Source organism: Mytilus galloprovincialis, chromosome 7 (assembly GCF_965363235.1).
Source record: "Mytilus galloprovincialis chromosome 7, xbMytGall1.hap1.1, whole genome shotgun sequence".
Lineage (NCBI taxonomy): Eukaryota > Metazoa > Mollusca > Bivalvia > Mytilida > Mytilidae > Mytilus > Mytilus galloprovincialis.
This window is the reverse complement of record NC_134844.1, coordinates 17502887-17647065: the sequence shown is the minus strand read 5'-3', so window position 1 is coordinate 17647065 and position 144179 is coordinate 17502887. Positions and strand designations below refer to the sequence as shown.

Genomic DNA, 144179 nt, shown 5'->3' with positions numbered 1-144179 from the left:
GAAAATAAAAGTTCTATGGGAAAATGAAGAAATAAACGAATACTTGATTAGAATTACGAACTTCATAGCTCAATGTTCCTGTGCTAAATTTATTAAAAGTGAATATATAGATGTTGCTGTATTAATCGACACTTAATACTAAACTAAATTTCATATATGAAAGATTAAATATTGAAATAGTGGATTTGTTATTTAAATTTTTATAGTTTGCGGTTTTAGCAGTTGTCTCACAGAGGGTATAAATAAACTGGGGAAACATCATCTAGAGATCTAGAAAATACCTTTGCTTATCGTTCTGCTGTGCATGCTTTACGTCAAATTCCAATAACAGTTATATTTGCTAGAATTCATTGAATTCCAATTGTATTTTTAGAATTAACAATATAATCTTCAGGAGGTTATAAAATATATTGAAATAATCCGGTTAAACCTTATGAGTGTTAGAGCAAGCGAGACGACATTGGCATAAGAATCGGCAGTGGGTACCAGAAGATAAATCAATAGGAGATATACTTGAATGGTTATAATCAGTGGTAAAAGAGTTTAAACTTGAATTGGAATTCTATCTTTTCCCACTGGTAATTAGTTTCAATCCTTGTATATTTTTTTTTATCACGAACATATTTTTAATTCATACCATTGTTATAAGGTAGATGATTATCTAAATATTAACAAAGATATACACTGTTTGTTCAAAACTATAACCTGATCACTAAAAATTAAGCAAACGTATGTTAAAACATCAACAATGACATCTTTTTGTCCAATCATATAAAAGAACGGTGACAACGCTAAAGGTGTTACTATAGTTTATAAGTATCATTAAGGTAAATGTTAACAAATCGAACCTAAATTAACTGTGTCGAAAACAAAACATTATGTCATTTCCGGGTGCACAGCACATGTTTCTGCAAACAAATGTTTCTGTTACCTTAGACCCCAACAGTTTGGTAAGCTTCTTCTTCTTCTTATCTACGTATAAGCTTCCTTTATAAAGAACACCAAGGATTATCTCCAAGTGAAAGTACTATTTACATATTAAAAAATATGGTGGATATATTTTAAAAGTTATTGTCCAACGGTTAAAATACACAGTAAAACTCTTTTACACATACAATCCGAGTGTCATTTATACACATTAAAACACAACTTATACGGATGTGTTGTATACTGTTGTATGGTGAGTAAAATAGGCCTTGATTGGTTCAAAGTATGTAATTCTAGTATTTGATAATAGTGGACACTCCAGGAGAAAATGAGAGATATTTTCCTCAGAAAGATCACATAGTTGGCAGACTGGTGAAGGTGATTGATTAAATTTCGCTCGATCAGAATTCAGTATAAATGTTCCTGAAACTATTCTAGCTTTAATAATAGCTTTCCGAACTTCGGCTTTTGTCTTGTCAAATATAGTCCACACTGAGTGATTTTTGCCAGTAAGAAGATGTTTAGTTTCCATTTATTTTAGAGTTGATTTAGATTCGGCATCGCCCCTTAATGTATTTTGCCAGTATGTGTTCAGATGCTTCGTTACAAGAGATTTCCATTTCAATTTTAAAGGGAAAGATTCTTGAAGAAGATGAATCGGAGGCAGTCCATACTTTAATAAGATTTCTCGAATTGTTGAAAAAAGCTGTTCGGGTTATCATAGTTAACCGACATTTGTCTGATGATGATATCATTAACTCTTTGAGCAGTTGAAGAAAGTAAATTATGGAGAAAAGACAATAGGTTTTTATGAAGTTCAGCTTCTATTGGCAGTCCACCAATCAGAAGATATATTGCAGCTATAGCCGTGCGTTGAGGAAGAGATTGAAAATGTCTTAAATTCTTTCTACGAAAAGATTCCAGCTGCGTTATATTGGTCTTATTTAGAGGAATGGCTTCCAAACCATATAGTAGTCTTGGTAGAACATATGTGTTGTAGATTTTATAAGATGTTACTGGATCTAAGCCATTTGTTCCATGCATTCCAGAGCCCATTAATGCTTACAAAGTTCGTCTTGCAAGCTTTATTCTATTTGCCACATTTATTTCTCCGTCCCTTTTCCAGCTTCTAGTTATACCTAAATGAGTTGCTTCTTTTGATACTGTAACCGGAGTATCGTATAAAGTCCAATAAGCGTTTGTAAGCTTTCCACATGTGACACTTTTTGTTTTTGTAGGATGCATTTTGTAGTGATGTTGATTAGAATATCTTTCCGAAACGTTGAGCATAATTTGGAGATTGTCTCTATTTGTTTCAATAAAAGCCATGTCATCAACGCAAGTAGGAGTACCGACAAAAATATTTCCAGTATTTAAACCTAAAGAGTTTCTTTCTAGTTCTAAGAGTAGATCTTGTACAAATATTTTGTATAGATGAGTAGACAAAATTTCACCTTGTCGTACACCTTGGTGGACCGAAAATTTTTCACTAAGATCGCCTTGCCATTGCACTTTTGTTGTCAGATTAGAATATAGATCTTTAATTACCAGCCATAGGAAAGAAGGAATATTTGAGTCTAGTAATTTATCTAATATAATGTCATGCTGTACCAAGTCAAAGGCTGATTTGACATGCAAGATACCCATATAAAATTCACTGTTTTTCTTAGTTTGATCACATTTGATTCAGATATAATGAAGCTAGAGATAAGATGATTTAGGCCTTTAGTGAAGCCAAATTGTAAGTTCGTAATGTTTGACGAAAACGTCTATTACAATGATTATCAACAGGCGTCTTATTATTTAGAGCTGGAATCATAAAAATTATGGTCATTGAAATTTCAGACGATACTGGAAATATAGCATCTTGTATAATAGAAGGATCATAATGAACAGATCCGTTAAAGGATGGAAAATCAACAATAAGTTCTAAATAAATTCTATCGTCAATTTACAAAGTTACTTTTTATGATTCCTTTTATCATAGGAACTAATGATATTTCAATTAAGATGAATAACTATCTCTTCATTAAATCTGGATTATTTAGATGGGGCATGAGGCCTAACTTTGCAGGTATTGTTCAAAATGATAAAGTTGTATGGCTTTGAATCTATTTGAAGTTTGCCTTCTAGAACAATTCACATCATAAAAGGAACATTTTTTTTATATGGAAGATTGAGCAAATTTCCTTAGGAAGTTGCATCAAAAGTTATTATCGAGGGAAACTATTTGATGTTTGAAATTAACTCACTTTCTATATACGATATGCGTTATGATAACATATTGTAATTTCAACAATTTTAAATAATTGAAAAATATGATGATCAAAGAATTTAACAAGAAACTGTTAACACAAATGTAAATAATAAAAACTATAGAAAAAGTAAAACAAACCAGTTATAATATTACACACGTTTTGAAGCACCAATGTTTAACTAAAAACATCACAAAGTTAGAGTAAGCAGCAAGCAGGGGTAATTGATGTGTGGTTGACGTGAATGTTAAAATTACACGGAATTTTTGAACTAGTGTATGGTCACAAAATGGTGTGTGACACAAAACCTATTTTATCAATGTAATGCGGATAACGACTGTAACAAAAACAAAATTATGGAATTTGTTGATCGATCCAATGCGTCGATGTCTCAGTTCCATAGAGATCTGTTCTAATGGCAATAGATCTGAACAAACCAGAAAAGCCGACTGATGGAACAATTTACATAGTGTGTCATATTCCAGCTTTGATATATAAGACATAATTTCTTCGCATGGCGAGGTATGCATGCAATGCACGAGACGCTTTCCACTTATACGCACCGGATGTAGTTCTTACATATTCATTAATTTCTTTTGAATCAGTTTTTGTATTCTTATGAATTTACGAGAGAAGAACATTGATAGAAAAGTCAGAAGATACCAAAAGAGACCATGTATATTTACACCAAACATTTTTCATTTTAAGCTGAAAAAGTAGATTTTGCAAAGTACTCTACAAATGTTAAAGTTAATTGGTTTGATAAATGTAACACAAATCTGTTGAAGTCACTTCTGAAAAATCATTTTCGTTATGAGATTTTAGATTTGTAATTTTAATGAGATTACATTAATTGATTTCACGGGGAACATATAAAAAGTAATGGTAAGTTTGTCTTTAAAAGATTTCATCTTATCAACAGTTTGAATAAATTAAAACATTTGAATTTGAATGTTTTAGAAAGAAAAAAAAATCAATCTCCTTCTAAAGAACAAAATATTGAAATTGCTAACCTTAAGCATTTTTCTATTTGCCTAGAATATTGAAAAATGAAAAATGTAAAGGGACAATAAACAATAATATTTTGAAGTATAACCGACAATTATATCACCCCTTTGTTATAACGAAAAGACAAGTCCAAAATAACGCTACTGAAAACTAACGACTAAGCAACACGATCTCGATCAACACTAATTTGCGTCTGTTTTAAAACTATGTACTATTTATTTTTATAATATGATAATTTTATACTTACTTTTTTCAAGCTATATTCAAACATAAGAGTTATTTGTTCAACTCAGGAAAATGCCAGTAGGATTATTTTATCTTTCGATACACATGATAGAAAAATAGTCTGAATAAAAATAGATATTGCTATTAATTTAAATCGGCTGATAATCCACGTTGACTGTAGAAAGTCATATTCAAATTACTTGGATATCGCAAAATCTAAATTACTTTCCGTTAAATTTTTAATTCAATATTACAGTTATTTATGTCACTTAATGAAACTGATATCACTGATTAAAAAGTTTGCCAATGACAATATGTATCTACAAGAGATCATACTAAAATCCGTGTATGTATCGATAATGAAATTAAATTTTAAATCATACATTATTGCACATAGATATCATCGGAATACGGTATTCCCTTATAAGACAATACTATTTTACATAAATGTTTGCATATGCCAATATATCTGAATGACATACCGGTATTAGGTATGCACGAAGACCAATCATTTTTAGGATATATTCGATTGTCGTTTGGCACTTTTGATGAAGGTGACCTTGCAACAATGCAGAAAACGTTTCTACCATCTTCGGAAGTCAATAAAAACTACGGATATAATTGTCAGTTGGTTTAAGGTAACTGGTGGAAACACAGCATGAATATAATTATCGAAATTGGGGATAATCGAAATATCATGTTCATTTGTCAATTCAGGAGAGACTGGTGAAAAATTATTATTACCCGAAACCCTATGTAGTGAAAGGGTTGTACAAAAATTGTAAAAAAAAATCCATGTAGAGGTCGTTTATGGGACATTGCAATATATTGCAGTAACCATTTTCTTTTTTGCTCTCAGTTAAGGTTATTTTCTTATTCACTTACAATATGAATAGTTTTTGAATCCTACAAAGGTCTCAATCAACAAGCGGGTGTTAAATACAACTCGTTTCTGACTACTTATAATTTGAATCATGTCTGTCAAACTGCACAATAATTTCTCATGGGATTGTGTGAAAAATGAGCTTTCAGTCAATATGTGACAATAATAGTTATAGAAAGCAGCATAATTATTTATGTATACTGATATAATATCATAAAGAAATGAAAACGAAATTTGACACGTAATACAAATGTTAAAACTCATATTGGCAGCCTTATACACCAATGACCTTTTCTTCTTCCTACCATTTTGGATTTATTTGCTCAATGAATCAGTTTTTTAAAGGCAACCTTGATTAACAAAAAATAAGATAGATACAGAACACAGATATTGATGATCAATTATCAAATATCATTTAGAATTACGTCAGTAGCGTGCAATTACTAGATTGTAGCACGTTAATACAAATACTAGATTTTAAATATTTGTCTACATGGATCTTTAGTATTCTATACATTCACTTTTCTTTTAAAACAGGTCTTTACAGACAAGTGACAGGGAATGTAAGAAAAGAAATGAAAAGAGAATAGGACTGTTAACCTCTATTAACAGATTTAAAGGCGTTGAACAAAGTAGAGGCTTCTTTTGATAGATACTGGCAAAAGCGTTTAACACTTTTTTATGTATCGTACCGTAAAGTAGGATCTAGAGGTCTCATCAGTTCAGGGACATTTTTTTCACACGAATATAAACACTATATATTCATAAAAAAATGAGGAGAATGGAGAGAGAAAAAAAATCTGCTAAAAGAAAGATATCTGTCGTTCGGAAAATATGTACAAATAAAGCATGGATAGAAAATAACAACACTTTGAATTATTCTCTTCTTAAATATTGATAAAAGTTTATAATGTACTAGCTTGGCATTAAATATTCCACTGATAAACAATCCATCCTAGAATTGTGTTGACGTTAAATATTGTTACGTGCTTGGTGTTATCCCTTATTGTAAAAATTGAAAATAGAGTCCTCAATATATGATTACATCGGTTTCTTTTCGTTTAATACATGTTTTTGTTTAACTACAATAAGGCACCAGCAAGACAAACAAAGTTGTAATGCAAAAAGTATATAACTGTTCCTAGCTTTCAGGATGTATTCTTCTGACATTCCAGTCTCGTTCAGTCTCATTGAAATCTTGTTCTGGAATTATTTCCAAAACATGTGATATAAGTGGAAAATAGCAATGAATTTAATAATAATCATAATCAAACTTAACTCTGTGAAAGAATTGTGTATTTCCAATAAGTAGTTTTTTAGTAATGAAATTTTCAAGTTTTATTACTAATCAAGTCAGTCTTTTTTTAGTGAAATTATTAGAAAAATGGGTGAGGGGTACAAAAAATGATTTTACCAGAAACATAAACATCCCATATATTTTTTTTCTTTTTAAATTTCATAGATATGTATTTTTTTCAATCATTTATAACAAGGAAAAATATGAATTTTGTTCTTTAAACAGAGAAACATTACAAATCCACAAAATTAACAACATGGTAAATTTGACACGAGAAAGCATCAAAATATGATAAAACTTTCTTATATTAACACCTACCTATAGTTTTTTTCTGTTAAATTTATTTGAATTGGTCCCCTTCATCTTTATTCAGAGTATGAACAAAAGTTTAATTGTGGAACTGTGATTTTTTTCACGTTAATAGTCCAAAAATAGGTAAAAATTGATGAAAAATGGAAAAATCATCAAAATTGGGTACTTTCAGAAGGCCATAGCAAATAAAGAAGCGCACCACCATATAATTTTTTCTTCACCAATAATTGTTTTACAGTCATATAAACCCAAAAATCAGGTTTAGAAAATAGTTTAATTCTAGAAATGTTTGGCTCCTCAGAGGTGTACATCCTTAAGGCGAAGTGTACGTAATTGCACGCCTCTAGCGGAATACGGGATTAAAAACGTTCGTCGTTAGTTACGCAAGTTATCTCCCTTACTCCAAGAAAGGACACACGAAAGAGAAACTACTTTCTGCGGTCTATAATGAATCCAACAAGCACGCCTGTGCTGTCTTAAACCTCATAGAAATTATCTAAATAACTCCAATTAGAAATCACAGCATTCTGTACGTTGTTCTGTCTGCAGCCTGACTTAAAAACACTGGGGTTTTTGTTTTTTGTTTTAGACGCGTAAGAGAAGGCATTTCGTGTTTATAATATCAACAGAAAGAAAAAACGCCTCACAACAAAATTATAAACAAATAAACAAATAAACATGTAACAATTTTTCTTCTATTGATATCAAATTAATTAAAATGAAACCTGACCCAACAATATTGTTTTAAAAAGCCGTAGTCTTGAACGAAAAACACAGTACTCAACGTAAAGTTTTATAATAGGTTACAAATAATTAATGAAAGACGTGATTTATATTCATATAAGAAATCAGACGATACCAAGAGAATAATTTGACCACTAGTGCAAAACTTACCAGTCGGAAGAACAAAGACGGAAAACAAACAAAAAATAAACAAATTATGCCCCAAAAATTACTCAGTAACTTAAAATTTGTCTCACTCTAACATTTATCTTAAAATAAGTAAAAATTATGTCATTCAACTCCCAGTTTTCAACTTTTTCCACATGTGCAGAAAATAAACAGGTGTCTTCTATTGCATCCGCAATTTATGGGAAAACTAAATCTAAATTTAGAACCATATGTGAAATTGAAAGTACTCATGCATTCATGTAAGATAAAATATAACATGTCATTTCTTCTTTCACAAATTCCAATTTCGAAGAGATATATAGCGAAATCTGTTTTATTTTATTGTGCCTGTGTGCATCATTCAAAATAAGAGAATGTAATTTTGAAGTATCAAGTCTCAATTCAAGATTATGAATTTATGAATGAATAGAATATATAATAACGGGGGGGGGGGGGGGGGTAGGACCTTTATCGGAACTCCGAGATGGGGTGTTTTTTTTAAGCTCGGGATTTCGGGATTCACCCTTTCGGGATCCGGGAATTCTATTTCCGAATTTCGGGTAGTCGGAATTTAATTTTTTTTTAATTGGGGACCTCGCCGGATTTCGTGTTTTTAAGCCAGGGATTTCGGGATCTGGATCCCTCCTCCCCTCCTCCCTCTATTATGGTTAAAGAAAAGAGGTCAGGAAAGTTTTGTGATACTTGTAACTGCAATTTAATATTTAGTGGAATGAGAGGTGAAATGTGTTCAGACTATTACATTTCGATTCTTTTTTTAAATTTAACCAAAGTTTACTGCAAGGGGTGTTTAACGACCTCGATGATTATCCATGAGGGTCTCGCACTCGGTCAGCTCTAGGTTTTCACCTAGTTCATGATCGAGAAGCCTGTGTTTTACTAGTCTTATAATATGAGACTTTGGAGTTCATATAATTTACATTAAACGTTTTTTATCGAATATTTCAAGGCTTTTTGACTGTCAATGTTGAACCCTTCCTCCCCCCTTTCCAATCGATTGGATAAAATGAATGGATTGCCGCTCCTATTTCAAACTTAAGTTCTATAAACTGACTGGTATTCGAATTTGTTAAAAGAAATGATTGGTATCTCTATTGATTCAATACCGTAATGCCGAAAAACAATCATTTGTTTCCGTGAATTCTGAACAGCTAGAAATATATTCCCAAGTTTCAATTTGAGTGACTCGAATAATTATTTCCACACACGACTGAGAAATGTAGCATTCGTACATCAGCTGAATAATACGGCTGAATTATTCGGGTTACAATTTGTGTAAATCCCGAATACACATAAAAGTAAAGGTCCAGCCCGACTTTCGGAAATGTACTGTTGTAGATTTCAGATTGATTTCCACAAATAAAAATCATACAAAAATGTTTCACGCAAATATTCGTCTTCAGACGTGTAAAGTTATACAACGGTTACTAGCCGGTCTGGATTGTGTTAAAAAGAAGCGCATGAAATGCATAAAATATATAATGTCGTGCCTCAGGGTTGTGTTGAATTATAGAGATGCTTTATGCGGCACAAAGATAAGATTAATTTACCCAAATGTACTAAGAATTACCACGCAACTTAAATTTACTTAACTATTGGTTTGTTATCCTGTGCCAGACAAATGGCTGATATTCTGAGAAGAGACTTTGATGAAATGAAGTTTTATGGGAACAAAGATTTTGAAAACACGTCGCAGTGTTTAGATTTTAACAAAAAATAAGGCACCAAGGTCGAAAATAGTTCTAGTTCGTAATGAAGAAAATGTCAACCGTTTTCTAGCTTGGAGATCTCCGCACGCACCCGAATATAATAGACAAATACAATACAATAGGACACAAAACGTAACATAAAGAACTAAAGACCGAGCAACACGAACTCCAACAAAACGGTATACATTTCATACAAGTATAGGACTATATGAAGCGTCGTAACTGTTGCGGCGACGTCAATAACGTTGTCGTTGTTTTTTGTTTTTTTTACACTCAAGATTCAACTTTAACAGGGTATAGCTTGAAAAGTAGCACGGTTGCTAAGGACTTTCTTTGCACCAATCGATTCCTCAGACATTTTAGAATCATCTCATAAATTTAAAAAAAAATCGATTGTCTAATATAATAGAAAATCTTGGAAATGTAACAATTCCTGCCGAAATTTCACGATTTTCCCTATATATCCTTTGTAATTTTGGTGTATGATGCTGTTAACTTCAACAGCTCGTATCTCAAAAACGAAAACGGTTACCCCTTTTTTTATTTTATTTTCCGATTTATTTTTACAAGCAGAATCTACATGTAAAATTTTGAAACAATCCATTGTGTAGTTTAATTACGTACACTTCGCCTTAAGTCAAAACAAACATCAACAAAACAGACAAAACATTCCCTGAACTACTTTGCCTAAGGAATGATGCACTGAAAAGGCACCATTCCAATCAAATCAGTACCCCCCCCCCCCCCAAAAAAAAAGAAGGAAAATGATGTGGGTGTCGATCTTATAAATGACATGCGTTTTGTTTTAAAACATAATAGAATATTAATATCTTCCCTGTTTCATGTAGAGAAAATAACAAAGATGCGCACATAATTAAACATGTATGTCGATGTGAGATAACGCAAATAGCAATTGAATTTACTTGCAGTTTGATATTATCTTTTTGTGTTTGAGGGTTGCCTAGTTTGTTTTTTTTATAAAACTAACAATATCTCTATTGTAGCGCACTTAAAATGATGTTTAATTATTTACTATAAGATGTTTTATCGTTTCTTGTTATATGATAGTGTAATCAATGTCAAGTGAAGCTTACATGTTTAATTGATGACCCCACTTAAACTATTTTTTTCATTCTTCACAAGAATCGCTTAAATAACAGTTATATCTAAAAGACGTTTAACATATTGAATAGGCCAGATTTTTATAATTCATATATATTTCAAAAGGTAATGTTCTTTTCATGAATATATAATTCCGTACATGCATGTACATAATCAAAAATAATCATAAGAGAATAATCACTCAATAATAACCCTTAGCACTACGAAAACCGGTGGCTGTCTAGATTAGCATATACCAGGGTATTATTGAAATTACTCTATTCATTACATTGTTTGGCCGATAGTTTTTGTATTCTTCATATTTTATCATCAGCTTTTTCTCCTTACATTTGTAAATGTTTTAGTCCATTTTTTCTAAACGTTTTTTAGGCCCAAATGTTCTCTTTGTTGTGGCCCATTATTCTCCTATCGGTAGGACCAAATCACACCCTAATAAACTTAAAAAACACCATTTTGTTGCGATCCGCCCTTTCTATAAAACATTGCAGCGATATATTAATTAATCGTTCGCATACAATATCCAATGGGTTCCAAATATGAATGTCGTTTTTTTTCTATATTTTCTCTTTATAATAATTATTCTTTATTGTCATATATGTAAAATTATACTTGTGACATAATATCAAAAGTAACAACAACAAAAGATAACTGAGTTGAACACACACATACACACACATCTACACTTGGTTTATATTTGAAGGATTTAGCAGGACTTTTAGCTCTTCAGTATCAGACGTATTTGGTCTTATTACCTTAACTGCATCTTGAAAGCCGATAGCCGGAGAAAGGGTGTGATATATTTTTGACTTTTTTACCTAGTTTTTATCTAATTGTTTTGTACAGACATTGTTGTCAATATAATGGAATGTTTTGCGAATGGCATATAAGTAATTGGTTAAGCTAGCTATAAAAACAATCCACCTTTTTCTACATAAGGAAATAATTATACTGAGGAAGGCAAATGACAGTTGTGAACTATTCGTTTGAAGTGTTTCAGCTTTTGATTTTGCCATTTGATTAGGAATTTTCCGTTTTTAATTTTCCTTTGAATTCGTTATTTTTTCTTATTATTTTACTCTTTATCATACATGTAATGAAACATCAGCCTTTTAAAATCGACCTTGTTTGTTAATAGAACGTTAGTTGAGGGTCGAAATGGAAGAACCTTCATGAAGAATAACGGTAAAACATCTCGCCAAATGCCGTTAACGGTAGTTTTTGGTGCATGACGACAAACACTTCCTTATAGACAATAAAAAAAATTCGACTGATCTTGACGGTTTAAGTAATTTTTTTGGCAAAACTAACCGTAGCAATAATTATTTGAGACCTCCGACGAATCACGATATAGGTTTTTTTCTGACGAATCACGTTTTAACAAATTTGATGCTAACGGTAGTCGAAAATTGCAGTTTGACACATGACGGTAAAGGGCTTCTCTACCATCTTGGTTAGATATACATAAAAGAATAAAAAAAAAACCACTATATTTGCCCTTGAATTTTTACTAGATAACATTTTTGTTCGCTTTGGAGATTCCGTATATCGTCAGGTTATTGGAATTCCAATGGGGACTTACTGTGCACCACTTATTGCGGACCTGTGTTTGTATTGCTATGAGTTACATTTTATGACAAAAATCAACAAAGACTCATCAAAACAACATCTGATAAACAAATTTAATAATACTTTAAGATATGTGGATGATATTTTGGCTCTCAATAATGACTACTTCAGTATGTATACTAAAGAAATTTATCCTGTTGAACTTACTTTAAATAAAGCTAATACTACAAATGACCACTGCCCTTTCCTCGATCTTGATATCTATATCACTAACGGAAAGCTTAAATTTATGATAAAAGAGATGATTTTTCATTTCCTATCGTTAATTATCCATTTTTAGATGGTGACGTTCCCTTGTCACCATCTTACGGTGTTTATATATCTCAACTTGTACGATTCGCTCGTGTATGTTACAATGTTTTAGATTTTAACGAGAGAAATTTATGTATTACTGAAAATTATAACACCAGGGTTTTCGATATCACAAACTAGTCAAAACATTTACTAAATTTTATCATCGGTATAAGGATATCATTCTTGAATATAGCTCAACATGCAGACTTCTTATACGTTCAGGTATTTCACATCCAATTCTTTATGGAAATCGTCTTTGTAAAGCACAAAAATGTCAGTATTCACCTCAGAAACTAACAAAACCTTTAGATAGACTTATTTAGAAGGGATAAAGTTGCGATACTGTTGTCAGGCCATTAAAGATTGCATATTTGGCGTTAATATTGATTCACTTATAGGGTATTTGCATCGGAACTAAACACATTTATTCAAAAACCAGTTGTTGGCATGACACGGGTTATGTGTTTCTCATATATGTTATGATGGTATGATACTCAACCCCTAACGGGAAGGATTGTGCCTGATATTCATATGATGAAATCATAATCTTTCAATCAGTTTAATTGGAGTCTGGAGCTGGCATGTCAGTTAACTGCTAGTAGTCTGTTGTTATTTATGTATTATTGTCATTTTGTTTATTTTCTTTGGTTACATCTTCTGACATCAGACTCGGACTTCTCTTGAACTGAATTTAATGTTCGTATTGTTATGCGTTTACTTTTCTTCATTGGCTAGAGGTATAGGGGGAGGGTTGAGATCTCATAAACATGTTTAACCCCGCCGCATTTTTGCGCCTGTCCCAAGTTCTATGGCCTTTGTTAGTCTTGCATTATTTTAATTTTAGTTTATTGTGTACAATGTGGAAATTAGTATGGCGTTCATTATCACTGAACTAGTATATTTGTTTAGGGGCCAGCTGAAGGACGCCTCCGGGTGTGGGAATTTCTCGCTACATTAAAGACCTTCTGCTGATGTTGTTTCTATGGTCGGGTTGTTGTCTCTTTGACACATCCCCTATTTCCATTCTCAATTTTACGTATAGACTTCATTTTGTCACGACAGACTGCATTACAGATCAATTCAAATTAGAAAAAGTCTAAGCCTTGTTGATCTAAACTTTATTCAATCTGAGGAGTTAACTGTTTTAATTTATGATAAAGTTCTGATGTTTACTAGAAAGTATTAAAATATTTTGAGATTATATTTTCCAAGTGATATCCTAAACATGAAAAACCGATTTATGTGTATGCAAACTTCACGATACGATCTAACAAAGAAACCTAGCAGCAAATGTTGATATCAAGAACATGTTTAACAATTTTTGTGTGTTTGATTGAAATATTCTTTCGTATCACACAATGGCGGACCTGATTCAAACAAAATTCCCTAGTGCGAATGCATAAAATGTACAGTAAATATTCAATATTCTTTTATGAGTGCACGTGTCATCTAATATTGATTTTAAAGAGCAAACGAATAGATATTATCAATGCAATATGAAGAAAAGCTTCAAAATTTACAGCAACTAAAGATTAACATCTGCAAACATTCTTAAAAGTAAATTAAGATGCTTTGAATTATTAATCACTCGGTAGTTACGGATATATATACATATATATATATAGTTATATCTAATGCATCTTACAATTGTAAGCATTTATATAATTGAATTGCTGATTACTTGAATAATTCAAATAGAGACTCATTTACCGCTAAAAGTCACACAATATTGTTTCAGTCTGGTAGACATACATCACGAACTCTTGTATACCAGATAAAACTGTAATTACGCAGACGTTATCAAAGTAACATACAACAAAATGGCGCCATAAGTTTCGATTTCAAGTTAAGCTGTCTATTTTCGCATTTATTTTAATATAGAAAGAAGAAATTGATACTTGTCGTTTGTTGTACGGTGGTATCTATTTATACAGATGTTATTAATTTTTTTTAAACAATACACAGAAAACTTATGTTTCATGGGCAACTAAAACAACACAGAAAATCAAAGTTGTCGTAGTTTAATGTTAAAATTTGACAAGCCTCGGTCAATGGTATGGCCTTATTACAATCTGGACAAACACAAAAAAAGATAACTGCTGTTTGTCTTTTCATATTGTTTGTGCCATAGTGTTGACAATCCTTTTAGAATCCTATTTACTTTTTTGTATTGCTATCTAAGTGTATCTTTTATATTCTAACCTTTTTCCGGGTAACTTACGACAAGTAATTGGAAAGACCAAGGTGATAGTAAAGAGAAATGCAAATATAAAAAAGATGTGGTATGATTGGCTATGAGATATGACACAGAAGTCAAACATAGAGGTCACCGTAAGCTTACTTACCCTGATTTCCATAGCCTTATTATATTCCTAACGTATTCAAACAATAGACATTTTAGTAAACATAACCTAAGCCATTTTAAATATTGACCACAGTGAAGAAGGTTATTAGACCTCCACATTAGCGTGTTCCCTTAGTTTTTGAGTTGTCCTCAATAGCTAATGGCAGGTTAGGCGAAATCACACACACTAAACACAACAATGAACACCTTAATATGCAATTTGTGTTTTGTTCATTGTTGAAGGCCATGTGATGACCAATGCTTGTTACTTTACCATGATGAATATGCATTATGAGCTTTGCGAACAAAAGCTGTTAATTTATGTGTCACGTTGATCTCGTGTGGTGCATTGTCTCATTGGCAATACCACATCTCAATTTTTTCCCCCTATACGTTATAAGTTATAAGGAAGGACGGACGAAATGATTTAATATGTACGTAATAAAATAAATACATAATATCTTCTCCCAAAAATTATAATTTTATCAGATATATAGTCGAAATATCGACATTTTTAGTTCAAATAATGAGCTGCTTTAAATTTGTCGTTGCTACAACATTTCATGTTAAGAATTGACGCAATATATACTTATGAGATATTTATGTTTGCATGGACGTAATAACTGGCTTCCATACAAGTTGAAAATGCTAAATGAAACTTTTTCAATTAAAATAAATAAAGGCAACAGTAGTATACCGCTGTTCAAAATTCATCAATCGTTAAGAAAAAAACAAATCCGGGTTACAAACTAAAACTGAGGGAAACGTATCAAATATAAGACTACTACGACACAACAGAGATACAACACCGAAATGTAACACACACAGAAACGAACTATAATGTAACAATGGCCATTTTCCTGACTTGGTAGAGGGCTTTTTATGAAAAAATGGTGGGTTGAACCTGGTTTTGTAGCATGCAAAACCTCCCGCTTTAATGGCAGTGTTAATTAAAACATTAAAATGACAACATTACCCGACACGGTTAGAATAAATAAACAGATAAATGAGAGAAAATATAGGACAGAGAAACAATCGAATAATAGCCATCCAAAGGTAACAGGTTAAAGAATATTTTTATACACCAGACGCGCGCTACGTCCACACAAAACCATGTTCAGATGTAAAAAGTTGGAAAGCCATAACAACTACCAAGTTGAAGATCGCCGAGGACCAAAAGTTCCAAAAAGTTGTGAGGCCAGGGTTATCCGCCTGGGACAAAAACATCAGTTCCTGCTCCACAATGGCATTGTGTATTTTACTCATGTTAATAGACGTTGATAATAAATGATCAAAACAAAGAATGTGAAAAAAAACTCAAATAAAAAATAAAAACACCAAACAATTAAAACAACCAAACAACCAAACAACCAAACAACCAAACAACCAAAACACCAATTTCCTTAATATTTCATTATTTTCCTGTTATTGTGAAATATGCACTATAAAATTACTAAAATACATAGAACCGTCCCACACTATGATCATGTGTGATCACTAACCAATATTGAATGTCACAAATAACCATAATTGTAAAAACTATATAGTACTTTAAATCAAACCTTAAACGCCATAAAAGTAATTAAAACTCCAATTTACACGATGATATCGTTAACATGACACGCACTTATTAAATAAATCTCCAGTTAATGTTACAGTAAATAAAAAGATAGCTAGTCTTAATGGATTCCCTCGGCTTAAATAAATTTTTTGCGTTATTAACTTATTCATAAATGAAAAATCAAAATGATCTACTCTGTTGGAATTTTCGTTTTATTAAAACATTTTGAAATTAATAAAATTGTGGGATTTCTTGTCGTTTAAGTGTTTTATCCGTTACAGTCGATTAAGAGAATACACCAATTTAAAAGGCAAATCGGTCGACAGAAAAAGAAACAAGTAAATAAAAAGATGGCTAGTCTTTATAGATTCCCTGGGTTTAAATAAATTTTATGCGTTATTAACTAATTCATTATTTAAAAAAAATCTACTCTGTTGGAATCCTCTTTTTATATAAATATTTTGAAATTAATAAATCGTTTGGTTTTCTGTTCTTCAAGAGTTTTATCCGTTACAGCCGATTAAGAGAATACATCAATATAAAAAGCTAAATCGGTCGACAGAAAAAGAAACGACATTTTAGAGAGGTCCAGGTGTGGTCTTGCAGTCGTAAAATGACAAGTAAGATTTTCGTACTCCTAATTCAACCAATTAAACTATTAGAATTTGTTTTTCGAACACAAATGTTGTTCTCGGATACTGAGTATAGTTTTATGACCGAGAAACCATATTTAACATCTCTAAATGTAAATATTTCTGGATAGCAGGTGAACTTTGTTTCCATTTCACATATAAATAAAGGCAACAGTAGTATACTGCTGTTCAAAAGTCTGAGAGAAAACAAATCCGGATTACAAACTAAAGCCGGGGTAACACATGAACTGCAAGAGATTACAAAGAAACAATAGAAATACTGAAATGCAACAAAACAAAAGCAAACGACAATGCAACATACATAGAAACGAACTATTAAAATACATCTGACATAATTATTCCTGACTAGGTACAGGACATGTAAAAAAAAACCTGGTGGGTTGAATATAGACATACAGAAGTGGTTGTGATAAGACCCGTTTTTGATCGATGAAGTTCGAACATCACTGGTTTCGCCCACTAAATGGAATAAACATATCTGAGATGATGGTTTAATGTTAAAGTTGGTGTTACAAGTAATCCTTGCATACTGGGAAAAAGAACACTCCATCTATAACATCATGAAAACAGTAAAGCCACATCAAAGAAGATACTGCATATCATTGATTTGTTGACAAGTGTCTTCTGCTACTGGAAGATGACATGTAACTATCTTTTGTGCACTTACTATTAAAGAGCCCATTCAAGGGAGATATATCTAAGGCACAATTTCATAGACAAATTGAGAAAGTTCATTCAGAGAACCACTGTCACCGTGGCCTCTGTCCAAAGGCTTCTCAATATTTCTTTTGATTTATATTGTTTAGGTGTGGTACTTTTTGGATATATTCTATTTGATCAATTATGCTGTTGCAGATTTAAGAAAAATAGCATTCAAATTTGGGAAAATTGAGATAATTATAAACGTTATTATAGCGTTTGAAACTGATTGTCAATAAAATAAATATGGGGAAAATTAACGAAATTGTGGTAAACAGTTGTATATCTTTTGATTTTTCATACTTTTCATTATGCAACATCTTAAATTTGAGAAATTTCACATTTCACCAAATTTCAAACCCCTCTTTTTACCCTATTGGTTACCATGGGAATGGAGCGCAATATTGTAAAATAAATTGATCTGGTATATTAGCATTGTTTTACTTGACCCACAACTGGAGTAAACACTGTTTTTTTTTCAAAAAATGTAGTTTCAATTATTTTAGGGATGAAGCTTGATGGTTCGTAGCGTTCCCTCTGAAGTAATAGTTTTTGACTTTTGAAATTCCGTAATACTTCCGAGTTAAACGTTTCTGTTGTAACTTTGGGCTAGATGTGTCGGTATTATCATTTTACTTTATGTATGAGATGTTAAAGAGGGGCGAATTATACCAGACGGACAGTTAAACTCATAGATCAAAAATAAACTAACAACGCCATGGCTAAAAATGAAAAGAACAAACAGACAAACAACAGTACACATGACACAACATAGAATAGTTATCAAAGGTAACAGGATTATAATTTAGTACGCCATAGAAAACTTTAACACAGTAAGCTGCTCATTTCTAAGGAGCGTGAGCTTCGAAGATATGAAGCAATAAAATCTGATTAACTTAAACATGTTAAAAGAAATAAGTAAATATCTTTTTTTGATTGTTCTAAAAAGAGCCATTAGTTTTAAATAAAAGGGGAAAAGTATAATTATCTTTAAGTTTCCAGATGCAGTAACACTTCCAGAATATGTTTTGATGTTACGGATTTGGAATAAAATCTCAATTGCCTCTATTTTCAAAATGTTAACCTTATCAATGCTTTTGTTTGGCAATATAAATCCATGTTCTACAATGTATCTTCTCTATTTCTGGTTTTATAGTCAAAATGTGAACTATTTACTGATGAATGATAACACTTCTATGTAAATTATCATACAGCATTGTATGGATTGCATTGCAAAATCTTTCATGCAAATATTGTAGGTCTTTGGATGACATTTGAATATTTTTCAATCCTCAGTTTGCCATACATGTATACATTAATTAGTAACAGGAACGGCGTATATTGATTTCGAACATCCGATTTTTCACGATATAAACTAGTGAAGCAAAAACTGTGCCTATAACTTTTTTTTTTAATTTAATATTTTCTGAAATTAACAACATACTATTCGTTGTGCAGTCATAAATGGCATCCATAGAAATTCTCTAAGATGGGCACACAATAAGAACTTGATCTTCTACACACATGTTTCCAATGTGAGTTTAAACATTCACTTTCATTCAATTTCAATATTGATAAATGTTTTACTGGATAACACAATAACCACTCCTTTTTGGTGAAATCATAACATTCTATTTCAATATTGATTTTTTAATAACTGCGTCTTTTTTGTCAAACCATAATATTCTATTTTTATCGAAACATAAAGTTTACCGATTATACAATGATTGCTCTTATTTATCAAACCATATTGTCTTTCTTAAAATGTCCCGAAGCAAGTCAGGAATATGGCAGTTGTAATCAAATAGTTCGTTTCTTTGTGTGTTGGTGTTTTTTCTTTGTTGCACTTCGATGTACCTATTGTTCCTTTGTTTTCACCTTACAGGTGATGTGTCCCTCGTTTTTGGTTTGTATTTGTTTTTTTCTCAATAATATAAGACTTTTGACCACCGGTATACTAATGTTGCCTTTGTTCAATATTGATAAAAATATAACCGAGTACACGATAACTGCTCCTTTTAAGACAAACCATAACATGGATGGCCTAATTTCTATTAGAATATTGAATAAAAGTTTGAATCCGCTCCTTCTTTGTTATACCATGATAATAAGCAGCATTGTTTTTTAATCACACTATTTCTGTATCAAAATGTTGAAATCGACAATTATTTAAAAAAAAGTAATTTGAAAATCAAATTTTATAAAATTGAGTACAAAAATTTGGAATGAATAAAAAAGACAACAACCCGACCAAAAAGCAGAAAAGAACCGAAGACCCCTAATAGTTATTCAACACACCGAGAAAATCCCGCTGAAAATGGAAGTCATACTAAAATTTTATATCAATATAAATGCCAATATCTTAACTTTTACCAACAAATAAATAAAAAGAAGAAAATGCTCAACAGGATATGGTTTTCATTGTTTTAGGAATTTTACTATGATTATCAACTTACCCTGATTTGAAACAATTCCACAAAAAACGGATTCGCTTTTAATTACTAAATCATATCTAAAGTCCTCATATAGTAGGTAACAAAAATGTTCGACAAGTACTTCACACAATTAGTCTATGAACTATGTTACATCTCTCTACAGAAACACTATTAGTTTTACTGGAAACGAGCTGTTAATAAAATCTTTAAATCATTGACTGATGTTCGTGATCTTTTGTTTGATAATTCAAATATTTTGATTACTTGTGTTGGATTAAACACAGTCCATTGGAAAGAGTATACAAAAAGCTACAATACACAGGTGTATATCAACCAAACTATCGATTTTAATTAATAAACCATTATGCTCACACAGGTTTTATTAAGTTACTTTTAAAAATCAAACGACTTCCGCTGAGTATACTGTTGGATGACGAACAAACGTCACCCATCTTTGCTGGAAAATGTTAATTGCTTCATTGTTTACTACTGCTTGATATCCGCACAAGTTATACAGTTCAGTTTTATTTTTGATTGAGTGTTTTAATATCAATACATTAACAGTGTCAGTAATGTTAAATAATATTTTTAATTTTCGATGCCATACTTGTAACTGAACTTTGTATATTTCTCTCTCCTTATAACTATGCACCAAATGAAACTATGTACAAACTAATTTACTAGTGATGTGTCATGTGCTAAATAGTGGTAAGGGTAAAAATTGAATTCTCAGGAAGACCCAAAGTAAATGGAGGAGTAGTCGTAATTATGATATAGGTTTGAACCTATGCAAGTTCACGGTACATACACATGTTAAAAATATGCTGCACATCCCTTGGAAAACAAAAAGTAGTCATATGCCAATTGATATTTTATCGTGTGTTATTCTATGTTGTGCTATTGTTTCAGAACATGGAAGAAGGTTTGGTATCATTAAAACGTTTAATTCAGCTGTAAATGTTTGCAACTGTCATAAGTCAGGAATCTGATGTACAGTAGTTGTCGTTCGTTTATGTAATTTATACGTGTTTCACGTCGTTTCTCGTTTTTTATATAGATTAGACCGTTGGTTTTCCCGTTTGAACGGTTTTACACTAGTAATTTTAGGGCCCTTTATAGCTTGTTGTTCGGTGTGAGCCTGGCTCCGTGTTGAAGGCCGTACATTGACCTATAATGGTTTACTTTTATAAATTGTTTTTTGGATGGAGAGTTGTTTCATTGGCACTCACACCACATCTTCCTATATCTATATAAACTTCCCATTCCAGGATAGGATTGTTTTCGCAACTCCGTAGTACACATGGCCCATTTCTATTTTTTAAAAATAAATTCACAAAAATACTGAACTCTGAGGAAATTCATAACGGAAAGTCCCTAATCACATGGCAAAATTGTCTATATTCAGAAAGGTATAATCTTTAAAGTTAATGTATAATATTTGTCTTAACCACCGTGAAACTGAGCAACTAGCCTTTGCACAAAGAACAACACCTTTTAAAAAAGTTTCGTGTGTCCTTAACAAGCGTTGGAATGTCAATTACAATAAGTAGTCCTATCACAATCGTCAATATCACTACGCCAACATATCCAATGCTTTGAGCAGAAACACGGTTATCTGGGGCGCTCGTTAATCTTCTTTTATACGATGACGTCTCTTTTTTGTCAACTGTTAGCTCTGTCTGCATTTTATCTATTTTTGCTTGTAATTCTTCTGTTGTTATAGAACTACTTGGAACTGAAGCAGAACATGGACAGTAGCATGTAGACGAAGATGTCCCACTCACAACATTGGATGTTGTCATTACTCCACTGCTTGATGTGGTAGCTGAAATATAAATATGTTTTGAAATTTCCTGTCAGCTCACTAATAAAAAAAAATCTTTTATTAGTGGAGCAAACAAATAAGGTTAGATTGCATCTACATTGATTTGGAACATTATTTTCATAAGTGAACGGAACCTGCCCAAACAACGTATAAAGAGGATCTGTGTAATTTTTTCAATGTCAAGTCAATGTCAGGAAAATGTAAGGCTGATTTATTTACTTTGAAGGGTTTAAAAATGACATCAATGTTAATGATGTTGTTACATTTCCCACTTGATGACTGAGTAATATAAAATATTACTCATTGTTATGGTTTAATAATCTAAAATCCAAACCTTCACGGTGTAAAATAGTTATAGGTACCATAATTAAAATATAATACGCCAGACGCGCGTTTCGTCTACACAAGACTCATCAGAGACGCTCATATCAAAACTGTTAAAAAGCCAAACAAGTAAAAAGTGTAAACACTTAAAACAAAACCCAAAACATCGATAAGATCCAGGCAAATATATACATAAATAAACATGTTCAATCTAATCAAAATATAGAACATGGATTTCGTTGTACTTCATACTCGTATGAATAAGTTTGAATTGATATTCAAATTCTTTGGAATTTCATTTGTTAATATCTTCAATTTAACCCTTAAGTGCTATAACTAAATAATTTTTTTAACGAAACACCTCTTTCCTTTAGACAACAAGAGGTTATTGACGAGCTATTGTTTTAATTTACACTTAGCACGCCTACCTTTCGTATGACAAAAAAAAAAAGACAACACTTATTACTCGTTAGTCAAAGACAAAAACCAAAAACCAAACATACAAACAATTTTAGTATGAAGATTTTGTTTAAAACACATACAGATCTCTACATTGTTTACTTTATTTCAAATGCATTGCAGCCCTTATTCGAATTTTCATTTCCAAGTCGTAAATGGGGAAAATGTGTAGTTATTTCTATTTCAAATATATATATTATACTTATACTAAGGCATGCATACATTGACTGCTGAGTAATTCTGTTGATATCATTGTCGGATCCGAACTGTAGACTGCAATATGTGTAGTTTCACTTAATGTTGACTTTGTTATATCGCTGCTGTATGATGACGATGACGTTGGACGAACAGATGACGAAGAGATCGGGCAATAATAGTTTGATATTAACGGTGTGGTGGATGAAGTGTTGTCATTTAATGTGAATATTTCTGAAATAAACCATAAAACGGTTATAGATATATAGATTTGTGATTTTTGGTTGGTAAACGTCAAGGGGATAATGTTTCATGCATGTTTTGATCGAGAACAATTAAACAATAAATACATTATGCAGCTCCTGTAATATAGATCGTTTGGTATTAATATCGTGGTAATTTGGACTGCTACCGAAGATGAGGGTACATTGGTTAAGAATAGAAACTTGACCCTACACCAGGCCACATCCATTCTACAGTCAAATGGGGTGTTAGATATTGACCAGTCGTATTTGTTCCCACGATTTCTTTTGATAATTCTTTTAAACAGTGCATACTTGTATACCATGTAAAAGTGTTTTTCTTTTATCAAAAATCCTTCATGGTGCATTATTAAAAAATCTAGAAGGCCATATCATATATAACTATGATTTTACCTTTTTACGTATGCTCAACTAAAAAAAATATTTCTTGGACGAATTGTTGCTTTGAGGGAACACATTCTCGATTAAAAAATATCAACAGTAACCATGTTACGCTAACACAGTTTCACATTGATTATGACGAGCTAAATGGTATAAAAAGAGCACCTGTCTTCTGTGACATTACTATACATATATGTGTGCACTATGATTAAATAAATGTTGATTTGTTGATTTATTTATTATATAAAACACTCGTATTTCATTGCTTGTTTTGCCTCAAGATAAAACAAGGAAACTTAGTTTTTTATTGTTTTGTTTAACTCGTATACATTTTGTACAACGTTAAAATAGACTCGTATTAAAACGACATTTATAAAGTATAACTGTTATCCTTTCGTTCGTTTGTCAGTCCGTCCGTCCTTGCGTTCGTCTGTTCGTTCATCTGTTCGTCCGTCTGTTCCACTTCAGGTTAAAGGTTGTTGTCGAGGTAGTTTTCGATCAACTTGAAACTTAGTACACATGTTCCCTATGATCTTTTAAATCTAAACGCCAAACAATATATTTTCCCCATTTTCACGCTTCCTTGAACATATTTGGGTTTTAGGCGAACATATTTGTTATTTACATATAATCATTTGTTGCAGACGTGTTTTTTTTTTGACTTGTTGATTTGTATGTTTTGAGGACACGATTTATTAATTTTAAAAAGTATAGACGATTGGAATGCAGCGTTACAAAATTTTTCGATCTGTGTGTAGCAAGATAGTAGAAAAATTGCTAAGCTCTATCTTTTTCATAATGAAATTATGAAATTTGAAACATACTGTTTAAGTATACAAGGTTAGTCTCTCTACTTAATTCTAAACCATTAGAGTAATCGTAATAATATCTGTAACAATCTGTCTTATAGTTGGGTTCTAGTTGAAATGCTACACATCCGGAAGTTAAACACAAATCTGCACATTCTTCATACGGTTTTGGTGATACCACTCCATCAGTAGATTCATCTGACCCTATTATGTCAAGGGGCATTTCTGCTGCTAGCTCGCTAGCTGTAAACTCGTCGAAACAATCAGCAACAGCTGAAAAAGCAAAGCAAAGTTTAAAGTTTATGCATATTGAATAAAACAACGTTATAGATACATTACAAGAATGAAATATTTTAATTTTGTAGTCCTATCATACTTATATTCTTATTTTGTATTGCTGGATCTGCGATTTTGTTATAGTTTCTGTCGACGAAACGGTTTTTTTTCATAGATAGCAAAATTATCAGCACCGAACTGGAAATTTTTCTTTCGAGATATCATCGACTGAAAATATTACCGCTGACGAATCGTGTGTAAATTAAACAAAAAAACGTCGTAAACATTTTTTAATGCGATATTTTCTATGATTATCTTTTTAGGTCTCGCCGCGATATAGCCTTTTTGTGTTAATGTGGCGTAAAGCAAACAACAAGCGATCAATCAATCAACTCATACTGGCAGCATTTAATGTGTTTGTTGTTTTGCTTATTGTGTTTTCTTCGTTCATACTAAAAGGTGGATATCGGTACTTTAATGCTACTTTACTTTTATTTGCGTATGTATAGTATGGCTGTATGGATAAAGTTCTCTGCATTCAATTGAGATTTCGTATAAATCTATTAAAAATGTAAAGTCCACAATAAATGGTGGTTTCAGGAAGATACACAATCTTTACATTTGCGACGATATATATATATGTGTGTAAATTGACACGCGTTCAGATCTTTTCGGCGTGTATGCAAGCTGGACCAATTTACATATATCCTCACCTTCAAACGTATCTTCACATATGAATGGTTGTGTAGTGGTACATGATTGTATAGAGAACATTTGGTCTGTATAGTTAAATGTCACACAACCTTCTGAGTTTCCAGTTGACGCTGACCATTGATCATTATTTGTAGTATACTCATCACATGTATCCCATAGTAAGCGAACTGGATTAATTTCTTGATGAAGTCCAATCCATAATGTTTGACTGATAAAAAGACGAAGAGAGTTGATATGAATTAAGAAAACATTCACATTGAATTGTATGACTTATTTTGTCTCCATCCAAAATGACAGCACTCTCAAAAACCTTTTTCAGTAGTTAGGTAAATATACATTTTTGAAATGATAAATAATTATGTTCAGTTTTCGGAAATGCTGAATTTTGTTCATCACTATAGTTTCCGCGCAATCCCATTATCATAAATATATATAATTTCATGACAATTTTTCATTCATTACATTGTATGAATTGTACTTCCTTAACATTCGACCGGAATAACAAAAAGAACACCACAAGTAACAAAATACAAACTAAATCTATGTATGGGTTATGTCTCCTATGTGAACACATTCTATAACTGAACTAAATACCTGATTGGATTATGGTCTGGTGTGACTAATTCAACATAATGTGGCATAAAAGTATCCGATATATTAGTGATTTCGATTGAACTATCGATGATAAGTAAAGTTCTGTTGGTCCTTTCACATATTTCTCGAGCTGATGCCCATGAAACAGCTGTATAATGGTAATGGTATCGACACAGATGGCGTGTATCTAAAATATTAATAATGTATAGGGATATTGACAGGGAGTATGAAGTCAATATCACATATGAAGCCCGAATAACAACTATATAGTGTCCTGATTTCAAACAGTTTATGATCACATGGTATATGGGGTCGTATTCCTTGTTAATTGAACAACTTTTACAAATTGCAGAATAAGCTAGTATATTTCATTCCAGTTACATATATATATGTTACATATATATATATATGTATAATATCAATGTTATGTTCATGTACTTTCAAGTTTTGAAAAAATCAGAAACTGTCAGGTTTGTCTTTATTTTATGATGATTTTTCAGAATTTTTTTCTTTTTTTTTTAGAATTAAACGATTTTGCTAAAGTTAAAAGTGAACGACCTCTAAACTACACATATGTCAGTTTTGTAGCATTTATGTAGAAAATAAAAATAATGACAAATAAATACTCATTCATTTAAGTTCATTTGTTAAAATAGAAACTACAACGATTACTGTAACGGAGTATATTATTAAAAAAAACTCAATATCAATAAAACTACTTCGAATAGTATTGATTATTAAATTCAAATCAAATTTCTATATTCAATTAAAAGTATACTCACAATCTAATGCGTCTGTTAAATTGAGATATAACGTTATAACACTCAGAAGAGTTAATGCCACCATTCCCTGGAAAAGACAAGTAGTGTTCACTCAATAATTTTACAATCCCTTTCACCAATTGAAGTAAAAGAGGGACGAACGATACCAGAGGGACAGTCAAACTCATAAATCGAAAATAAACTGACAACGCCATGGCTAAAAATGAAAAGGACAAACAGACAAACAATAGTACACACGACCAACAACGAAAACTAAAGAATAAACAACACCAACCCCACCAAAAACTAGGGGTGATTTCAGGTGCTCCGGAAGGGTAAGCATATCCTGCTTCACATGTGGCACCCGTCGTGTTGCTCATGAGATAACAAGTGAATGTTGAGGCTTAAAAGACATCAAGTAATGTCAACGATAACATAATTGCGACAAAGCACTCTAATCTAATTTATTACTATTATCAACCAGAGGAACTAGAAAAGTGTAACTTGAAAATAATTTACGTTAAGGGAAAAAAGTTTCAGCGAAACATTAAAAAGATAATAGATAAACGAAGATATTCTTTATTTGTATTGATTTATTGTATTTTGCTTATCGTCCAGTGGCAATTATTCAGGACAATATGTGCCTCTTGTATGTTTGTGATCGAAATGTATATTTCATTAAAACGAGCCAATGCTAGTCGTATCCTCAAAAGTTGGCAATGAAAGTTTACTGACACTTAAATTCAACAAGATTATGAACCCCAAAACGTGTTGATAATTTATATTTCTCTCTCACTGGCAAACCCAATAAAAAACCAATGCTCTGTCTGGTAATGTATATTGTTTAACTAGATTTGTTGCAGAACAATTATCAGAATGAAACACATATTTTAGTTATGTAACTCATATCTGTTTTCTAAACAGCAATTAATTGTTTTTCAATCCAGTGTGGCTTGTCACTTCAAGTGTATCGTCTATATTCTTGAATGTGTTTTATTTGCATTTTATCAATTAATTATTTTTGTTTCTGTTTTGAAATCGGACACAAAGTCAATGAGATATCAGAATTCACTATGCGTGTCTATTTCGTCAGAAATTTCAAGACAAAAAGACGATCATATTTACATTAACTTAAGCCAGATCACTCTGTAAATGGAATTCAATTAACTTTAGATCAATTTTTTTCACCAATTCGACCACTTTTAATTTGTGTTCATGTGACCATCAATTCAACCAAATAGCTAGAGATTAAAAGGAAAATAATGTCAACATTGATAGTCAAACAAAGGTGAACCACGTCGTTGCCTGATTCAACACACAAACAAATCTTTCGCAAACAGGTAACGCATTAATTATTGATTTATTGTTGATAACGCAACGTCCTCGCGTTGATTAACTTATTTTCTAACAATAACATGAAATAAAACGGACCTTTAACAATCCAATTGCATGAGGACGCAATCTATTCATGTGTATGTTCATATCGGGTTGTGTGACCGTAGTATTCGGAGGAAATCTGGATAGCTAATTTAATTTGATGGCGTCTTTACTAATGATGATAAGTAAACTTCTGTTGGTTCTTTCACATATTCCCGAGCTGATGCCCATGATACAGCTGTATATTGGTAATTGTAACGACACATATGGCGTGTATCTAAAATATTAATAATGTATAGGGATAATGACAGGGAGTATGAAGTCCATATCACATGTGAAGCCCGAATAACAGTTATATAGTGTCCTGATTTCGAACAGTTTATGATCACATATATGGGGTCGTATTCCTTGTCAATTAAACCAATTTAAAAAATTGCAGAATAAGCTAGTATATTTCAAATCAGACACAAAGTCAATGATATAACAGAATTCACTATGCGTGTCTATTTCGTCAGAAATGTCAGGATAAAATAAACGATCATATTTACATTAACTTACGCCAGATCACTCTGTAAATGGAATTCAATTAACTTTAGATCAATTTCTTCACTATGAAATTTTATTCAGATTTTATCACATAAAATGATATGTCAAAACAGAATCCCACCCTGTTTCAGCTAAAATAGATCTCCGGTTAAATAGAAGAGACTATTTATGTTGTAGTGCATATATACGCGAGAGTGTACCGTCAAGAGAAAAAATTTTTGTTAAATTTGACATCAAATCTTCCTTTCGAAATGTTAGTAAAAAATACACCCGTGCACCTTCCAGCGCCCTTTTGCCATTTCTTGCCCAGTTTTCTACAATCATGTTATTATGTGAAACATATATCAATCATTGGTGATATTAAAGGGTCACTATCTACGTACGAGATAAGAAAAAAAAAGAGAATATGATTTCGTTTGGTTCAATCATTAGTAAAAGTGAAATAATGAAATAATAATTCGTTTTTAGCAGCCAATTTGGTTCAATTTTGTCAAACCAAGCAAAGAAATATCGCTAATGAATTAATTACTTGCAAATGAATTATTCGACCACTTTAAATTTGTGTTCATGTGACCCTCGATTAAACCAAATAGCTAGAGATTCAAAGGAAAATAATGTCAACATTGATAGTCAAACAAAGGTGAACCACTTCGTTGACTGATTCAAGTCACAAACAGATCATTTGCATACAGGTAACCCATTAATTATGGATTTATTGTTGATTACTCAACGTCTTCGCGTTGATTAACTTATATTCACAATAACATGAAATAAAACAGACCTATAACAATCAAATCGCCTGAGGACGCAATCTATTCATGTGTATGTTCATATCGGGTTGTTTAACCGTCGGTAGTATTCGGAGGAAATCTGGATAGCTGATTTGATGGCGTCTGTACTAAAATACACACGAATTCCACATATATGTATTATCGAGTACATGTTTTGTTTACTGTTTATTTCAGACTTATTGTAATTTGGATATACGTTTTAGTATGTAATAAATAAAATTTGAGAATTTTAGTCACATAGGTGACCATGTATTTGACAGCTAGTGCCTCTTTAAAAAAATCCAATGATTAAAAACAAGTCTACAAATAACAAGCAGCAGAATTAATATATATTAGATATTAAGCTAAGAAAGAAATGAGTGCTATTGCTTAATACAAGTAAGTCCAAAAACAAGCAAATCCAATAACACACACTAAAGATATTCAGCACGTATATAATGTCTACAAGATGAGAAATTTCTTTTGAATTTAACTGTAGAACTTATATATATGTTTTAGTTGAAAATCTTATAGCTGATAGTAAATAGCATTTGTATCTGATTGTTGTTAAAAACAAATATAATAATTAACTTATCATACATACCAGGACGGAATTTTGTATAAGAACCATACGCGCGTTTCGTCTACAAAAGACTCATCAGTGACGATCGAATAAAAAAATTAAAAAAATGTCAAATTAAGAACGAAGTTGAAAAGCATTAATTACAAGAAATGTTGCCAAATTTCAAGGTATAATCAAATATGAACATTCCCTTAAATGTACTAAACCTGACAAACGGAATGACAAGCGGTAACTGTTATATGTTTGTCTAAAAGCAGTCGTCTTCCGAGGAAAAGGTTCGGTTGTGTTTAGCTTTCTTAATTGCCAACTTGTTTGACAGTTGGAAATGCATATAGTTCAGTGTTAATTTTCCTCGGAGTTCAGTGTTTTAGTGAATTTACTTTTTTTTGTATATTAAAATGAATACATCAAATTCTACAATGTTCTACTAAAGAGAGAAATATACCTACATGATATCAAAACTTTCAGCTTAATTTTTTAGTAAAATTCCATAGATTTACTGAAATATTGCTTGAGGATAGGTCACTCATAATTTTGTCAAGCTACAGATTGTACGGATTATTAAGTGGGAAACATCATCAGGTAAAAAGAAGTTAAGCTAAATGATAGAATATTAAAATAAAATGCGAGAAGATAGCTTATAGAAAATGATTTGTGAATATCAAAAGAAAAGATAGGGTACGTTTCTTGTCGACATAAATACAAGAGGGACGAAAGATACCAAAGGGACAGTCAAACTCATAAATCAAAAATAAACTGACAACGCCATGGCTAAAAATAAAAAGGGCAAACAGACAAACAATAGTACACATGATGCAACATAGAAAACTAAAGAATAAACAACACGAACCCCACCAAAAACTAGGGGTGATACATTTAACATTTGTTTTATCTATATTTCTTTAAAAATGCCAATTTAGAATTATCAAAAATCAATCAAAAATAATCTAACCTTGTAAAAATATTATATCATTTATAAGTTTAAATCTAATAAAGTTTGAAAAACTTGGGCCCCTTGGTTGGCCCCCTGGGTAACTTATGATTGATGTCACAGGTTATAATTAATAAAATATGTTGAAAATATTAAAAAAAAAATCTTATGAATTTGTGCATAGGTTCTCTATTATTTCCAATCCAAAATGGCGAAAGAAACTCTTTCCTTACTACACATAATTGATTTCACATGTGTAATATATTCGAAATTTGTAAAATTTTGCATAAACTAAAGCTTGAAAAACTTCTTTCGTATAGTTTAAAATTTATGACAAAGCACAGTATTACATGAAACTAACAGATGGCAAATCAATAAAAAAACAATTTTGAATTAAACTTAATTGCTTTAATTTGGAAAATTGTGGTTTTATTAATTTTAGATACTATATAGGGCGTAAACTGATAAATATTTTATTATGTAACCTTATAAAAACGTGTATCGTTAGATGAATCTTTAATACTCCGTTTAAACTATAAAATGTGTGCTAAATAGAAATACGAATATTATCTTTTGTGTTGGTACAATGCAATTTTGACAATTTTTTTTCTAGGTGCCAAACCCATGTCGGTAAAACGATTTGATAGAACGGTGAAATTTTGACATCAATTCATTAACTTCTCAATGTTCTCCTATAATCAATGTTTTATATGAACTTAAATTAATTTATTTCTCAGCTCAGAGTAGTCATATTGTTAAGCATCAATTCTATATAATGAATTTTATAGGAACACATATGCCTAACTGTCATACCAATTTACATTATCTGGTCCGCTGCCATATATACTTCTGACAAAATGAAACATATCATTATGCGACTGCGTATTGCAATTGCAATTGTTATTTAAATGCTTAGAAATGGTATATGATAACTAAACCAGACTGATACGAACTTTGGTATGAGTTGTCTGTTGTTTCTCTATGGGAATAGAAAAAAAAATCAAACGGTTTGTTTATTAACAAGAGATTTGAATCGTAAATCAATATAGTATTCTAATTATGTCTCGTTATACCTCAGGTTTTAAAAAAACTATAATTGTTTTCAAATTCTCGATATTAATAAAAATTTAATTGGATTCTTCAAACTGGTAAACATCTAATAAAATTACCAATAGTGTTGATCAAAGACGATAGACAATATGTGCAAATACACTGATATTCAAATTTCCTAGTTCATATTTAACTATTTATTAATGATTTCAAAAAACATAATTCAAATCAAATAATGCCACTACTTTTTATGTGGCAAGTTTCGAAAATAGAAAAAAACAAATGTGTTCTCATCATCATCCACTTTCTAGTTAAAAGTCAGGTTATGTCTGGTTGAAAGGTTATTTTGGTAATTAACATAAATTACCTTTACAACGTGAATTTGACTTTGATTTAACTTTTAATTAACAAATAGATCCGAATAAATGCGGTTCTTATATTTTGTCAAACATCTTATATTTATTTTAATTATTTCCTTCGAATTTTAATTGTAACATTTATTGTTTTGGAAAAATGAAAAATATATAACCTTACCTCTCATAAAACTGCAATTACATATAAACATAAGGTACAATTATTACATGCATGTGTGAACATGCAATTGTTTTAATAATACAATATTTGATGTGTTATTCCGTTGATTAAATTTATAAATATTAGGGTTTGAACAATAGTAAGGCGGTAAAGATTTCTCTTTTCTAACTCAAATATTTAACAACTTATAATGTATTGGTACTAGTCACCAACGCCTATCGAGTCACAAAAGTCTCTCGGTAAACTCTGCCACCTTCCAGATTAAATCGTTATATGGTGACTACCACATATATTTGTTTACAAGAAATTATAATTATATAAAAGAATGGACAAAATACACACAGAAAATTCACGAAATCAAATTTGTAACAGTATGAAATAATTCTTTAATCTGATTGATTCGGTCAATTGTTTTTATGGTTTAAAATTCTGTATGATAAAACTTACAATTATAAACGACCTCTGTCCTTAGTATTATTATTATCACATTATTATACATGAAGTTTAAATAATTATCCTAAAATAGTTTCTTGGTGTTATGCTAAAAATCTACACTTTACAATTAGAAACATCAATTAAAACTAATATTTTAGGCGTCATTTAATCCTAACGCTGTCGCCTACTACAACAAATTTTATAAGCATGGATTTACATCATCCTTTGTTTATTGTTTACATATTGTCTATAGTAGAAAATCAGTCCTTAAGGAATTAGAAGTAAATTATTGGAACTTAATAATCCTTTCATATTTCGAATGAAGAACCAAGAACAATATCATTTAATTTGTATGGATTAACTAAATGTTTTGTGGATGATATCATGACCATTTTCAGGCGTTGAGGCTTCACAAATTGACACATATGTGACAGTGTTCCTTTTTCTAAAGCACTACACTCAGCCATGATCAGGGACAAATCTCGCAGTTATATCATGAATAAAAACAATATAATTTTCATTGCAACAAAAGGTGTCATTTCTAGATGCTTTTGTTGCATTATAATATAAAAGGTGAAAATCCCTGAAGATTAATAAGTATACCATTTAATGCATATACTAAGTACACACTTGCTGACATTAGACAATACTCAATTGTAATGACATGTACTCATGTTGAGTGATTTTAATTACTGTTTCTAACATAGACATTAGTTATCTAAAATAACGATGGGAAAATTAAAAATGTTCATGCATTATTGACAATTTGATTAGAATTATGATACAATCCCTCTTTTGATTCTCCAGTAATAATCTGTATTTTTAATATAGTCATGACGCAGTTTATGAGTGTTCAGTTGTAGAGATGTTCTTGCTATTATCGGTTATAACGTTATAACCCTTTTGTATTTCTACTAGTTGTTATATAATATCTTATTCATTTGAAAGTCTTAAGGTTTCTTACTAAATCATGTTTTAAAAATTTTACATATTTGGCCAAAAATAGGTTTTGATTAATCAAAATGAGTCTCTTAGTGCTTTTTTTTAAAACAGTATTATTCATATTACTTTTTATATGCATTTATCATGTATACTATCTATTCGATTTAAGTTGCAGTCATGTGATTATATTAATGCATCGTTCTCTGTATTGAGACTGCATCCACAATTGTCTGTAAACTTCAAAGCTGTCTTGCCGTTAATTTGTACAATGTTTCTTTTGCGATTGAAAACAATTTTCAGTACTAAATGATAATCCTGGTACCTTTGATAACTATATTCAGTAAGTCTGTACGAAATGCGAACCAACTTCTTCGGTCATACTAACACACATACTTGTTGGTCAGATATATTTGCCAATGATCTGCCCAAATGTGTTCTTAAAGCAAACTTGATGAATGAGGCAAAGGTCACTTAAACTTATTGCCTAGTGACATAGTAAACAGTTGAATTCAGAGTACTAGATAATTTGTCTAATTTACGGTATCGAAATGTGTTCCTTTTCGTATGTTGATAGTAAAATGATTCGCACGCTTTCATGGTAATTGATTTTTAATTTATAATAATATGAACATTTTTTTCTAGAATTTACAACTGCTTGTTTTTGCCTGAGAGAAAATATTTTGGTTAAGTTAATTCAACAATTTGTCAAAGATACCAGGCCAATAATAGGGTACACAATAAAAGCTATACGTTATATAAATTGCATGCGTCCGAAGATCTTTCCTGGATCTACTTTCATCAGAAACGCTCAAAGCCAAATGTTTGAACGCAAAGTACTATAATAAGAACAATACTATGTGTTTTGATGCCAAATCGAAGAACACTCAAAATTCGAACAAATACAATTCCATTCTCATTCACTATCTCATGCTCATTTAAATATGATCGACAGTGAGTCCATGTATGATGCAAGAGTATTTCATATGCAGATGTGCGGGTTTAGACGTTTTGATGGGGCAAACTCGGTTAACTCGTACGTATAAAGCATTTCACAACTTAAAATGTCTAACCACAGATGTTCATTTCGTTTTAATGGTTTTGTTTTATTTTCAAAGGGAAAACATTTCTAGTAATGTTAAAGGTATATAAATTATAGTATTTGAAACTAATCATAAGCAAAAGGAACAACAAGCAAAACAAGCACGATTTGAAAATAAAAGTTCTATTGAAAAACGAAGAAATAAACGAATACTTGATTAAAATTACGAACTTCATAGATCGATATTCCTTTACTAAATTTATCAAAAGTGAATATATAGATTTTGCTGTATTCATCGGCACTTAATACCAAACGAGTTCCTTTACAATTTCATCTCGATTTGAGCATGCATGCATACTTTCTAAATAGTTTTACACGCACAATATTACACGTGTGAATTATTATTATGAATTGTATAGGTTCAGTACTTATATAGCAATACTACCGGATCGATATATATGAAAGATTGAATATTGAGATTTGTTATTCAACTCGTTATAGTTTGCGGTTTTATCCGTTGTCTCACAGAGGATATAAATAAACAGAGGAAACACCATCTGGAGTTATAGAAAATACTTATTGAAATATTTGCTTATCGTTCTGCTGTTCATGCTTTACGTCAGATTTTAATAACAGTTATATTTGCTAGAATTCATTGAATTCCAATTGTATTTTTAAATTTAACAATGTAATCTTCAGGAGGTTATGAAGTATATTGAAATAATCCGGTTAAACCTTATGAGTGTTAGAGCAAGCGAGACGACATTGGCATAAGAATCGGCAGTGGGTACCAGAAGATGAATCAATAGGAGATATACTTGAACGGTTATAATCAGTGGTAAAAGAGTTTAAACTTGAATTGGAATTCTTAATTTGCCCACTGTCATATTTCTGATTGGTACAGGTATTTTCTTATGTTACAAATAGAAGAAGAACCTGGTTTTATAGCTAGATAAACCACTGAATTTTACGACAATACACAAAACGTTCAACAAAAAAATCAAATCATAAAAGACTCATAGAGCAGCCAATGTCGGTTGAAGAGGTCGCATCCGTAGTTTTTACACAATAACATAACTGTTTGTTTTGAATGTTATTTGCAAAGAGTATAACCAAACAAAGTGAATACCAAAACAAAAACCCGGCTTTAAAGCAAATTTCAAAGTATCTGCGAGACAGTAAAATAACAATATACCTCCTACTCATCAAATACTTATACATTTTACACACTTTTACTACAACAAAAGAATACATGTTTGAAACCTGAGTTGACAAATGACAAAAAGGAAATTTGCATATGAAAATTGTAAATATTGCATACGTTCATTACGAGTTTATACACATGAAAACGGATGTTTTTCTGACGAAAACGGACATTACAATAATAAACAACAGGCATCTTATTTATTTAGAGGTGGAATCGTAAATATTATTGTCATTGAAATTTCAGACGTTATTGGAAAGATAGCATCTTGTATAATTGAAGGATCATAATGAAGTGCTCTGTTAAAGGACGGAAAATCAATGATAAGTTTTAAATAAATTCTATAATCAGTTTACAAAAATACTTTGCATGATTCCTTTTATCGTCGGAACTTATAATATTTCAATTAAGATGAATAACTACCTCTTCATCACAACTGGATTATTTAGATGAAGCATGATGCTCTACTTTGCAGGTATTGTTAAAAACAATAAAGGTGTATGGCTTTGAATCTATTTGACGTTTGCCTTCTTCAACGATTCACAACATAAAAGGAACATTTTGTGATAAGAAGATGGAGCGATTTCATTAGGAAGTTGCATATAAATAGTATCAAGGGAAAATTTCTGATAATTGAAATCAACTCGCTTTCTATATACAATATGCTTTATGATAACATATTGCTATTTTAACGTTTTTAAACAATTGAAAAATTTGATGAGCAAAGAATTCAATAAGAAACCGTTAACACAACTGCAAATAATAAATTTGATGAACAAAGAATTCAATAAGAAACTGTTAACACAAATACAAATCATAAAACCATAGAAAAAGAAAAGCAAGCTATAATATTACATAAATTTTGAAGCACCAATGGTTATCAGGAAATCTGAAAAATTCAGAGTAAGCAACTAACAGGGGTGTCTTCATATATAAATTGACATGTGGTAGACGTGAATGTCAACATTATACTGAATTTATGAACTGGTGTATTCTCACAAAATGGTGTGTGACACAAGACCGCCTTCCTCAATGTAATACGGATAACAACTGTAATAGACACAAAATTATGGAATTTGTCGATCGATTCAATGCATCTGTGTCTTAGCTCATTAGAGACCTGTTGTAATGGCCATAGATCTGAACAAACCAGAAAAGACGACTGATGGAACAATTTACATTGTGTGTCATATTCCAGCTTTGATATATAAGACAGAATTTGGCTTCGCATGGCGAGGTGTGCATGCAATGCATGAGACGCTTTCCACTTCTACGCACCTGAATGTAGTTCTTACGAATTCATAAGTTTCTTTTCGATCCGTATTTATATTCTCATGAATTAAAAAGAAAAGAACATTGATAGAAAAGTTAGTAGTTACCACAATGACACTGAACAGTCATATTTTGAAGGATAACCGAAAGTATATCCCCCTCCCCCTTTGTTATGACGAAAAGACAAGTCCAAAATAACGCTACAGAAAACTTACGACTATACAACACGAATTCGATCAACACTACTGTTTGCATCTGTTTTAAAACTTGTATTTACTAAAAAAAATTTATAATATGATAATTTTATACTTACTTTTTTCAAGCTATATTCAAACATAAACGTTATTTTGTTCAATGAGGAAAATGCTGGTAGGATTATTAACATTCGATACACATGATGGACAAATAGTCTGAATAAAATAGATATTTCTATTAATTTATATCAGCTAGTAATCCACGTTGACTGCAGAAAGCAATATTCAAATTATTTGAATATCCCAAAATCTAAATGATTTTCCTTTAAATTTTAAATTCAATATTACTGTTATTATTGTCGCTTAATGAAACTGATATCACTGATTAAAAAATAATTTGCCAATGACAATATGTATCTACAAGAGATCATTCTAAAATCCATGTATGTATCGATAATGAAATTCAATTTTAAATTATACATTACTGCACATAGATATCATCCGAAAACGGTATTCCCTTATGATACAATACTATTCTACTTTAATGTTTGCATATGCCAATATATCTGACTGACACAGGTAAAAGGTAGGCACGCAGACCAATCATTTTCAGAATATATTCGAATGACGTTCGGAACTTTTGATGAAGGTGACCTTGCAACAATGCAGAAAATCGTTCTTACCATTTTCGTAAGTCAATACAAATTACGGAAATAATTGTCAGTTGGTTTAAGGTAACTGTTTGAAACACAGCATGAATATAATTATCAAAATTTGGGATGATCAACATATCATCAGGAGAGACTGGTGAAAAATTATTATTACCCGAAACCCTATGTATTGAAAGGGTTGTACAGAAATTGTACAAATTTTCCATGTAGAGGTCGTTTTTCGAACATTACAATATATTGTAGTAACCATTTTCTTTTTTGCTCTCAGTAAAGGTTAATATGAATAGTTTTGAATACTACAAAGGTCTTAATCAAAAAGCGGGTGTTAAATACAATATTTTTCTGACTACTTATAATTGAAATCATGTCTGTCAAATTGCACGAAAATTTCTCATGGGATTGTTTGAAAAATGAGCTTTCAGTCAATATGTTACAATAATAGTTATAGAAAACAGCATAATTATTTATGTATACTGATATTATATCATAAAAACATGAAAACGAAATTTGACTGTTAATACAAATGTTGAAACTCATATTTGAAGCCTTAGACACCAATGACCGTTTCTTCTTCCTACCATTTTAGATTTATTTTCTAAATGAATCAGTTTTTTAAAGGCAACCTTGATTAACAAAAAATAAGATAGATACAGAACAGATTTTGATGATCAATTATCAAATATCATTTAGAATTACATCAGTAGCTTACAATTACTAGATTGTAGCACGTTAATACAAATACTAGATTTTAAACATTTGTCTACATGGATGTTAGTATTCTATACATTCACCATTCTTTTAAAACAGGTCTTTACAGGTCTTTACAGACAAGTGACAGGGAATGTAAGAATAAAATGAAAAGAGAATAGGACAGATTTAAAGGCATTGAACAAAATAGAGGCTTCTTTTGATAGATACTGGCAAAAGCGTTTAACACTTTTTTTATGTATCGTACCGTAAGTGTTTCATAAAAGTAGGATCTAGAGCTCGATTTGATCCCTTATGTAAAATTGAAAAAAAAGTCCTCAATATATGATTACATCGGTTTCTTTTCGTTCAATAAATGTTTCTGTTTCAACTACAATCAGGCACCAGTAAGACAAACAAAGTTGTAATGTAAAAAGTATATAACTGTTCCTAGCTTAAAATCAAAAGAACATCAACAAAGCAGACAAAATATTCCGTGAACAACTTTGCCTAAGGAAACTACACCCTTTTCTTAAGAATTCTTTAAACGTTTGGGACCTTAAATGGTACACTGAAAATGCACCATTCAAATCTTATCAGTACCCCCCCCCCCCCCCCCCCCCCACAAAAAAAAGGAAAATGATGTGCGTGTCGATCTTATAAATGGCATGCGTTCTTTTTAAAGTCATAATAGAATATCAATATCTTTTACTTTTCATGTAGAGAAAATAACAAAGATGCGCAGCCAATTAAACATGTATGTCGATGTGAGATAACACAAATATCAATTGAATTTAAGTGCAGTTTGATATTATCTATTTGTGTTTGAGGGTTGCCTAGTCTTTTTTATAACACTGACAATATCTCTTTTGTAGCGCTCTTAATATGATGTTTAATTATTTACTATAAGATGTTTTATCGTTTCTTGTCACATGATAGTTTAATCAATTTTAAGTGAAGCTTACATGTTTAATTGATGACCCCACTTTCACTATTTTTTTTCAGCCTTCACAATAATCGCTTAGATATCAGTTGTATCTAAAACACGTCGAACATATTAAATAGGTCAGATTTTAATAATTCAAATCCATTTAAAAAGGTAATGTTCTTATTCGTGAGTATAAAATTCCATACATGCAATTATAGAGAAAAGATTTTTAAGAGAAAATTAATAACCCTATTATATTTCATATCACTACGAACATTTGAGGATTGCTACTTAAGGAATGAATGACTGTAATATTTTTTCTGTCTATAAAGAAATAACATAAAAAAGTTGGTGCACACTGAATAACGCGCGTATGTCGAATACAATATGTGTAAGCAGTGCAAATAGAAAAAAAAAATATTTTTGTTATCATGAAATGCAGAATTATTGTCTGCTGCTCTAGTTGGCATTGCAGTAACTGTGTATTTCGTAATGGGTTTATTTAACTGCATCTTGAAGACCGAAAGTCAGTGAAAGGGTGTGATTTATTTTTTAAATTTTTACCTGGTTTTATGCCTATTTGTTTTGTTTACACATTGTCAATATAATCGTATTTTATAAAAGTGTCATACAAGTAAGAGGTTTAGCTAGCTTTAAAAGCAACCCAAGGGAATGCCTATACTGAGTCAGGAATATGACAGTTGTGATTTATTCGTTTGATGTGTGTGAGATTTTGATTTTGCCATTTGATTAGGAATTTTCCGTTTTAATTTCCTCGGAGCTCGTTATTTTTATTGTTATACTTTTTATCATACATGTATAGAATCATCAGCCTTTTGTGAGCGACCTTGTATGGTAATAGAACGTAAATTGAGGGTCGTAATGGGAGTAACTTCATGAAAATAACGGTAAAACTTCTCGCCAAATGACGTTAACGGTGCATTACGACAAAACATTTTCTTATACACAATAAAAAAAAACGACTGATCTTGACGGTTCACGTTAATACATACTGATTTGAGACGTACAACGAATCACGATACATGATTTTTCTAACGAATCACGTTAACCAATTTGAAACTAACGGTAGTCGAAAATGGCCGTTTGACAAATGAGGATAAAGGGCTTCTCTACCCTCTAAGTTGGATATACATAAAGAAAGAAGAAAAAAACGACGTATAAACCTTATTTTGTAACAACAGACTGCTTTACAGAAAAATTCGAATTAGAAAAGTCTAAGCTGGTGAATTTAAACTGTATTCAACAAAAAGTGCTTACTGTTTTAATTTATAATAAACTTCTGATTTTTACTAGAAAGAATTAAATTATTTTGAGATAATGTTTTCCAGGTGATATCCTAAACATGAGAAACCGATTTATGTGTATGCAAACTTAAAGAAACGATCTAACAAAGAAACCTAGCAGCAAATGCTCATATCAAGAACATGTTTGACATTTATTTTTGTGTTTGATTGAAATATTCTTATGTATCACACAATGACGGACCCGATTCAAACGAAATTTCCTTGTGCGAATGCATAAAATGTAGAATAAATATTCAATATTCATTTTTTTAGTGTACGTGTCATCTAATATTGATTTTAAAGAGCAAACGAATAGATGTTATTAAGGCAATGATGAAAGGCTTCAAAATTAACAGCAACTAAAGATTATTATCTCAAAACATTTTCAAAAGTAAATTAAAAGCCTTTGAACTATTAATACCTCTACAGTTACAGATATATATATCTAATACATCTTACAATTGTAAGCATTTATGTAATTAAATTGCTGATTACCTAATAATTCAAATAGAGACTCATTTACCGCTAAAAGTCACACAATATTGTTTCGGTCTGGTAGACATACATCACGAGCTCTTGTATACCAGCTAAAACTATAAGTACACAGACGTTATCAAAGTAACAAACAACGAAATGGCGCCATAAGTTTCGATTTTGAGTTAAGCTATCTATTTTCGCATAAGTATATGACTTAATATAGAAAGTAGAAAATTGATACTTGTCGTTTATTGTATGATGCTATCTATTATGACAGATGTAACTAGTGTGTTTAAAATATTACACAGAAAACTTATGTTACATGGGCAACACAAACAACACAGAAAATCAAGGTTTTAATTAACTGAAGTGATAAGAATATGAATTCATGTTTCACTAGTAACACCCTTCGTAGTTTAATGTTATAATTTGACAAAACTCAGTCAATGGTATGACCTCATTACAAACTTGACAAACATAAAAAATAGATAACTGCTGTTTTTCTTTTCATGATTTTGTGTTGACAATCCTTTTTACTTTTTTATTGCTATCTAAGAATATTTTTTATATTCCTACCTTTTTACAGCTAACTTACGACGCGTGATTGGAAAGGTCAAGGTGATAGTAAAGAGGAATGCAAATATAAACAAGAGGCTCTCAAGAGCCTGTATCGCTCACCTGACTTTACCTGGTTTTTTAAATCATAAAAAAAGATAAAATTTGGCTACAAAGTAACAGTACATGGCCGGCACCTCATTAGGAAAGGATCACTTATGCTATGTTTGGTTTCATTCAATTCAGTGGTTGTCTAAAAGAAGTCATTTGTATGCATTTCCCATAGGGTCCTATTTTAAACCAAGTCCCCCCCCTGGCGGCCATCTTGTTTGATGGATCGGCTACAAAGTAACAACACTTGGTCAGCTCCCTCCTCAAAAGGAACATTCATGCCATGTTTGGTTTCGTTCCATTCAGTGGTTCTCTAAAAGAAGACATTTGTTTGTATATCCCATAGGGTCCATGTTAAATTAAGCCCCTCGTTGGCGGCCATCTTGGATGTTGGATTGGCGACAAAGTAACAAGACTTGGTCAGCATCTCATTAGGAACATTTATGCTATGTTTGACTTCATTCCAATTAGTGGTTCTCTAAAAGAAGACATATGTATGTATTTCCAATTGGGTCCTATGTTAAACTAAGTCCCCCGCTGGCGGCCATCTTGTTTGATAGATCGGCTACAAAGTAACAACACTTGGTCAACACCTCCTAAGGAACATTCATGCAAGTTTGGTTTCATTCCATTCATTGGTTCTCTTGAAGAAGTTCAAAATGTGAAAAATTAACGCTGACGACGGACAACGGACGCCAAATGATAAGAAATGCTCACTTGGCCCTTCGGGTCAGGTGAGCTAAAAACAAGATGTGGTACGATTGCCAATGAGACAACTCTCTACAAGAAACCAAAAAGACACGTAAATTAACACATATAATCTTACTTACACTTATTCCGTTAACCTTATTCTATTCCTAAAGTATTCAAACCATACACACTAAGTAAACAGAACCTCAGCCATTTTGAAATATTTTCCACAGTGAAGAAAGTTATTAAAAACAATAAATGTATATCATTAACCTCCACATTAGCGTGTCTCATAGTTTTTAAGTTGCCCTCTATAGCTAATGACAGGTTATGCGAAATCACACACACTAAACACAACAATGAACACCTCTATTATAACTAAATAAAGAATGTGGGTTTTGTTCATTGTTGAAGGCCGCGCGGAGATCTATGTTTGTTAACTTCTGTGTCACGTTGGTCTCTTGTGGTGCATTGTCTCATTGGCAATCATACCACATCTTTTATTTACTTTATTTCCTATACTTTATTCGTTATAAGGAAAGACGGACCAAAGGATTTAATTTCACGTAAGAAAAATAAATGCAAAATATCTTCTCCCAAAATATATGATTTCATCATATATATAGTCGAAATATCGACATTTTTAGTTGAAATAATGAGCTGGGTTGACGTTGCAACGACATTTCATGTTAAGAATTGACGCAATATCTATTTATGAGATATTTCTGTTTGCATGGACGTGATAACTGGCTTCCATACAAGTTGAAAATGCTAATGAAACCTTTTAAATAAAAATAAAAGGGAAAAGAAAAGAAAAAAAGCAAGGAAAAAATAACTGATTTCCTTGAGAAACTAGCAGTAATTTTAAAATGTGGTCAGAATATAATATGACAATGTTAGACATCTGCAAATGTATATTGATTTTTAAAAGTGCTAAAAATGCAAAATTATAAATTAATAAACGGAAATGAATTTAAAAATCAATTGAAAGATATTTACTTTCATTACGCACATAATAATTACATGTGCTTGTAATGATGAAAGATTACCAATATGCATTAAAAACAAGAAACTTCTTTTATATAATATCGAGCATGTTCAGTAAACAAAACAAACTTTTGCAATGAATAAAATAATTGATTTTTGTATAATTTAATGTACACAGACATATATATCAATAGTTATACTATTTACCCGTATTTAATGTACAATATTGTTTGTAATTCTAAACATAACAATAATATTTTATTTTATCAAATCACTTTGCACCATGTAGACAGAAAAAAGGGGAATGATGACTCTCTCCTGCAATTGTTTCACTGTTAAAGTGATCACATTGTTAAAAATCTGTCATTTGAATATGTTTTACAAAAATAGATACATACAGTTTAAAAAATAAAGTCAATTAAGGAATTAATATCATGAAAGTCAACACATTACTTGGTCTCTATCTTCGCTGGTGAAGACAATTCGGACAAAAACTGATTTTCCCCCTACTTTTTGAATATCAGAATATCTGGTATGCATGTTTAAGCTACAAAATGAATCTTATTTTTCTTAGATTATTTAAAGTATGTACAACAAATTATTAAAAGAACCAAAACAACAACAACCCCCCACCCCAACAAATTATCAAAAAAACAAAAAACACAAAACAATCAAAACATCAGTTTCCTTAATATTTCATGTTTTTCCTGTTATCGTCAAATATGTACTATAAAATTACTAAAAAGATATAGAATCATCTCACACCATGTTCATGTTTGATCACCAACCAATATTGAATGTCACAAATAACCATAATTGTAAAAACTACATAGTACTTTTAATCAAACCTTAAACGCCATAAAAGTAATTAAAACTCCCTTTTACACGATGATATCGTTAACATGACAAGTGCTTATTAAATAAATCTCCAGTTAATGTTACAGTAAATAAAAAGATGGCTAGTCTTTATGGATTCCCTCGGCTTAAATTAATTTTATGCGTTATTAACTTTATAAATAAATGAAAAATCAAAATGATCTACTCTGTGGGAATTTTCTTTTTATTAAACTATTTTGAAATTAATAAAATCGTTTGGTTTCTTGTTCTTTGAGTGTTTTATCCGTAACAGTCGATTAAGAGAATACACCAATAAAGGCAAATCGGTCAACAGAAAAAGAAACAAGTACTGAAATCTCCACAACATGTCAGAGAAGTCCAGGTCTAGTCTTGCAGTCATAAAAATGTCAAGTAAGATTATCATACTTAGACGATTTATGAAACCAATTAAACTACTGGATTAGGTGTTTCGAACAAAAATGTTGTTCTCGGAGTACTGGATATAGTTTTATGACCGAGAAACCACATTAAACATATCTTAATGTAGATAGAATTTCTTGATAGCAGCTGAACTTATTGCTGCCAAGTGTTTGTAAGTCTTTTACATATAAATAAAGGCAACAGTAGTATACCGCTGTTCAAACGTTATAAATCGATGGAGAGAAAACAAATTCGGGTTACAAACTAAAGCCGAGGGAAACACATCAACTACAAGAGATTATAAATAAAGAAACAACCAAAAATACTGAAATGCAACAAAACAAAAACAAACGACAATGCAACATACATAGAAACGAACTATTAGATAACAACTGACATAATTATTCCTGACTAGGTAAAGGAAATTTTCATAAAAAAAAACTGGTGGGTTGAATATTGATATTACAGGAGTGGTCGTGATAAGACCCTTTTTTGATCGATGAAGTTCGAACATAGCTGGTTTTCCCCACTTAAACTAAAATGAAAGAAACATCGCCTACACAAGTGTAAATAAAAGGAGATGAAATGTGAAATACGTCGATGAGACAGCAACCAAACACCACAAAAAATCCTTCTAGGGCAACATAGATTTTACAATAAGAGGCAGGTTTCTCGACAAAAAAGAAAAGTTCTTAATTGCACCGAGCCTTGAAATTTACAAAAAACAATTAATCCAGTGGTTGTTAGTTGTGGCTATACAGTTCTTTATTGTTTATCGTAGATTATTCAGTCCATTAATCAGGCCATGAGTTTTTTCGTTGCAATTTTTTTACTTTTAGAACTTAAGTGCCTGCTATAGCTTACTATGCGGTATTAGTTTTGCTCATTGTTACAGACTGCATGATGACCCATTGTTCCTACCTTCGACATCATTTCTTCTCTGGTAGAGAGTTGTCGCATTGTCAATCATGCCACATCTATTTATTATTTTATAATGAAAGCTTTTTTTTTAGATACTATATACGATCGAAACATTTACCAAATATATAGTATACGTTTTCAAATACTCAAGTAATAGTTTTTGACTTTTTTAAAAGCGCTAACCCTCTCACTTTGGTGACAGTCTCATCAAATTCCGTTATATTTACAATGATGGGTAAAATTATTATACAGCATTGTATGGATTGCATTGCAAAATCTTTCATATATTTTTGTAGGTCTTTGGATGACATTTGAATATTTTCCAATCGTTTGGTTTGATATACATGCATACAATTATTAGTAACAGGAACGGCATATTTTAATATGGAACATCCTATTTTTTCACCTTGTAAATTGTGAAGAAAAACTGCCTACAACTTTGCAAGTTTAATATAGTTTTTGAATTAACAACATTCTAGTCTTAGAGCGTTTATATAAATTCTCTTATATGGGAACACAATAAGAAATTTATTCTATAGACAGGATTTCCGATGTAAATTTAATAGTTCTCTTATATTCCATTTGAATATTGATAAACATTTTAAAACATTTTACTGATACCACAATAACCACTCCGTGTAAGGGAAACCGTAACGTTCTATTTCAACATTGAAAACAAATGTAACATATTACACAATAACTGCGCCTTTTTTGTCAAACCATAACGGTCTATTTCAATATTGATAAATTACACAATAACCGTTCAGTTTTGGCCAAACCATGATAACGTTCTATTTCAATATTGAAAACAAATTCAACAGATTATACAATAACCGCTACTTTTTATCAAACACTAACGTTCTATATCGATATTGAAAACAATTTAAACGGATTACGCAATAACCGCTCCTTTTTTGTCAAACACTAACGTTCTATTTCAATATTGAAAACAAATTCAACAGATTATACAACAACCGCTCCTTTTGTATCAAACACTAACGTTCTATTTCAATATTGAAAACTAATTCAACAGATTACACAATAACCGCTCCTTTTTTGTCAAACCATAACGCTCTATTTCAATATTGAAAACAAATTCAAAAGATTACACAATAACCGCTCCTTTACGGTCAAACCATAACATTATATTTAAATATTGAAAACTTTATCTGATTACACAGTAAGCGCTGCTTTTTCGTCAAACAATAGCATTCTATTTCAATATCGAAAACAAGTGTTACTGATAACACAATAATTGCTTCTTTTTGGTCAAATCATAATGTTCTATTTTAGTATTGATAAAGTATAACTGATTATACAATAATTTAATTTTTGATGTAACGCGTTACACGTTATTTCTTCATAGACAGAAATGTTTCAATCGGCAATTATTTTAAAACAGTAAATTAAAAATCAAATAAGATACAATTGAGGATTGAAATTAGGAACGAAACAGAGAGACAAAAACCCGACCAAGAGAAGAGAACAGCCGGAGGCCACCAATGAACTTTCAACACAGCGAGAAAATACCGCTGAAAATGAACGTCATACTAAACTCCAATATCAAAATATACGTATATGCAAATATATCTTAACTGTTTCCATTACAAAAACAAAAGGAGAGAAATGCTTTACACGAACAGGAGTCGGTTTCACTAAAAATACGACTAAGATTGATCGTAAGTATACTGAATTGTTAATGACTTACGATTAATCTTAGTCGTATGATACGGTGCTTTTTGTCCGCGATTTGCTTTTTGTCCGCTTTTGCTTTTTGTCCGATTATTTTGCTTTTTGTCCGATACTTTTGCTTTTTGTCCGTTGCTTTTTGTCCGTTTTGCTTTTTGTCCGATAATTTTGCTTTTTGTCCGATACTTTTGCTTTTTGTCCGTTGCTTTTTGTCCGTTTTGCTTTTTGTCCGATAATTTTGCTTTTTGTCCGATACTTTTGCTTTTTGTCCGTTGCTTTTTGTCCGTTTTGCTTTTTAGCTCACCTGGACCATAGGACTAAGTGAGCTTTTCTCATTTTCTCATTATTCGTCGTCGTCATTAATTTTTACAAAAATCTTCTCTTCTGAAACTACTGGCAAAATTAAAGCAAACATGGCCAAAATCATCCTTAGGGTATTTAGTTTCAAAAAAGTATCCGATGACCCCGCCCAATAATTAAGATGGCCGCAATGTCTAAAAGAAGAGCATCGCATAAAATGTAGATTTTGGCTTATATATCTGAAACAAAACCATAGAGACAATCTAACAAGGGATAAGAAAATTTCGCCTCATAAAATAATGTGGACCAGTCAGAACTTTTCATGTGGGACAATATGAGCTCTTAATTTAAAAAAAAGTGGGACAATCGGGAATAAGCCCTACAGACTTGAGCAATTCTAAAATAAACACTGTTGATGTATCTCTTTTAAATTTTCTATTGAAAAGTGTTTTACATTTACGAATGCACTATATTGTATCTGTATCTAAAATATTAAACGCATTTATTTCGTGATAGAAATTAAGTAAATGCTTAAGTAACCATTTTATTACTTTTCCCCCTCTTTTCGAGTTTGTCAAACAAAAAATAAACTACTTTGTTGAAAATGCTGTTGTGTTAACCAAAGTTTCCTTAATCTTATTACTTGAATAACCTCGAACTTCCTCGTCATTTGGATATAGTTGCTAAATAATTCCGAAATGTATGGATTAATACAGTTTATCTAAATAAATAGCTACACATGTATTACGTAAACTTTGTGATAGTGTTCCAAAAATGAAGTTTGTTTGTTTGTTATATTTGTAATATTTGTAATGTTTAAGAAAAATAAAGTTGTTGGAAATATGACGAAAATATTACCAGACTTAAAAAAGTTTTTTTTTAACTGAAATGTTGCAAAATATTTTGGAGCGACTGTCAATCGGCCATTCGCATATAAGTGCAAATGGTGACTATATATTATTAGCGGGAAGAAGAAACTGTGCGTTTAAGCAATAACATGTCGTAAATGTGTGCACTTCCACATGTAGCAAACGCCGACACCATTTAACATAATGATAAAACTATTCAAACGAGAAAACCATTGATTTACAAAACACTATACGACAAACAAATACAGAAACAAACAACAACTATTGAATTACAGATTGAAACTTCTTTCCTGACTTATTCGTATGATTATCATATATAATATTTAGCGCGGTTAAACATCAATTTAGAATTTCAATAACGAAACCATCACTCAAGGATTATTTGATTTGATAAATTTCTAAACAATTCTAAAGTTTCGAGCATATAAAAAAGAAGATGTGGTATGATTGCCAATGAGACAACTATCCACAAAAGACCAAAATGACACAAACATTAACAACTATAGGTCACCGTACGACCTTCAACAATGAGCAAAGCCCATACCGCATAGTCAGCTATAAAGGCCCCGATAAGACAATGTAAAACAATTCAAACGAGAAAACTAACGGCCTTATTTAAGTAAAAAAATGAACGAAAAACAAATATGTAACACATAAACAAACGACAACCACTGAATTACAGGCTCCTGACTTGGGACAGGCACAGATTTAAATAATGTGCCGGAGTTAAACATATTAGCGGGATCCCAACCCTCCCCCTAACCTGGGACAGTGGTATAACAGTACAACATAAGAACGAACTATAAAAATCAGTTGAAAAAGGCTTAACTCATCAGATAGACACAAATACAAGTGGACGTGGCCGGGTACTTATACATCCCGACACAAAAAGTCACAATGAACAGATCTGAGAGTACTCGCAGTTATCTGACAGCTATTTCAAAGCCACTAACAACTAATAAAAAGTCATGCCTCTGAGACTTAACGTTCGTTTAAGTCTTTGAATATCCCATGTATTCTACAAATTGGTGTACGTACACCATTGCTCACACGTTTGAGGATGACAGACTAACTTACGACCAGAATGAATAAGAATTAGTCTATATAACAAGATCTAAAATATTTCTAGTGTAAAAGACTTTAACCTCGCCACATTATTTATGTATGTGCCTGTACCAAGTCAGGAGCCTGTATATTCAGTGGTTGTCGTTTGTTTATGTGTTACATATTTGTTTTTTCATTTATTTTTTTGACATAAATAAGGCCGTTAGTTTTCTCGTTTGAATTGTTTTACATTGTCTTATCGGGGCCTTTTATAGCTGACTATGCTGTATGGGCTTTCCTCATTGTTGAAGGCCGTACGGTGACCTAATGCTGTTAATGTCTGTGTCATTTTGGTCTTTTGTGGATAGTTGTCTCATTTGCAATAATACCACATCTTCTTTTTTATAAGAATGCCAACTCCTCACACGTACAATTATTACTTCATTTTCTTTTTTTCACTCATCTAATTATTATATCTATTTTAATTCAATATTGTATCCATATAAATGTATATGAACGCTTACATATATATAATTATTGCGATATCATATATAAGAGAGAGGCAAAGTGTACCAAAGGATAATCACACTAAAAAGGGTTGAAACAAACCAACAAAGCCGCAGCTGAATGAAAAACAACAAGATACACAACAGTTCACAAAACAAATGGTCCGAGAACACAATTAATTCGTAGTGCATTTCTTTTAGAACATAAATGAAAATTTAAAAAATCCCACCTGCGCTTTCTCAATGAAACTTTTACAGTGTGTTGTACTAATTTTGGGACAAATTATATCAAAATTATAGAAAACTTCATCGCGTCTAACTCAAAATATGGACAATTTTGTGTTTAGGGTGTCTTGAAATCTTTTGACAGCTTCCGAAGTGCTAATTTTTAACCTTTTTCAGCTGGACCAAATCACTACTTTCCTGTAAAATTCTGGACCCAAATTTTTTTACAGTGTAATTTCACACCCCCCCCCCCCCCCTACTTACAATGTGAGGCATTAAACAAGGAGAAATAAATTTGGAAGGGGTATAAAAATTATTGGCAAGTAACCCACTGTTATCACTAGGGACTAATAACGAAAATCAAGTGAAGACAATTGTGGTCTCGGACGAAATCATTGAAATTTAAAATCTGAGCAACAAGAACCAATGCAACTGTGATGATGTATGGTTAACTGGAAGAGTAAGATAATCCTGCTCCGTCCATTAAGTTTTAAAAAGTCATGTATTAAACTCAAACTCTCGAACACGTTGTCTTGGAAGATCTTTATTCCAAGGGGGTCCTTAATAGTTGCTTTTTGATAATCCTATAAGGAGTTTATAATTTAACTCCTTGCGAACACTTTCTTAAGGAACGAAAATTCCCATCTGCATCTTTTTGAAAAGATTGCAAATATTGTTTAAATTAAATAGGGTATCCCATTTCAAACCCAGCGTCTCGGAAAATCTCATTTTAGGGCACTAGACAATGATTAAATGTAGTAATTCGATAATAATACATGGATTTCTCGCGAAAACATCGTTAAGGCGAAATTTAAAGTTTGTCTTGGCTGATTGAAGAAATTTCACAATAAAAACTGAAACGCAAAAACGCAAAAACGCATAAAGATGTTTATTCAGGACAATAACTTATATAAAACAACAGCAGAAATACATATAATGTATCACCAATGGAGGTTGTAAAATACTGTAGGTGATACTTAAACGTAATGTTCTATTTATTTTTTTTGTCGTTAAGGGGACTGGAGGGTATTAATCCATTATTTTTTAAATATACATGTAGGATTTTGCTTGTTTTTCTATAGATGAACTTTTATCATATACTAAATAGAAAAATCAAATAAAAACATGGGGTTATCGTTCACTTAAGCTCGAAAGAAGCAACCATTTTTGTTAAGGTACTTTTTTTTAAGTTGAACTAATAGGAGAAATAGAGAGATATATATATCGAAATAAAAAAAGAACTAAATTACAGAAATCGATTTAATTTTACAACTGTTTAGTTTACGTAAAGCATATTTGAAAAATATCTATAGGTCACCGATGAGTTGAAAAAGACATTTTAATTCTAATGCCAAAACAAAATGTCATTATTGCACTAAAGGGAGACAATTTGGAGCTTTTACAGTGATATAAACATTTGAAAAATAAATCTGAGGCCAAAATCATTCGATTTTTTGGGTTGATTTTTGAGCCAATTCATAAAGTTATAACTAATAGTGTAATAAATAAAATTTGTAATGAAAACAAAAATGATAAAATTTTTGCTGAAATTACCCTCGAGCCTCCGAAAGAGCAAGTATTGCACAAAAAAAAAGGAATCATCCTTTAACGGAAACAACTCTTGAAATCATCGGCTATTCGTCGATGACTAAAGGCTATTTATTTCTGAAATCTAAATTTTGTTTTGCTGTTCTGAGTGTTCAAGATGTTACATGCAGCTAAAATATTGGTAAAACATTTGAAAAAATACTGATCTGTATAAAATTTACACAAAAGTAAACGAATGAAAGCCACTGGAATGCAGTCCAGGACTCGGATAAATAAGCACATTTAAACAAGAGTGCACACACTGAAATGTCTCGCCTACTTTACTCATCATTAATATTATGTTGATAGCCCTAAGTATAAAGATTTATTACAACTGCCACATAAAGTTAACATTAACCAAGATAGCTAAACAAAGACCAAATGAATTATGAAAATGAGGTTAAGGTCAGACGAACCATACCAGGCAGACATGAACAGCTAACAATTCTTCGATACAACAAATATACTTGACCTATTACTTATAGTTTAAGAAAAACAGACCAAAACACAAAAACTTAACACTGTGCAATGAACCGTGAAATTGAGGTCATGGTCAAATAAAACCTGGGAGACTTATATATAGATCATAAGATATTTTCATGCACCAAATATAGTGACCTTTGGCATATAATATTAGATAAAAAGACCAAAACTCAAAAACTGAACTTTGACCACTGAACCGTGAAAATGAGGTCAAGGTCAGATGACACCTGCCAGTTGGACATGTACACCTTACAGTCCTTCCATACACCGAATATACTAGCCCTGTTGCTTATAGTATCTGAGATGTGGACTTGACCACCAAAACTTATTCTAACCTTTGTTCACTGATCCAGGAAATGAAGTCGAGGTCAAGTGAAAACTGTCTGACGGGCATGAGTACCTTGCAAGGTACGCACATACCAAATATAGTTATCCTATTACTTATAATAAGAGAGAATTCAACATTACAAAAATTCTAAACTTTTTTTCAAGTGATCACTGAACCATGAAAATGAGGTCAAGGACATTGGACATGTGACTGACAGAAACTTCGTAACATGAGGCATCTATATACAGAGTATGAAGCATCCAATTCTTCCACCTTCTAAAATATTAAGCTTTTCAGAAGTTAACTTACGCCGCCGCCGCCGCCGGATCACTATTCATATGTCGAGCTTTCTGCAACAAAAGTTACAGGCTCGACTAAAATGACAGGTTATATGAACTGAGTGGCAATAAAAGCACAAGTCTAACACTTGCTTTTTAAAAAAATAAAATCTTTATTTAAAATGGTCATCTTTAAACAAACAAAAATTGAATATGAAAATTTACAATTCCAACAATAGATCGATATTAAACAGAAATGTTTCATTATCATTTTTCGGCTACAATTGGTATATGAACCATCCAAATGTCAAAATATCAACATAGAGTATTTACAAAGAATGTTTCTGCATGTTATGTTGTGCAACTAAATCTCTACAGCAAATGGTAGTGACAACACTAGATGTTAATTAGGATCCAGCGAAAAGCCAGGCTTTTGTCCACGAAGGTAGCAAATTGTCGGTGTGACTATCGCTGACGGCTTTTGGTAACACACGATATGGTTGTTGGTCATGTTGTTATCACCAAGGGAAGGTCATCGTGCTCTTAATTTCCACACAAACTGATATAGCTCCAAAGGTTTAACAATGAACACCAATGGACACTCATGTCAATTGGAAGGCCACGCGGAATCAATATCGGAGATGTTAAAGACAAATGCATCGGTCATGCTGGGCTTTTTTTGCTTAATGTCTAAATGGACATGGCCTATAATTAAAAGATCCTTTTGCGGAATTTGTGGATTATTTGGTCAACTGTATACAGTCTACGAGCAATTGCATCCTGGGAAAAGCCTCATTAGATAAACCCCAATTTGTTTGTAATTGGTTGTCAGAAAGACCTGGCATATAGTCTTATATTTATTGAACTTACTTACTTACAATAAGGGATAAGCCAGCGAGTAAGTCAGCAAAGGGTTAGGGAAGTACCTTGGTATATAAAAAAGTCGAAATAAACAATTGCCGGCTGGCCAAGAGATTCTCCACGTGGGGTATGATGCCAGAGGTAGAAGTAGGCATTGCCTTAAAAAAGGCACAGATCACTTAGGCCCAAGACCCGTACGAGTTTGACAACAATGAATTAAAAGGGTAAGGTGGTACCTCTGTTTGCAACGAAGTCGAAATACACTTTAATAATTGCCGGCTGGCCAAACTAAAAGATTCTCCACGTAGGCCATTTTACCAGAGATAGAGGAGGGCATTGCCATACAAATTTCTTATAGCACTTATGCCCTAGACCCGTACGAGTTTGACAATAATGAATCAAAAGGGGGAGATGGTACCTCTGTTTACAACAAAGTCGAAATAAAGTATTGCCGGCTGGCCAAACTAAGAGGTTCTCCACGTAGGCCATTTTACCAGAGATAGATATGGTAATTGCCTTTAAAATGGCATATAACACTAATTCCAAAGACCTGTACGATTTTGCCTGCAAGGGGTTAAAAATAAAAGGTGTTACCTTTGTTTACAACGAAGTCGAAATAAACCTCTACCTCTGGTATAATGATCCACGTAGAGAATCCCGGAGTTTGGCCTACCGGCTACAGTTATTTTGACTTTAATGTGAACAGAGGTACCACCTCCTCATTTTAGCTCTTTACTGACAAACTCGTACGGGTATATGCCATATAAGTGCTATAGGCTATTTTAAAGGCAATGACAACCTATACCTCTGGTAGCATGGCCCATGTGGTGAATCTCGTAGTTTGAACAGCCGGCAATATTTCATAACGACTTTGCGATATACTAGAATACCCTCCTTTCCTTTTGCTGGCATAAGTGCTATAAACCATTTTAAAGGCAAGGCCCACCTCTACCTCTGGTATCATGATAAACGTGGATCATCTTATATTTTTGGCCATCCGGCAATAGTTTATTTCGACTTTGTTATATACCAGGGTACCCTCCTTACCCTTTGCTGACAAACTCGTACAGATCAATGGAATAAGAAGTATGGGCCATTTTAGATGCAATGTCTACCACTACCTTTGTTATAATGGCCTATGTTGAGAATTTCTTTGTTTGGCCAGCCGGCAATAATTCATTTCGACTTCGTTGTAAACATAGATACCACCTCCCCCTTTTAACACTTTGCTGAAGCACTGGTACGGGTCTACGGCATAAGTGGCCATTTTTGAGGCTATGGCCACTTCTACCTCTGGTATCATGGCCCATGTGGAAAATTTCTTCGTTTAGCCAGCCAGCAATAGTTTATTTCGACTTTGTGATATACTTAGGTACCCCCCTTATCCTTTGCTGATTAACTTACACGGGTCTGGGACATACGTGTTATGGTTATGTTAGAGGTAATGCCTACCTCATCCTCTGATATAATACCCCTCGTATAGAATCTCTTAGTTAGGCCAGTCGGCTTAATTTATATTTTCGTTGTAAAAAGAGGCATCGCATCCCCCCTTTAACCTTTTGCTGACAAACTCGTACAGGTCTAGGGCGTTAGTTTTATCAGCCATTTAAAAGGCAATGCACACATTTAACCTAGGATTAATGGCCAACTTGGAGAATCTCGTACTTAAGCAAGCCGGCAATAATTTATTTCGACTTCTTTGTAAACAGAGGTTCCAACTTCCTTTTAAACCCTTTGATGATACCGCGTACTTCTCTAGGGAATAAGTGATTTAGGCCATTTTAGAGGCAATGACAACCTCTACCTCTGGTATCATGGCCCACGCGGAGAATCTCTTAGCCATCCAGCAATAGTTTAGTTCGACTTTATTATATACTAGGGTACCAACCTTACACTTTGCTGACTAACTCGTACGGGTCTAGGTCATACGTGCTCATGGTCATTTTATAGAGGCAATCCCTTCCTCTACCTCTCATATTATGGCCCGCGTGGATAATTTCTTAGTTTAGCCAGCGGGCAACAGTTTATTTCAACTTCGTTATATACCGGGCTAATTCATCCCCCTTTTAACGCATTGTTGACAAACTCGTTCGGGTCTATAGCATAAGTGCTATGAGCCATTTTTAAGAGAATGACTACTCCAACATCTAGTATAAGGGCGCACCTAAAAATGTCTTAGTTTGGGCAGCCGTCACTATTTTTGGTGGACTGTGTGATATACTAGAGTATTCCCCTTACCCTCTTCTGACCAACTCGTACGGGTCGAGGACATAAGTGCCATGGCCCATGGACCATTTAAGAGGCACTGCCTACCTATACCTCTGGTATAATGGCCAACGTGGAGAATCTCTTAGTTTGAAGAGCTGGCAATAATGAGGTTTATTTTTACTTCGTGATATACCGGCGAAACTCATGCCCCTTTTAATTCGTTGCTGATAAACTCGTGTAGATCCAGGACATAAGTGCTATAAGCCATTTATAAGGGTTTGACTACCTCTTCTTCTGGTATAATGGCCTACCTGGAGTATGTCTTAGTTTAGCCAGCTTTCAATAGTTGTTTTTTAGACTTAGGGATATACAAGAGTATTCCCCTTGCCCTCTGTTGACCAACACCTACGGGTCTAGGATATTAGTGCTTCGAGCCATTTTAGAGGTAATGCGATATATTGTAAAAGACATGAAATTTCATGTACAAATCATTTATGATGTGAGTATGGTCTGTATTTAACTCCTAAAAGGACATGGTATTTTGAAGTTCAAAATGAAACCTGCCAAAAATATACACATTTTATATCGGACATAAAGCAAAATTATCGGACAAAAAGCAAAACGGACAAAAAGCAACGGACAAAAAGCAAAAGTTTCGGACAAAAAGCAAAATAATCGGACAAAAGGCAAAACGGACAAAAAGCAACGGACAAAAAGCAAAAGTTTCGGACAAAAAGCAAAATAATCGGACAAAAGGCAAAACGGACAAAAAGCAACGGACAAAAAGCAAAAGTTTCGGACAAAAAGCAAAATTACCGGACAAAAAGCAAAAGCGGACAAAAAGCGAATTGCGGACAAAAAGCACCGTATCAGTCGTATGTTTTTTTTTATGACACCGACTCTTGGTAGATTTATTATAGGTTGATAATAGTGCATTCTATCATTATTCTAATTACAATTTTCTTACAAGGATAGTTTAATACGCGTCTGGCGTATTAAATCATAAGCATGGTACCTTTGAAAACTATTTTCACCACTGGGGCGATGCCACTGCTGGTGGACGTTTTGTCCCCGAGGGTATCACCAGCCTAGTGTTCAGCACTTCGGTGTTGACATAAATATCAATTGTATGGTAAATTTGATAAATTCCCTGTTTACAAAAGTATGAATTTTTCGAATTACTAAGAAATTTTATATCCTCCCATGCATAGATTATCTTTGACGTATTTGGCACCATTCTTTGGTATTTTGGGTCCTCACTGCTCTTCCAACTTGTTTTGCTTTATAACTATTTTGATCTGAACGTCACTGATGAGTCTTATGTAGAAGAAACGCGCGTCTGGCGTATTAAATTATAAGCATGGTACCTTTGATAACTATTATCAGTACATTTTCACAGTTGCAGATTTTAGATGGCGTTTGAAAAGATACGATCTATATTTTATGTATTAGTTTATAGTGTTTGTGCCTTATATAAATCATTTAAAGAACACGAATCAAGTGTACAAAGTCAAAATAAATTTCAAGAATACAGTTATTTATCATTTGTAAGCCAATCTTATGTCACTCAAATTGCAAATTTATGTTTTCCAATTTTTCTTAAATGTATTGCTTTATCAACTTACCCTAATTTGAAACAATTCCACAAAAAACTGATTCGGTTTTTAATTACTAAAGCATATCTAAAGTCCTCATATAGTAACGAACACTTATGTCTGACACGTTCAAACTGTACTTCACGCAATTAAGTCTTTAAACTATGTCACATCTCTCTACTGAAACAGTATAAGTTTTACTGGAAACGAGCTGTTAATAAAAATTTTAAATCATTGACTGATGTTCGTGATCTTTTGTTTGATAATTCAAATATTTTGATTACTTGTGTTGGAATTAAACACAGTTCATTGGAAAGAGTATACAAAAAGCTCCAATATACAGGTGTATATCAACCAAACCATTGATTTTAATTAATAAACCATTATGCTCACACAGTTTTTATTAAGTTACTTTTAGAAATCCAATCATCTGTAGTTAAGACTTCAGCTGAGTATACGGTTGGATGTCAAACAAACATCACCCATCTTTGCTGGAAAATGTTAATTGCTTCATTGTTTACTATTGCTTGATATCCGCACAATTATAACTGAAACAATAAAGTTATACAGTTCAGTTGTATTGTTGATTGAGTGTTATAATATCGATGCATTAACACTATAAGTGTCAGAAATGATAAATAGTACTTTTACTTTTCGATGCCAAACAACTTCTAACTGCCCTTTGTATATATCTCTCCTTACAATTATACATCAAATGCAATTACGTACAAACTGATTGATAGTGATGTTTCAACGTGCTAAATAGTGGTAAAGGTAAGCCCATTGTTCAGCATGAAATTAGGATAGTTATAGTAAATCCACAAAAAATCACAAGATGTCCTTTTCCATTTTGGTAATACAAACGGTTCTTCTCAAACCACCCTCTTTTGAAATATTCAATATTCATGGAAATTTTGTTTTGCTTACCGAGTTTCCACATTCGGCGTACAGCGTTCCTGATGAAAGTCAATCAAAATCAAGAAAAGCGCTTCGGAAGCATGAGATTTATATTGTTTTGTTTTAATCGTTTTACAGAAAAGATCTCCTTGTTTTTCTCATAGACACAACTTTGGAATTTTACCATATAAATACTGTTATAAAGCGGACAAATTGAATTTTTAGGATTACTCAAAATATATGGAGTAGCAGTATAGAATTGTGGTATAAGTGTAAACTCGTGGACGTTTAAGGCACATACATGTTAAAAATATGCTGCACAATTCTAAGAATTGACCTTTTCAACTCAGAAAGTTAGGAATATTAACTTTCCATTTCAGGATAGGCTTTTTTTCGAAACTTTGCAGTAAACCTGGCCTATTTTTATCCATAAAAGGAGTTCCTATGGGAAATTGTATTGTCCATATGTACAAAGGTGCAATCTTTATTTTAATTTATAATATTAGCCTAAGCCATAGTGCAACTGAGCAATTAGATCATATTTCATTTTATTGTTTTATATTCATGATTTTTTTTTCATCCAATTTTTGATATTCTTAAATATCATGTTATCACATTAAACGGCATTTGTCTGATGTTTTCTAGCTAGACATGTCTAACAATACGACAAGTAGTTTATACAATTATATAAAACTTCAAACTCACGATAGAACAATCAAACACGATGTTACAATGAACCTCTATAAGGAAAACACCTCTTGTCTAAATTGGAGATGATTTGTATTCGAAGTGTTTATGCTAACAGTTTCCAGTTATACAAAATTAAATGAGAGATTCTTCAGATTTTAACTAAATTAAAGATTGTCTAGTACCGTCAGTCAACATTAGTATCAATATATGATTGAAAATGACTTAAGTGTCTTTTAAGATTCAGCTTTAGGAAATAATTTTAAAACGCCCTTTTCAGTCATTATAATATGACGGGTTTTTCAATTATAAGTTTTAAATTTTTCATAATCACAACTCGTTAAAAGGATCGATTATCAATATATATTTATTAACAAACTATAATATGACACTCTTTTATTATATATGCAATTAATTTTGCAATGAATATTTTAGTGATCAATAATCGTGTAACTATATAAGTTTACTCGGTCCATTTCTTTGCCGTCTTTTGTGATGGCACGAATCAGCATTTCAAAACCCCAAACCTTGAAAAAAAAATCAAGGAAAACCCATCATGATGGATTTTGAAAAAAATCATATATATAAATATTCTTTTATTCCAAGCTTCATCCTATTGAAAAATAAATAATAAAAAAGTACGCCTTCAAATCAATCCAAAGTATTTGAATAATTTCTTATTTCTGAATTATGCAACCAAACATGTTTGCATTTTAACGTGAAGTTAAAGTTACTGTTGTCAACCGGTGAATTGTTATACTTATATCGTGCTGCGTGTCCTAAGTTTATTTGTAGACATGTATGGTGTACAAACATACATTTGTACTTTCTACCATATTACATACACCGATTGTTATTTATGGTTTTGTGACCTGAAACGATAGTATACGTTTAAGCCGAGTGTATATATGTAAGACTCATCTATTATAATTCATGAATCTATATGTCTTATAAAAATAGATGAAATGTCATATTAATATTGATCAAGTTCTCATTTGTCATGCATGTCCAAAGTATGTCTAAACATAAATTTCATTTGACTATAAACAAGGTAACACAATAATAGAAATGGCGCAGTAACGTTTTATTTTTTGCGATACATTTTTCATTTCAAAATTATCTGTACAGATCCTTACTATTCCAGAAAACATATGGATACATATAATTGGTTCAGTAGCATAAGAATACAAATCAGACAGTACCTGTAACTTCCAATTGTTATAATACAAGCACGTTGGAAACTGATAAATTTAAATTCCGAACTTTATAAGGTAAAATCACTCCATTCAAACCACGAATACGTTTCTGTTTCACCTAAACCCAAACTTTACACGAAGCAAGAACTATTGTAGAACTAGTTGTACTTGTTGTGGCTATAAATACAACATACAAGTATAAACACAGTGGAATTCCTTATTTGTAAAGAATTTACAAGTATAGAAATATATACCTTATGATTTCTTTTCGGTTATTTTCATGTTGTGAGGTAACTGCTTTATTACCTCGACAGCCCTTTTGTCTCTACCCTCTTCAACATATTTATCTAAAACAGGACTTAAAAAATTCAATAAAATTCAATTTCATAATATTAGGTTTGGTTTGATGATATGATCGACATTAACATTAGCTGTACAGGGGCACTAGCTGTCAAATTCATGGTCACCGATTTGACTCATATTCTCATATTGTATTCATAACAATGTAAAACATTTATCAAAACTATCAAAACTCTTAAGTAAACAATTTACAGAGCATAGAGTCAATAATATGTAGTTTCATTTTGTGTGTATTTTAGTTTAGACTCCATCTATTTAACTATCGAGTTGACCTCAAATGTCCAAGTAAGCGATGTTAACATAAATATAGATGTAAATAGATTAAGTCATGTCTTGCAATTGGAGTTTTATAGGTCTGTTAAATTTTATTTTATAGATTAAAATTGTTTTACTGTCAATGTTGACAATTCTTTTCCTTTAAATAACTAGTACAGTACAATGCATGCGTTGTCTATCTCTAATTCAGAGGTATATTGAAGTTCACATAAATACGGATTTGATGAGGTCAAATTATTCACTTGCAAGTAAATAATTCATTATCAAAAAGTAAAATCACAAAAATACTGAACTCCAAGGGAAATTCAAAAAGGAAAGTCCCCAATCAAATGGCAAAATAAAAAGTTCAAACACATCAAACGAATGGATAACAACTGTCATATTCCTGACTTGGTACAGGCATTTTCTTATGTAGAAAATGGTGGATTAAACCTGGTTTTATAGCTAGCTAAACCTCTCACTTGTATGACAGTCGCATCAAATTCCATTATATTGTCACCGGTGCTTGAACAAAACAAACAGACACAATAGGTAAATGTTATTTATCATAATTTGACAAAATTGAAACATTTTTACTGACAAAAGCGAATTAGTATTTCACTATTTCACTTTCATTATTGATTGAACAAAAGCAAATCATACTTTAGATCTTATATATATCTCGTAGCTAGTGCCCCTTTAACAATTATTATTATATCACACCACTGATACATGTAGTGGAAGTGTATATGGTTTCCGCAATATGCGTCGGTACCGTATCATGTTACATTAACCTTGATTATGTAAGGTTAACGTTTTGGCTGCTATTATTTAAAATTTCTAATTGAGGTTGTTTTCAAATCAACACGAATCTAACTTAACATTCATTTATGGTTCTGTACATACATCGTTCAATTTTGCTGTTTTCGATGATTCAGATTTGTCATTTTGGAGGCTATTTATAGCTTGCTATGCGTTATAGATTTTGCTCATTTAGGAAGGCCTTACGGTGACATATTGAGTGTTTACTACTATGTCATTTGTTTAATAGTGAATATTTGTATTATTGGCAAGCTTACATATTTTGTTTCACATCTCTTTAGTTGATTAGTTGATAATGGTGAGGAGTTTTCAAACAATTGTTCAGAAATTAACTTTTACTATATGCCTAGGGTCATGCAAATGTGATAACACAGGAGGAGCATGGCGTCCCATATACATATATTCTTGATTTTGCTTTTATGATACGAAGAATAGTGTTCAACGAGGTCTTGATAAACGTAAGTCACGTTATAATTTGCAATTAATTAAACCTTTGCGTTTAACCATTCTTTAAAAACCTTTTTTAATCTTACATTACATAAAATAAGGCCTCGGTTGCTGATTGGTTTTAGTATCACTATTGTATCACTAGCCCGTGAACCCAACAACTGGAAGGTGCTTTCGATCGACTCCAACCTTATTGGCTGGGAATTTCAATTAGTGCAAACGGCTTGCGCTTCTCATCGGCTTTCTCCAACAAAATAAGTTTGCCGCCATGATATATCTAATAGTGTTGTAAGCATTTAACATCAATTATAAATCAATCATTACATAATGTAAACTTCTCCTATGTAGAGCGGTTTCTTTTATAATCCTTGAAACGTTTTATATGTCCAATATAATCAAAAGTGTGGGACCTATTGATATTCCTGACAGAATTGACAAATCTTAATTGAATATATCTCTCTTCCATGTAAAACATATAATGCATATAGTACAAATAAAGTATAGACTTTCCATTTACAGTTTGATAAACATGATATAAATGTGACATTATTTTACAACAGAGTTGATTAGTCAAGATCAATTATTCATTTATTTCATATAAAATGAAACCCTGCGGTGGGTTTCACCCTACGAATTCTATATGAACCTCATCATTATAAACAGCATACCAGGATCAACCGTCTGTACCTGTTAACTGTCTTACCTCGGTTACGTGTTAGAAATCGTTACATATTCATTTCTGTGATCGGTATAAAGTATAAAGGTATCATGGGATGCGATTAGTAAGCAGATTATAAAACATCAGAATGAGCCAACTTATTATACAGTTTAAAAAAGTGATTCAGTATAAATTATTATCGACCATGGAACTCTGGAAGATATGTAGGTCATGTTATCTTGTATATAATGTTGGAAACAAAGTTGTATCAAAATATCAAAAGTCGCTTGATTATATGCTCTTATATATACACGTGTAAGTGTATTAAAAGAACGTTGTTCAGACTGACATGTCTTGACACTAACACCATCAGTTTGTGCACGATGCCTGAAGAATAGAACAACTATATAAGCTAAATTGACATCAAAGGATCAAGCATGCAGTCTGTTTGAGTAAAAAATAATATCTGTACAAGAAATAATATACACATCTCATTGGCAGCCATACCATATCTCCTATTTTGAAGTTTAGAAGCAAACATCGCATACCCTTTGATATATATTGTTCAAGTAAATTAATGTATCCAATCTAAATTGTTCAATTAAGAAGTACAATATTCCATTTGTAAACCTTAATTCTTTAATACAATAGTATTTAAACTATTACACCTTGTTATGTGAATGCTCCTTGTGATATTAGATTTACTTTCCAAAAAGGTTTTAATGATTTTTCTACAAATGATTATGGCTCGCCTAAATTTGTTAACGACTCATTCTTAGAAGGTCAAAGGTATTCCAAGTCGTTCACCATACAATAAGTAATTTCCTCATATCCTGCAAAATGTGGCAATTGTTAACTCGAAATTAAGATTTACGGCAAAACAAATTCGAGTTTTATAAACAAACACTTGTTAGAAAAAATAGCAAAAGTTCGTGACCGAGAGTCATATTTCAAAAAGGCAAGATCAGTACCGTTGTATTCAATTATATGAGGACAGAGAGGTATATCTTCTTTTCTGAGACAACCAAAGAAAAAGAAAAAGGTATCTTTTTATAGGTCTAAATGAATCTGATAAAAAACAAGTCATGACATTTTAAAATCTATTCTTACAAACTATGTACTCAAATCATAGATACACCCAAAGTCTCTGTATATTACAGGAAAACTTACTTTTATTTCCTTGTTGGTTGTTCATTCTCTATTTCAAGCGAACATTTGCCCTTGTGGTTGCTGTGTCTTGAAGATCACTCCTGTATTAACTGTGGACAATGTTAATTTGTGCAGTTCTTTTAATTTCTGCCTGCGATTAAATTGATGATAGTTTAATTGATAATAGAACATTTTAGCCCATTCAATTTGTTGTAATGAATAAAGGCAACATTAGTATACCTCTGTTCAAATGTCATACATCGATTGGGAGAATTCAATGAAATATCTGAATGTATTTTTTAGAAAAAAATGTATATTTAACCTGTTTCTCAAAGTCGGAGTTCCTGTTTTCGGGACACAGCATGCTAGTATACGCCATTTCAGGAACTTTGATCTTTTTCAGCTTAAGTCACAATGAGATTTTGCCACAGCTTTAGATCATCTTTTAAATTTAAGATAAGAGAGTTATAATTCTCTAAATTTATTAGTTTGATTGAAAGCAAGGGGCCATTATTATATATTGTGGTTTAACCTCTTTAAAAATGTCCATATACACTTGATGTAATGTAATATTATATATTTTATTTTGGGTAAAGAGAAGTCACGAGTGACAACAATGTATGATGAAAGAGTAAAAAAAAAAGGTTTGTTTATGGGCTTTATAACATGTACATTCTGTCTTCTGAAGAGATTGATAATGGGACATTCTGGCTTCTGAAGACATTAATTATCGGGACATTGTGGTTGCTAAAGACTTGAGAATCGGGACATTCTGGCTTCTGAAGACATTGATAATCGGAGCATTCTGGTTGCAGAAGACATAAATAATCGGGACATTCTGGCTGCTGAAGACATTGATAATGGGACATTCTAGCTTCTGAAGACATTGATTATCGGGACATTCTGGTTGCTAAAGACATGGAGAATCGGGACATTCTGGTTTCTGAAGACATTGATAATCGGGATATTCTGGCTGCTGTAGACATTGATAATCGGGACATTCTGGCTGCTGGAGACATTGATAATCGGGACATTCTGGTTGCTGTAGACATAGATAATCAGGATATTCTGGCTGCTAAAGACATTGATAATCGGGATATTCTTGCTGCTGGAGATATTAATAATAGGGATATTTTGGCTGCTGAAGACATTGCTAATCGGGACGTTTTTGCTGCTAAAGACATTGATAATCAGGACGTTTTGGCTGCTGTAGATATTGATAAACAGGACATTCTGGCTGCTGGAGACATTGTTAATCGGGAAATTTTGGCTGCTAGAAACATTGATAATCGGGACGTTCTGGCTGCTGGAGACATTGATAATCGAAACATGCTGGCTGCTGTAGATATTGATAATCAGGACATTTTAGCTGCTGGAGACATTGCTAATTGGGACATTATGGCTGATGGAGACATTGATAATCGAAACATTTGGCTGCTGGAGACATAGATAATCGGGATATTCTGGCTGTTGTAGACATAGATAATCAGCATATTCTGGCTGGTGGAGACATTGATAATCCGGACATTTTGGCTGCTGAAGATATTGATAATCAGGACATTCTGGTTGCTAAAGACATGGAGAATCGGGACATTCTGATTTCTGAAGACATTGATAATCGGGATATTCTGGCTGCTGTAGACATTGATAATCGGGACATTCTGGCGACTGGAGACATTGATAATCGGGATATTCTGGCTACTGTAGACATAGACAATCAGGATATTCTGGCTGCTGAAGACATTAATAATTAGGACATTCTGGCTGCTGGAGACATTGATAATCGGGACATTCTGGCTGCTGGAGACATTGATAATCGGGACATTCTGGTTGCTGGAGACATTGATTATCGGGACATTCTGGCTGATGGAGACATTGATAATCGAATTATTTGGCTGATGGAGACATTGATAATCGGGATATTCTGGCTGCTGAAGACAAAGATAATCAGGATTTTCTGGCTGCTGGAGACATTGATAATCAGGACATTCTGGATGCTGTAGACATAGATAATTAGGATACTCTGGCTGTTGGAGATATTGATAATCGGGACATTCTTGCTGATGGAGACATTGATAATCGGGACATTCTTGCTGATGTAGACATTGATAATCGTGACATTCTGGCTGATGGAGACATTGATAGTAGGAGCATTTGGCTACTGGAGACATTGATAATCAGGATATTCTGGCTGCTGTAGACATAGATAATCAGGATATTCTGGCTGCTGGAGACATTGATAATCCGGACATTCTGGCTGCTGGATACATTGATAATCCGGACATTCTGGCTGCTGGAGACATTGATACATTGTAATCGGGACACTCTGGCTGAATGAGACATTGATAATCGAAACATTTGGCTGCTGGAGACATAGATAATCGGGATATTCTGGCTGTTGTAGACATAGATAATCAGGATATTCTGGCTGCTAGAGACATTGATAATCGGGACATTCTGGCCGCTGGTGACATTGATAATCGGGACATTCTGGCTGCTGAAGACATTGCTAATCGGGAAGTTTTGGCTGCTAGAGACATTGATAATCAGGACATTCTGGCTGCTGCAGATATTGATAATCAGGACATTCTGGCTGCTGGAGAGATCGTTATTCGGGACATTTTGGCTGCTGGAGACATTGATAATCAGGAAATTCTGGCTACTGGAGACATTGATAATCTGGACATTCCGGCTGCTGTAGACATTGATAATCGGGACATTCTGGCTGATGGAGACATTGATAATCGGGACATTCTAGCTGATGGAGACATTGATAATCGAAACAGTTGACTATTTTTATGTAATCAAAGTGTGGTGCGTTGGATCTAAGTTCATTGGTAGAAAAAAAACACATATATTTTGCATGTCGTTCGAAAAGACGGCTTAAGAGTTTTTGCATATCGTATAAAAACATATAGAGAAACAGTTTCCACCCCAAATCTCGAGCAATACAATAGTGATCCATTCTCGACAGTTTCATTTGAAGTGTATAAAACGCTCGGCGAGCCTCGCGTTTTAAATTTTAAAATTTCAATGTCTCAAATGGACAAATAACGTATCACACTCGATGCAGTGTTCCAATCAAATACCATGGTAGGTTTATAGTTTATTTTTTATCCTTTCATGTACATTGTAAATGCAATTAAAATTGAATTTTCAAAGAGATTTATCCCATATAGAAATAAATCACGGTATAATTCACTGCATCTATAATACTAAAATTACGAGGTCCAATTTGTCAGCCGTCATCACGTAAAAACGACGAATCACAGAATTCAACTTTACATATAACTAATATAGTACAAAGGTGTAGATTAAAAATTACACCACTCCAGGCCCTTTTGTTTTCCACGTAATTAATATTGCCAATAATTAAGAAGTTCCGGGTCGAATCCGCTACCGATACCAATAGTATATTCACCTGTTACCTATATATTACCTTATCTGTACGTTCCGCATCTGACAGGCGCACCACCAAACGTTGTATTCAGGATTAATATGCTATATACACGGGTCATAACCACAGGGTTGACACTACTAAATTGTCAAATTGTTACCTATTGTAGTATTTTAATCAGTAAGACTTTCTAAAATAACAATACGAATACTAAAAATCTGGACTAAAAATAAGGCGTATAGGTACAGTTTCCAATTTGTTAGTGGGCATGACGTAAAACAGAGAAGCAAAGAATTCAACTTTATTTATAACTTATATAGGACAATGTTGTAGATTAAAAATACTCCATTCCAGGACCTTTTGTTTTCCAAATAATTAATATTATTGTTTCAGTTCGACGGGTTCAAACAGAAAGACTTGAAAGCAGAGAAAACTGTGTATCTTATAATCGGCATGACTTTATCAGATGACAATACTAATACTAAAATAAGGCTTGCGCATAGTTATATACTTTAATTCAGTCACGGACACGTGATATCACGGGTGTGTTCTAGTGAAGTATTATAATGAAGTATGTATGTACAGATTGTGTATGTCAATGCCGCTAGTCGAACGGAACAATACGTTTTATTCGTGATTATCTGTCCGTTCGTCCATCCCATTTTTTTTCCACCAGTTTAAAACTATTTTTAAAAATTCTCATCAACATTTTATACACTGACAGAGTTTGAGTTTGGGCAGTGAGTCACTGACGGTTGTAGATTTATACCCCTTTACAACTTTTTAGTTTTTCTCATGCAGATTTTCAAAAAATAATGCATCGCGCTGATAGCCAAAAACTCGCGGACAGAGCTCTAGCGTTTTTCCCTTTTTATAACTGTAAAGTTTGCATTTATTATTCGTAACTTCACTGTAATCCAAGTTTGCATCATGCAAATTCAAGGAAACTCATACACAATGCCGAAAAACAAAACTCGCATATATAGTTCAAATTTGAGCAACAGGTTTTTATAATGTAAATGGGAATATTGCAAAGCTTCTTCGGAGGCATTAGTGTTTTCAGATTTTTTCTACTTTTATTGCATCAAATTTCTGTTTTAAAAATCTGCTGTTTAAAAATTTAAATAGAAAATACGTAAATAATCAAATTTAAGGTTGTTTCATATGTTGTAACAACCATCCGGCTATCCGGCGGACGGACAAAAACATACTCAAATATATATGTGTTTCATATAAATAAAATCGAGCACCATCGAAAATTGGAAAACAAGTTTTAAAACAAAACGGCGTGATGTTTTTATCAATTATCGCTACTGCTTATACATTGTCTCTCCTGTTATTCCTAGTACATGGAAATACATGTAGTGGTGATAGAAACTGTGAAGATATCGTCACCATGCCGCTATTAGATGGCCTGAGAGCGACATTAAAGGCAGACTTGGATGTAAAGAATATGAATGATCATCTGAAGACATACATAGCGTCGGAGATTAAGAAAGGTTTTGCAAATGCGATGAACGATGTTATGAAGCAAATAGTGAACACAGGACTTGAAGAAATCAATGCTACTATTATAGCAGCCATTCAGGAAAGTCTTGCAGGTATTTTTTTTAATATTCATCAAATGTAGTATGGAAATATGGAAATTGTCACTTACTCCATTTGGTTTTGATGCAGCCAAGGGTGTGTAGAAAATTTGTACCATGAATCAATACAGTAACACCATGCTATGTCCTTTCTATTGCAGAAAGCGTATTGTACTTGATGCACAACTTCTTATAAATTTTTCTCTATTCTATTTATAATTCTGTAGATAATTTCTATCGTGTTTAAAACTGTGTGTCTCCTGCGATGAAAGTTGTGAATGTGAGTCAAAGGCGTTGTTTTTCGTCGCAACACATACCTCTGTGTTCATAGTTTACTTGTTTTAGACCCATGTTTACCAGACTAGAAATTGTTCTTATCTGAAATAACCTACTATTAATCTTAGTCTTAAAATATAAAGATAAGATGTGGTATGATTGCCAATTAGGCAATTCTCAACAAGAGACCGAATGACACAGAAATTATCAACTATGGGTTAACGTACGGCCTTTAACAATGAGCAAAGCCCATACCGTATAGTCAGCAATAAAAAGCCCCCGATGCACATTGTAAAACAATTCACACGAATAAACGAACGGCATGATTCATGTACAAAATAATGAACGAAAAACAAATATGTTACACAAAAAAAAAAAAAAAAAAAAACACAACCACTGACACTAGTAGCACGATTACAGGCTCCTAACTTGGAACAGGCACATACAGAATGTGGCGGTATATATTAATTTATGGATTTACAGACATTGAAATTTTGTTTTACAGAGAAAGGTGTGACGTATATCCGATGGGGACGTAAAGGCTGTCCTGCAGGTGCAGACATTATTTATACAGGTAAATGGTTATGAGCAGCCATGGCATATTAAACATAAATACAAATTGGCAAGGCATTTGAAATTGATCAACGCTTAATGTTGTTCCTATAATGGACGTTTAATATGTATTATAAGATAAAAAAAAAAGAAGATGTGGTGTGATTGCCAATGAGACAAATCTTCACAAGAGACCAAATGTCACAGAAAGATACAAATATATGTCACCGTACGGCCTTCAACAATGAGCAAAGCCCATACCACATAACAGCTATAAAAGGCCCCGAAATGACAAATGTAAAACTAACGGCCTAATTTATGTACATAAAAAATGAACGACAAACAAATATGTAACACAGCAACAAACGACAACCACTAAGTTATAGGCTTCTAACTTGGGAAAGGCACGTTTGTTTTTGTTACAATATAGAATAAATGCGGTTGATTTGCGGTGATATCCAGTCTTCCTGATCGGAACACATCCGTTCAAAAGCTAGTTATGTACAAACACTACAACTAATCGATTTCTTAAGTTATGATTTGTTTAAAATTGTGGCATTGTTATTTTTGAAAAATTTCGTTGTTACAGATGTTAAAGAAAAAAATAAAATTTAGTTTTGACTGTTTTTTTTTTTAATTTTGAAGACCGACTTATAAAAACCAACGAATTAAGTTTGAAGTTCTAATTTATGATTCACTAGATGGCATGTAGTGTTGTTGTTTTATTAAGTTAAAACAAGTGTACCTAATGTATTCTTTATTAAGGGTAAGTTGGTGGAAATTCGTTTGCACAAAGTAGAGATTGTGTATAAATACTATTTTAAATTACAAAGAATAGCACCCGAGAAACACAATAGAAATACCTAAACCATGCCTAACCTATTGAACAGTTTTAACATGATTAAGTTCACCAGTTGTACATCATTATCATTTTCACTGGAGTAAAGCTGATGACCGTAACTGCATTCACGGTCATCCCAAGATGTCGGATGAAAAATTAGGTCAGTATCTGTATTGTCTGTTAAAGTGTTTCTATATCATTTTCTTTACAAAGCGTACATTAGTACGATGTAAATTTATAAAAGATTCACACGGAAATCACAAATTACTACCGAGAAATGTGTATGAAACAGAAAATTGGATTTGAAAAAATCGTTAAGATGACCGTAAATCACAATCGAGATGACCGTAACAGGATCAGCGATTCATAACAAGGGTGACCGTAATTGGTTAAAAGATGACCGTAATTTGTAAAGGATGATCGTAATTTATAAAAGATGACCGTAACTTTTAAAGGATGACCGTCAATTCTAAGAAATATCCATATTTGTATTCATAGCTTTTTGTTGGGTTTGTCTCAATAGGGGCTCGGTTAGCGGATATAAATATGTTTAATCAATTTCTTTTTAACTATTTGCCGTATTTTGAGTTTATGACAATGAAAGTGAATTGCATATTTCTCGTAAATAATTAAATATTTATTGATGACAACGTTAAGATTTAAGAAATAATTGATGCAAGCTATACTTTTATTGTAGTTTTAACATGAGGGTCGTAATGGGGGTACCTTCATAACGAATAACGGTAAAAATTCTTACCAAATGACGTTAACGGTAATTTTTGATGCATGACGATAAAATGTACACTTTTTTTAGACGTTAAAAAAAACCGACTAATTTTGACGAATCACGTTATTTTTTTCCCAAAAATAACGGTAACGATAATTATTTGAGACCTCTGACGAATCACGATAATGATATTTTGACGAATCACGGTAAAATTTTAACCAATTTGACGCTAACGGTAGCAGGGTAAAAGGCATTCCTACCCTCTAACATGGGTAGGCATTATATTCGTGAGCGATAGTGAGGGCTAAAATAACACGAATATAATGACTACCCATGTTAAACTACAATAAAGTATATCTTGCATCAATTATTTCAATTCTGATTCGGACAATTAAGGTAATATCTATGTCCGATATCTATAAGTGTAGAGCGTTTGTGTAGGCTTTTCCATGAACCTCCCTTTTTTGATAAGCAAACGACTTGCAATGTGATTTTTTAGAGGGAGGAGTTTTGAACAACCAGCATGAACAGTTGTTGTATCTAGGTCAAATATATCAATTTCGAATTGCAACACATTACAGTCATACAAATGTCATAAATGAATTCGTGACAACATGTGCATCATTTAATAGTTTGGAAGTGTTTTAAGTTAATGAAATATATTAAATGCATGCCAATTTGATAAAATTCATTATTCTGCAGTAGTCAATATACGCATGTGCAAACAAATTTTATTGCATTTAGAGCATGGATTTATTCACAAAGCGAAAGAAGCACGTCATATTAGAATTTAATACAAATTGACAGCGATACGACGAAAAGTTGAAGAAAAAAACCCCTTAATTAATCATGAATTTCCGGTAATCGAGCTCATGTGTATGGTTCCAGAGGAAGCAGATTAAAATCTTAACATCTGCCAGAAAACTAACACATTCCCTTGACAACACCTGATCCGATGGAACTGCAAATTTTTTTCTGCATTCAGTTGGTTTGACTGGTGTGTTTTCAGCGGATATTCCTTGTGCTTTATAACCTCTAAAAAAAATAATAGAAATCCAAAATGTCAGCGTTTCTGGAACATATCTTGTAGCACCGGTGCTTGTAGAGTATATTGTTGACTGGGAATAAAACCTTCCGACATCCAGTAACAAATGAAAAGCAATATTTTAAGTTAATATTCCATTAGATATGGATTTCAAGTCTTCGTATCTCCCTATCTCTTTTAGTTTTGCTTCAATATTTTCTAATAGTTCATAAATTTAAAAAAAGAAGATGTGGTATGATTGCCAAGAGACCAAAATGACACAGAAATTAACAACTATAGGTCACCGTACGGCCTTCAACAATGAGCAAAGCCCATACCGCATAGTCAGCTATAAAAGGCCCCTAAATAACAATGTAAAACTATTCAAACGAGAAAACTAACGGCATAATAAAGTTCATTTTTTAATTCCGTTTGACACCCTTCTTCGACATAACCGCCACTGACTTTCAAATTTGAGGAACATCTTTTGAATGATATAGTTTATTCTTCTAAATTTATATTTGGCTTATAACCTTTTCCTCACATCATTTTAAGTTTTGTTACTTCAACTCCAAAATGTACGGACCGATATGCAGAATGAACAGTGTTTTCATCCAAAACTTTCTTTCTAAAACTAAATGTTTGTGGACCAGCATGATTGTCTATAGTGTGTATCAAAATGCTGTCTACATTCGATGAGGTGAATTTGCAGGTGGTACATGCATAATGATAAGACATGTACTTATCTGAAATAAAGAACATTTGAAATGGTAGTTGAAAAAATATAATATCAATGGGTGTACATGCATTGGCATTTTTAAAAAGGTGTATTTTATGATATATGACATAAATAGGAATCCCAGAAATAAAAAAAATCTGTTGGCTTGTAGTTGGAGGCTACATAATGGTGAACTACGTATTTGAAGCACATCTTATTTTCTTATACCTATAGGATAATGCTGTCTTATAAATACGTTTTATACCAACGTGATTAATTATTTGATACAAATACGGATTTTTCTTAGAATTGATGGTCATCCTTTAAAAGTTACGGTCATTCTTTATAAATTACGGTCATCCTTTACAAATTACGGTCATCTTTTTACCAATCACGATCATCCTTGTTATATGTTACGTTCATCTTGAAAATATTTTAATGATGATTTACGGTCATCTTAGCGATTTTTTCAAATCCAATTTCCTGTTTCATGCACATTTCTCGGTAGTAATTTGTGATTTCCGTGTGAATTTTTTATGAATTTACATCGTACCAATGTACTCTTTGTAAAGAAAATGATATAGAAACACTTTAACAGACAATACAGATACTGACCTAATTTTTCATCCGACATCTTGGAACACTGTGCGGGACAAATTTGCCATTCCGGTACCGGCAAATCTGACTTTGTCGGTTTACAAGATATCAAAAAAAAATTTTGCCCAGTGATAGATTATTAAAAAATTTAAAAAATGCCATATGTCCCAACTTGTCACTGTTGTCACTCTTGTCACTGCAGCTGATTAAAAGTACATTTCCCATGGGAAATTTGACAATTTCCATGGGAATATTAGAATTTCCCATGGGAACATTGAAAGTTCCCATGGGAAAAATTACTTTTCCCATGGGAAGTTTAGAGTTCCCATAGGAACTTTAAAGTTCCCATGGGAAAAGAGGAATACAAAAAGTTCCCATGGGAATGAATTCTTCCCATGGGAGCAAATTTTCTTCCCATGGGAACAAGTTTTCTTCTCATGGGAACAAATTTTCTTCCCATGGGAACAAATTTTCTTCCCATGGGAACAAATCTTCTTCCCATGGGAACAAATGTTTTTCCCATGGGAATAATTTTTCTTCCCATGGGAACATGTTATATTACAATACAAACATTATTTTCCATTTGAATTTTTTTTCTTCAGAAAAATTACAATTTGTTGCAAATACTGGATATATGTTAAAATAATAAAGTCAGCATGTTCTCTGCACGAACTCAGTATGGTATTGTATAGAATGGACTTATTTACACCATTCAAATATTTGCCACTAAACAACATTCACTGGAGTTCTATTGAGAGTTGCATGAGACTCATAATATCCAGTTAAATATGGAGCAACAAGACAGGAGTTTAACAAGAATGTGTCCACAGTACACGGATGCCCCACTCACACTATCATTTTCTATGTTTAAAGGACTGTGAAATTGGAATAAATTCTCTAATTTGGCATTAAAATTAGAATGATCTTATCAAAGGGAACATGTATACTAAGTTTCAAGTTGATTGGACTTCTACTTTATCAAAAACTACCTTGACCAAAAACTTTAACCTGAAATTTGCACTATCATTTTCTATGTTCAGTGAACCGTAAAATTGGGGTCAAAACTCTAATTTGGCATTTAAATTAGAAAGATCATATCATAGGGCACATGTATACTAAGTTTCAAGTTGATTGGACTTCAACTTCATCAAAAACTACCTTGACCAAAAACTTTAACCTGAAGCCAAAAACTTTAACCTGAAATTTGCACTATCATTTTCTATGTTCAGTGAACCGTAAAATTGGGGTCAAAACTCTAATTTGGCATTTAAATTAGAAAGATCATATCATAGGGCACATGTATACTAAGTTTCAAGTTGATTGGACTTCAACTTCATCAAAAACTACCTTGACCAAAAACTTTAACCTGAAATTTGCACTATCATTTTCTATGTTCAGTGAACCGTAAAATTGGGGTCAAAACTCTAATTTGGCATTTAAATTAGAAAGATCATATCATAGGGCACATGTATACTAAGTTTCAAGTTGATTGGACTTCAACTTCATCAAAAACTACCTTGACCAAAAACTTTAACCTGAAGCCAAAAACTTTAACCTGAAATTTGCACTATCATTTTCTATGTTCAGTGAACCGTAAAATTGGGGTCAAAACTCTAATTTGGCATTTAAATTAGAAAGATCATATCATAGGGCACATGTATACTAAGTTTCAAGTTGATTGGACTTCAACTTCATCAAAAACTACCTTGACCAAAAACTTTAACCTGAAGCCAAAAACTTTAACCTGAAATTTGCACTATCATTTTCTATGTTCAGTGAACCGTAAAATTGGGGTCAAAACTCTAATTGTGCATTTAAATTAGAAAGATCCTATCATAGGGCACATGTATACTAAGTTTCAAGTTGATTGGACTTCAACTTCATCAAAAACTACCTTGACCAAAAACTTTAACCTGAAGCGGGACAGACGGACGAACGGACGAACGAACGGACGAACGAACGGACGAACGAACAGACGAACGGACGCACAGACCAGAAAACATAATGCCCCTCTACTATCGTAGGTGGGGCATAAAAATTAAGTTGTGTGTCTGTGTGTGTTTTGTGTTTGACAAACATTTCCTCTGCAATATTTATTTTGTGTGCCCTTTTAGAGTGTTTTATTTCAATATTAGTACTTTGATCATTTTAGGGAACTATTTCTTTACAGCAGAAATTGCAGATGACAATGTTGATACTGAGGAACAATGATGTCTTTATGTCGCCCAATAAGAGAGCAGCTGCAACAATATTTTTCTACTTTTTCCTCAAACTTTCTGTTGATAAAAAAGGAAGACAAAACCAAATACATCTACCTATCAAAATTTATTTCATTTAATAGAAAACAATTATATTGTAACACATAAGGGAATAAAGTGAGTGGTGTACTGAATTTGGAAGTCTATATTGTCTATATTGTAACACATTATTTTACAAATTGGATTGTCAATATCACTTAAACAAAATGTCTCCAAAAAGTCTATGTTGATTTTATAACCTCTTCATCTCTTGTCTGGAAACCACTCTTTTCCACCCATCATAAAACTTGACATAATAGCCTGAAAAAAAGAACACTTATAATAATATATGTAATAAATCCAGGAATTGAATTCAAGAAAACTGAGTTACTGTTTCAACTAAAATATTATTGAATTCTCTTATATTTTATAATATTGTCTTAAAATTATGAATAATGTAAAATGGCAGATCTGGTACCCAATATTTTTTTCATTCATCTCGTAAAGAGATTTAGGATGATTTGAAGCTTTGCCTATTATATTGAATATCTATTTAGTTCAAAAAGCTACGTTTAATTATTATGTGTAATACACATATTTTGTTGCAACATTGAGGCATATCCACCTAAGCTTTCATTACTTATTTGTAAATCAGTCATTTAACTGACAAAAGTTCATTTTTTGCATCAATTAAATTTTAAATTATTTAAGTGTTTGGTTAATATTTTATTTTTGTCAATGTAACTTACCATTTTTTCTCTTGCTGATGATGACAGCATTGTAAAAACTGCCATCAGTCCATCTTGCAGAAACTTGTGTGCCTACTGCAAGTTCATCCTATAAAAATAATTCAAAGCATTCAATTTCAAGGCATTTTCATATGTTTTTGACCATTCTCAAAAGATAAAATTAACTTCTTATCAGACTGGCTTAAAAAGCATGATAAAAACAGAATAATTGACTTGTTTCACTCTTTAAAATATTTAGAAGGCACCAGGTGTATCTGGTAGTTCAAACCCAATAGATTTCTGCTTTTCAAAATTATAAAATGATTAAATAGTCATCAGATATGACATATTGTAAAAGTTAAATAAAATACAAATACAACAATATCCTATGCTTGTTTGAAGACCATATTATCAGATGTAAATGATAATGGTGCATTTTCAGTGTAAATATTGAACATTGATGAAGTTATAACATTAAGTCTAATCATGTCAAATTTTCATACTAGTAACTGTTGAATACAAAAAACAATTACCTCATCCTGGTTACTGTCTGTATCATCATCCTGGGTTACTTCTTCAGTGGAAGCATTGGTCTGCTCTACCTGTTGTAATATAAATAAAAACATAAGTCCTCAACATAAATAAGTACATATTTTTAAAATATCAATTATGGATACAACATGTCTGCTGGTGACAATTTAATACCTAACAGGTTAAGATTTGCATTTTTTTTTTTGTATATTTGATTTCAACAATTCATGTCTCTTCAGTGATGATAGGAATCGAAACGTTATTTGGGAGGCCATACATTTGACCTTGATTTTGGATCGATTCTTTAATTTTGAAGCTTCTAACTAAGATATAAACCCATAAGGGAACTATAATGCAAGCCCTAACTAAAAATATACACAAGTTTAAATTAAAAACAACTTTCAAAGCTCTATTTAGATATATATATATATTTGATAAATAGATATAATGTCTGGTAATGTCTGATTTTTTGTTGTTGATTTGATGTGATAATAAGTTTAAAAGATATCTGCAAGATAATTCAGACATTTTTTATTTTGGTAAACCTCTAATTCAGTTAAGACCTTTAAATTTCATGGCAGAATGCTGATTTGTAAAATTTATTTGTTTATAATTTATACAATCTCAAGAGAAAGATCTTGAAATAATTCCTTAAGTTATATATATTCATTTTACAGTTAAGAAGATTGTTCATATAAGTCTATTTCAATTATATTAATTTCTTTTCTCTAAGAAAGATGGCTTGAATATGAACAGTTAAGCAAATGGTTTTTTCTTAAAAAAATCGTGTTTAAAAAAGTAAGAGACTTGAACTTAAAAAAATAAAATGTTTACCTCGCTCAATACAGTTTTGAGTCTGTCATTTTCAGCTTTGAGGATAACATTTTCTGCTTTCAGTGAGTTGATTTCCTCCCCTTGCTGCTGAATAATCTGAAAGACAAATATAATTTTTTTAATCTCTAAATTAATAAAATTATGTATTTTAACACTGAATTCAAACACTTTGCTGTTATCTGTTTAAATGTATTAGGTATCTAATGGCTACATTACTAACTATATAAATTCGCCAATTAAAGGCATTCAATGCTCTTTTGTCTTTTCTGTGTTTAGTAGTAAAAATTCAATGTTTTAAAAATACTTGTACATGTAGGAAGTCAAGCTCTTTATAAAACCTTTTTTAACCCAGTTTTCTGTAGGAAATATACCTTCCAATTCATGAATATATATGATAGTATTTGTTAATTCAATGGGCTGGTTGACATATTCCAGAGTGCCGTTATGAACGCTGGAATATGAACTTTGAATGTTTCATTACTTTTCTTCCTTACAATTCTGTAGTTATTAATTTTGTTATTCTAGTTTGTGTATAAAATTTTACCATGCATCTAATAACATTTATAAGCCCACTAGTTCCATTGAGTTAAAAAGTACAAAAACCGGAACTTCCGATCTGAGCTACAGGCATTATATGCCTTTCTATATCAATTTCAAACAACTTTTTAGAATACAACAAAACAGCTTGGATTAACAGTGATCACAGGTCCATATCCTTTCATTTAATTCCAAAATCATCCCAAAATATTTCAGAAAGTCAAAAGTGAGAAAGTTCCTTTCCATTTTTTACTTTTTTTTTTAGATATAAGATATTAGAAAAATAATAATGATTTTTCTTTTTATATGCGTTTCAATATAACTATACAATTAAAAGTAAACATACCCTAGTCTGTCTTATCTCCTCTGTGTCATTTTGCTGGACGTGGCGATTGGTATCCTGTCAAACAAATAAATGTTTTATTATGCAGAAGAAGTAAGTAACTAAATATTTTGAAATTAATTGTGTACACTTATATATCTGAAGTTTTGAAACAAAATCTGCAACAAGAGATACAACAATCAATAACTAAATCACTGGAAAGAAGGAGTAATTGTTCTAATTAAGAAGTTTAATAAACATTTTAATTACAGTCAATTGTAAGGAGTATAATTGTTCCACTCAAACCAATTAATATGATTATTAAACAAAATCAGCAGAGTCTTAATAATGACTAATGGCTGATAAATAACATCAGATGATTACTTTTGCTATTTATTTTGACTCTCTTTTCAGCTTTATTTTATTGTCTAGTGACCCTCAAAAGATGTGTATCCACATCTCTATTTACTTATGTTTTTTTATTAAAAAAAACTAAGTCACATAATTATGTTTGTAAAACAAGATGGTTGGATATCATAGTGTAAAACAGATTTGAACTGTCCATGGATCAGAACGTTAAACTCTAATTGCACTTTATCGAGAGACGACAGAACAAGACATCATGTACAAGCTTTGTGGAAATTTATTAAAAGAAACAATCAGGTACTTATATAGGAAATAAGAAAGGCTTGTGGACAACTGTTACAAAATTTTCAGTTTGTCGACTTATTGAAATTTATTTATCTTTACCTTTAAACTCTTGCCTTTTTCCCTGAATTCTTTCATGGTAGTTGTGCCGTTGACCAACTGCTGTAAGGCAAAGCGCACAGGTCTCTCTTCTTTAAAGCCAACAAATGACTGGAACAGGCCTCCTGTTAGTTGTGTGGTCTTGAACGAGGACCTCACCATCCCTTGGGTCATGCTGTCTTCTAAGTCTTTGACTATGTCGAAACAAGACTGTGGCAGTGTGGATACATACAACCTCTCTCTGAAGGTCCCTCCAAACGTACCTTCCTATAAAAATATAAAGAAAATTAAAAATATTTTGGTCAATCTTATGCTTTTTTATAAATAAAAAATTGAATACTTACGTTCTACAATAAATATAATTTCAATCATTAATTTTTTAGCCCAAAAATAAGTAAATATGTGATGTTTTTTTTTCAAATTCACTACTTAAGTCTGAATTTTAAGGTATTGCACTGTGTGGTTCAGGTTATTATATTTATTATTGCATGTATGAAGAGGAAAAATATGTAAAAATGTTATACAGATATTTTTTTTTCCCTCAAAAATTAATATTTTTTTTTATGTCTGAGAACCAAAATATCTGCAAATATCTTGTAACTGGAGACCTTAAGCATATACTTGATTTATAATTATTTGGGATAAAACTTTATACCTTTTCAATCTTTAATTCTACTAATATAACTATAAGAATGAACACATTTGTTAAATTTATCTCTTCTAAAATTAAAATATGGTATTGCTAATAAGGAAATTATCAAACAGAGTTGAATGTTAGTAAAATATTTTTTTTTTTAAATTGAAAGTTTGATATTATTTTCATGATACGAATCAAATTCTAATTGAAAAATAAATACATACCATGCCCCTCTCAAAACCAAGAGAACTAGCACAAAGCTGTCTCCACTCCTTGTGGCTTGAATCCCAAAACTGGTTGTATACATAGTCTTCCTTTTTTGGGTGCAGCTCTCTCATGATCTGAAATTCATAAAGAAAATGGTGTTATTATATGTGCACCAATATGTGTTAATGTAAATTTACATTTCTATAAAAATCAGTATTAGTCCAGTCAATCGAGCATAAATTTGACCTTAACCTTAAAGTAATTGCAACAGAAGATTTTTAAGTTTTAATCTTTAGCATTATCCCCCAAATGGACACAGTAAAAAGTCTTGTAAAAATCTGAATTGAGGAAGACTAAAAAAATCACAATTTAAAATTTCTATGGAGATTTGCATTGAAAAGGGAGATAACTCTGCAAAAAAAGGCTGAAATATCAATGAAAATTGATACAAAATTAAAACTTTATCGCTTCTTTTCAACAGAAGGTATTGATTCTGGATATTTTAGCAATCTTTAGAGTATGAAAAACAAATCTAAAGATGTTTTCATATCTTTTATCAAATTTCACTCTAGATTTCGTAATTCATTAGATGACCGTTTATTTTCAACATGTCAAGGTAAGGAATCTCGAATTAAATAAAAATAATTTATCATTTATTCCTCTTTTTGTGGTTTAAAGTTTCAATGAACAAAACAGTAGCTAAACAAAAATAACATACAGATATAAACATACCAAATTTTCACATTATTTTTTCAAAATGGTCAAAAAGCCACAAATTTGCAATTTCTTACATGAAAAATGCACCCAATTTTTTTTAACCATAACCCATAATACGGTGAAATATATTCCATGAACAGAAGATTATATAATATAGTCAAATACAGACTTATTACCCCATCAAAGTATCATATTTGACAGAAATTTTAAGAAAATACACCAAAAATTGACAAAAAAAATAATCAATTTAGTGGAGTTATCTCCCCTTCCAATGTTAATTTCCATGGGAAATAAAGTGATGATTTTGCATTTCCTAATCTCGATTTGATGGGAATTTTTTCTGTGTATTTTTAGGGCTTGATGCTATAGATTAGAACTAAAACATTTTCTGTTAAAATTAGTTCAAGGTTAATACTAAGTCTGGACTATATCTGACAGTAATTGGACTCAACATATAAAAAATTAAGATGTGGTATGGTTGCCAATGAGACAACTCACCAGAAGAGACGTTTGTTCGGACTTAGTTTTTGGTTATCATATAAAATATATGAGCACGTTTATTTTTCTCTATGCATAAATATGATAAATATGTACCCTTGTACCTTGAACAAAAAAAATATAATGTATATATTGTATATCAATAAAAGAAATGTCAATGATAGAAATTATGCTGAAATTTGATCACAAGAATCCAATGGTGCAAGTATCAAATGACAAACATTTAAAAGAAACTGATTGTCACCAAACTAAACTAAAACTAAGCTTAAATTTTCCTTATCATAATCTAAATAATTGATGCAAGCTATTCTATAATTGTAGACTTGTTTTACATAAATAAGGCCGTTAGTTTTCTCGTTTGAATTGTTTTACATTGTCTTATCAGGGCCTTTTATAGCTGACTATGCGGTATGGGCTTTGCTTATTGTTGAAGGCTGTACTGTGACCAATAGTTGTTAATGTTGGTGTCATTTTGTCTTTTGTGGATAGTTGTCTCATTGGCAATCATACCACATCTTCTTTTTTTATATTAACATGGGTATGTACAGTATTTGTGATTATTTTTTGCCTAAGCGATAGTTTAGCTTGCATAAAGTATTTCTTAACTGGTTAATAGAGGTAAACAAATTGGATCAACTGCATTTGTCAGTAAACTAATGTACCTGAACTTCTTCAAGGAAAGAGTTGTTGTGCTTGTACTTTGGTTTCTTTGCTGGTTGCTGCAGAGGGATCTCTGAGCTGCTACCTGAAGCTCCATCATTAGAAGTGTCATTAACATCATCTGAAACAATAAATGCAATGAAGAGTTGCCAGTATATATATGCAAAAGAAAAAATAAACAGGAAATTAAAAATTCCTGACCCTTTCATGAATTTGACAGGTTTCTAAAAACACTCCTTTTTGCACAAAGGACAAATGAAGCAGCCTTTAATCATATATGTTTAACAAGGAAATAATTTCTGAAGAAAAATGAAAAAACATTTCCTTTTTTCAAACCTATTATATGCACATTTGGTGTAATCACAAGTACCAGATCAGGACCAAGTGCATTTCTTAGTAGAAAAAGGCAGTAATCTTATGCATGTTATGCATATCCTACTGATTACAGAACACAGTTGAGAAAAATCTTCTTTTTACCAATTAAACTCGAGTGATTTAATAAAAATCAATGTTTTTGGGCCTCCCAACCATATTCCGTAAACAATTTATGGTTCATTGTGCTCCTTTGTAAACCAAATGTGAACTGTTAAAAAAAAAATGAGAAAGACCTCTGGTCAAAGAAGTTAAATGAGTACAGAAAATATAACTTACAGAAGTCAATGTTTAGTTCCTCTAGTACTGTTTGAAGAGTGCTGATAAACTTAGATCTTGATGTAAGGCCTGCTAAAGACTGGAAATCTTTATCGACTGTCTTCCATGAATCTAAACTAGCTTCTGTTCTTCTTAATAGTTGGTCACTCTGATAAAAGAAAGAAAAAAATAATACATTGAAGTCAACATTTATACCAGTTATAGTTAAAAGTTAGGGTTCCATAATTAGAAGGGGCTCACTTGCCAATGGTCCCTAAGATTTGGTGTGGGCTACTTAAATTTCTGCTTTTCTTGTAAAGGACTATATATATATATGGGCTACAAAATTTAAGCTGTTGGCTACAATTACCAAAGTCTTAAGTTCAATTCCTGTAAGTTACAACCAGACTGACACTGTTGGACCGAAAGTCACCTAACAAAAAACTTTAAATATTATTCCTTAAACAAGGGAAAAAAATGTTTCTTCAACAATTAAATCATGTATATATCATGTATTAGCAGCCATTTGTTATCAAATTTTATTCAATAAATATCAATAATGCTTAAATAATTGTTTGTATACTAAGCAGTTTGGTACTTAAAAATGGTGTTATTGTGCCAAGAAAGTATTTTTTACATGATTAAAATTTAATAAATTTTCATTTAATGTGGTACCTAACACTACAGGGAGATAACTTTGTAAAGTCAGCTAAACTTTTTAATTACGTTGTGTTGTAAGAGGAATCTTAAGCTTCTTAATGATCAAAATTGGTGTTTGTCAAATTGCTATATAATCAGTGTAATTTTTCTGACAAAATGGTTGGTTCAAATTTTGTTTATATTTTAATATTTTTGTTAAAGGGTCAAAGTACAAAATTTTTGGAAAATTAAACGAGCCAATTTAATTTTAATGAAAGTGTTGGGTACCACATTAACAAGGCTTATGAACAATTTCCTCAACCTAAAAAGAAGAAACATTCTGATTAAAACTTCCCTTTTGATATAGATCAGTTTGTTGGTTCTCGTGTTTGAATAGTTTAACCCTAGTAATTTTTGTTGGCCCTTTATAGCTTGCGGTTCAAGGTGAGCCAAGGCTCCTTGTTGAAAGCCTTATGTTGACCTATAATGGTTTACTTTTATAAATTGTTACATGGATTGAGAATTGTCTCATTGGCACTCATACCACATCTTCCTGTATCTTTTTAGAAAAAAAGAATGAAGCTCATTCTCAACTTTCATGACTTTACAAATGGAGCAATTAGAAGACACCCTGATCATATATTTTTATAATATTGAATATTATGTCATATAAGATATTCTTTTGCGCATTTAGTAAAGAAGCATGTGTCAATAAAATGGGTACACAGTCACAATTATTAATGATTAAATCTGTAAATTTGATTGCATTTGCATGAATGATGATTTTGGTTTGTTTTACTATGTATAAATAAAAATGTCTAAAACAATTCTTTACTGCATTTTGAATCTATGCTTTTTGGTTTTTATGTTTTCAAATTTATTACATGTATTACATGGCTCAGTATTGGTGTATATTCAATTGAAGAAATTTACAATTTAAATAACAAGGCGAAAACTTTCACACCTTTTTTGTCAGTAGTTTTCCTTAATTACTACCTGCATCCAATAAAATATTAATCTGCAGGTAAACCAAGCAATAAATAATCATTACAAATAACTTATTTTACAAACATCAAAGGAATCACACAAAAGGTGTTCAACCAGGTGTGAAATAATATCATTGGTTTATTATTAAACTACAAATAAGGTTGGTTTATCTTATTCTTTAACATATATCTGCATCAGTAGCAAACATGTATTCTTAATCAGCACATGTCACAACAGCAGTTTTTTGTCAAGTAAGTACTTTTTTTTCTTATAAAATTAACAACTTGCAGCATTGATGTTTTGTCTAAACTTCAATTAAATTTCAGAATTTAAGAATTTTTTATTTAAAATTTATAAAATTATTTCCATTGAAAAAAATCTACTTTGACATAATCATGATAATTATTATAGAAACCTAATGCAGAGACATATAATTTATTAAAATATATGTTTCTGTCGTAAGATTTTTGTATAATTTAGAAACATAAAGCAGATCCCTAGTATGAGTGATTGTAGTGTTAAATATAAAATAAGGGAACTTAAAAATGTAGATTAACATACATGTACCTTTTCAATTAAAGCTGATAAAATTGTTTATTTGTATGATAAATAATAATGCCTACATTTCCTTATTAAGGTGGTATCTAACACTACAGGGGGATAACTCTGTAAAATCAGCTAAACATTTTTATTACATTGTGTTGTTAAGGGAATATTAACATGATTAAGCTTCTCAATAGTAAAACTTAGTGTTTGTCACATTGCTATATAACCATGCAGTGTAATTTTTCTGATAAAATGGTTGTTGTTTTTTTTTTTAATTTTTGTATTTTTGTCAAAGGATCAAACTAAATACTTTGTCAAAATTTTATGAAAATCAAACGAGCCAAATTAATTTAAGTGAAGGTGTTGGGCATCACCTTAATAACAATGTAGTCATTCTTCCCACTGTCTATTATATATATTACAAGAAAAATGTTAACCAAATTTAGAATAAGCAATCATTGTTTCTTAATAGAAACTGGACGATATACCAAAATAACACGAAATGAAAGAAAATATAAAATATGTAATATCTTAGACGATTATCATTTTTTCTTTAACTGTAAAATAAATAAAAATGTCTAAAACAATTCTTTACTGCATTTTGAATCTATGCTTTTTGGTTTTTATGTTGTCAAATTTATTACATGTATTACATGGCTCAGTATTGGTGTATATTCAATTGAAGAAATTCACAATTTAAATAACAAGGGGAAAACTTTCACACCTTTTTTGTCAGTAGTTTTCCTTAATTATTACCTGCATCCAATAAAATATTAATCTGCAGGTAAACCAAGCAATAAATAATCATTACAAATAACTTATTTTACAAACATCAAAGGAATCACACAAAAGGTGTTCAACCAGGTGTGAAATAATATCATTGGTTAATTATTAAACTACAAATAAGGTTTATCTTATTCTTTAACATATATCTGCATCAGTAGCAAACATGTATTCTTAATCAGCACATGTCACAACAGCAGTTTTTTGTCAAGTAAGTACTTTTTTTTTCTTATAAAATTAACAACTTGCAACATTGATGTTTTGTCTAAACTTCAATTAAATTTCAGAATTTAAGAATTTTTTATTTAAAATTTATAAAATTATTTCCATTGAAAAAAATCTACTTTGACATAATCATGATAATTATTATAGAAACCTAATGCAGAGACATATAATTTATTAAAATATATGTTTCTGTCGTAAGATTTTTGTATAATTTAGAAACATAAAGCAGATCCCTAGTATGAGTGATTGTAGTGTTAACTATAAAATAAGGGAACTTAAAAATGTAGGTTAACATACATGTACCTTTTCAATTAAAGCTGATAAAATTGTTTATTTGTATGATAAATAATAATGCCTACATTTCCTTATTAAGGTGGTATCTAACACTACAGGGGGATAACTCTGTAAAATCAGCTAAACATTTTTATTACATTGTGTTGTTAAGGGAATATTAACATGATTAAGCTTCTCAATAGTAAAACTTAGTGTTTGTCACATTGCTATATAACCATGCAGTGTAATTTTTCTGATAAAATGGTTGTTGTTTTTTTTTTTAATTTTTGTATTTTTGTCAAAGGATCAAACTAAATACTTTGTCAAAATTTTATGAAAATCAAACGAGCCAAATTAATTTAAGTGAAGGTGTTGGGCATCACCTTAATAACAATGTAGTCATACTTCCCACTGTCTATTATATATATTACAAGAAAAATGTTAACCAAATTTAGAATAAGCAATCATTGTTTCTTAATAGAAACTGGACGATATACCAAAAATAACACGAAATGAAAGAAAATATAAAATATGTTATATCTTAGATGATGAATTTTTTTCAATGTAAAATAAATAAAAATAAAAGAGAAATCTTTCTAAAATATTATATACAAAAATATGTAAATTTTAATACACTTAATTTTACTGATAAACTAGATTATACTAAATCTATCAACACCAAATCATGTAAAAGCAGTTGTTTCTTTTATTAAAGAGTCATTAGAACTGAGGAAAGGAGAACAGTAACTGTTTTTATATTCTATCTCTTATAATATTTTTCGAGTTTTCATAATGTTTGATCATGTTTGTTTTGTCAATGTATTTGCCATAACAAAAATTGGTTTTGGTATGTTTTGCAAACAAAGAATTATAATTATTCAATGGTTCAAACTTTAATGCATATATATGCTGTATTAATCACTGATGCCATGATATTTGTTTGTATAAATTATATTTTTACCTATAATGGTTTACTATTTACAAATTGTGACTTAGATGAAGAGTTGTTGTTTCATAAGCACTCATACCACATTTTCTTATATCTATCTGTAATGTATTGCGTTTGAAAATAACTCTTATACCTCTATCAGTGTTAAATAAATTGCTGTGACTACTATTGCATATGCTCATGTCGTAATTAGGACCAGTAAAAATCCAAGCATCAAAAATTGTTCATATTGTTAAATTGGTTTACAGACTCCCTCACAGTTATCATTAGAGTTTATTTTTCACCAGGTATAATTTTATATTGCATACAGATTGCCTACACTATATACATGATAAATATTAGTTTCCATTCAGGTATTTAAAATCCTTTTAAAATCAAAATATATGCCTTACATGTACTTAAAGGGGCACTAGATAGAATATTCATACATGTAAATACATAAAAATCTAAAATATGACTTTTTTTGGTTTAATCATTAATGAAAGTGAAAAAATGAAATTATAATTAACTGTTAGCAGCCAATTTGATTCAAATTTGTCAAAATAAACCAAAGAAACAATGATAATTTTGTATTATCCACTTGCAAGTGAATAATTCAACCTCATTTAATCCTTGTGCATGTAAACTTGAATTAAACCCCTTAACTTGAGATGGATAACATGTGAATTGTGTATGTACAGTTATAACAGAAATAATTTACCAAGGCAGGAATTAATTGTTTAAAATATTGTATAATTATGACGTTCTATGTACTTTAATTTGCCTAAAAAAAAATCTGTTTTATTCTATTAAAGTATATATATATATAGATTTTAGGGTACAGACGCTTCATCTTATTCTATACCTCATGCCCCCAGGTACAGACACAAACATACAAGTAATGAAAACAGATTGGTTTATTTAGCTCTACAAGAATTTTAGCATATATGTACTTTAAAAACTTTAATTTGCCTGCATCAAACTATTTTTTACTTCTTAAGCCTGTTCAGAATATTATGTGAAGATGAGCTTCATTTTTTCATAGATTGCCTTCTAAATGTACTACATGATATTCAAAGGGAATATTTCTTTCAATACATTTCTAACAATTTTCAAAATATTAATAAATCTTATAAATTGTTATAGTTCGGCTGTTTTTTACTGTTTTGAATTAAGAAAACTCTTTATCATAAAATTGGCCCATTGACTCCTAATTTTCTAGTGGTTTGAAAATTTATTTTGGAACTGAGAATTATTAACTCGATCCTTTACATGTTTAAGGAGTTCAGGTATGAATGTTGAAACTAAGTTTTGAGGCTGGGACATGAATCATTGAGCTAAGGTTGGAAAGTGATATTTTTTTATTTTCATAAAAATGATGATAAATGCTCAGCTGAAACAAGAATAACACATAAATAAAGTTTTTTTTCAATTTTATCAAATTTGATGGTTTCCATAGCAACTAAATACAATACACTTTATACGGACTAAAAATGCACTAATTTAAACAAAATATACAACTTTTTCAGCTTTGAAAAGAACAAAAAGCTGAAGCATATGGTATCTTATAAGTTATCATTGCTTAATCATTTATTTTATAAATAAAATTAAAAAAAAAAAATTAAGTGAACAATTATTTTTTCTGTTGCTATGGTTACATAAAACTTACAACTTTTTGATAATAATAAAAATATGCGAAAAACACCATTTTTCCTATGCCAATTAAAAAAAATCGCAACAGTTAATTTGAAGTTCTTTCTTATTCCCTGTTCATTTATAGTATAATAATTTATTTTAAAAAAAAAAAATGGGTAGCAAATGATTAAAATTTTTTTTTTAGCATTGGTGAAAATTTAAAAAAATCAAAAAAAAAAAATCTTATTTTCCAGAATAGACTTTAAAATACTGGTGTTTTATTATACCACGAGAATTAACATATATATAAACAACACTTAATATGTTTCACACATAATCAGATTCAAAATATCAATATTTTGAAGAAAAATGTTGCATAGCAACCAAATAAAGGCCATAGCAACGTATTTCATTATTACTTTTTATCAAGTGTTGAGAACAGAATATCTTTTTTTATGATTAAAGATGGGTATATAATTGTTTACCAATGTCAATTATTGCTGGCTGTACCTTATTCATTAAACATTTTTTAAAAAGTGCTAAAAAGGTTAAAAAAATCTTGGAGCGATAAAATTTAATAAAAAGTAAGAAGAATTTTGAATTTTGCAACACAAAGCTAAGCCAGATCATTTATATTTCTATCATTCTAACCAAGACAACTTTGATATAGGTTAATAAATCAAATTGTATTGACAACCTTATATGACAAATTAGAAAAGTGAGGATTTTTCAGCTTACAACAGTTGTAATAATTTACTGAATGACAAACACATACTCATAATCCCATTTCTCCATTCCAGAACATAACCATTGTGAGAAACATGTTTCATGCAAGAAGCAATCCATGCTTACCCTTCCTGAGCACCATAGATGCCTAACTTTAACTTTGAACTTAAAAAGTCAATGAACCATGTCTGAAGGTGTCGGGTCATATAGTTTCATGGATACTATAGTATATATATACATGTCAATGGTTATTCAACTACATACCAAACATCATAGGTTTTCTTACAATATAAACTTATCATAAACTTAAACCATGGACATAATTCAGTCAGTAAGCCATGACAGAGTTTTTTAACATAAAATTAACATAGAATATTTATGATGTACCTTATCAAAAGACATGAATTCATAACAATAAATACATTTACACTTTAAGCAAGATTTGAATTGCAGCAGATCAAGTTTACGAGCCTATTCCATCTACGCCAGTGACTTACAACCTTACGACTTTTCACAGTGCGCCAGAGGGTTGCATCCTGTTCTGCAAATCATGTTTTGCTTATTGAATGATTTTTCCCCCAAAAGTTAAAGACACCAAAATAATAATGATGGAAAGACAGAGAGGGATCTAACAATAAATATCATCTTTTTTATCTTATAATAATACAGAAATATTTAAAAACAGGCTATTTTCTATATACCAATTGGAACCCAAAAGAGTTTAAGAAAGACAATTAAACAGAAATACCATAATTGAGCATAGACTACAAATTGAATAATATAAGAAAGTTAGTGGTAAAGTTAGTTCCTGGCCAACACTTGTAACTCTTCCAATGTCTCTGCAGCTATTCCAGCTTCCATATCTTCTTCATCATAAGAATTGCATGCTGTTTTTCTTTTCTCTAAAACAAGTCTACTAAAATATGAAGCAATCTGAGTAGCTGATAAAAATTCATCTTTGGAAAAAAATCTTTTTCCAAGGCTGCTTTTAGCACTTCTCATTTCTAGAGAAACCTCTTCTGGGTCACACTTATGTCCAGTTCTTTCTCCCTTTGAAAATTTTTCCTTCAAGAAAGAAATTTGTGTGGTCGTGAATTTTTTTACAGTTCGTCTTTGTTTTAGACCCCATCCTTCACACAATTTGCAGGAATTTTCACGTTCTGTAGTTTCGTGGCAACAGCTAGGTAAAACAACCAATTTCTGTTCAATTTTACTAGCATATTGTATCTTAGACTTATCAATTAAAGATGAAACCATTGGTTTTATTCTATGAGAACCAACATCCAAATGTCTGACCAAATTACCATACTTGCTAAACGTTGATAGACAATTTGGTTCTGAACAGGTAAACAGGTTGCTCCCAATATCATCAATCTCTTCCTCAATATCAACATCTGATTGATCTACTGCAATATTTGATGCTTCATTTCTGCATTCTTGAACTATAACACCTTGCCTGGCTGTTCTGGATGGAATTGAACTAAGGTGGCCAGCAAAAGCTTCTACGACTGTAATATTACTGCAACTCAACAACTGCAGCTTTAGTGATGAATTGGTAAGAAACTTTCCCTCCCCTATGCCATACTGTCTGAACACCCTTATACCTGTTTGTTGGTAGGCAAAGTTGTTCAGAGTTGTAATATTATTAATTTGAGATTTGATCTCTTTCTTGTTACAGCTCTCTGGAGGTAGTGCAACAACCACAGCTACATTTCTTAAACTGCATACCTGAAGTGCTTTCTTAAAATCAGCTGCAGTGCACACATCATGTCCTTCATTCACATATTTTCTAATTGCTGATTTTATGTGTGCAGCCCTCCTGTCACAGATAGATTTTCCTCCCTGAGGATCAGCAAAATCCATTTGCACAACTTTAATGTTTTCTTCGCCGTTGATAAGTGCTATTTCACTGACTGCCAAAAAACCATGGAAACATCCAGCATTGTCTGACCTTATGTAAGCCTTTTTGAGGGAAGGATTCATTTGTTGAAATTGTTGGAGAGTGTTTCTTAGTACAGCATTTGATGTTCTTGCATCTTGGGAAGCATTATCAAAGACATGGATAATAGTTTGCATTTTTAGGTCATCCGTATCAGAAGTATGATATGATCCTACACTAACATGCCAATTTAACCCTCTTTTGCCAAACCATTTAGACTGAGACTCTCTATAGCGCATGGGCAGGAATTTCATAGCCCAGTCTCTCTCTACCAAAACTTCATCTTTTGATAATTTATGCAGAATTTCACTTCTTGCTGTGTCCTGGTTATAGGATCTCAGGAGGTGTTTCTTCCACTCTTGGACGGCCTTTATACTCTGAAATATAAAATATTATACAGGTACATGAATATTAGTAAATATGTGAAATGGTGCATTTATTTATATAAGTTAAAGTTCGGTTTAGAGCTGTAATTTCAAAAGGAGTTTATTATTTATAATGCTCTTTTATTGTAAAATAAGAACACTATTTGATGGTTCTCACATAGGTGTAAGAAAAATGCTTGCTTGTAGCTAATTTGAAATTAGATTCATTTATATTTCTAGTGATTGACATTATTACTTTCTTTCTTTTTGTAATGAATGTATCATTTTGTAATTCACTGTGTTTCATGGGGATATTAAGGTATATGTATTACAAAAAAAATGTTGATGATAGATAACCTAATTTGTTTGATCTCTTGCACTATGTGAATTCAGTATTTCCCTTTACTTGACGTGTAATACAGTATGTTTTCATTTAATACAGTTACTCAGTTCTTTTTTTTGGAATTTGACTTTTAGATGAAGAAAAACAATGATATCGCAGCATTATTTCATACCAGTTTTATCTTATCCTGGTATTAAGATTTCTTGCTACATTGAAGACCTGTTGGTGACCTTCTGCTATTGCTTTTTTCTATGGTCGGGTTGTTGTCTCTTTGACACGTTCCCCATTTCCATTCTCAATTTTATTAAGATGGACTTTTGTGTAATAAACATTTACCCTCATTCATATTTTTTTTTCATTATGATATATGCAGTATAGATATACATATACAGATGAATACTCTGCCAACTATTATTAATGAACAAGTGTGGACACAAACCAGCATGAATAGTATCCACCATTCTAAGACTATAACATGGCAATAAATAGTTCCTAAGGATTGACAATTTATTCTACCAAAACAAAATTGGAACTTGATGTAGCAGTTGTCATATTTAAACTATATTATATACCAAATATAAAATCAAAATCTTTAAACATGATGAAAAAAAGTGTCAAAGACTGATTACGTTTTTTAGTTTCCTAATTTCCTAAGTCCAAGAACCATAACTTTGCAAAAATCATCAGACCACAACAGAATTGGAACTTTATCTGTAATTTGTAATGGTTAAACTATACACCAACTATAAAATCAATATATTCAAGAATGACATAAAACTAGAGGCTCTAAAGAGCCTGTGTCGCTCACCTTGGTCTATGTGAATATTCAACAAAGGACACATGGATTCATGACAAAATTGTGTTTATAGTGATTGTGATGTTTTTGTAGATCTTACTTTACTGAACATTCTTGCTGTGTACAATAATCCCTATCTATAATGATTGGATTCAGTGGAAAATGTTAGTAAAAATTTACAAATTTTATGAAAATTGTTAAAAATTGACTATAAAGGGCAATAACTCCTTAGGGGGTCAATCGACAATTTTGGTCATGTTGACTTATTTTTGGATCTTACTTTGCTGTAAATTATTGCTGTTTACAGTTTAACTCTATCTATAATAATATTCAAGATAATAACAAAAACCAGCAAAATTTCCGTAAAAATTACCAATGCAGGGACAGCAACCTAACAACCAGTTGTCCACTTCATCTGAAAATGTTAGAGCAGATAGATCTTGACCTGATAAACCATATCAACCCCTAGCAGATTTGCTCTTAATGCTTCGGTTTTTGAGTTATAAGCCAAAAACTGCATTTTACCCATATGTTCTATTTTTAGTAATGGCAGCCATGGCGGTCAGTTGGCCGGGTCACTGGACACAAATTTTAATCTAAATACCCCAATGAGGATTGTGGCCAAGTAAAGTTTAATTTGGCCCAGTAGTTTTAGAGGAGAAGATTTTTGTAAAAGATAACTAAGATTTACGAAAAATGGTTAAAAGTTGACTATAAAGGGCAATAACTCCTAAAGGGATCAACTGACCATTTTGGTCCTGTTGACTTATTTGTGAATCTTACTTTGCTGAACATTTTTGCAGTTTACAGTTTATCTCTATCTATAATAATATTCAAGATAATAACCAAAAACAGCAAAATTCCTTAAAATTACCAATTAAGGGGCAGCAACCTAACAACCAGTTGTCCAATTCATCTGAAAATTTCAGGGCAGATAGATCTTTAACTGATAATCAATTAAACTGATGTCAGATTTGCTCTAAATGCTTTGGTTTTTGAGTTATAAACCAAAAACTACGTTTTACCCCTATGTTCTATTTTTAGCCATGGTGGCCATCTTGGTTCGATTGCCGGGGTTCGATGGCCGGGTCACCGGACACAATTTTTAAAAATAAATACCCCAATGATGATTGTGGCCAAGTTTGGTTTTATTTGGCCCAGTAGTTTCAGAGGAGAAGATTTTTGTAAAAGTTAACGAAGACGGACGACATACGCCAAGTGATGAGAAAAGCTCACTTGGCCCTTCAGGCCAGGTGAGCTAAAAATGTGGAAAACTGATTTATCAGACAGACAGGATGAAATCCCTAAGTCCACTTCAGCTTCAACGGTAAGGGGCTTTATGGGTATTTGGGAGATATCAGCAAATATACAATGGGATTTTTTACCTGTTCAACCATGTATATGGTGTCATCTTCTTGATCAGCTGACTCATATAATACTTCATCTGATGATTTCTCTATTTTTACCAGGGTTTCTGTTAAGTCATCACATTTCTTACACACTTGGTTGTGCTCATGTTGACAAGAAGCAGAATATTCTTTTGATTGATCTGATAAGGCAAAGTTACAACAATGGTCTGCAGTTTCAGATTCTTTGGAAATATGCAACTGAAAAGAATAAAAAAGTTCATGTTATAATTATCTTCATTTTTGTTGCAACTGAGAGGAAAGTCTGGAAGTTAAGAAAGAGTTTCTTGAATGTGTAGCTACTCGGTATTGTTAGCACAGTTGTGTTTAAGAGTTGCTGGTCTACAATGTCCTCAAATATTGGAGAATTTTTTTTTTATAGAATTCAGAAATTCATTTTTTTTAATGGAAAATTTAGATGTGCATAATATTCTCATTTTGTTTTTACATTGATACACAACATGACATTTCTTTGAAATAATAAGTTAATTACCTTGTATTCTATTTTGAAGTACTGCTTCCCCAAGGTTAAGGATTTCTGGATAGACTCTTGCCATAGTGCTCCCTTCCCCAGTTTTCCAAGTAATTCTGCAACTTTTTTTAGATCTTCAAATGCTTTGGCTCCATCAGCAGCATAGTTGTCCAACCCCTTCATGCACTTTCTAATGTTTGGTTCAACTGCCTCCATTATTCTCAAATAGGATCTTGAACTTGCTGTGGCATCAAAATGTGTGTCTTTACAATAGGATTCATATTGTTCAATAACACGGGTTCTTACACTGTTCAATATTATTTTTGGCACATGAAACACTTCCCCTGATGAAATCTTGAGATGTGTCTCTCCATATGGTGCATCTGTCATTATGGATGGACTCATAATGAAGTCCATGAAATGGCTTATCTGCTCATCTGTCAAACCCTCTCGACTATATGATGTTTTACTAACAGGTTGTCCAGTACCAATCATTGAAGAATGTTTTCTGGCTGTGGTGTACTTGTATTTTGACAAGTCAGGAATAAATTCCTTAATTGCTTTCAAGGAGTAATTTCCCCCAAACAGAGATAAAATCTGTCTTTGTGTTCCCCAATCTGTGGCTTGGTTATATGCAGCAGATAAAACTTCAAGCATATTATTGTCATCTGATTGTGTTGAAGACAATCTTTGTAGCACAGCATTTGATAAAGAAGACACTTGTCCAGGAGCAATAACATTCAAAACTTCTTGAAAGATTGAAGTTGCTGTATTTGTGTGATTTCTTCTAGTGCGCTCAGACGCTTCCTCCCAATTACACTGTAGCTGGCTGACTGGGTCTAGACCACAAACAGTCAAAAAATAATCCAGGGCTTTTCTTTTTAAGTCATTTTCAGGCACAGACTCTTGGCTGTCAGGCCGCCAAACACTACCCTGAGATTCATCATCTGTAAAATCTGTCTGGGAAAATTCCTACAAAGAATATGTTTATATCAAATTTAATAAAAAATCTTGCACTGATTATAAATATTTAAAAAAATTAAGTGTTATAACATTTAGTGCTGAACTTAAAATTTGATCGAGGTATAGCCAATATACACATTTAATGAATTTATACCTATGAGAGTGTTAACGAGGTAATTTTCCATAATATTAATATTTCCAAGCAGGCAACTCTTTTTAAAAAAAGTTCATTTTAGAACTTGTCCGAGATAATGCTGATATTAACCTTTAGTACTAGTATAAGTTATATACAAAAAACCTCACAGGAATTCCTCCTTTGGGAGCACTTACAAAACTGGACATCCAGTATTTCTATGTCCCCGCAAAAGTGCAAGGAGGATTAAAAATAACATTAGATGTGAGTTTCCATCTGATGATTTAAGCCTTTTTCAACTGACTTTTATAGTTCGTTCTTATGTTGTACTGTTATACCACTGTCCCAGGTTAGGGGAGGGTTGGGATCCAGCTAACATGTTTAACCCCGCCACATTATTTATGTATGTGCCTGTCCCAAGTCAGGAGCCTGTAATTCAGTGGTTGTCGTTTGTTTATTTGTTACATTTATTTGTTTCTCGTCCATTTTTTTACATAAAAATTTAGTTTTATCGTTTGAATTGTTTTAAATTGTCTTATCGAGGCCTTTTATAGTTGGCTATGCGTTATAGGCTTTGCTCATTGTTGAAGGCCGTATGTTTACCTATAGTTGTTAATGTCTGTGTCATTTTGGTCTTTTGTGGATAATTGTCTCATTGGCAATCATACCACATCTTTCTTTTTTTATATTTCCATGGAAAACATATGTTGCCAAGAAGTGACAAGTTTCAACAGGAAGTTGAAAGGCAATGAAATAAATGCACACACTATAACACAATGTTAAAGCTTTAAGCCATATATAAAGATTGTGCCCAATGTTATGTTGATGAGAAAAGTGTGACAAAAGTTTTTGCGACTCCATCGATGAAGACACTGACGCAGGCAACATATAAATCACTAACAACGGATGATAGAGTAAATAAGTCATATATATCATCTTGAATATAATGTAACAATATCAATGTGTTTTAGTTTTAAACTTACTGTAATTTCAGTTGTCTCACTTTCTTTTACTGATTCATTTTCTACAAATTTGTCAAATTCTGCAAGGTAACCAGGACTGCTGCATTCCACTTTCTGCTTGTTTTTCACATACATTTCTTTCTATAAAAAAAGAGATTTGTTGTTATTTTATTTTATTCTTAAATTAAAAACAAATAGAAACGAGAATAACACAATGAGGGTAATTAAACCAGTCTTGTTTTTTCTTTTTTTGTGTCACACCATTTTTTAATCTATAACCATGACAGTGGAATTTGCTAATATCAAACTTTACCTTCATTGTTCCATCAGTAACAATATGTTAAATTCAAAAAGCTTTTATGAAAAATATAAGCAACAGTTCAAAGGTTATCATTATACATAGACACTGGACCAGAGCTGCTGGCTTACCAACTAACCTGCCTGTGTGCCATACAATACATACAACCAAAATATAAATTGCATGATCTTTTTTTGAAAATCTAGTTAAAAAATTAAAGATTCTATAAGATATTTTTTTTTTAATGAGCTCTATGCAAAATATTTGCCATTTTTAATTTTCTGCAAAAAAATCTCTCAACACTTCCATACCAAAATTTAAATGACAGCAAAGTTGACAAAATAATTCATCAAAATTAAACTAAAGTCAGAGAATGGAAGCCAATTTTGGGATATTCATAAGAACATATACATACAGACAGACATGGGTAAAACATAATGCCCCATTAACATAGCGGCGGAGGCATAACAATCAGATTTGAAATAGAAAGCTTCACAATAGGTGCTGACCTTTTGTACCCCACTTTATATAATAAATGGAGACTGTGACACAGATGATGCCCTCGTTCAGATATAATACCATTGAGAGGCATACAATTAAGGATTGGTAAAGGTAACACCAACCAAATTGGAACTTGATCTATGTTTTGAGGTTATAAGCATTATGTATAAGTTCTATAATTTTTGTTTGAGGAAAATTTAAGTAAGAGAATGGAAATCATTTGGGGAATGACATACAAATGTACAGACAGATAAGGCTTATGCATATTACCTGTTTATCAACAAGTGTTGCATAAAAACATAAAAGCTCTGTCAAATATGACTTGATATATACATGTACATTATAAACAGCTGACTTACTGTAATTTCATATCTCTCACTTTCTTCTACTGATTGTGATTCTTCCATAAGATAGTCTAGTTGATCTGCTAGGTAAAACTGACTGTGCAACTCCATATTTGTCTCTAGATCTCTTTCAATACAAGTTTCATTCTGGAAAAAAAATCAATCAATTCTAATCTGGCTGCATCATTTAAATATGTATATATATGGAAAATAACTGAATCTACTATGTTTTTGGAAATCATATAAAAATGAGTATACCCAGTAACCCTATCAATATTTATATTATGATACAAGGACCAAAACTGGAAGGTATTGTACTAGACTGCTCATCCATAATTTTTTTTTTCTTCTTCGTTTTGGCCTTTTGGCCAAGTTGGAGTTTGAACACCGCCAATATAAGGATTTCCTGATGTGGCTTGATTGTAGATCAATTGTTATGATGAAGTCTCGATAATAATAATTTGGTAAATATAGAAAACATTTTGTTTATATATATAATTTGAAAGCAATTTGTAAGGGATTTGCTTCTTTAAAATCAGTAAATGGTTTCAGAAATTTTTTTGTGATTTTAACTTGAACTAGCTGGCATGATCAGTAACTGCTGCGAGTACTCTCAGATCTGTGCTAATTCTTTTTGTTGTTGGGATATACAAGTACCCAGCCACGTCCACTGTGACTGTGTGTTTTTTTTTTAGATTTATTTCTATTTGTATTCATCTGATGAGTTAAGCTTTTTCCAACTGATTTATTATAGTTCGTTCCTATGTTATACTGCTACACCCCTGTGTCTCAAGTCAGGGGTTGGGTTGGGATCCAGCTAACATATTTAACCCCACCACATTATGTATGTATGTGCATATCCCAAGTCAGGAGCCTGAAATTCAGTGGTTGCCGTTTGCTGTGTTACATATTTAATTTTCGTTAATGTTTTTGGTAGATTAATTAGGCCGTTAGTTTTCTCGTTTTAATTGTTTTACATTTGTCATTTCAGGGCCTTTTACAGCTGACTATGCAGTATGGGCTTTGCTTATTGTTAAAGACTGTATGGTGACCTTTAGTTGTTAATTTCTGTGTCATTTGATCTCTTTTGAAGAGTCATTGGCAATCACACCATATCTTCTTTTTTATATTTTTATAATTGATTCTTACATTCAGCTGGCATTCATAATCTTTATTATCCTTTGTTTCATGGTCCTTTAATTCTTTCACTATTTCTTTCCGACAAAAAGTACACACCCCTGTAAGCAAAATGTAAAAAAAAACTTTACTTTATATTGAAGTGGAGGATGTCATAACTGTTCATGACTAAAAATCATTCAAAGCATGATAGGTCAAAAACATACAAATAATGTACAGCATGGGTTACATGTAGTTACAATTTATTATGTTGTTTGGATTTGGAAGAACTAGTTATTTGGTTTATATGATTGATTGATGTTGTTTTAATGTATTATCAGGGAAAGTAAATCCTGACATGATTACAGAGTGAAAAGTGAGGCCCCACATGGGGGGGGGGGGGTTCCCATAATCACATTCATCATTAACTATTTCTTTAAACTCAAGAGTCTGTAATAAAAAAATCATGTAAAATTTGGTTTAGTAATCAAATAATCAGTAACAAATGGCCAAATAATCACATTTATAATCAATAACCCCATGAGGATCGAGGTTCAAAGGTTTGTTATTCATAGTTTGAATATTGGTTCATTGGACTTATTCTTTTAAAATAGATTGCTACCTGATCCAATCTGTATTAATTGGTGTCTTTGTTTCCACAGATAAAGGGACTGACACAAAGCAATAGTTCCTTTCAAAAGAGGTTTCTTTCTATTTTGTGTTTCCTTTCCCCTTGAACAATATTTCAGCATGCATAATTGACTGCTTCTCCATCCTAAGCCTAATCTGTACCTATGGTTTGGACAAATTGTGCATTGCTCTGTTGGTATATCAAACAATCCTCCACGATATTTTAATAAGTCAGCTTCATTATTGACATCTTTAAAGTTTATATGAAAACGTCTGCAGTGAGATTCAATGGATTTGTTGCATGATATAAGAGGTAGAACTTTGTTACAATCAGCTTTAGCATTTGACTCACAAAATATATTATTAACACTAGTAAATTCTCCAAAGCTACAGCATAAAGGATTTCCACCTGCAAAAAAATAGAATCATTTATCAATAAAGTTCAGGGCTTTCCATTGAAGCCGGTAGCCGGCGGAAATCCGCCGTTTACGGTGGCTTCAAGTGCCGGCTACTTCACTGACAAAAATATAAATTCAAAAAGAAAAAAATATCTTTTTCAAATGTTTACACTTTACAGGCAGCCGAGAGACGTATTGTCGCAAAGTCGCGGTCACGATAAACAAGGATGAAAAGTCAGTGTTTACCTTGGGCTAAATATAGTTCACATGAATTCAGGTCACTGATTGGTTGTCTATTTAAAGTCAGAATGCATCGTTTCTTTTCAAAGATAACAAGAGAGACGTTCCGGTGGCCATTGAAGGATAACAATAGAGACGTTCCGATGGTCATTAACTCGTTGGCTTTTTTGGGCTTTTAAAACGTGAAGACAATCAGATTAGGATGACAATCTTATGTTATGGAATAATATCAGTCAAATTAAAGAAAGTGTAGTAGATCATATTGTTCAGAATCTGGAAAACAGTCTCTTTTGAAGTTCATTTTCAAAGCCCACGTGGTGTTCAGAGAATCAAGGTCAAAAACGAAAGTAGAATATTGTCGACTCGACCTCAAATAAATAACATTTCCAAATGATTTATGTATCCGACTTATTGAATAGTTTACAAAAAAAAAGAGAAAATCAGGGGATATATCATTTTCTGTCAATGCTTGAGAAATAATTGTATGGTTTAAATACGCGTATTACAGTCTTTAGAGAGAAAAGGGGGGTCATTTGTTTACAAATGCACGTAGTTATGCAAAATAAATCGATCAAGATTTTTTTAACAAACCGGATTATTATATGAATAAATCTCCTTTAAAAGTAAATGAATTTTAAGCATAAGGTAATGAAAATAAAAAAAAATAACATAAAAAAAAAAAATGAAATTTCTTTGAGATTTTTTTTTCTTTCTTTAATTTCATACATAAAAAATGGTCATTTGAAAGATGAAATTAGGTGCCAGAAGATTGCGAGAATGCAGGATTTTGCTCTATTTATATCAGAGCTTCTGGGGGCCTTGAGCGGCCCCCAGACCCCCTGCCGTAAGGCACCAAGCTGTAAGCTTGGTGGGCGTCCGGCTTCGCCGAACGCATGTTACAGCCGCCTATAATTTTAATTCAGCCTTCTACTTCAATTTCAATGGAAAGCCCTGAAAGTTAGAAAAAATCAATAGTGAAATATCGCTTTTACAGCAAACATATCTAACACATGTCTTAGGCCTAAATCAATTTATTGTTTGTTTCCCCAATCCCGACCCTGCCAAGCCAGGTGTGGGTAGGTAGGTAAAAAAAACAAAAAATTTTCAAAAAGCCTGAATATTATTGGATGATTTTGCAGGCCCGAAAATCAGAAATGAATAAAATAATATTTGACTTATTTTTGACAATAAAATTTCATGAGTAGGATCACTTTTGAAGGGTCGGTAGGGATTGGGGAAACAAACAATATTTTGCTTTAGGCCTTATATCAAAAGTTTAATTTATTTTCCAAAACCAAAAAAATATTTCTGACCTCAAAATTGAAATGACTGTAAAAGGTCTATTATCATAAATAACATACAAAAAATAAAATAATTCCCATGACCATATTTTTAAGTTATTGGATGGATAATTGTTTAAAAAAAGTACAGTGGCAGGTTAAAGTAAATGCATATTCAGGAAAAGAAAATGATATTATGCATATTCAGTGACTCTTATTTGCACAAAACTCTAACATTGAACTGGACTTGTTAGAGCCAAAACTTTAAAATTGGGAAATTTAAGCAAGAATGTCCAAAATCGAACCTTTTTCTGGAAATTCACGCATCAAATTCAAATTTGAAGTTATATTGAATAACTGCCCCTCCCCCTTTTTGTATGTATGTGCCTGTACCAAGTCAAGAGCCATTAATTCAGTGGTTGTTGTTTGTTTATGTGTTACATATTTGTTTTTCGCTCATTTTTTTATATAAATATAAGGCCATTAGTTGTCTAGTTTGAATTGTTTTACATTGTCATATAGGGGCCTTATATAACTGACTAGTCACTACGTGGTATGTGCTTTGCTCATTGTTGAATACCGTATGGTTACCTGTTATTGTAATTTCTATTTCATTTTGGTCTCTTAAAGAAAGTAATGTCTCATTGGCAATCATACCACATCTTCTTTTTTATACATGTAGGACTCAGAGGTGTGATGGGGAAGCATAGTGCAATGGTGTTGCTGTTGTGCTTTGGTCTGACGTTTTCAAATACAACATTAAATAACACTTTCAAAAACAATTTTAATAACTTCACCTTCTTGAAATAAAACTAAAGGATTGGTAGGTAGGAATAGAAGATTTTTTGATTAAGGAAAGAATTCAAATAAATGTTTTGTAAATAGATTAGACCGTTGGTTTTCTGGTTTGAATTGTGTTCCACTGGTCATTTAGGGATCCTCATATAGCACGCTTTTTGGTGTGAGCTAATTCTCAGTGTCAAAGGCCGATCTATAATTGTTTCCTTTTTATACATTGTGACTTGGGTGGAGCTAAACGATGAATTTACACAGACCTTCAAAACAAAAATTGTTTACTGTTTATCTAAATATTCAAGTCAATATTTCTTGCGCCTGTCCCAAGTCAGGAGCCTCTGGCCTTTGTTAGTCTTGTATTATTTTAATTTTAGTTTCTTGTGTACAATTTGGAAATTAGTATGGCGTTCATTTAATATCACTGAACTAGTATATTTTTGTTAAGGGGCCAGCCAAAGTACGCCTCCGGGTGCAGGAATTTGAATTTCTCGCTACATTGAAGACCTGTTGGAGACCTTCCGCTGTTGTTTTTTCTATGGTCAGGTTGTTGTCTCTGTGACACATTCCCCATTTCCATTCTCAATTTCAAATATGCTCCATTTAAACTTTTAAATAAAAATTGGTATACTTTTTTTTACTTAATAATTCTGCGTCCAAAACAAATTAAAATTTTAAAGTTCATAATTTGACCCTAATAAAATATTCCATAGATTTCCCGAATGCATGACTAGCATGCTAACCACTGCACCATCAAATTAAATGTTTTTTTTTTACATGATTGACTATTGCATTTTACATTTGTATATCTGATGGACACAGTCAAATTATTTTTTTATTTTTTTCGCGACAACTTCACAAGTCGAAAACAATTTTTTTCTTTCAATTTTAGCATTACATATAGTGGCAGCTGAGGGTGAAACAAACAATTTTTTTCTCAGAATCAAAAACAAATTATTTTTTTCTCCAAAAACTGGAAACAAACCCATAGCCCCCCCCCCCCCCCCCCCCAGAAAATCAAATGGTTGCTGCCTAAATATGCAGCAACTTTTGATTTAATATTTTATTAAAGGATGTGATTTAAACATGTTGGCTCCTGTAGAAATTGTGACGCACACTCAACATATAATAAACCATTGCAAGAACACTTCGAGTTTGATAGGTCTGTAGGTGACATGTTTCAAGGGGAAATATTGTTCCTATATATTGAACATGATAACAACATATATATCACATTTTTTTTCAGTAGAAGTATAAAATGCCGAGGACCCTTTCAACTGCAGTCCAGCCCTTTTAAGGAATTAACTTTTCTGTTTCAGTTCTAAATAATAACTTGCATGATGCCAACCCTACAGGAACGTACGCACACAGCTTATATTGCCAGTGTATAGTTTACACTTTGATTTGAAATTTCTGCCTCTGTTGTAACTATATATATAATATTCAACATGTTCAAATATTAGATATATATATATATCAACGTGTGTTGTGTTTTATATTTATAAAAATGGCTAAATTATGGATGATTTTTTATAGGCATGTGTTGTGTTTTAAATTAAAAATTGCCAAATATGAATACTTTATTAAACAGTATACATGTATTGTAGTATGTGTTTTATGCCGTGTCCACAAATGAAGACAATGTTTAAAGACTGCAAACTGAATATACATGTACACCATGTACACTCCAAGTGGGATTGCAGTACCTGTTACATACATGTACAATAACACCTTTAGTGTCTCTTAAAGTATTTTTACATGCTTTGTAAAGGGACAAACATTTGATATTCTAGGGGGAAGGAGAGAGAGGGGACAGAAATTATTAAAACAAGAAAGTGTCCTCAGTACAGGAATGCCCCACTCGCACTCTCATTTTCTATGTTCATTGGACCGTGAAATTGGAGTAAAATCTCTAATTTGGCATTAAAATTAGAAAGATCATATCACAGGGAACATTTGTACCAAGTTTGAAGTCGATTGGACTTCAACTTCATCAAAAACTACCTTGACCAAAAACTTTAACCTGAGGCGGGACAGACGGACGGACGAACGGACGCACAAACCAGAAAACATAATGCCCCTCTACTATCGTAGGTGGGGCATAATAACTTGTCCTGGAAAAAGCTGAAAATAAGTAAATCAGCCCGGCTCAGGAAATAATAAATAATATTAATAATCTTTTCTCTATAGATACTACAGGAAAACTCTGGATTAAGTTGTATAAGGGGTTGAAAATGGGAAAGCAGATCTCCTTAGAGGGTTTTTCAGGGGCCCAGGCCCCCTCCCCTATTGAGGAAAAAAATTGGCTGATTAAATATAATAATATAGCGAATCATTGAAGCATGACTGGAGTGGCCCCCTTTTAGGCAGTCAGTGGGCCCCCTCTTATGAAAGTTCCTGGATCAGCCACTGAAATGAATAGTTGCACATAAAAAAAAACCAAAAAAACTGCTTTATAGCAAAAGTGATATTATACACATCCAGAAAAATTCTGCCCTGCATTTGTACTCATCTTGCGAGAAAATGTAAACGAGTCTGACTAAATTAATGGCCAAATGAATAAGAAAACTTAAAAAATTTCTACATCTTTTGGTAATTATTTTATAGAACTGGGTCATGACCACAGGAAGGTAGACTATCCATATTTATATATTCTATGGATAGAAACAAGTGCCTGTGGTCTTAACTTGAAGTAACATTTTTGTATTTGCAATATTTTTTTCAAGAATGTCAATTTCAGTTGAAAATGACAGGACAATTTATGGTTGGGAACTTACTGTACTATCTTTATCTTTATGGAAATTGAAAAGTAATTTTTATCCTCCAGTCAACCCAGTAAGGCAGTATATATCCAGATATTTTATGGCAAAACAGCTTGTGATTTGGACAGTGCTCATATTTTTTATTTGTACCTAGAAAACTGAATGGTTGCAGTGTGGTGGTTAATATTTTTCAAATTACCTGATTGTTGTGCCATAATTGTTGTTCATATTGTATGTACAGTATCTAATTGCTGCACAAATCTTGTAAATCGTCTGCAATCCTCAAATCAATGTTGTTGTCTGCTGTACAGGAAGTGTGTAAGGGAGATAATCGAGTATCTCAGTTGTCAGGGGAGATAATCAAAAACATGTTCCAACTGCATTTCATTCAAATTTTCAGCTTTCCGTAACTGTCCTTTTAGTCATTTGCTACCCGATTTTCTTTTATTTATTTTTCAACTAGCATGTCTGCTTGTTGTTAAATGTATAACTTCAATGATAATATGTTGCGCTTTTGAAAAAATGAATGTTGAACATTAATTAAATTTATCGATCAAAAGGGGCAATAAATTACACAAACCACTCAAATATCCTTTGACAAAATGTTATAATTATTATTTCTATAATTTTTCCTTGATTTATTAACTTTTTACTTCAGTATAAACATTTTCTTTAATTTTTAAGCGTTTATTACGTTGTAAAATGTGTATAATATGTCAAAGTACAAAACAGTCATTGGTTATATATGGGTCCCAGGTTAAGGGTCCTAATACACACAATAAAAACGGATTTCAACAACAAAAAATGTTTTTTTGCCTTATACACGATGAATGCATGAAAATATCACCATTTGAAGAAATTCTATATTTTTCTATTTTCCATTTTTTTGCTGAAAAGCTCAATGATTCATGTCCCAGCCTCTTAATTAAATGATTTGAGAATGAATGCAAATAATGTAATTCTATTCTTTTATTCACAATATAAATTTATATGTGGGTTTTGGCTTAGATTCTGACCATTGAATGCTAGTAGGCATATTTACATGTGACTTTTATTTTTGTTGTTACAAACATTTTATGTAAATCAATCATGCCAATGGTATCTAATTTTGTGCACTTCATGGCCATGGGTCCTGTAATTTGTGAAATAAAATTATTTTAATTTATTTCATAGGATTTTGGCTTCAATAATGTCCCCCTCCCCAACTTATACTGAAAATCGAGTTGCACTTGACACTTGTTTCATTTATTATGCAGGATACCTATAATCGATTTAAGAGGATATATATATAGGGGCAGATATATTACTGAAAGATGAAACGTAGGCTCCCAACCACCTTTAATTGCCATGAGAATGACGACTTGATATTATTTTACATTTTGCTACCTCGTCCGTTTGTGTACCTTCGAAATATATCACTATGGTGACTCTTTAAAATAATGTGTCGGTATTGTGTTAAGCATTATGTGGAGTAATCGAAAGATACCAAAGATGCAATCGTGTAATCCTGTTCTCCCCAAATACACTTTCGTACCCGTTACGTAACACCTCACACTTTCGACCCACAGGTCCGTTCGAACCCTATACGTTCGCACACAATTTGAATTCAAATAACAGTTGAAGTATTATAGAGGGTCTGGACGGGGTTAATTGATTAAAGAATAAAGCCCTTAATAAATGAAGAATAGAGAATAACAGGCCAAGAAAATTGATTAGAAACATTTGTGGTATAACTTTTGAAGATTAGAGAAAAAAAGGGGTGAAAATTAAAGGTCTACAGAATAACAGGCCCCATCAAGACCCTCATTAATTAGTTTCAAATAATCCTGACTTAATAATTTTATTTGATTATCAAAAATTATAAAATATTAAAAAAATGAAGATTAGAGAATAACGGGCAAAAAATGATGATTAGAGAAATTTGTGGTCTAATTTTTTGAAGATTACAGAAAATAGGGGGTTATATTTTTGAAGAAAAGAGAAAAAAGGGGTGAAAATTAAATGTTTACAGAATTATAGACACGACCCCCCCCCCCCCCCAAATCAAGACCCTCATTAATATAGTTAAATAGTTTCAAATAAAGTTACGCCTGATTTACAAATCGGGGGCATTATTATGATAATTATTTAGTAGTAAATAGTTTCAAATAAAGTAAAGCCTGATTTAAAAATCGGGGGTATTATATAATAATTTTTTTATTTGATTATTAAAATTGATAAACTATTGATTATGTCACTGGGTATACATTTGTATTGGCGTGACGGATTATTACCTCCCCTGTAAAAACTGAAAACTAGATCGAATGTCACTTTATTTTATACAATGGAAAATATTTTAATAGCAGTTTTCTTTTAACAAAAACAAGATTATTATTGTGAACTTTATTCAACTCCAGAATGCCTTTATTTTAAAACCATGAACAAAAATCCCAACTTACTTTTAGCAATTTCACTCATCTTATATACAATATATACTTTATTATTTATAGTGATCTAGAGTATAACCGACTTGAAGACTCACAATCAAATTAAACGTAAAAGCAACATAATGAATGTGTTTTTTACCATTCATGAATAAAACTAATAAGTGAAATAGTAAGTTCAATCTATTATTAAAAATCCATGCAAGTACATACCTCTGAAAAAGCTACTGTGATGATAACTGTCCTGGCAGCGGCTGCTTGTTTAACGTCTACTACTAAGTATTTCTTGTTGAAGTCTCTCTGTAAAACTAAGCAGTCTTTATCTGACGAAAACCACCAAAGTTTCTGCTGACTAGTTGAAGACTGTGATGCCATTGTAGAGTAGTATATGTTAATTAATCGAACGCAAAATATAAATGAACCGTAATGTGTATTTTTTTCTACCATATATATACCCATTGTACTATAAATTGTTAAAACAACAAGGATGACATGCTGGAAATTGTAATGAAAAGGGAGGTACCATTCTTTGTGGCAAAGACAACAAAAACCACTTTGTGCTGATGTTTTTAGCTGCTCTTGTGAAGGCAGAGGTATTCAAGAAGGTAAGTCTAGAACATAATATGAAATATCCCATTTTATTATCCCTTGAAAATGTATTATTAAAATTTGTTGAATTTTAAGTTAGACAGCTGCCCACATTATGAATAGAAAGTTGAAGTGAAAGTGAATCTATTGTTACATTAATTTGCAATATAAACATAAAATTAAAAAAAAGAAAAAGACACGTAAGCGGATACTTTAACAATAGAAATGCTTATCTAGATTGACATTTATTGAGGGAGTTTTTATTTGATAGGTTTAACAGCTAAAATAACTATTATTGAAAAGAAATGAACTCAGAAGCTGCAAAAAGAGGAGAGCAAAACATTTCTGAAATGGTTTTCATTTGAAAGTTACAAACATGTCCACATTGAACAATCCAAAGGTCTTACAGTTGATCATGACTGTTGCTAAATATTTTACCTAGTCTTCTGGTTGAAAGACTGATAGTAAAGATTTTATTTTTTGTGTTTGTAATGTTATATAAAAAAAAATGATATGATTGCCAATGAGACAACTATCCACAAAAGACCAAACTGACACAAACATTAACTTATTTTGCGAGGTTTTTTTTATTGGACAAAGTATATCAGCATCTTTTAAATATATAAAATTTTTGTTGTAGATTAAACTTTCTTTTTTGATGGTGGGACACACACATGAGGATGTGGACCAACTGTTTAGTAGAGTCAGTACCAAGTTGTGTCAAGAGAACGCACCAACGCTTCCAGAACTCCATGCAAGGATAAGGGAAGCATCCACACCTTCACCCATTGTTAGTCACCTCAACAGCATTTTCAATTTCAAGGAAAAACTCATCAATCTTAACAGATGTGACGGAATTAAAGCTACACATATATTTAAATTTGTAAAGGATGGTCCCATTGTTAAGATGTCAATAAAAGACTGGCCTTTGGAGTATGAGCAGTACAGAACAGTGAACTTAGAGAACATTCCCACCTTACAGGTATATAAATATATGTCATTTGTGACTAATAGAATTTTAGTGTAAATATCATTGATGCAGAAACCCATCAACACATAATAATATCTACATAAAAATCATTGATATAAATATTTTTTTCTTGTGAATGTTGAATGTCCCTCTGGTACCTTTTGTCCCTCTTTTAAAGACTTTCTTCTGATTTTTTTGGATCAAATAATTAAAGGTATCCATTTATGAATTGATAATAAGGAGATATGTTATGATAACAAATAAGACCTTCTATTTATAAAAAGGTATATACAGCCATTGCCAATGGGATAAATACACAGTTTTTTAGGTACACTTTCATGTTTTTCAACTGATATGATTGAAATGTGTTGTCTCATTTTGCAAAATATAGACTTCATCATTTTTATATATGTGTACTGTGTCTGAAAAAAAGTCTTTTATAGTTGCTGTTTTATTCACTAATTCACTCTTAATCTTAAAGGGGCACTAGCTGTCAAATTCATGTTCCCTGATTCTAATCAAATTCTCATGTTTGAATTATAACAATGTAAAATATTTATCCAACTATTAAAAGTCTAAATAAAACAATAATCAAGGCACAAGCATGAAAAGACTTAGCTTAGTTACATGTGTATTTGAGTCTAGACACTAGACACCATCTAATTATTTATTGCGTTTTGACCTCTATAGTCAGTTGTGACCTCTATAGTCATCGGATGACCATATAAGATGTAAACATAAATATAGATATAAATAGATTAAGCATTTATCTGTATTATAATGTGTATTAGTGGATAGAATCAGTCAATCATATGATTTACCTTTGTTTCTCTTGCAAGTGAATAATTCATAATCAATGTTTTTTGGCTTTTTTAACAAAATTGAACCTTATTGAGGGGGGGCAAGGGGGGTCCCAATAACAGCAAAACAGCAAATTGATTTGGCTCATAACAGATAACAAGGAATTAAAATGGACAAAAACAGATAACAGTAAATGAAATATTAAAATAATTCGGTCTTTGACAAATCAGTATTTCTTATTACGGATATAATCCTTTGTAATGCATTCCATTTTTTATGACTATGTTTTTAGAATTAATTTATGTATCTAGAATGTGTATAAATTACTACTCCATATATTATACTATCGGACCACAGATGAATTATCATGTTGTGATTGGTTAAACGCCGTCACGTGGTTACCCCCTATGAGACCGTATGGGGTTAGTAACTTTCATATGGGGTTCATGACGCCGTAATGGCGACGTCATCTTTAAAATGTTGTTGTGTTTCATTGTTTATTTTTTAACAAAACGCCGCAGAAAAAGTCCAGCGTCCGATAAATTCGTTATTCGGTTAACTACCGACCCCCTACGGATCCATAGAGAGTGAATAAAATTCATAGGGGACTCGGCCTCCGGCCTCAACCCCTATGGATTTTACTAACCCTCTATGGATCCGTATGGGGTCAGTAGCGAACCATATAACTTATAATATTTTTTATACGCTCGTTTACGGAACGTATTATGGTATACTGTTGTCCGTCTGTTGTCAACATGTCGGACATTAACTCAAAAACTCTTTAACCATTTGCATTAAACTTTGGGAAATTGGTTATATCTATTGACGTGAGCTCCCTTTTTTTTCTTTTTTTTTTTTTTTTTTATAAATTTTAGATTTTAAGTTTCTTGGTATTGGTTTTTTTTTCAGTTTTCTGATAATATCTCAAAAATGCTTTCACAAAGCAAGGAATTTTGGTAAATTGTTTATATCAATTAACATGAGGTAATTTTCAATTTTTATAAATTTTAGATTTTACGTTTCCGAGTTAACGGGTTTTATTAATTAAAAAGGGGTGATTTTCCAGTTTTCAGACATTAACACAAAAATGTTTTCAGCAGTTCTCATGAAACGTTGATGTATTGTTTATATATATTGACTGAAGCTCCCTTTGTTGCTAATCAAAAAAGTGACCTAAAAGAGTTTGAATATTCTGACTTTTTCTAAATGACCATTTAATGAGGTGTATGAATTTTTGCAAAGTGGTATATAGGGTAGAAAAATAAAAAGCACCAATTATAAGCAGGCAATTTATCAAGTACTTCGAACGAATTTTGACACTCTAAAAGCAATTTATTCCACTATTTTCAAAGGCCTTATTTGAACAATTTTTTATCAGCTGAGATTTTTGATTGTACCAAGTGTACTAGTAAGTAGAATACATAGTTTAGTAGGGAAACAATGGCTTGAAACGAAATAAATCTTTGTTTGTAATGAGTTATGTGCGGACCCAAGTACATGGTTGGAACTTTCATTGTACAATTCATTTGGTTCTGCTTTGAAAAGAATCACAGAGCTGAGTCTATGTACCATATTATATAAAAGGTTAAGTGGTTGTTTGGACCTAGTCCTTAATTGAGATCCTTGTCAGATATTCCTGGCCATATGTTTTCCTTTTTGTCATATTAAGAATTGTTTTAATTTAATATGTTCGTACGGAAAACAAGGAACATTATTCTCATACAAAAAATTAAGATAATTCTAAATACACATTCATAAAAAAAATGGAATTTATTACAAAGGATAATCATAAGATATACTTGAATTGTCCTGAACCTCACTTCTGTGATGGGTATATGTTAATGGAATCCTTCTCTGAATACGGGGCAAACATATTAGTAGTGGTAGACCCCAATGGCCAATGATCTTCAATTTTTACCGAATCATTGACTGTCAAAAAAAATGCTAACATTCCTATTTCCAATAACAGTTAACAGCAAATACATTATCACAATAACAGATAACAAAAAAACTAAAAGCCCAATAACAGCTAACAAAGAATAAGACAATAACAGCTAACAGCAAATATATTTTCAAAATAACAGATAACAAAGAATTAAATTGCCCCATAACAGCATAACAGTTAAACCCCTTGCCCCCCCTCCTTATTGGCTACTGAAAATGAAGAATTATTTCACTATTTGTATTTCATAACTGATTGAGCAAAAACAATATTATATTAGGTTTTTCATATATCTGGTAGTTAGTGCCCCTTTAAAACCTTTTTAATAAGGCTGGATACTTATTTCAGGAAATTTGCACATCCTTAAACCCTGTGAGGAAAAATCCAAAAATTGATTCAGTCACTGCAGCAATGGTTAGGGATCTGCCAAAATGGAAGCAAGCAGGACGTTTAACCAGGGATCAGCACACATGGTGGCAGGAATACCTTGAAGTATTAAACGCAGATGATCCAGCACTCCCATCAGTACCATTACCAACCTCCTTACCAAAGTTTCAGATTCCTGCAGTAGAAAGGCCATCTAGGGCACTGGATCCCAACATTTTGGAAGCCATCAATAGACATATTGTAAGAAAAGATAATTTATTTTGTGAATTTGAAAGACCTCAATATTTTTTGGTATTAAGGTGGTACCCAACACCTTTATTAAAATTTATTTGGCTTGTTTAATTTTCTGAAAATTTTGACAAAGTATTTTCTTTGACCACCCTTTGACAAAAATAAAAAATAATCTAAAAATTGGAAGCAACCATTTTATCAGAAAATTTACAGTGGTTATACAGCAGTTTGACAAACACTTAATGCGATCATTGAAAAGCCTAATATTCCAGTAACAGCACACTGTAATTAAAATGTTTACCTGATTTTACAGAGTTATCTCCCTGTAGTGTTTAAGTACCACCTTAATGGCATCATTTTTTGGTTACTGTTTTACTAGGCCTTTTGAAACAACACTGATAATTAACTCATGTATGTGTATTCGCATTCCTGAATCAATGTGTTGTTCGGTCGCTCGTTGAATATTTTTCTCATTTTGAATTCTTCAATTAGTTATTCTATAAGTATTACTTACTGTCAATTCAAATAATTTTGCCATTTATTTATAAATGTGTTAATTGCAAAATAATTGATATTGAAAATTTAAATACATTTTAAACTAAGAAAGCTTTACTTATATGCAGAATTTTCTAACATTGCAAAAGTGAATCTGTTTATCAAATGCATGCAAATATTTCAAATGTTATAGTTAGTATTTGAAAGATTTAATTTGTACCAAGTCAGGAATATAACAGTTGTTATCCATTCGTTTGATGTGTTTGGACTTTTGATTTTGCCTTTTGATTTTTGATTTTCCTTTTTGAATTTTCCTCGGAGTTCAGTATTTTTCTGTTTTTACTTTATGCTTACAAATTGCAATTGAAGCATTGTAGACTTCTTAAATGAAATTATTTTACGCAGATTTATATTTGTAACAGAATTTGTAGAATAATGCTGTAATTTAAGTTTTAAATGTCATTATTTTTCTACTTTAATCTTGACAAATATTTTATCGATTTTCATAATGGGAACAATCTTTATTTATGAAATTTGTTATTGGGATTTGAAAGAAAAGTGTTATCAGTAAACAAAAAGCCATAAAATAAAGGGATGCAGCAAAGTCAAAGTTATTTTATGATATCACTGTGCTTTAATTACAGTTTTGCAACAATTTATGCATTTAAATTTAGTAGAAATATTTAAATTATTTATATATGTTTATTTCAGATCCAGGTAGTGAGGCCAAGAAGACGTTAAATCCAGGATTTAAAACCAAGAACACCAGTCATCCTAAATATTTCTTTGTGTTTTGTATGCCCACAAGTTTGAACTTTGAACTGGTATTTCGCACTAAACTTGTACTTTTTTTATACAACCAGAAAAATTTGTTTGGGTTGGTATGATATTGTCGTCTGCTGCTTCATTGTCATCTTAAGACACATTCTGCTTTCAGACAATTATTTAAGTTTGAGTGAAAGAATGTCCATGAAATTTTTTGAATTTACAAGAAGCAAGAAGGTTAAATTGTTTTAAGTGTATTGATGTCTCTTAAAGTGTTCTACAAGGTTCTATGCTTCAAAGGGAAGTCTGGAATTGAGGCCGGGATTGATGGTTTTGCCTTAAAAAAAATAATTCCTATTCATTTTTATCAATATTTTTCTAATAACAAATATTTTGAGAAGTTTCAAGAAAAAATCTCCAAATGCACAGTTTTATGAAAGAGACTTTTAAGATCTTAAACCACATTTATTTAGTGTCAAAAATTAGTCACAATCTGAATTTGGAATTTTCAAGCTGGAATATTGTGTTGAAATTTGTCCAAACTATTCAGGGTTTGACCTCTGGTGTTGTATCAGGCTGTGCTCGGCAAAGCATTTTATTTTATTATGTTTTATGTTCTTTGCTTTATTATTTTAATGTTGGATAATTGTATATAGCTATTAATTTAAACAAATATCAATCTGTGTTGTGCATGTTTGTGACATACATGTGGAAATACTGCATCTAGTTGAAAAAATTATAAAATGTTTCCTAAAATAACCTCTTTCCTATAATTGACTTATTTAAGGAAAGGAAGTGAGAAAAAGTGTGCAAGTCTCCAGACTAGATTTGAATAGTCATCAACTATATAAAGAGACATTTTAATATCTTTTCATAAGAAAACTGATTATCATTTATTTGTTGTGAATGGTACTATCTAACCTTTGTTGAAAACAACAACACATTTTCTTTTGTTTATTTAGTTGATGAAGTATAGATAATCAGCAAAACACTAAAATTAAAAACTTTTTTTTATTCATTTTATATTATGTTATGTTTATGACATTAGATATATTATTGCTGCATGTTAATGCTTATGACCTGAAATATATTATTGCTGTATGTTTATGCTTATGACATTAGATATATTATTGCTGTATGTTAATGCTTATGACATTAGATATATTATTGCTGTATGTTTATGCTTATGACATTAGATATATTATTGCTGTATGTTGATTGTCTTTTGCTTATGACATAAGATATATAATATTGCTGCATGTTTATGCTCATGACCTTAGATTTATATTATTGCTGTATGTTTATTGTCACTTGCTTATGACCTTAGATATATTATTTGTGCAGGTTTAATGACACTTGCTTAAGTTATTTTATTGCTGTTTGTTTAATTTTCTGTTTTTGTTTCATACATTTTACTTGATGGTGTTATCTCAGTGAAAGATTAAATATTAAAACACAAGTGCCTTATTTTTTATACCAATGGTAATGTTTTCTCTTTTTGAAAATCATATTCTCAAATGTACATAACTTAAATTAATAGTGTTGAAATTAAGTAAGGATATGGTATGTGATTGCCAATGAGACAACTAAAAACCAGAGATAAAGGTATTTTCATCCATAGGTGACTGTACAGCCGTCAACAATGAGCAAGACCTATCAAGATTTAAATGTCTGCATGAAAAAAACACAAAAACATTCAAATGGATAAACATAGGACACTGTGTGAAAACCATACATGCAAAACTATAATACTGAAAAATCAGAAATTATTGCTAGCAATTGTAAGTGTGATTTTTCTCAATTTCAGACCTAAACACTTTTTTTAGTGCAAAATTTAGAATAATTCTGTTTAGTTCATAAAATATTTCAATATGCAAGTGTATATTATTGTGATTATAACCCTATCACTATTTTCCCAATAATAAAAACAGCAATAATTTCTGAATTTATAGTAGATAAATTTTTGTTACTCAATTTGCACTATGTCGGAAAGTGATTTGTTTTCAATTAAGCATGCCAAGACAAAAATCGTAAAACACACAATTATATATTTCTACAATTAAGATACAAAGAAATATTTGTACCCATAATAACTTAGTCCGTTTTGTGAAATAGCTTCACTCATACAATGAGCGGATTTGTTTATGTTGGTTTTTTTTAGTTATATCACTTCCCATGGGAATAATTTTTGTTCCCATGGGAATAATTATTGTTCCCATGGGAATAATTATTGTTCCCATGGGAAAAATTATTGTTCCCATGGGAAAAGTATTTTCCCATGGGAAGAAAAGGAGTTCCCTTGGGAAGAAAAATTCCCATGGGAAATTTAAAGTTTCCCTTGGGAAAGTTAGAACTTCCCATGGGAACAAACAATTTACTTATGTTCCCATGGGAACTTTAAAGTTCCTATGGGAACTTTCAATGTTCCCATGGGAAATTCTAATATTCCCATGGGAATTGTCAAATTTCCCATGGGAAATGTACTTTTAATCAGCTGCAGTGACAAGAGTGACAACAGTGACAAAGTGGGACATATGGCATTTTTTAAATTTTTTAATAATCTATCACTGGGCAAAATTTTTTTTTGATATCTTGTAAACCGACAAAGTCAGATTTGCCGGTACCGGAATGGCAAATTTGTCCCGCACAGTGTTTTGGTATGACCGTGAATGCAGTTACGGTCATCAGCTTTAACCCAATGATTGTAAAGCTTGAACACATGTTTGATTGAAGGTCAAGTCGGTGGAAATTCCCATGCAAATAGAGGAGGCGGAGTTAACTACCTATGTCTCCCTAATGACCCAGAGAATGGACAACATCAACCATATAGCAATGCTCAAGTATATGGTAGTGAATATGAACTTGGTACATCATACAAGCCTTCAGGCTGGTCAGAAAGTATGAACAACAAGGAAGTACCATGTGCTGTCTGTTTGAAAAAACAAAGATCAAATATTTTGGTTATACCAGGTACATTAATAAAAAAATTTGATATATACCAGGATTAAAAGTTGTACGTTAGACACGCGTTTCGCGTACGACAGACTTATCAGTATAACGCTCGAATAACAAAAGTGAAAAAGCCAATTCCACACCGGATATCCCGATCCGAAATGCACGCAGGGATCCAGATCCCTAGGAGCTATTTATGAAAAGTTTGTAACATTGAGTAGGTCAAATCTTTATCCGATTCCCACAGAGCATAATTTTTTTCATCGGAATCGGATTCAAAATTTTCTTACCCATCGTTACAAACTTCTGTTAATATCTATTTTGATTAGGGATATCCGATGTGATTTAGTTGTTTTGATATAATTTAATTTTGAATGAAACGCGTCTTCTGATTGGCTGACAGTGTTATGTCTATCAGCTCATGGACATAATTTTGTCATGTGACCGTGACGTCATCAACTTTTTTTATGATTTACTCCGGCTTAAAATGGAATTTAGAATTAAACTATTAGGAATGACTGTAATATTTTTTCTGTCTATTCGAAATAACATAAAAAATGTGGTGCGCACTTTAAAATAACCCGCTACGCGGGTTATCCAGTGTGCATGATATTTTTTATGTTATTTCTTCATAGACAGAAAAAATATTACAGTCATTCCTTAAATCAAATTTTACAAAGAATAAAAAAAATCATGGTAGTTCAACATTGAAATAATCTAAAAAAAATATGAATTTTAAGTATCTAGTCGATGAGGCATGCTCACCATTTTGCATTTTTGAAATTACCAAGAATAGAATTTTCGTTTTTAGTAGAGTACTAATGATGTACTTATTGAAACTGTGTCTTCTCGCATATTCCATTTTTTTTTATAGTCCACTGGTCGAAATGAAAAGGTGAAGGGTTAAGATTTATATAAAACAGTTGGTTTGTTTAAAATGGTTAATTACAGATCTATGAAAAGTTTAGAAGCTGTATTTCAGTCCATATAACTAGGTTTCTGGCAGTTCTTTAATTAGCAGATGCAAGGTGTGGTTCGATTAGAGAAAGTCATTTTTTTTTTATCCTTTTTGCATTTTAAAAGCTAAAAAAGGGATTAATTACGTACATACATTGTTTTATTCACTCGTATGATTGGACAGAAGCAATCATATATCAGTTGGTGTTAAGCTTGTTTAATAAAAACCTCAACGAAATTCATGAAATTTTACCTTGTAAACGATTGTTATACATTTCGGGATACGAATAATAGAATCGCGTATTTGTAGTCGTTCTGTATTCTTGCATTGCTTGGGGTTTCTGATATCTACTCTCTAAGAGGTAAACAATTTGATATGCTTTGACCTTGAATACATTTGTATATAAAAATTCCATGTGTCAAAATAAAGAGTCTATCTTGACATTCCTCATTCTTTTTTCAAAAAAATTAAGTCAATTAAATAAAATAATTCTAAAATCTAGTTTACATGTATCTGTTTTTATCACGACACGGATGATTTTCTGTAACGTTGTGGCTTCATCATATCGAATCGAATAATTCTATCATGCCATGCTTTTTGCTAATTTTAACATGGGTCAGCGTTATATATGTCAACATTTTTCACCTCGCTTACGTTCGGTATAAAGATGTTACAAATATTATACCTACCCATGTTAAAATGAGATTGAACCATGGCATGAAAGCATTACTTCTTAAATTACACATATAGCAATTGCAATAACTCATAACTTCAGTAGAGGACACTTTAGGTCTAACAATGTCATATTATGAAATGATATTTTAGGGCGACAGACTTGCTATGATGGATGGACCTCGGAATACAGTGGTTATCTGATGAGTGGTCATATATCTCAACAAGGACGGGACTTTGTCTGTCTTGACAAAATTGCAGAACCGCTAGACAATAATAATGGAAATGAAGATGGCGCCTTATTTTATGTCCTTCGAACTAGCTGTGGAAGTTTAAGATGTCCCCCGTATACTAATCAGGCAGATGTATTCTGTGTCGTTTGTACAAAGTGAAATGTGTAAAAAAAACATGCATATACAATAACATTGGCTTATCTTTCTTTCAATACTTATCTCAACCATTGTGGCAGTCCTTATCTAAGATGTCGATGATTATGGTGCATCATGCAACGTTATGTGACAACTATGACAGATAAGGGAAGGCGTTACTCTACTCACGAAAGCAAACAGATTAAAAGACTTTGTCCAACTTAGTGTCATGATTCAGAATTGTTAACGCAGAAATAATCTGAATTTCTAAATTAAAAAACATTTAAAAAAATATTTTACTGAAACGGAATTCATCAAAAGGCTGAACTTATTGATTGCCAAAATAATTTTTTAGAGGTATTTGTTTTAAACAAAAAATCGAAATTTAAATGGGGACAAATTCAGCCCCTGTTTTTTTTTACCATTTCCTGTATTCTCATAAGGTAGAGTTAATACAGAAACTCTAAAAAAAAAAATGGGGAAAAAGGTTGGCGACTATAGTGACTGCGTCTACCCATATGAACTTGAAAGAAGTATAACAAAGATGCAGATACATGTAAGTCTGTCTCATATATTTACTTATTACATTTAAAAGTTTACCATGAAGGTCGGTTTAGAACTTAACTTCCAACAAAAGAGACGATTTAAATATTCCAATTAAAAACGGAAATAAAAATGGAACCCAACATCCACATATTCCAAGATCCTTAAGTAATTCTTTTCAACCGTTACTCCAACAGATTAAGGAATAAAAATATTTCATTCATGAGGGTGTTTTAATATATTTTGGAAAATCACTGAAACTGACTGCATAAATTTTCTTAATCTGCTGGAGTAACGGTTGAAATGAATTACATAAAGATGTTGGAATATGTGGATGTTGGGTTCAATGTTTATTTCCATTCCCATCTTTAATTTCTTATACTGATACATTTTCACAAGAGACTTATTACTTTATACTTGGAGCAACATGACGGGTGCTACATGTACAACAGGAACTGCAATTCGTGATGCTCGGTCTTTATCTTGCTATTCAATGTTTTGTTATTGTTGGTAGTCCTTTATTTCGTTTTTGTTATATTTAGCCTTGGCGTTGTCATTTTTCATTAGTTTATCTTTGAAACATGATTTTTGATTCAATTTGTACCATTTGTATATTTTGCTCTGTTTCTGAAACAGTTGTGAATGATTTAAACGTAAAATAGCAGAATATTCATCCAAACCTTTGTTTCAAAATAACGTATATCAAAAATATTTAACTTTAGAATAGTTGAACACGAGAAAACAAACTATTGTCCACAGAAAAGACACAATCATCCATGCACATCAAGTAATATGATAACTAAAAGTGAAAATATGTATTGACTTTTATCAAAACACATCATCATGCTGTGAAACATGCTACAAAAGCAACCCAGTCAACTACAGCTGCAACCTTTTACCAGGTTTTCTCTGTAACTCATTGAAGCAGATATTGGAAGTAGGATCTTTTAAACACTATTACTATATACAGTCATGGTTTATAAAAAGAAGAAATAATGTCATTGATATGAAATAATGCCGTCCAAAAGTCTCGTTCCCGTCCCTGTATGTTATAAAAGATTTTATACAGTGACTTAATCAATAGTAGAGATAGACATTGGGGGATGTTCAAAATAAACTTGATTTTGCCTTATATAAATACACCAAGATAATTCAATCGGTCTTCATGAGTTTTTTTCATAACAGGAAGGCAATAACTTTGCAAAATTACTAAAAAAAAATAGATACATAATTTTGATATTTTGATTGCAATGATAAAATGTGTTATGCTTAGGATACCTAACACGCACTGTCACTCTAGACCTATGTGATGGGTGTTTTATTGAAAAACGTCGTTTTCATATAAATCGAAAAAAAAAGAAGTTATGAATTGAAGTCTGTTTGTAATAGAAATGTCTACGGTTCTTGTTTACTCATATCTATTTAGACTATTATCAATTAAATCAACCATCTTGGCAACTATTTTGTTACAGACGCATGATCTTTCGTATGTTCCCTTTTATATATATATCTTTTATATCTTTTTTATTATATATAATACAAGGTTGAAATGATTTAACAGTATTTTACCGATGTTAAAATCTCGTAAATCGAGTAAGAAGATACAAATCAAGGTTATAAATAAATACAAAGGGCATCGAATGAACTCCAAAAAGGAGGGAGGCAGGCTACCGTCAACCGGATGAACGTCTCCTGGTATGCACGCATCTTTCGCATTCGAATCCAGTTAAAATGTCACAATAGGGTAAGGCGACAATCGTTAAAAATAGATTTTGTTTGCACTGACCTCACTTTTTTGAAATATAAAAATCTAATACAGTGATATCAGATCGCTTGTTTGTTAAGACATAAATTCATCGTTCCAGTCTTCCAGTCGGTTAATTCGCGATGGTGACAGTAAAACGTATGTACCATTGACATCAGTCATTCCTCCTATTTTGTAAGCGCTGTAGGATCAGTTTTAATGTCAAAAGTATATCCCTTTATAAATAAATACGTTCGTAAAGTGAAGAATTGAACAAGGGGAATGTTTCTTTTGGGTTCAACTGGTATAAACTAATCGTCAAAATAATAGAAAAACAAAGAATATGGGATATCCATCCATGACACAAAATCAGTAAATGTGCAACCAAAAATAAAAACGTACAAAAATCGCTTTTATTGCTGGTCAGTATCTTAAAGTCAATTGAGATCTCAACACAGAGCAAACAACTTTCACCTCACTGCAAGTTTAAAACGGCCTCTAACACCGGCTTAAGCGGATTTTTTTGCAAAAATAATTTGGATAGACTTTGTAAGATGTAACACCACCCAATTGGGACTTTATATTGGGAAGCATATATTAAAGCATCTATTAAAGCATATATCAAAGCATATATTTGACACTATGTGAACGCGTCATTGAAACAGGCTATTAAATACAAATGACTCTGTTAAATGAATGGTCGCACTGCAATGCAGATGCTATATTTAATGTAAAGTAATTCATCCAACATATATCTACATATATATATATATCAAGTAACACTCTACCATGTGTAGGACTATTAAGTGCGATGGTTGGACGCTGGAGTGCGATGGTGGCATTGTGACGGTATCTTGTTAATAGCTACACAGAAATGCGATGGCTTACATTGCCTATTTATTTTTTTATGTTTTCGTGTCTATGTAGAAATCGAGTTGTTTGTTAGGAGCAGCTTTTCGTGTTTTTTTTTTTTTAGAAAATCACATTAAAAGTTACTTTATGACGTTACATAACTGAAACGTTGTTGTTTACTTTGTAAATAAGCTTGGAGAAAAAAATCCAATGTATATACAAGCGTCTAGAAATTGACCACTTTAGATGCTATATATGCAACTATTTTTTAGGTTATTGTCCATTCAAACCAGTACTCGTTTTAAATACTAATATAACGAGGAAGCTATTTGAATTTTAAGTACTACTTGCATGGTCACAACAACACAAGATAGCAACAAATATATTCGCCTGCTGTTAATGAGAATACGGAATGCAACTGGAGGAAATATAATATTTATTGTCGGGACCCGTGGTTTGTCCTTTTATAGTCGCTTTACCATGGTCCCATCTCGGATCGCCATCTCAAACACAAAATTTTGCGTCTATGTCGTTAGACAAAACGGCAAACCATCGCACTTTAACCCCATCGCACTTTCGATCCCTACATGATTAAAGCTGAATAACCTATGACCATAGTTGAAATTGACCTGTCCAGATAAATTTTCACGGTTTAGATTGACACTGTCGTTGTGATTGACATTTTAAATGAAAGACTGGAAATAATCATGACGGGAAAACTTTATGCTATATGGTACAAGTGATGAAAACACACAGGATACTGTGGATTCATTAATATTCGTCGGATACCAATTTTCGTGGATTCCGTGGGTACAGGGGAACCACGAATTTAAATGTTCAACGAAATACAAATTTTCAAAAGGAATGTATGCAGACTTGCCCAAAACCACGAAGTTATATATCCACGAATATACATGTTTTCCTCGATCCACGAAAATTGGTACCCACGAAAATAAATGAATCCACAGTACATCAATTTCATTCTAACGCACCGTCCCTTTAAGAATGTTTACTTGTCTTGTTTTGGACATTTTGTTAGATGTTTGAAATCCTCTGATTTTATTCGTGTGGTGTCATTAAAAAAATTTGCCTGCGTGCACCTTCTTTTCTTTTCATAATCTTAATACATATAGTTTAAAAAGTCATATAGTTTTTGAAAGAAAAAAGGTGTCAATTTTAATTATATGAAAATCTAGAGAGAATCATTTTTTCCAAATTTTCAGTGGCTTATATCTCAAAAACAAGTTGAATCTATGACCCTTTTATATATTACCTTGATGAATTAGCAATAAATCATAATTTTGACATCCACAATAGATATCATTCCACCGATATGTCTGTGTATATTTTCATACAAATGCAGATCCTCGTCGTCAGAGCAACTGATATCACCCCTAGTTTTTGATGGGGTTCATGCTACTCAGTCTTTTCTATGTTGTGTTTTGTGTACTATTGTTTGTCTGTTGGTCTTTTTTCTTCTTAGCCATGGTGTTGTCAGTTTATTTTCGACTTATGAGTTTGAATGTCCCCCTGGTATCTTTCGCCCCTCTTTAACAAAATACAGGGAATTGATTTGGTTTGACCTAATGGAAACCATGATTATTTCACAAAAATAAATAAAACATAGTCATGCGATCTAAAAGAGAATGACTATGATCTTGAAGAAGGTGCTACTCATATACATTTAGAAATTCATTTTTCAAATAACATTAGATAATGTTTGTCTATCAACAGTTTCTCTCTGTCGTCTTTAATTTTGCATCAAAATGGATACATAATTTTCCCTTAAGAGCAATCATTCGTATAAGGAGTCTACTTAAGATATCCGCATAGTTTGGCTTATTTGTTGAACTTGTGTTACGGATAATTTTTGTCGATTAAAGTCTTATATTTCTTTCAAAAAAATTAAGATTATTGGCAAACACGAAAAAAACAAAATGTGGAAAAAAGTATTAAAGTTAAGTAATAAACGAGTAAATACTCCAAAAAAGAGACTACTGTCGATTTCGCAATGTTAACTTATTCATAGATCTTAATATCGGTTGGTTTTGTCTATTATATTGTTCAAGATATAAGGCAAAGCACTAAAAGAGTGTTTGCAATTGTCATCAAAGAGCATTCAATTCCTCCAATAAAGAGTCGACTGGCTATTTCGGCCATTAAACCAAATACCAGACCTTGTCTTGGTGTAAATTTTTACTTATTTAAGAATATATCTACACATCATTATTATAGTTTATAAGATATCTATTTACAAAAACGTAAAACAAAAATGGATAATATGTCGCCTTTAAAGGGCAATTACTTTAATAAGAAGTCCTATGATAATTTTAGTCATCTAACTTATCTGCAGATCTTGTCTTGCTCTCCGCTTATTTAAGTTTCTATCTATCTATCTTTATATTACAGTTTTCAAGAAATTAGGCAAAACGCAAAAAAAAAAAAGCAAAAACGTAAAACATTTAAAAGTAAAAAAGTCATTATCCAAGGGCAAACATACAAATAAGAAGTTTTCGTCCTATTTCGGTCATTTGACTTATTTGTAGATCTTGTTTTGCTGATAATGTTTGTATATAATGTTTCTCTCAAACATTTATAGATTTCTAGATAATAGGAAAAATTATAAAAAAAGATTAAACTCGATTTTTATTGGGAATCATCACATAACAATCATTGGAAAGTTTTGATTGTAAGCATTTTTGCTCTGACAAATTAATTTCTGTTTGAATTGTTTAACATTAATTTTGTCATTTTGGGGTCTTTTATAGCTGACTATGCAGCATGGTCTTTGCTCATTGTTGAAGGTCGTACGGTGACCTTTAGTTGTTAATTTATGTGTCATTTGGTCTCTTGTGGAGAGTTGTTTCATTGACAATCATACCACTCTTCTTTTTTATAATCATTGATGTATAATTGGCCTGAAACCCATACGCTCATACTATTTAACCATGGTGGATGATCAGTGGGATTTTTGGATACCCCAATGACGGTTTTGACAAAGTTCAGTTAAATTTTGCCTGGTAGTTGTAGAGGAGACGATTTGTGTTGAAGAAAACGGACGAAGCAGAGCAAAGGGTGTTAAAGTGATTAAGAAACTCACTTGGCTTTTTAAGAAAGGTGAAGAATCATATTGAAGCAACGACAGTTGGGGCCAAACTAACAAATGCGTAATAACATGTGGGGGAAGACTTTCAGTAAGAACGTAGAAATACAAACCGCAAATGTTTAAAAAAACTTTAGATTATTACGAAAATGGTTTTAAGGTGAATAGTAAATTTGCATTAATATTTTACTCGTCAGCCTCAAAAACGTTCACGAACTAATTTCTATTCCGATTATTTCCTTCATTTATACACCAAACTGTTTTTATGTTGTGGACACAAAAAAAAAGGAATTTAACGTCTTTAAAGTGTTTTTAAAAGTCGTATAAATAGCAAAATAATTACTGTCGAGATTTGGCTACACTGGTACATGAATGGGTCACATATTGCGTGGTCATGATGATAGGTTAAATATTAACAGAAGTTCTTTAAAGGGTCACGAGCTGTAAAATTCAGGTTAACCGATTTGACTCAAATTTTCATGTGATTTATAACAATGCAAAACATTTATCCACAGCAGAAAAAGTTTAAAATAAACAATTTACAGGGCACGGTCTCGAGAATATGTAACTTCGTTTCGTGTGTATTTTAGTCTAGACACCATCTAAACCTCTGATATAAGCGATATAGACATAAATATAGATATAAATAGTAACTGGACTCATGCAATTGGATTTTTCTATGTATGTTTAGTTTCATATTATAGATTAAAAATAAATGTTAATCATCGTTTTTACCTGTATAAGAATGATGTTTTGTGGATCGATTCAGTTAATCAAATGATTTACCTTTGTTTCACTTTCAATGTTGACATTCTTTTCCTTTAAATAACTTAACACGCACAATGCATGCGTTATAAATCTCTAGCTAGGGGGTTAAATGAAGTTCACATGAATACGGATTCAATGAGGTTCAATTATTCACTTGCAAGTAACTAATTAATCATCAATGTTTCTTAGCTCATTTTGACAAAATGGAACCATATTGGCCACTAAAAGCGAATTATTATTATGTTTTTGGTCATGTACCACTTCAACTGTTTCGGGTCTTGTACATTATTGTCGGTAAAATAAACATTCAGCGACTTGTGATGTAAAGGTATGATTGTAGACAAGATTTGAGATAATAGTCAATGGGAAAGCAAACAGACAAACTCACAAATACTAAGAAAGGAAAGGAAAAGAAAAACCTTCTTTTTTTTTTAAATAAGATCTTTATTGCACTTTTCTTTGCTGTTGTGACAAATTACTCGACCTACAGCAGTTGGCCGAATATCCCTGTGTATTAGTCACTAGATAACCAGGGAATTTATTCAGTGAAAAACCTACAGCTCGACATAAGTTTAACGAAGAATCTTCCTCACTCTGTATGACCAACACAGCAATTATATGTACATTATAACCAGAAATTTAAAAGAATTATAATGCACTTGTGGTAGAGCGTTTAGCATTACTATTTATTTTCTTTTAGAATAATTAATATTAATAAGTAGTTTTATTATACGTTTATTAAGAGTTCATCAATTCTTCTATTCTCTTATATCTTAGTACAGTTCTACTCTATTTTTCTGGTTCATTATTCAGTCAGCCATGTGTCATATTATCTTGTCTACTATTGGTCACAGTCATTAAGTTCATAGTTTTTTGCCACTCTTTTTGATATACCTTGAGAGAAAGCTTTACATGTAGCAGCCATATCTAAATAGTTATATAGTTTAATATTCTGGACACTTATTCCATATTAAGGTTCATCATAAGGAATTGAAAAATATGGCCGTGTTTACACCTGCAAAATTACTATGAGTACAGACAAGCTGGTACATCCAGGAAAGTTTTAAGGCATGGCAGGAACTAGATATATAAAAGTTATATGAAGTCTACGTTTCAGAAAATTAAAAAACTTACCTGGATTTTGATGTTCATTTTTTTCCAGTCTGCAGAAGATAGCAAAATAAACAAACACCCGAGTTTCATTTGATACGGTCCACTCAGTTACACAGTTTAAACCTGTTAAATCACCTATTGTTTACAGGTGTCTCTATTGTCCATCTATTGTCCATTTAAATCAGTACTACTCACAACATTGATTATATGAGGGGAGCTTCTCAATCGTTTTCACTAGTTAGTTAATTTTTGCACCTTCTGCAGGAACGAAAAAAAAATGGATAGCAAAATCTAGAAAAGTTTATAATTTTCTGAAACACAAAATGCATTTAAAATTTATATATCTAGTTCCTGCCATCCCTTAAAACTGTTGCAGGTGTATAGGTTAGTCTGTACTCAGAGTAAAATTTGGGGTGTAAATACGGCCATTTTAACCAAAAGGTTATGATGAACCTTAATCAGGACCAGAATATCTTCATATTCTATTGATCTGGTGATGTTTCCAAATACGGAGATAGACCTTTGTACCATATACATGGTAAGATCAGTGTTACATGTATTTTTAGTTTACTGTATTGTCTGTGTTTGTCTATTTAATTTTAGTTCAGTATATGTATTTTTTGTGTCTTCTGAATAGTTACATCCCAGCTCCTTTGTTCTAACAGGGGTGATCTGAGCCGGATCACCCCTGCCAGATCACCCTAGTTTGAGTTTCTTTGTTATGCATGCTTTCCTTTGTTCTGTAACATTTTGGCGGGAATGTCAAATCCACTATAAAACTTATAATTAATTTTACGGAAAAGACTATCTATCAAAATTCACGTAGAAAAAATCCACTAGATAGGCTGGGATTAGCATATCAAGCCACGACACATACCACTACACCAGGACGACTTGATACGAAATAATAGTAATTTGACATACTTACAGCAGATTTCAATCAGTATGTAGCTAATGGTAATATCTTTGGTTAGCTTGCTTGTTAGCTGAACCGTGAAGTCATTGTTAGGTAAGGTATACTACCCTCCTTTTAAAGTAGCTTAGTCCTACAAAGAGATAGATTGGTTATCTGTTGGGCTAGTCTACTATTAAAAGAGGGTAGTTTACCTAACCTAACAATGACTTCACGGTTCAGCTAACACGCAAGCTAACCAAAGATATTACCTATAGCTTCATACTCACTGAAATCTGCTGTAAAGGAAGCAAGATATTTTTATTAGTGGAGCGAGTTGTCAAACCTTTATTCAGTGGGGTTTTAACCTTTTACGTTAATTTGTGGGTTTTCAGACTGATTGTTCAATTTGATTTTACACTTTTTCAAAGTGGGGCAAGTCGATAAACAAGATTGGGACGATATTTTTATAAAGTGGCGATATAGCGTGGGCCGATTGGCAATTGGGGCGAGTTGACATTTTTTGATATCTACTCATCGTGTTTGGGGGTCAAAAAGGGTATACATCATATAGTAATATATAAAGTATATTGTTATGGTTGTGTGGCGTTCTAAACTAGATTTTATGAATTGTAAATGGTTTTTCGTCTAATCTAAAACAGCTGGGATGTAAAATAGTTATCCCAGTCGGCCTTGGTGTGTCAGTGTTAGATCACCCTCTGGCCTCCGGCCATCGGGGTGATCTTACACTGACACACCGCGTCCTTATGGGATAACTATTAATAGTTACCTGTATGTCAATTATAACATGTAAACATTATAGTAAGAAATAGTTCATTCATAAATCTATGAATGAGTAGCGTAACATAATTGGACATAATGTAGCACTTAATCCTGACTTGGTTGATAATTGAGTTTGATTGAATTCATATATATATAATATATTCACTTAAATCGTATTGGTTGTATTCTTACAGAAAAGAGCTAGTTTATCGTATTTTATACATGTACTTTCCGTTTTATGATTTAGAGTTATATCCCTTTGTACACTGTACTGTCTATGTATTTACGTTTTGTTATTTGTGTACTTTCAGGGTTAATTTATTTATGTCCTATGAATAAAACATGTCAAACTTGACGAATCCATTTATTCTGTTCAAGAACCCTATTACACACTGCTTTAATTCAGAAAATAAATGTAAAACTTCGATCTTAAATTTCATCTGACGTGTACGCTGTAAGAAAAAGCAGTTCCTAATTGAAAAGTCTTTCAGTATGCATTAATGTTAGTCTTCTATATTTGAAATAAATACATATCCATGAATATATACGGATATGTCAATATCTACTACAAGTCACGCAAATCACTCATTATCCTTTCGTTGACGGTATATAAACATAAGGCAACAATTTACAATATTTATTTAAAACTAACACCGAAAAGACGTAAAGGTATGTGGATAAGTTTTTCCATAAATATTTATTTGAAACCACCCAATAAAACTACGCATGGGCATACATATTTACATACAAACCATGTAATGTAGTTCATAGTTAAGCAAATTGTTTCAAGTAATACAACAAAGGACGATATTTCATAAGATACACCAGGTATATTTATCCCAGTGATAAGAAACAGTTTTAACACACAAATATGTATAGACTTTAAATAATGATAAAAAAACAGGCAGAAATTTCAGGGTTGAAATAATTGAAAACCAAGTTTTGATTTTCATTTGCAGAATTGATATGTATTTTCCATTAGTGATACTTGCGCTAGCAACTGTTGTCGTAGTTGTCCAAAATCATGATTGTAAAGACTATGACCTGTCGGCTTCAGACCAGTCTCTGATAGACATGATAAAACATTACTTGCATACATCAAGACAAGAGAAATATCCCCAGCCAGGAAAAACATCAAATACAGGTTTACCAATTTTTTATTTGATAGGATTAAAGCCTTATACTAAACCAAAGTTAAAATTGACGATAGTTTTTATAATTTGTGATGGTAGGAAATCAAAATACGTACGTCACCAAAATAATAAAAATAATGACACTTAGTTAAAAAGTTGCACCCTGCATTGATAAAAATTTTGATATGATGAATTGAAACAATAATTTTTCATTTATGAATATTTGTGAGTAGTCCTTTGAAATGTTAAACCGTTATAGCAGCAGGTATAGTTGTTTAATTTGTTTGTTATTCGGCAGTCTGTTTCTTATTTGCAGGTGTGACTTATGTGCGTTGGGGAAAGAAAAGTTGTCCAAAAGGATCTGAAATGGTGTATACAGGTGAATAAAACAATTTCTATTAGCGTTACTTTACAATATCATGAATTATATTTATTGAATAGCGTTTATAAAAATTATTATTCTTTGATAGTCATAAACCAGAAGGTATCTTAAGTGTTATTGAACATATTCTGTTGTTATATATGAATACTATTCTGAATAACAAAAAAACTAAATAATGGCACCATAGAAACACATCTGAAATACCTTAATCATGCTTAACATATTGAAAAGGTATTAAGTAAACCAGTTGTACATCATTATCGTTGTTAAGCTTGAACACATATTGATTTAAGGTCAAGTCGGTGGAAATTTATTTACAAATAAAGGAGGCGGCGTGAACTATTTATGTCTCCCTAATGACCCAGAGAATGGACCGCACCAAGCATATAGCAATGATCAGGTATATGGTAGTGAATATAAACTTAGTTCGTCATCCAAACCGTCAGGATGGTCAGAGAGTATGTACAAACAGGAAGTGCCATGTGCTGTATGCTATCAACAACGAAGATCAGCTGTCCTGATGATACCAGGTACATTAACTAGTTGTAATTTGCCTGAAATTATGAACAATCAATCTTTTATTTACAAGAATTTACACAATCTATGACTTTTGGAAATTATCGAAGAGTTTTTTTTTTCAAAGTGGTTGATGACTTTAAATTTCCTAACATACGTTTAAGAATAAAACGACATACCATCTTATAAAATTTTGGGGTTTTGTGAACAATATTATTGAAAAACGGATGACAATAACTAGTATAAATCTTAAAAAGTTTTTATGTTTAGCCACACAGATGACTTAAGGTGGATCCCTACAGATATAGCAAATTTTTTTTCACCATTGAATTTTTCTTAAAATTTGCATACATATACTATGCAATGGCCTCTATGAAAATTTGAGTTAAAAATAGTATGTCACCAGACTCGTTTCCATGGTAACGGTCACCAAAGTTGGTACATCACGTGTATGCATAAATACATACCTGATGTAGAAACTCTGGTTTTTTTTAAGCATTTGAAAGTATTTTGAAAGGTTTGTTCTTCATTTATTACAAAATTATTATTTAAAATGTAAATAAAACACAAATAATGGCAGTTTTATTCATTTTCATTGATTTCGGCTCTAATTTCATCAACACTGCTCCACAAAAAAAACACAGATTTTGTTAAACATTTCTATTTTTCTTAAATTTAAAAAAAAATGGTCCATTGAATATTTTTTAAAATTTGACATAAGATGGTCATAACAATGAGCTTTAAAAAGAAATTAAAAAAAGATATGGGTCACCAGACTATTTTTTGCCCGAAAAACGTTTTTGTGACCCCTAAAGAAACAGTGATCAACAGCAGTTTTTTGTATATCTTTCATCATCGGTAATCAAAGTGTGACATATGTTGTCATATCCTTTGTTAAACTAACACAGAATAATACAGTTTCACAAGGCAATCATATGAGAACAATTTTTTGGTTTCTATGAACAACGGTTACCATGGCAACAGGACATGAAGTTGGAAAATTCAAGTTTTTGCATTGTTCTGATGTGCAAGATTAACAACCTAACATACAATGGCAGATCAAGTACCATGATTTCAGAGCAACAACACATGGCTTCTATGTAAATGTAAACAAATATTATGATACATTGTAATGCAGCTTATATTAGCATTACTGTGGTCTTAAATGAGCAAAATAAATTACTCAGAAGTTAGCGAAAATCAGTTAATGATTTAAGTTTGATGAAGCATAATGATAATACATTTTATATTTCAGTTGTCATAGTAACATAACCAAAAAATGATGAAATAATAACTTTTTCAAAGGTTTTTCAACTTTCTTTATTTTGAATGCCTCAATAATCAAGCAAACATATAACTGTTATATTTACAAATATGTAAATAGTTTACTCCTCTGATTCAGTCAAGTACTTATTGATAGTCATAGCATTATTAGAGTTCACTTTGTTCTCAGTCAAAATTGTCAATCCTTCCATATTGAATAGTACATGTTGCTCCCAGTCAGATATATCATATTACTATTAGTGGCAATTCTCTTCTTTTAAAATCTGTTTTCAGGTTGTCTGTTTGCCTCTCTAATTTCTTATTCATACTTTCCCAAATTTTTTGCATAAATTTTCCAAGGGAACATTCTATTGCTGCATTTACCTGAAAGTTCAATTTATTTATTTGTAATGAAAAGGTGTAATATATACTAATAAACTACTAAATCTATATAATATTTCAGTGAGTGCAAAATTAATCCAATCATGCATTACAACATAAATTTAAAAAGATTATATTATACCTGACTAACAAAGGTACTCATTAAGAGTTTTATAATATGATATATGGCCAGGTTTTTGAAGAAGTGCTTGCAAAAATTAGGTCAGCTGATGGGTATGCATTTTATAATGCTTTTGCATATAATGGCCATCCTTTTTAGTGGTTTTTGTTTTGTGTACAATGGCAATTTGGAATGCAATAATTGACAATATAAATGATATAGGGAGTATTATAGGGTCCAATGCAAATTCAAGGTACACATGTATATTTAATTGGTGTGACCTTTACCATATACCTTAAATCAATACAGTTGAACTGTTCTTTTTTGGTAAAAATTTACATATACAGCATGTGACCAAGTTTGAAATAAACATAAGTTATCTACATCACATAGTTATCTTCATTGTCAGAATTTTGGCACATAAGAACCAGTGGCAGTCTTGATAATATACTTTGTATTTAAATTATAAAATAAAGTACAAATCAATAGTGTAAAATTTCGATCACTGTGATCTTCTTTTGCCTGGAAGCTGAGTTACTGAGACTCTGAGAGTGTATATATAAGTTTGCATGATCTGACACCTTTTAGTTGCTGAGATATACATTTGTTGTATATGAAATTGGATGTTTAATGTAACCAAAGTCAGTGAAGTGGAAAATGTAGGTCAGTGACATCTGTGTACAAGTTTACATGATCCTACATTTTATAGTTGAGTCTACTAAATATATTGTCCAAAAAGAAATGTTATAAATGCCTGCAAAACACCATTATCAAATTAAAAAGTCTCAAATGAAACCTAAGTTTTTTTCAAAGGTAACTACATGTAATTATCCTAAAATGTATGTATTTACCATTGACAGTCATCCTTCATTTTTCTACAAAACTGCTGCTAATAACCTGCTGTTAAATGATAACCATGAGACCTACAATTGATAACAAATATAACAAAAATTAAATAAGTAAATTAATATGATATGGATTCATAAAAAGTGTTTTATATTACTTGTTATCAATGTTGGTTGTTGAATATCAAAATAGTAAAAATAATGATAAAAAAAGCCATATTCCATATAATAACAAGAGCATTAATGCTAAGTATGGCATCCTCTCACCATAGAAGACTGTTGCTTTCACATGGGTGTTTAGAATCTACAATGTCCACTTTCACCTTGACATTTGGGAAGATCTTTTTATGCCCCACCTACGATAGTAGAGGGGCATTATGTTTTCTGGTCTGTGCGTCCGTTCGTCTGTTCGTCCGTTCGTCTGTTAGTCCGTTCGTCCGTTCGTCCGTCTGTCTCGCTTCAGGTTAAAGTTTTTGGTCGAGGTAGTTTTTGAAGTTGAAGTCCAATCGACTTCAAACTTGGTACACATGTTCCCTATGATATGATCTTTCTAATCTTAATGCCAAATTAGAGATTTTACCCCAATTTCACGGTCCACTGAACATAGAAAATGATAGTGCGAGTGGGGCATTCGTGTACTGAGGACACATTCTTGTTTATTAATAAAGTTAAAGTTTAAATTCTTTAAATTTACCTGTATTACTTTCATAGTTTCAACCAGTACCAAACATTTGCAATTCTGCAACAAAACTAGCTTCAACCTAATGAAAAAAAGTGATAACAAATATATATAAATGAAAGTGCATGCAGTGTTCAAATATTATAGCTAAAACATATTACATTTAAAATTAACTGGAAACTCAGGCTGTTAACAATGAAATGTGTAAGAATAATATGTATAAAGGCTTTCAAAACCAAATAGGTTTCATTAAATTTGTTGAAATTATACATTAATATAGATTTAATTTAATAAATACAAATGTAACTAATTCTAGTTCAATATTTTTGTTGAAACAAATTCTGTCATGTTTTATACATGAAAGTCTTCAAGTATATATAGCTATGCTTTTACCACAAAATTGATTTGAAATATTGACCCTCAACTTGAAATTATTACCAAGATCTGTTAATTCATTTTTATGACTGCTTAAGTGCAAATATGAATATAATTATGGTCCTCGTTATACTTTATATATCTACTTAGGAAAATTATAAAAAAATACTTTGAAATTATATGACTAAAGGTTTAATTACCTTCTAATTATTCATTAAATTAACCATGTTGAAAACTGTTTCTTCTTTTGACTTTATTTACAGGATTCTTTTGCAACTGCAAATATTTTCTTTCCAGTTTAATTCTCCTTTTTCTTTAAGTATGGCTGATGAATTCACAGAAAGTACATTCAATCCATTAAGGAAATTGTTGAAATGTGCGGCACAAATTCCTACATGTATCATTCCTGAAAAATATGATATGAAATGTCAGTTTGCACATGTATTGGTTAATTAGATAAACTATAAACTATTTAGACTTGAGTTCATAATTTTATTTGGAATATACAATTGATTTTTTCAATTTATATTTATATAATATGATTGTGAATTCATGTTTACCTTTATTCTTATAGAACATAGACTCACATTTATTTCTAATAATGTGGAATGAGAATGGGTGCCCCCCCTTCTTAATTTTCTTTTTTGCCTTCATGCATTATTCTGCATTCTACATATCATTCTAGGTGTTTTTAAATGACTAATTATGTAAGGTATCAGACCACTTGGTCTCTGATCACATGTTAAAGATGACTTTATATGAAAATTCTGATTATAAAATAAAGAAAACTAATATTTTGAGTTTGTAAAACATTATTTTTGTGAATGAATCATTGTGACTGCAATTGTTTACTTTTTCAATTCTAATTTTATGTATGGTTATATAATTGCTACCAAATAAGTATTTACAAAAAACGCACAAACCGCAAACTAATACTTAAACTCCGTACCTTACCATTTTGACTTAGAAATAGCTACCACTTTTAAATATAATACTTGCCTATACATTTTTTTATTAGGTCGAAAGACTTGTTATAAGGGATGGAACTCAGAATATCATGGTTATCTGATGAGTGATCATAAAATTCATTATAGACAGGACTTCGCCTGTGTGGACATCAATGCAGAACCCCTGGACAATAAAAATGGAAGTGAAGAGGGCGCATTGTTTTATGCTCTCCGAACCAAATGTGGCAGTTTAAGATGTCCTCCATATACAAATGAAGCCGATGTTCTTTGTGTCGTTTGTACAAAGTAAAATGTTTGACATTAAATAAAAATATAAAGATTTGTTTTTGCTACATCATTACCATTATCACTCACGGTGCGGAATTTTTTTTTTATTGAGTAGCATAATAGTATGAAACTTTGTTTACTTTGTTAGTCTTGTATTATTTTAATTTTAGTTTCTTGTGTACAATTTGGAAATTAGTATGGCGTTCATTATCACTGGACTAGTATATATTTGTTTAGGGGCCAGCTGAAGGACGCCTCCGAGTGCGGGAATTTCTCGCTACATTGAAGACCTGTTGGTGACCCTCTGCTGTTGTTTTTTATTTGGGCGGGTTGTTGTCTCTTTGACACATTCCCCATTTCCATTCTCAATTTTATTACTGAGTATATAGATATAGGAAGATGTGGTAAGAGTGCCAATGAGACAACTTTCTTTTTTTTTAAATTAACTTTTATTCCAATATACATTAATACAAATAATTTCTGTCTGTCACGCTTTCACTTTTTAACTCTCCATCCAAGTCACAATTTATAAAAGTAAACCATTATAGGTCATAGCCCATTACACTTAAAAACAAGGATAACACACATATAGTTATGTATGCTTCATATTTGATATAAAGCCTACATTTGAGTCGGTTGACTAATTAATGATATGTCAAAAAGGATATGTGTACAATTGATCTCATTGCTAAGCTTTAAATTGTTTCTAAGAAAGTTTTACGGAAGACACTATGAGTTTGTTCCACCTTATATTTTATTTTCTAATTTGCATTTTATCGGGAATGTGTATACTAGTACGCCATTATTTTTTTTATGTACAATCAACTACAAAAAAATGTTTGTTGATGTCATTGTCAGATTTAGATAATATAAATTTGTTGTTTATTTGTGTATTTCTCTGTCCTGAATGTTCTTGCATTTATTTGTACTGTATTCCTGTCCTGTAATGATGTCATTGTAGTGTTATATTTAACATTCCTATAAAAGTGTGAGGTTTGGCTAGCCACAAAACCAGCTTCAACCCACCATTTTTTCTTGAAATATCCTGTACCAAGTCAGGAAATGGCAGTTGTTATCTTATTGTTCGTTTCTGTGTGTGTTGCATTGTCGTTTGATTTTTGTTCACTTCAGTGTTTCTATTTTGTTGTTTTTCTCTTAAATTTGATGTGTTTCCCTCGGTATTAGTTTTTAACCCGGATTTGGTTTTGTCTCAATCGATTTATGACTTTCGAACAGCGGTCTACTACTTTTGTCTTTATTTATGGACTTCCCCCTTTTAAAACTTCCCTATGAGTTAGGTAATTTCAGCTGTCATTACGATACAAGGTACTGTTAACCAATTTTTGTTTTCGTAGATATTAAATTTTGCGCTTAGCCCTTTCCACCTCTCGTTGCGCTGGTTTAATGTCGTATTTTTCAGAATTTGAACGCTCGAAACCTAAAGCGGATAAGCATTGTGCGTTTTACGATATGGAAAAATTACCAGAAAAGCATAATTGTTAAAATTAATCTACTGTCTTTCAAACGATAAACTTAAAAAAAAACAAAAAAACTAGTATACTAACAGATTGTTTTTTGAAAATGAAGAAATGAATTTTAGTCTCTTGAATAAATCAACAGAATAGATAATTGAACGTTAGAAAATTACACTCTTCTCATAGTACAAGCATACAAAATGACATTGATAAGTAAGTTAGCTTTATTAGAATACTTCAAATGCATTTCTTACATGGTTTTACTAGATGAACACATTTCCCGATCTCAAAACGTTAATCTCCAATATTTCTTTGACCGGATTAAGAAAAATAAGTAATCACACGAAGGATGGAACCCAATATATAAAGGTTATCTGATGAATGATCATAGAGGATCTCCTAAAAGAGGCTACGCATGTGAAGACACGAATGCAGAACCATTGGACGAAGAAAAAAAGAACTAAATGGAGCCTTCTTTTAGTTTCAGTCGTTTGTACAGGTCAGATATATGGAAATAAATGTACAAAAAAAAAAATTTGCTTCTACTGTATGAATGCCTCAATTTTATTGTATTTTATCTAAATTGTAATCTGATTGTCTCGCATGTGGTTTTCTTTTCCATTTACGTAAATCTTCCTAGCGATGTTTTGGAGATTGATTGACAAAACATAATTCTTCAACTAAATAATACCAGAGATAAAGTAGTGTTGCACATTTGTTTTAACTTTTTAAGTAGAAAATTATTACTCGTCAAAAAATTTATCTAAATATTGAAAGCAAAAATGAGATACAATTAAAATAACCAAACTAAAAATAGATTTGTGTTTTGTAATCGTGGCATCATAGATATTTTATAGCAATTATGATCACGTGACCCGATATAAGTTCACTTGAACCTTCCAGACCAGACAGGATTCATTAGTCGAATTAAAAGGGGCATTAGCTATGAGATATAACAAAAAAAATATTGCGAAATTTTGCAATCATTTATGAAATTCAATAGTGAAATATTATATCTCTTCAAGCTGCCAGTTTGATTCAATTTTGTCAAAATAAGCAAAGAAACATCGCCGATGAACGATTCACATGCAAGTGAATAATGTTACCTCTATCAATTCGTATTCATGCGACTTTCATTTAACCCCTTAGCTATAGGTGTGTAACGCATGCACTAATCATGTTCAGTTATAAAAAGAAAAAGAATGTCAACATTGAAAGCGAAGTACGGGTAAACCATTTGATTGACTGATTCGATCTACAAAAAATCATTCTTATACAGGAAAAAAACGAAGATTTAACATATATTTTAAACTTATTGTATGAAATTAAACAAATCTATAAAAATCCAATTGCGAGAGATTGCTATCTATTCATATCTATATTTATATTTATATCGGGTTATAGACCGTCGGCAGTCTTCGGTGGTCACCTCGATGTGTTCATAAAATGGCGTCTAGACTATAATACACATGAAATGCTGATAAATATCATCGAAACCATACGTTGTAAGTTGTTTATTTTTGACTTTTTATAATTTGGGATATACGTTTTAGTATGTTATAAATAAAATTTTCGGTGAACATGAATTTGATAGCTAATACCCCTTTGAATAAAAAGAAAATAAGCAAATAGGGATATCTGTGACAGCGGTATTCCCCATATTTCATGTTCAGTAAATATCCGTCTGTTTCACTTCGATTCAGTGGTCAACTAAATAATTCACAAAATTCTGACATAAGCGACAAGGCTTCAGCCGACAGACTTTTTTACACACCTAATGTTTCATTTCAATGTAATTCCGTTGATAGGTTTTTGTTATTTAAACATTGTCTTATTCATTATTTTTTTTTTCTATTTGAAAGTTTCGGTAAAAAATGTTCCTCAGTACTGATGGATATTAAACATTTATAAGTATATATATACTACTACATTTGTAGAGGTATAGGGGGAGGGTTGAGATCTAAAAAAATATGTTTAACCCCGCCGCATTTTTGCACCTGTCCCAAGTCAGGAGCCTCTGACCTATGTTAGTCTTGTATGATTTTTAATTTTAGTTTCTTGTGTATAATTCGGAGTTTAGTATGACGTCCATTATCACTGAACTAGTAACATATTTGTTTAGGGGCCAGCTAAAGGACTCCTCCGGGTGCCGGAGGTTCTCGCTGTATTGAAGACCCATTGGTGGCCTTCGGCTGTTGTCTGCTCTATAGTCGGGTTGTTGTCTCTGACACATTCCCCATTTCCATTCTCAATTTTATATGATTGATCAATTGCTTTATATTACGGAAAGTCCGTAATCAAATGGCAAAATCAAAAGCGCAAACACATTAAACGAATGGATTGTACCAATCATACTACTGAGTGGTTTAGCTAGCTAGAAAACAAGATTGAATCCAACATTTTCTATATAAGAAAATGCATGAACCAAGTCCATAGTATGCCAGTTGTTATTCATTTGTTTGCCGTGTTTGAGCTTTTGATTTTGCCATTTGAATACTGACTTTCCGTTTTGAATTTTCCTCGGAGTTCGGTATTTTTGTTATTTTATTTTTTTAACCTGGTTTTATAGCTAGCTAAATCTCTCACTTGTATGGCAGTTGCATAACATTCCATTATATTGACAACAATGTGTGAACAGAGCTAACAAGACATAATAGGTAAAAATGTAAAAAAAACAGGTACAGCAGTCAATATTGTTTTATAATCTTAATCACTGTAAAAACAAACAAATAAGTACATGTAACAAAGAACACAAACATGCATATAGACAAAGCACATCAGCAAAGATGAAAGACAAGAATACAAAAAATTACCATAGCACAATAACACAATGACGGGATGTATAAGTATAGAGTCACGTCATGTCTAACGACGAAACACAAAAAGGCATATAGACAAAGCACATTAGGAAAAATAAAAGAGAAGAATACAAAAATTTACCATAGCACAATACCACAATGACGGGAGAGAAATTATCTGCCCGTGTCATGGCGGCACCCACGAAATACATTAGATAATGAAAAAAGTAGTATGTCCACTAAGAAAAGTAATTTGTCGGCAAAAAACAATGTAAATAATAAACTACTTAAAAATTACGTCTGCTTTAATTCAGAATATTGTGTAAATAACAATAATTATATGATTACATACTCAACGTGAGATGTGAGAAAAGTGATTGTTTACATCGGGACTTGTGAGGTATATACTCGATAATATGGTGACTTTAGAAGCTATTGCTGATCTTAAGTCTGTTATCATGGGTTTTGATTCAGAGGTAACACTCTTTGCATCCATTTTTTATCTATAAAATAAGTACACTTTTTCAATTTGTGGACAAGTATCAAATTAAATTTTTGATTACTGTAAATAGTTTAAATTCCAAAAAGTTGTGCCAAATACGGCTAAGGATATCTGTAAAATACGATCAGTCAGTGCTACTGAATGCTATAGTGTTAGTTTGCTCGGATTTTCACTAATGAGTCGGAAAAGAGTTGCATTTAAACTGCGGAATCAAATGCAACTTGGATACTTGCTAATTTGACATAGTTTTTGTTTGTTGATTAATACTATCAATCCGATACTATAGAGTTAATCAGGCTATACATCGATAAAAACACAACACAGAAAACTAATAGCGCATGACCAACACAAATCACACTTAAACCGGAGAAGTACCCTCAGTGTGCTCCGGTAGAGTAAGTGTTTTCTTTCCAATGTGTAAATTAATATGTTACAATCGTGGAAAATACGGAAATGCAATTTTATGAAAAAAATAACAAAAATACCGAGCTTCTAGGAAAATCCCTATCCGAAGGTCATTAATCAACATACATGTTGTATCTATTCACATCTGATAAGGATATTTATAAAAGCATAGACCATTTAGATTGACAGTTTCTGTTATCACTGGGTTGAAAAAGGCGAGAAGAGAGCAAGTATTTTATTATTAATTTATTCTTCTTAAATATGATATTTCTGACTTTATAATTTATTTCAGCAAACATTGAATATTTTCGCTATTTTTGTTTTAATCTTGACACAAGTTTTCTTCTGATAGAAAAATTGACTTAACAACAATATCTGTATTTTAGCGATCCATCAAACGTTTTTGGTTTTTTGTCGGTAGGTCTAAACACTGTATGTATACCATCATTTGCATCTAAATAAAATATTCATCTCTAAGACATACATTAGAAATTGAGAATTAATGAAAAAGAGGGTTGCTGCAGTCATTGCAGAAATGGATCTGAATGGTAAAACAAACATTCTTTCATCTCAAGTGTGAATTATAGAGAGCCATTACACTGCTATTAACTTTATCACAATCGCAATTGTTTTCCTTGGTTGTAACATGTCTTACAACATTCTCACATCTCATTTTCCAATCAAAAGTGTCGAATTGAGACACTATTTTTCATAGTACATAATCAAACCATGTACTATATTTCATCACGCATAATTAACCTGGTATTGCATATAGGTCCGTGTATATCTGCGTCCATTCGTTTTTTGTTTTGAAATATCATCAAAAACAAAAAACAAAAAACGAAAGTGTTTTCATTTTTCGTTTTTGATTTCTTAAAAACCAAAATGAAAAACAAAAGTGTTTTCGTTTTTCGTTTTTGATTTCACAAAACAAAAAACGACAAACAAAAGTATTTTCATTTTTCAATTTTGATTTCTCAAAAACTAAAATCGAAAAATGAAAGTGTTTTCATTTTGCATTTTTGATTTCACAAAAACAAAAAACGAAAAACGAAAGTGTATTCAATTTATCTTTCCCCACACTGTTTAATTGTCATTCAAAAAATGACAATGTTGTCATTTGTCATTCATTTAAAGGTCGTTAAAGTATACATGCACAGCGGTTGTCAGATCAATACTACTTTAATCGAAGATAATGTCGACGGATGCAAAATTCTTTAGCAATCGGAACAATATGGATGCGTGAACGTTATTACTTTTAAGTTTAGAAAGGTCGATCCAAGATTATTAGAATTGATGACCAAGATCCATGTGCCAGTATTTTACGAACTACGAGGACGATAATGTATTTTGCTTGATTTAATTTTCAAAATTTCCGCAATTTCACAATTCAAACTGGGATATTTTAAAAATTGGTTTGTCATTAGGAGCCTATAAGGTATAAATTTTGCTTATTTGTGAAGACTATAAGGTGACATTAACTAGAGGTCGTTGATGGGGGATTATGGAATTGGGAATAGTGGACAAAAAATATAAATAATAGAGACAATGGACCCAGAAATAAATAAAATAGCTAGAATAATGGTGTTAAAATGTAATGATAAGAGAAAATAATTGTCAAAAAGTATAAAGAATAGAGAAATATGGCATAAAATATCACAGAATACAGAAATTAAGAACCCCGAATCCAGATCATCATACTAGTTGCCTTAATGAACGTTAGTTTGTCTCTGGGAGATTGCTATTTGTTATCATATGGTTTATCTTTATTTCTATGTCTATTAATTCAGAAGCATGCTTTCATTATTTACCAACATTTTACATATCACATTATAAAAAAAGACTATTATTTTGCAAACTACCATAGATTTCCGGTAATTGTTCTGCATAGACCACACCACATTGGAGTCCCTGTGAATTTTGTTCAAGTGGACCACAGTTACCCACCCTACCCCATCATTACATAAAAGTTAATAAACAAATGTCTACGGAAATACTTCTGTCCGAACAATGTGTAAAGGGGAGCTTGGTAGCTAATGTCTGCTGGAGAAAAAAAATCAAGGTTGCTGTTTAGCTTATTTTTTTTCAAAGATAGGTCCAAAGTTGGGGTCGAACACCGAACCCCATCCTTACCGAAAATGTAATAAAAATTGTCCTCACTAGGTGCAAAGGGAAGCTGGGTAGCTGGGGTCTACAGTAGAAAAATCCAGGGTGCTGTTCTGCTTAGTTTTTTTTCTTTCTAAAGTAGGTCTAAAGTTTAGGTCGTATACCCTACAAAAACCCTTACCAGACAGTTAATAAAAAAAATTCTGCGGCAATACTTTTATCTGCTCTAGGTGAGAACTTAAGCTAGAGATCTAGGGCCTACTTGATCAAAATAACAAGTTTATTTATAGCACGGATCAATCTTTTTTAAGCTAATAAATAATTTACTTGCCAACCATACTTTGAATACAAAAAATAAA

The 144179-nt window shown here is 31.8% G+C and overlaps 4 protein-coding genes and 3 long non-coding RNA genes across 7 annotated transcripts; 3 read left to right on the top strand and 4 right to left on the bottom strand.

Annotated features, from left to right (window-relative positions):
- Nucleotides 1–21554: 21554 nt before the first annotated feature.
- On the bottom strand, nucleotides 21555–58842 carry LOC143084430 (uncharacterized). The gene is made up of 7 exons (XM_076260797.1): nucleotides 58329–58842; nucleotides 26882–26948; nucleotides 26100–26286; nucleotides 25505–25713; nucleotides 24531–24788; nucleotides 23090–23296; nucleotides 21555–22084 (listed from the first exon to the last, which is right to left on the bottom strand). Exons 2-7 carry the CDS (start codon nucleotides 26943–26945, stop codon nucleotides 21726–21728), a joined length of 1284 nt encoding a protein of 427 aa, XP_076116912.1. The 5' UTR covers nucleotides 26946–26948; nucleotides 58329–58842; the 3' UTR covers nucleotides 21555–21725.
- Nucleotides 58843–69381: 10539 nt separating this feature from the next.
- LOC143082443 (short-chain collagen C4-like) lies at nucleotides 69382–119883 on the top strand. Its single transcript, XM_076258097.1, has 4 exons — nucleotides 69382–69767; nucleotides 70534–70602; nucleotides 117590–117826; nucleotides 119592–119883. Exons 1-4 carry the CDS (start codon nucleotides 69458–69460, stop codon nucleotides 119828–119830), a joined length of 855 nt encoding a protein of 284 aa, XP_076114212.1. The 5' UTR covers nucleotides 69382–69457; the 3' UTR covers nucleotides 119831–119883.
- On the bottom strand, nucleotides 76794–84406 carry LOC143084429 (uncharacterized). Its single transcript, XM_076260796.1, has 9 exons — nucleotides 83794–84406; nucleotides 83145–83263; nucleotides 81285–81401; nucleotides 80427–80690; nucleotides 79701–79754; nucleotides 78818–78913; nucleotides 77986–78054; nucleotides 77474–77561; nucleotides 76794–77045 (listed from the first exon to the last, which is right to left on the bottom strand). Exons 3-9 carry the CDS (start codon nucleotides 81396–81398, stop codon nucleotides 76978–76980), a joined length of 753 nt encoding a protein of 250 aa, XP_076116911.1. The 5' UTR covers nucleotides 81399–81401; nucleotides 83145–83263; nucleotides 83794–84406; the 3' UTR covers nucleotides 76794–76977.
- Nucleotides 89476–101184, bottom strand: LOC143084065 (uncharacterized). The gene is made up of 7 exons (XM_076260482.1): nucleotides 100775–101184; nucleotides 100186–100274; nucleotides 99052–99183; nucleotides 97915–98034; nucleotides 95857–96807; nucleotides 95343–95564; nucleotides 89476–92830 (listed from the first exon to the last, which is right to left on the bottom strand). The coding sequence occupies exons 1-7, from the start codon at nucleotides 100902–100904 to the stop codon at nucleotides 91316–91318; spliced, it is 3159 nt and encodes a 1052-aa protein (XP_076116597.1). The 5' UTR covers nucleotides 100905–101184; the 3' UTR covers nucleotides 89476–91315.
- Nucleotides 109213–113600, top strand: LOC143084428 (uncharacterized). The gene is made up of 3 exons (XR_012981072.1): nucleotides 109213–109282; nucleotides 109906–110247; nucleotides 113327–113600. It is a non-coding gene; the product is annotated as an uncharacterized LOC143084428 (long non-coding RNA).
- A 10363-nt stretch (nucleotides 119884–130246) lies between the features above and the next one.
- On the top strand, nucleotides 130247–136582 carry LOC143082441 (uncharacterized). The gene is made up of 5 exons (XR_012980393.1): nucleotides 130247–130273; nucleotides 130564–130748; nucleotides 131054–131116; nucleotides 131413–131649; nucleotides 136318–136582. It is a non-coding gene; the product is annotated as an uncharacterized LOC143082441 (long non-coding RNA).
- Nucleotides 133568–136135, bottom strand: LOC143082442 (uncharacterized). The gene is made up of 3 exons (XR_012980394.1): nucleotides 135500–136135; nucleotides 134940–135006; nucleotides 133568–134323 (listed from the first exon to the last, which is right to left on the bottom strand). It is a non-coding gene; the product is annotated as an uncharacterized LOC143082442 (long non-coding RNA).
- Nucleotides 136583–144179: the final 7597 nt, after the last annotated feature.

Excerpts from the sequence above, each read along its gene's own strand:
- LOC143084430 (XM_076260797.1), bottom strand. The coding sequence starts at position 26,945 with ATGGTGGCATTAACTCTTCTGAGTGTTATAACGTTATATCTCAATTTA. Across the intron at positions 26,287-26,881 it reads TTTAACAGACGCATTAGATT|ATACACGCCATCTGTGTCGA; the intron begins GTGAGTATACTT and ends TTAATATTTTAG. Across the intron at positions 25,714-26,099 it reads CCAGACCATAATCCAATCAG|TCAAACATTATGGATTGGAC; the intron begins GTATTTAGTTCA and ends TCTTTTTATCAG.
- LOC143082443 (XM_076258097.1), top strand. The coding sequence starts at position 69,458 with ATGTTTTTATCAATTATCGCTACTGCTTATACATTGTCTCTCCTGTTA. Across the intron at positions 70,603-117,589 it reads TGCAGACATTATTTATACAG|GTCAAGTCGGTGGAAATTCC; the intron begins GTAAATGGTTAT and ends GTTTGATTGAAG. Across the intron at positions 117,827-119,591 it reads AAATATTTTGGTTATACCAG|GGCGACAGACTTGCTATGAT; the intron begins GTACATTAATAA and ends ATGATATTTTAG.
- LOC143084429 (XM_076260796.1), bottom strand. The coding sequence starts at position 81,398 with ATGAGAGAGCTGCACCCAAAAAAGGAAGACTATGTATACAACCAGTTT. Across the intron at positions 77,562-77,985 it reads CAGACAGTAACCAGGATGAG|GATGAACTTGCAGTAGGCAC; the intron begins GTAATTGTTTTT and ends TTATTTTTATAG. Across the intron at positions 77,046-77,473 it reads CATCAGCAAGAGAAAAAATG|GCTATTATGTCAAGTTTTAT; the intron begins GTAAGTTACATT and ends TCTTTTTTTCAG.
- LOC143084065 (XM_076260482.1), bottom strand. The coding sequence starts at position 100,904 with ATGCTGAAATATTGTTCAAGGGGAAAGGAAACACAAAATAGAAAGAAA. Across the intron at positions 96,808-97,914 it reads GTGAGACAACTGAAATTACA|GAATTTTCCCAGACAGATTT; the intron begins GTAAGTTTAAAA and ends TATTCTTTGTAG. Across the intron at positions 95,565-95,856 it reads ACTTCAAAATAGAATACAAG|TTGCATATTTCCAAAGAATC; the intron begins GTAATTAACTTA and ends TATTCTTTTCAG.